The sequence below is a fragment of the Orbicella faveolata genome, unplaced genomic scaffold (genome assembly GCF_042242905.1).
Source record: "Orbicella faveolata isolate gen_17 unplaced genomic scaffold, um_ofav_v1 contig_46, whole genome shotgun sequence".
Lineage (NCBI taxonomy): Eukaryota > Metazoa > Cnidaria > Anthozoa > Scleractinia > Merulinidae > Orbicella > Orbicella faveolata.
Genome location: NW_028301576.1, coordinates 32,246,351 through 32,390,529, shown reverse-complemented (window position 1 = coordinate 32,390,529; position 144,179 = coordinate 32,246,351). Strand labels below are relative to the sequence as shown.

Below are 144,179 nucleotides of genomic sequence, written 5' to 3'. Positions count from 1 at the left end.
ACAAACTGGTGAAACTGCACGATTTTCTCTTCGTAGTCCCGTGGAAGACGTTGGGCGAGCGTGGTTTTCTGTCGCGACGACAAACCATTCCTCTTCATGAATCTTTGGCACCAGTGGTTGGAAGCCTTAAACTCGCCAGCAGCAATGTCATACTGCGGATGTTTAGAAAGTTCCATCACTTTTAGCCTGATCATGGCCGGTAAAATCGCCAGTCCGTTGTTTCGCTTTTCTGTGATCCAAGCCATCAGATCTTGCTCAAGGCGAGGCCAAGCCGCTTTCCTTCCACAATTCGCACGTTGAAGTCGCGGCATTTTCTCTAGGTTTTCCTTGCTTTTTCGCCAAAGGCGGATATTGCTCTCAGCAATTCCAAACTGTCACTGGGCTGAACGATTTCCATGCTGCTCTGCAAATTGTATAACTTTCAACTTCTCCGCTGTGGTGTAATTTTGTCGTTTCGTGTTTTCTGCTGCCATGATTGCCCGTAAGTTTACAATTATTCCAATAAAGATGCTTCAAAACAATTTGTTTTAATCTATCATATTTAAACAGCTGTTATTGGTTAGTTATGTTTTTATTATAACAAAAGTCTTAATCACAGCCTATTAAAACCAAGTTTATTGTTCTTTCGTGTATTCATGCAAATGAGTGGAGCGGTGTAATCAACAAACAAAAGGTTCTGCATATAATGTGCAGTGCAAATTTCGAACTATAAATTTTGGAAAAAAGTGCGCATTATACACAGGTAAATACGGTAGAGATTTGCTGTATCACGTAACCATACTTGGATCTATTAGTAACACTAAATTTCGGTCTGTTATTTGTAGTTGATATCAAACATGCAAATACTTAAACTTCTGGGTAGCTTCCTGATTGTTCTACGCCAACCCTTGGGTTCATAAACAAGTCATTTCAATGATAATCAAAATGGAGCCGCTGAACTAAATGGAAGATAGTAGTCGCGAGGTCATTAACATTACAATTTGGAATACAAAGGTCGTTAGAACCAATTTCCAAAATAATGGTAGGCTGGAATCGTTTAACAACAGGCAAGTCGAATTTTTGGAGTTTCTTGACTGTTCTACCCCCAATACCAGAAAACTGCACTTTTGGAGACAGTGGTAGTTGAAAGTTCGTTGTTACACAGGAAAGGGACAATTCAGTGATGAATTTATCCAGATGCCAGACGAAGGAGTGACCAAGCACCAATACAGAGGGCTGTGGCAGTGATTGCATTATGAAAGACAAAATTTCTAAGAGAGAAAAGAAGAAACACAAATAAATAGGTTGCTAGGGGGTTTTGGATTTCTGAGAAAGAAAATCTTCTAACAACCGGGGATCTAAAATGTTGCCAGCAGGCTCCCATGTAGCTTTGTTCACGATGTAATTTACCCATTTCACCAAATATTGTGTTTCACCGTTAACCTTTCGTTGATTGAGAATTTGCTCGGCATTAAACACCGTTTGATTGTCGATTAAGACCTCTGACTCTGTGTTTTGGTCAGTGCCGGGAGGCTTGTTTGGACTCCGTGGAACAATTTCTTCGCCTGACGCCAGTTCAGTTACATGCGGTGGAGGTTTTTCAAAACTATTCTCTGGCAAATCGTCTTCGGCGAGATAGGGTTCGTCTATGGGATCGGAAATCGGAGGTTCAATGGGGCACTCATTCGGATCAAAGAAAGGTTTCATACGATTGGTATGAACTATTGAACTAACTGGGTTGTTGCCACACGTACGCAAGCGGTAATGTACTAACCTAAGTTTCTCTACAATCCTATATGGACCGTGATAGTTGTGCAGTAATTTCTTAGAAAGACCTTTCTTTGTTTTGGGGGTAAATACCTAGACCTTTTGGCCTTCTACAAAATCCAGTTCAGCCGCACATCTGTCGTAATAAGCCTTCATTTTTTGTTGTGTCTGCATGATGTTTGCCTTAGCAATTTGTTGAGCCAATTCAATCTGTTTGACAATTCTATGGCGATGTTCAGCAATAGAGCTAGCTGGGTCAGTAGTTGGTAATAGACTGACATCCATGGGAAGGAGAGGTTCTCTCCCATAAAGTAAATACAAGGGACTTTCCCCTGTGGTCTCCGAAAGAGAGGTGCGAAATGCGAGCAGAGCCACCGGAATGAAAACATCCCAATCATTTTGATTCTTACAAACATGGGTAAGGTTTGACATAATGACGAATTCAGTCGCTCAACAGGGCCGTCACATTTCAGATTGTACGTGCTTGTGTTTAATTTCTTGATGCTATACAAGTTGCAAACTTCACGTACTAAGGTAGAAAGAAAATTTGTCCCTCTGTTGGAAAGCAAGGTCCTAGGGGCGCCATGTCGCGGTATTATTTCATCTGTAATTAATCACACAATCGTTACAGCCTCGATGTTGGGAACTGCGAATATGTCGGGCCATTTAGTGAGATATTCAATAAAACAGACAATGTAGCGATTACCGGACCAAGTGGTTGGTAGAGGACCGAGCACATCAACCGCTAGCCGCTCAAAGGCTGCAGAAACTGGAACAGGTAATAATGGTGCGCAATATTTGTTTCTAGGCTTCTTATGCATCGAACAATCTTGACAAGAGTGCACCCAATGCTCAACATCTTTGTACATGCCTTTCCAATAGTATCGGTCGTGAAGTTTCTCGTAAGTTTTAGATACTCCTAAGTGTCCTCCCGACAAATTGTTGTGCGCATTGACAAGAATTTCATAGCGTAACAAGGCTGGAAGCACAAGCTGAGTGTGGCGACCTTTGCACCCTCGTTTATCAGTGAGGTCTAAGTGGTATGGTAGGTAAAGTCTACATACGAGCCAGGTGGCCCATCAGGCCAGAGCTTATCCCGGTTTCTGTAGCATGAAACAACTAGAAGTATTTCTACTCCCCCCTGGATGGGATGCTAGTCCATCGCAGGGTTACCCCCAGCATTAAGTTCACCGGTACCCATTTATACACCTGGGTGGAGAGAGGCACTGTGAGAGTAAAGTGTCTTGCCCAAGAACACAACACAATGTCCCCGGCCAGGGCTCGAACCTGGACCACTCAATCCGGAGACGAGCGCACCAACCATGAGGCCACCATGCCTCCCAAGTGGTGTAAGAGATTATATTCATCTAGGAAATAAACATCTTTGGACAATAGAATTCGTTTTGCTCTAACATTGTTAGACGGTAAACGGTTGCTTTCTAGGTACTCGATAATTTTACTAAGGTCTGGATCGTTGTGCTGAAAATTGAATAGGCGCTGTGTTTGTAGACCTGGGACGTCAAGGGCATTCAGGTTACAAGTACCATAATGTCGCCTTGACAGAGCATCTGCATTGCCGTTAGTTTTGCCAGGCCTGTATACTATGTCAAAATCAAACTGCTGAATCAGGAGAGACCATCTAGCTAAACGGCCTGTGGGGTCTTGCATCGACATTAACCATTTTAAAGCACTATGGTCTGTGTGAATAGTAAATTTGTGTCCATACAAATATGGTTGAAATCGTTTCACGCCGTCAATGACAGCCAGCGCTTCCCGCTCAGTAGTGCTGTAATTGCGTTCCACATGATTTAAGTCTCGTCCTGCGTAAGCTATAACGACCTCTTTTCCGTCGACAATTTGCCCTAAAGTGAGACCAATTCCTGTTTGACTGGCGTCAACATACAAATGGAATGGCAGTTTGAAGTTGGGGTACGAGAGGACTGGGGCCAAAACTAGAGCGCTCTTCAGCGTTTCAAAAGCCTTCCGACAGTCTGGTGTCCATTCAAATTCCATGTTTTTGCTAGTGAGCCTGTTTAACGGCGAGGCAATTTGTGCAAATCCTTTAATAAAACGACAGTAATAATTACACAATCCCAGAAAAGCTTTCACTCCTGAAATATTGGCTGGTACAGGAAATTCTTGAAGAGCTTGTATTTTAGCAGGATTTGGTTTTAACCCCTTCAATGATACTACATGACCTAAATACTCAACTTCGGGCTGAACAAAATGACATTTACTTGGCTTTAAGCGCACGTTAGCCTCTCTGAGGCATTTGAAGACCTGCTCAAGGTGACGCAAGTGTTTGTCGTAGGTCCAGGAGAAAATTATAAGGTCATCTATGTACACAAGGCAAACATCCCATTCTAGGCCCCTTAAAATATGTGTCATAGTCCTTTGAAATGTTGCTGGACTATTACAGAGTCCAAAAGGAAGCACGTTAAACTCATACAGACCATTGTGTGTAATAAAGGCTGTTTTCTCCTTAGAACTCTCCTCCATTTGCAGCTGCCAGTACCCAGACCGGAGATCAAGAGTCGAGAAAAATCACGCCCCACCCATCGAGTCGAAGGCCTCTGTAATTCGCGGGGAACGGATGGCAATCCTTTCTGGTAATTTCGTTCAATTTTCTGTAATCTACGCAAAATCTCATTGTACCATCTGATTTTTTAACTAAAACTACAGGGGAACTCCAAGGGGGGACCGAAGGCGATATAATGTCATTTTCTAGCATCTCACTAACCTGTTTCTTGATTTCTTTTCAGTTTGCTGGGGAGGTATGATATGACCTGAGTCGAACTGGTGGATGTTGTCCCGTATCAATTGTGTGCTTCACAACCGTGCACCTGCCCAACTGGTCTGGGGTATATGCAAAAACACCTAGGTATTTTTCTAATAATTGATGCACGCACACCTGTTCTTCTTGGGACAAGTCAGTGTCATTTACATCAAGTGGTACTCGAGGTTCAGTGTCTGATGGCATCAGCACTTCTCGTCCCGCTTCAGCCTCTAAGTCTGACTGGACCAAGTCAAATGTTGCGATTTCTGGGTTTGCCACTGAGAATTGAGCCAGCAGGGTCCTACGGTAGATACGAACCAGCTGGTTTGTAGGGTTTAACAGCCAAATTGGTACAGTTTGACTATCCGAGACCTTCACTAATTGAGCTGCTCCTAATATGTGATACCAATCTGCTAATTCTACCCTAGTGTCTGAGTCCTGACGAATCTAATGGACATGGGCTCCCTAAAGTGCCTGGGACTAAAATCTCAGACTGCAGTGGAATTATAAACGAAGACTCCGCGTGTACCACACAACTGAAAGGTTTGCAACTTCCCACGGGCATATCTGGAACGAAATTCTCAAACAGGAATGGTTCGGTTTCCAATGCGAGAGTATGATGTTCAAGGTCAATTTTAGCCTTGTAGAATTCAAGGAAATCGCGACCCAGTATTGCATCATATGCCATGGCATCAATGATTAGAGCGTTAAAAGGATAACTCTTAAGATTGATGTGGAAAGGCACTTCGACTCGACCTAATATTGGGATTGTTTCTCCGCTGACAGATTTGATCGAACGAATTGTCGTCCCAGTAGGATGTTTTGAAAGAGCTGGAAGTTGTCTCCAAACATCGGCTTTAATAGCGGTCACACTAGGCCTGGTGTCTACAAGAAAGGAAAACTTTTTGCCGTAAATATTTGCTTCGATGGAAATATTTGTTGTGTTTTGTGAAAGCGGCATGGGATCTTGTGTCAGAAGAGCAATAAGCTGTTCATTTATCTCACAAGAATCAATAGAACAGGTGTCTGGGTCTATGGACTGGTATAGCAAATCACCATTGACATCGGAACAATCTGCTAAACTTTCCACGATGGTTATTTCTTGTGCTGTCTCTACCAGTTTCGCCTTACTCTTTCTATTTGTTTCCGAGCCTATATTCTGACTATGGCTTCGCTCAGGACAATCGGTTGAGAGAGGACAGACTTTGATCATTTGAACCATAAAGGCGTCGAAACATTTGAAGATAGACCAACACATTAATTTAAAAGGCTCTGTTACGTAATAGACAAATGTAAACATCATTCCTACAAGAAAATATATCATCGCGCACCTAATCTTTGATGTACTGATGTGCTCAAAGACATTCCGTGTGTATTGAAACTGCGCCACTTGTGGGTCGCTGTACAGTTTGTTTCCGACCCTTTTGACAATTTGAGCAACTTTCTATATTCAACAAGTGATATGAAACTATGGGTTCTTGAAATGCAAAATGACTATTAACCACCGCAATCCTGTTATCCTGTGACTCTACGATTTTGAAAATAATTTCCGGTTCTATCAAGTTAAATACAACAAATTCCTGTGCATCTGTTTTGTTTCTTGTACAAACTGGCTCTATGGCCGTACTTATTTCTGAGCTAATACTCCCATGTTGAATATTTTGTTTATCTTCCATGACGTGTTTCGAAATACTGATACTCGGGACGGGAAAAACGTCTTCTAAATGAACATCTGAAAAAATTTCTTCTACTTGAACAACTAAGTTTTCTTTGCAACTGTAACGTTGTATTTCGTTCTCTTTATTTGTGGTTTGGACTACTTCTTCACTCATCAAAGATTCTCGTAAACTTTGGCATGGCTCAGAAATAGACTCATCCTGTGGGCATGACAGGTTATCAACGTTATCCAAAACAGCTATTTTATTCACTTCTCCAAAGTTGGGTGGTTTAGATGTCACAATGTTGTTATCCCGTGGTTTAGAAATCCCTTGCGTTTTGGACTCGTCACCCGGATAACAAATTGACCCCTGCTGTTTGTTTTCAAGGTCTTCAGTCATCTCTGTGGTAAGATTTTGACCTTGTTCTTCTTTGTGTAATCTCTCTGACATTTGTTTCGATCGCAGCACGTGAAAGGTGCGTATTTGTGGTGTTGTGTCAGAGTTCATTGTGGTTTCTGTTCTACTCAGGAATGTAGCCTCACACGCTTGAAATTCAGCAGTCACTCGACTACATTCCTGTACGGAAGCCGCTTTTCTAATTGAGCTACTTTGTTGCAGTTCGCATAACAAAAGGTCACAATTTGTAGGTTGATAAGTGACATTCCTGTGGTTCTGATCATCCTGCTCATGTGTTACATGCAAACAATAGGCATCATTGTAACTTGGGTAATTGGGTTGCGCGTGGTTATCAAAATTCATATAAGAGTGTGTAAATCTCTTTTCTTTTCCGATCTCTTGTCATTCCTGTGCGCAAGAGATCGCTGCTAGTTTAAATTTTGATCTCCTGTGTGAGTCGAATATTGCGCGCATCCCCAACTCTGGGGTGGCCCACGTGGTGCATTTGAATTTGGGATTCTTGGGTCCCTACCCTGATTTTGTCGCTGGTGACAAGTTGCAATTATGTGCCCCGGTTTATTGCAAAAATTACTAATTGGGCAGCCGCCAAATGTGCGCCGGCCTCGCGTATTTTGACCGCTAAGTCGAAGGTTACGCCGCATTTCCTGTTGAATGTGTTGTTGTACAATTCTGGCGATGTCATCTCTTGTCACAGGGTGGTGCTCCTTAGGAGCAGGTTTCAAGTGTGTGTTTTCGTAGCGATCAAATGCAGGAATGTTTGAATTTTCCTTCGTAGTAGCTGTTTGCTGCATATGCGCGAGTGCTTTCAAAATTTAATCGGCTCAGTCAACCAGTTTAGGTTCGGGGACGGATTCCTTAAGTTTCACATGCATTTCAGCTTCTTCGAAAGATGTCGGACACTGTAAAATTACGAAGCTTTTAAGCTCGGGTTTCAAGCCTAGAATAAAATATTTAATACATTCCGAGCGTGGCAAGTTAATTCGCTGGCCCAAATGTCGGATACCAGCGGCAAATTCGCTAACAGACTCGGTTGCTAACTGTTTTCGTTCATTAAGTTTTTGCCTTAACAACCAAATGTTGGAGTCGGAATGAAAATGTTTTCTTAGCGCCTCGGTAAGCGTGTCGAAATTTTTTCCTGACAGACCTGGTGTGGTGTTATACCAGATACTCACATTCCCTGTAAGATAAAGGGGCAAAATCTCCGCGTTGCAATCCTCACTAAATTTATAAAAACGAGCCATTCTGTTAAAGTTTGCCAAAAACTCGTCAACGTCTTCGTCACAGTTGCCAGAGAATTTTGGCAGAGGCACAGTACTTCCACTTGGAAAAGTGGGCATTAGGTGGTTTGTTTCTACCGCTTTTGTGAGTGCTGACAATTGCTTATCCCGATGGGTCGATAGATCCTTGGTGTGGTCCGTAAGGACCTTTATAAGTTCTTCTGCGTTCATATTTATGTGTTAATTTTGCTGGCCTTCATTGGAAGCGCCAGATGCTTCGACTACAATAGGCGGCTCTTCTCCACTTTTGTGCCTATCCACTAGAGTATCTGAGCCTTGCGCAGGTGATTGCACCAGTTTTGCTGATGCTGGTTTTCTCCCGGTTTTGGGTTGTTTAGTCGAGGTTCTGGGTAATTTTGAAGATAATTTTCTCTTCCTTCCGTTCGAAAGCGGACTAGAACTTTTATTACTGGCGGGCCTAGGCGTAGAAGCCGATTTTGCCTTGCCATGAGTAAGCAGCGTGAAAAAAGTTTAACTTGTGTGCCTGAATCAAAGAAAAGGAATTCTGTTCTTCCACCAAGAAACAAGACGTTCCACTAGCGATACCACATTAAAAGAGATAACAACGTGGACGGATCCAAAAAAATCGAATTCAAGGATAGGCGTGAACATCCAAGAAACAAAATAAAATCAGTCTGTGAAAAAAAAATACTAAGATGGTCAAAACTTAATTAAAATTGTACATTATTTACCATTACAAGACCACATGCCTTTTTCCATTCTGTCTCGTTTTTTGTTGTTGTTGTTGTTTTTATTTTTTTCGCTAGGCCTAAGGCTTGGTTTTCCTTAGCTTAAGCATGACTTACAGTTTTCTCTTGGCATAGTCACTGGTTCTTCACGTCTTGGCTGCATTGTACCATGGATTACCCAGATTCTCCACCAGAAATCTGTTACCAAACAGATTTTTTCAATGCTGGGGTGGAGCTGTTAGCGTACTCTGCGATACATCCAACTACAAACTCTTTTCTCTTCTGGACTCTCTCTCTTTACAAACTAAAACTCGCGATCATATAGCTATGCATTAGCAAGCTGTACAGTGATTGGCTAATACGGTGTTTTCGAAATAAGACAAAGAATAAAGAAACAATGCCTGCAGTAAACGGCGCTTTGGGCTTGGCCAAAAGATATTGAGAATTATCTCGATCACGTATGGTCATGGGAATTGCGGTTTCCGCAGTCCCTAAATCATACGTGCACGTACTAACTCTGAGAAAGCTGACATTGCTAAATTACTAACCCTAATCAACCAATATTCTTATGAATTACTAAAACTGATCAACACATATTCTCAGCAATGTTTCTAGATGCACAACCTTGGCAAGTTAACCCCGTGGGTCAGATGCCGCCCCAGGCTCCTTTGATCATTTTGGTCACCTGTTTTCCAGTGTTCAAAGGTTAATCAATCTCCTGAACCGCGTTGTGGGTTACCAAAAAGGAAATAGTTATTCTTGCCAAAACATAGTGTAAAACACGCAATGAAACTCTTTTGATAACAACATATTTCTCGTGGGAACTTTTGCCTGAAATACGTGCGAAGAAATTGGCAGAAATTGAAGTTGAAATTGCAACAAAACTCATCTGCCAAAGCAGAATCAAGCCAATAGAATGGCAGTGAGGAAGACTAGAAGGGAATTGATTAACCATACGTGCTAGTCAACCCATTATGAAAATAAAATGTACGAATATATAAAAGCTTAATCATTTAACAAGCAATTTTTTAACTATCTACCAACTACCCAACCAACTAGCTAAATAACAATCTAACTAACTAACTAGCTAAGTAACATCCTTACTAACTAACTGCTGATATTAGCCCAGGTGGTATAGGGGCGCTCAGGGTCAAAAACCTTATCTTTATAAAAAATAGTACATAATCTCATAAAAGAAGAAACACTAGAGTTGGCAGTCTTCAATTCATCGGGTAAATTGTTCCATGAATATGGAATCCTGTTAAAAAAAAGTTCCCTGAAAAAGTTCCGTCCTTACTCTATTAATTTTCAGTTTATTACTAGAGTGTGATCTTAATCTCACATCAGAACAAAATTAAAAATATGAATTAAATGAAGAGTTAAAATGGCTGTTCTTCACTTTATAAAAGGTTGAGAGGTCCTTGACCTTTCTGCGGTAAACCAGTGGCAGCAGGTTGAGATGTTTTAGGTGCTCATTATAGCTAAAATCAGGTAACATAAGCCGAGTCACATGTCATTGTACCCCTTCTATATTTTTTGTCATAGTAACTGATTTTTGGCTCCAGATTTCAGAGGCGTACTTGAGATGAGAACGTATGAGAGACACATAAATGGACCTATGAGTTGGTAATAAAATTTTTTCTCCTGCTGATAGTGCGACGGATGAAACCTAGCATTTTGTTAGCCTTATTCACCTGGATGTGGATGTGATCACTGAAGCTGGCTGTACCTGACAAGAACCCCAAGATCGCGCTGGGCTCCCACCCTGTTAAGAATCGTCCCTCCCATTTTGTAGTTACAAATTACAGGGTTGCACTTCCTTGTTACTGTGCAGAGAGAACATTTGTCAATATTGGAGGCCATCTTCCAGTTTTCACTCCAGTCAACCTTGTCAATGTTGTCTTGTAGCAAGGCACAGTCAGTGTGAGATCTTATAGCACAGAAGCACTTAGCATCATCAGCAAATAAAGCCAATGTACTTGAGCGGGATAACACACTTGGTATATCATTAATATATAACACAAATAAAGCAGGTCCAAGGAGAGAACACTGTGGGACTCCTGAGGTAACAGTTAACCAATCCAAACTCTCGCCATCTATTACCACACGCTGCAGCCTATTGCCAAGATAACTTATGAACCAATGTAACAAAGGTCCCTTAATTCCAGAGTGGTCCAGTTTTCTGATCAGGTTTGCATGAGATACTGAATACTTTTGAAAAACCCAAGAAAGCGACATCAGTTTGTTCACCATGGTTGATTGTTCTGACCATAAGATGTACCGTATCCAGGAGCTGAGTGACCGTAGAGCATCCTGTGATGAAACCATGCTGCATGGGATAGATTCTGTCAGCAATAAAGTCAGAGAAACGATCAAAAACAACACGCTCAGCAATCTTGGATGTAAGGCTTAGCAGTGAAATTGCTCTATGGCTACATACGTCTTCGTTGTCACCTCTTTTAAAGACAGGAACGATATTTTCACGCTTCCAATCCTGTGGGACACAGCCAACACTTAAAGAATATTAATTAAGCGTGTCAGAGAAGGTGCAATTTGAGATGAACAGTCCCGTAATACTCTGCCCGGTATTCGATCAGGGCCACACGCCTTTGATGGATCAATGTTTTTCAGTGCTTTTAACACTTCCTCGACGGTTGCTTGAATAGAATACAAATTATCATCCTGTGCAGTAGAAGTAGTTGTCATTTCTAGAATGAAAACGTTTGGCAAACAAAGAAACATGAAACACCGCCTCCCTCCCCCCCACCTCCCCCAATAATGGTGTTCACTAAGGGAAAGATAGTATCGGTTACAATTGTAAACTGACCTCAAAGGCAATAAATGTACTCAATTAGTTCAGTGACTATCACAGCAAAACCTTTCAAAGAAAAAGAATAAAATAGACATAAGGATGGTCAGCAAAAGAGACAAAGTCCCCATACTAGGCAGACCACCTGATAGCATGATAGCACCTGTCAGTGCTGTCATGCCTTTTAGTAGGTTTTGGATAAGCCATGGACATGATAAATGAAATTTAATGTTTCCATTCAACGGCAGACAAAATGTACATATGCCCCCTTTTAGTTAATTTCAGTGTTTGGCTGCAGAAGCCATAGCTTCGCTGCTTCTGTGAATTGTTTAACTGATCTTGTGCACATGCATTATGCCCCCTTTTAGTTAATTTCAGTGTTTGGCTGCAAAAGCCATAGCTTTGCTGCTTCTGCGAGTTGTTTAACTGATCTTGTGCGTATGCATCACAATCTCCGCTAGCTTGCTCGTATCTGTACTCGATTTTATAAAGATTTTTTTGCTAATAATACTGCTACTGTAAATACTTGCTTCTGACTGGATGGTAGCAGATCAATTTATCCCTCATTTATTTGATAGTCGAACAATCTTGATTTAATTATATCGCTCGCATTTGGGCAATGGAACTTGCAACCTGCTCGTTTGTGAGAGAAAAAAAAATGTTTTTACAAAAAAGTTGGGCCAAGTGTTGAGCAAACATAATGAACAAAACAAAAATATATTTACAGTGTGACTACTCGAACCAGACCACTTGAAAAAGCGAAGAGTTAATACTTAAGAATTAAGGATAGCGCTTTTTTATCCTCAAATAAACCAATAACATTGAAAAACATGAACACAGTTCTTAACAAATTTGAAAATACAACAAAGTGCAAAGTATTTCTAACCCATCAGGAACTTTGCAATTTATTGATTGGTTAGTTTCCATCCGTAAATTTTGTATGCTTTGTAACAGTTTTGGTTCATTTGTCTCAAAGTGAGTATTCAAGCTAAATTTTTCCAGCGAAAATAATAATAATTATTATTATAATTTGCTGTCAAAGACTGAATCTCTAAGAGCGTTGAGAATGGAGAGGAGTCAATAGTGTTTATGTCCTTACGTCAAACAGACCGTTACATTCCGTCAGGAGAAGCTACCATCTCACTGTTCTCAGTTTACGTTTAGAGTTTTCTAGCTGGCCGGTTACATGCACTGTAATCACAACGTGGCTTCACTTTAGCAAGCCTTTGTAATGAAAAGATGCCAGTTTATTTACTTTTTCAGGTAGAAGCTTGTATTTACAGTTACGTATTCTTAAACGGAAATCAAACTTTTTTTCTCAAAACACTTAGGGCTTAGTTGTACTTCTGAACAGATCTGAAGTTTTCTTATTTCCACTCCTGGGTGCAAGGAATGTCTGAAACCGATCTGTTCTGACGTGTGCACAAGCAGAGATATTTCCAAAGATGTTAACCTTACAGATGGATTTTGTCAAGTCACTCAAAACACCTAAAGTCATTGCGCAAGATTCATATTACAAACTGAAACTTAAAACACATCAGATGGGTATTTACTGTGCAAACAACAAAACTATTCATTGTGCTAGTGACACCATCTATTGAGGATAAAATAACATTAGCGTCAGTAACATACAGTGTTGAAAAAGTAAGAACATTTTCGTACTGATATAAGTCATGTAGTACACTGAAAGAAAATTCACCCCTAGTCATCATAAAAGAAGCAAGGAGAGACACTTTGAAATATAAATATGTGATTAATTTATTTCCCTGATTGTGATTTTGAGGATAATTAAAACATTTATCAATTTTAGTTCCATTGTTGTCACAATCCTTGATAGGATACATGACTGACTTCATTCGGCTAGACACTAATGAATCAGCCAGAGTAAATCGATGACAATTACTTAATTACCCTTCTTTGATGACATGTGAAATTATGAAGTATACCATTGGCAGAAAGACACACGTTGTGAACCCTCACAGGATTTCTTCATAACTCCAAATAAAAATAATTCTGCCGACCCAAACTGCTGACTTAACAAAATTGAGTTGAGTAGAGTTGAGTTGATAACTTTTTCCCAAATAGTGGAAATCAGCTCCGGTACTCCACTGTATGAAAATTCTGGAAAGCGAAATGACCCAACAAATTGTTGACCAGTTTCAGTAATCCCAACCAATAAATAAGCAGTCTGTGACAACTGAGAGACCCTTTGTTTACCATAATAGCTACAGTGATCATTTGTCAAGAGCCACCATGCTAATCAATTGGGGACATTTTTGTCAAGGAGAATCGTTAGTTGTTTTTGTTTTGTCTCTCAGAACCATACTGAGTTTCTTGGAACATCAATTTGTCATGTTTAAATGGCAACACATTTTTAGTCATTGCGATCATGGTCTATGGAGATCTAGACTCCAGGTTCCTAAACTGTGAAATATTCTTAGCTAAGTTAACCATAAGTTTGTTCGCAAAAATCTATTCCAAACAAGTAAGGCAATATATTTATATTATTGATCTCTGTTTTCTGTTTGCTTTACTGAGACATTTGTAACATGCCAGATGCAATAGTGTATTGGTGACAATTTTAGGCCAGGTGGTGTAGCGTAGTCTAAACGAGACTAAACGATGCTAACACAACAGTTTTAATGAAGCTCATAAAAGCCCGCCATTACTAGCCGTAATACAACAACTACATCCGGGATACATCTCATTCTACTGCACAAGCCCGAAGGGCCTATGACATCATAACATCGTTACATCTCCGTTCTTGAACGAGCAAAACAAAGAAATGAAGGGATGGTAAGGTAGGTAATGGACGAAAGGACAAGTGATTAAACAAAACAAATCTAACACTGTTCACTGTTCAGAACTGTTCGAAAAGCCTTTACACTGGATTCCTAGGTGGTGAAATCCCTGAGGTAAATGGGTCTCCTAACAATCCTGCCTCTTCTAGTAGAGACAGGAGCGGGAAAACTTGGCGAAGCTGGCTGTAAATCTGGCTGCGAGACATCTGGTAACTGCAATGCAGAAGGTTCAGGGGGCACCTGGAGTGTCTCCTCTGTAGGTTTCCTGGTGGGGAGTAGAGTTTGAGCATTGACCTTCAATTCTCCTATGTCTCCGTCTGGCATCGCTTGAAAGTTCTCAGGAACTGTATAGATGTGAACGGTTTCGGCAGTAGAGCCTACCATCCTCTGTGCGGACTTGATAGGAATGTGGAGCTTCCTGACTACTCACTTGTGCTTTAAACCACTTTGAATGACCTGGTAATGGTCGGACCCGCACCACATCGCCATCTTTTAACAGTTGCAACTCTTTAGCACCTCTGTTGAAGGAGAGCGCTTGCTTGTTTTGTCTCTGTTGCAAGCTCAGGTGTACATCGGGAATGACTTGTGGCTGAAGCAGGTGGCTAGCCATGGGTAGTGTGGTACGGGTTCTACGCGAGAAGAGACACTGTGCAGGGGTGCTGTCCATTCCTTCTGATGGTGTATTCCAGAAGTCCAGTAGAGACAAGTGTGGATCATGGCTGACATCAGCTTTTTTCAAGATATTTTTTGCTGTTTTGACACTATTCTCAGCCTTCCCATTGGATTGAGGATACCGTGGAGACGTTTTAACATGTTCAAACTGGTACTTGGCTGCAAACTTCTGAAACTCAGCACCGTCGAACTGTGGGCCGTTGTCTGTGGTGAGTCGGTCTGGGAGACCATATCTTGCCAGATGAGGTTTCAGCTTGTTAATGACCGCTCTGGCTGTCGTAGACGTCAGTATATCCAACTCGAAGAAATTAGAATAACGGTCAGTTGTAATCAAGTACTGGGTGCCATTGAGCTCAAACAGGTCTGCTGAGATGCTCTGCCATGGTCTTGTAGGTATTTCGTGACATTTCAGAGGTTCTTTCTGCTGCTCTGGTTTGTAGCTGTTGCAAATGCTGCACCTTGAGATGAATTCTGTGATTTGCTTGTAGATGCCTGGCCAGTAGAAGGCTTCTTTGGCTCTCCTGAGGCACCCCTGAATGCCCAGGTGACTGGCATGTACTTTATCCATCATGCATTGCCTGAGGCTAGATGGTACTATAATGTGCTCACCATTGAACACAACACCATCTTGTATTGACAACTCTTCTCTGAAAGGAAAATAGACCTGCAACTGAGAGGGTATGTCAGCCCTTCTCTCTGACCAGCCTTGTGTGATAATAGGAGCTAATGCCTGGAGCTCTGCATCAACTTCAGTGGCACTTTTGATTTCCTGCAAGGTTAGTTTCCAAATGGGCACAGACTCTGCCATGTCTATATACTCAGCCTCAACTTCTGTTGGTGATCTTGTGTCAGCAACATTCCATACTTCCTGGGTGTCAACTGTGTCTTGTTTAACCAGGGGAAGGTAAGCTCGGCTTAATGGATCAGCCATGTGCATCTCTGTACCCTTTCTGTAGGAAACCTCTAAATCAAATTTCTGTAGACACGACAGCATTCTCTGCAATCACTTTGGTGCACTCAATAGACTTTTCTTCATAATAGACTCCAGGGCTTTGTGATCAGTGTCAATAAAGGTCTTTCTGCCATAGACATAGCCCTCAAATCGCTCAACTCCAAAGACAATTGCTAATAGTTCCTTTTCCATCCTGCACCAAGCATGCTCCAAGACCACACATAGAGGCGTCGCACTGGAGTACAGTCTTCTTTTGGGGGTCGAAGAACTTGAGCACAGGTGCCAGGGTTAGAACCTGCTTCACTTGATCTAGACACTGGCCATGAACCTCTTTGTCCCAGACAAACTCATCGTCCTTCTTGACGAGCTCTCTCAGTGGTTTGGCCAAATCTGCTCGGTTGGGAGCAAACTTCTGCACGTAATTTATCATGCCTAGTACTCTTTGGACACCTTCCTTGTCCATAGGAGGCGGCATTTCATTGATGGCTTTCAGCTTGTTCGGATCAGCCCGGAGACCCTCCGACGATATGACGTGACCCATGTAGCTGACTTGCTTCTGTCTGAACTGTATCTTCTCTGAGTTGAGCTTGATGCCCTTCTGCCGACAACGGTGAACACTTCTCGCAGGTTTCGGTCATGATCTTTGAGTGCTTCCTCATCAGTGTCTCCTGCTCCAAACACCAGGATGTCATCTGCTATAGCCTTCTGCCCTGGTAGGCCTTCAAGTGCAATATCAATTCTCCTCTGAAACTCCTCTGGAGCTGGGGATACACCAAACGGCAAGCGAAGCCACCGAAAGCATCCCCAGGGTGTTCCAAAAGTAGTAGCAAAGCTACTTGGCTCGTCCAGCTGTATGTGCCAGAACCCATTTTTTGCATCCAATACCGTGAACACACAGGCCTTTGATAACAGAGGCAGCACATCATCTATTGTAGGTAAGGGGTAATGATTTCTTTGTAAAGCTTCATTCAATGGTTTCGGGTCAATATACAGTCTAACTTTGCCATTTTTCTTTGTTGTGACCACAAGTGTTGAAATCCAGTTCGTAGGTGTATCGACCTTCCGAATCACTCCAATATTTGACAATCTGTCCAGTTCTTGTTTTAGAGGCTCTCTGAGGGCAATGGGGACTTTCCGTGGAGGTAACTGGACTGGCTGGACATTCTTGTCTATCTCCAGGTGGAGTAGCCCTTCTAGTTTGCCTTCTCCAGTGAACACATCGGTGTACTGCGAAATGTAGTCTTCCACCTTGGGACTTTTCTCCTCCGCACCGCTTGACTCCACAGAAAGGATATTCTGGCTGTTGACTGTTAGCAGCTGAAGGTGTTCACTGGCCCTCAAGCCCAAAATGGATTTACAATCACCATGAACAAGATGAAACTCAATGCTGTATTTCTTATTGTTCTTGGGGTTGACGACTTTGAATCACTTCTTGCCCAAGGGTTTGACTTCTGACTGGTGGTACATTACCGGGGTCACGGGGGTTTCTTCCAATTCACTCAAGCCATTTTGGCCACAGAGCTTTAACACTGTCTCATCAGTCATGATGTTTACTGGCAAGTGAAAATCAAGTGATCATAATAAGTGAACATTCACCGATCTACATTCGCAGTAATGTTTTTGTATCCCAGTGATTTATTACTCTTAACATGTACTGAACACTCTTCCATTTTAATTTAGTTGGATCACCTCAATGGAAGGATGACTGGGAGGATTTTCAATGAAATTCTGGATGGCATGTGCAGTTCCTGGTCCATCCACTTTGAATCTAGGAGCTCGGCTGGGCCTTTTAATCTTGATTCCTTGAAATTCTCACTGCCCCCTCTGAACTTGCCAGTCTACACTCCAATCCAGTTTATGAAGAATTACTTTCTTGAATTGCTGAGTATAATTAGTTAATGAGCAACGTTGCCTTAAAAGCAGGTTTCAATTAAATGCATTTGATAACAGCTGGTGTTTATCAACAATGTCACTTTCTTGAACATTGGTACAGGCAGATTGTCCAACTCCAATAGTAATATGCGCATACTAGTATGGCCTTCTCGCGCAATTGTCAATAAAGAATAGTTTGGTGTATAGAGCCCGAGTCCTCCCTCTTTAATAGTGAAAAAGCAAACCTTAAGTTCAATGTGCCATTATTTTCATGGCCTGGGTCACGCTTAAATTAGATTTAACTGCACTTGTGTTCATCATTAATTAATTCCCTTAATTTGTCGCCCAAGTTGCCCTTCATTCTTTGAAAACATGTACAATGAAAAACAAAAATTACAGAACATTGCAAATATTGCCAGACAATAAGCGCGGACTGTGTCATTTGTACCGGACTTCGAAGCTACGTTATCTAACCCCTCTGACTTTAGGTCACGAAACTTTCACGTGGTAAAGACAAAAGTGGGCTTTTCGCAAATAAAATTTTAACAAATTCTCCAAAATTTCGAAAATTAAGAGTGAAAAATTTCTTAATATAACCTAATGTTATGAAAAACTAATCCAGTTTTCTCTGAAATGCAGCCGCGACCAATGTAACTTTGAATACTTTGTTCCTGTGTTTTTTCAAATCACAGAAAAAAATTCAATATTCACTACTTTAGAACATATAAGGAAACTAAACACAAACTTACTCACTGAAAGGATTTTTCCTTCGTCAGAATTTTCGCCTGGTTATCTCCTGTCCACAATTCCACAGCGTGCTTGTAGTCATTAAAAACGTTCCTACTACTAACAAAATTGTTTCTTGCTTGTTCCACACATTGGTTTATGAATTTGTGCAGCAAAGGACTCTTTGTTGCTTGCTTGTGACCAAGCATAATGCACCTAACATTTACAAACTGGCATTTTTTCGTAGGCCGAGTGAAATGGTGATGGAATCCCCGATCCTAAAAGAACTTGAAACTTATGATTTCAGTGACCGTGCAAAGACATACAGCATGAAAATGTTGAGCTTCACTGGTTAAATGTGTGCCTATCTGATATTCTATCAGACCGCTTAGATAGTTCCCACACTATATTTAAAAATACCTGGAACTTTCCTTCAAGATAAACCTGTTACCAGGTCCACCTTTTTTTCAGTTTTGCAACCAGGTTGAACATATAGGTAGTGATTTTGTGTTGAGTGCACTTTTTAGAACCACATCCAGAAATATACATTTGACTATTGCCCTACTAGCAGTTTTCGGAAATTAAGTTGAGTGAAAATAGAGAGATGCTACTTTGATGAGAATTTGCATGAGCATAGGGTGGGTAGAGTTGGGGGGATTTTTTGGAAGGAAAATCCATTAGCTTCCGTTGCTATCACTATGATATAGACATAAATGGACAGGCGTCACCGGTGCTTACAATCTGACAAACTGTAAACAGAAAATAAAGGAATAGAAAATTATTTTTGTGCTTTAAACAATGGCTGTGCTAGCAGACCGTAAAATGTTGTGCCACACCCAGGTAAATCTTTGTTATCTTGGACATATGTTCTATGATGGGAAACCACAGGAAAACTTCGTCTTGAGCATTAGTGTATAAATCCACAACTACTAGTGATTTATAGTGTTATTCTCAAATAGGATTTAGGCTGTAACTCAATTATAGGCTACATTAACTTTCAAACAAAGTAAAACCTTTAACGGAAAACTGGGAAATAACGTTGCGGAGCATAATTTGCAGATTCTCTAGCTTGGGTGGAGGTAGGGTGCTAAAAGTTAGCAAAAAAGTCTAGCTATGGCCTTTATATCATGTTGAAAGGAACTACATTTTCATGGTAATGGCTTCAATGTTTACAGTGGTTTTCAATTGAGTGTCAAAAAGCAATCAAGCAATTGCTTTGGTTTTGGTTTTACGACGGTTTGAGATTGGCTGTGTCAGTCTGATTGGTAAGTGATTGGTTTGGTTTTGTTGTTACAACACTCAATTGAAAACCCCTGTATCAGCAATTAAGGGAAGTTTCCAAATCACTCGTGATCGGGTCTAATCGGTAATCGCGCTACAGGTTTACACTTCATGTCAACAACTGATCATAACCAAACAAGAGTTATGTAAAGGTCGGGTTGGTATATTCTCTGGACATGCATTTTCAGTCGTCTTCTCCAGTAACCTTACATGATAAAACTGAGCGTAAACCACACAAGTATATTGAACTGAGTTTATTACAATTCAGCAATAAATGTAACAGAGTAATTATGAGGTAACTCAGTCAACTCAGGACAGAAAATCAATCTTTCCTTGAAAGGACAAGCATGTTATATTTCAAGGAGGAAAATCTGACTTCACTTTCTTTAAGATGAAGTTCAAGTTCTGCCTTTAATCGCTCCATTTCTCCGGCCCGCCTTAAATTCCCTCCCTTAATCTCGAAACTGATCTGGGTGATAACATTTTGAGTTCTGTCACAGTATTGACAACTTTCAATCCTAGCTTTACGAAAGCTTAAAGTGTGTCATAAGTTTTACTGAAATATGTTCCTAAAAGTTGAAAAGCTTATTACAGGGCCTTTGTTCCTTATCTTTGAGCAGTTGGCTTTAAAATGAGGATTATTTTACAAAAATCTTGTCACATCCTCTTCATAGATACATTACAATCAAAGTACTTTTTGCTGGTTTTCACTCTCTGTAGTGTGATTCACTGGCCTTTTAAGAACAAATATAGTCAATTACCATATTTCGCACCTCTGGTAAAAGTTTGGTCGTTCTGTGCTCATGCCTTCCTCTCATATCAGGCTGAATGGGGACACCATCAACGTCCATTTTCTTGAGAATAACTGATTTTGTCCTTGGAAATTCCATAACATTTTTGAAAAGCGCCTCGACAAACTTTTCTGAAACATGGTATCTTGTAGGTAATCCTCCTCACACCACTGGGGCAAACTTAAACTCTATTTGCCTTTCAGGTATGTAGTTTTGCTTGTTGTAGTCTTTTTGAAATAATCTTTTTGTCAGCTGCTGTATCATGAAAGGGGTTTCAGGTGGCTGACCGTGTTTCATCAGGCAGTCTTGCTCGCACAAACAAAGCAAACACATTTTTGCAATGTCTCCTTGAGCTCTGTTTTTTCTTTCCGTAAAAGTTTTCTTCTGTTTGGAAATGTGAGTCTTCTTGTGTTTAGGATTAGTCTTTTTACACCCTCTTTCTACTGAGCTTGCCATGGGAACCCCATCAGAGAAATATTTCTGTCAGTCTTAAACATCAAATCTGTACATTAGGTTGTTCACGTTTGATACTATAGAAACATCTGTCTCGTCATTACTCAAACTTGGAACGGAATCCATCGTCTTTGTATTTCATAAATTGATAAATGACTTCTGAGCACATTTCAGCCCTTTATATAACAATTGTGCAAAGTTCAGGGAGCTTTTGGAAAATTCATTCTTGTGACAATTACTCTCCTCAACTGTGTCGAAGTTTTCACAACTCACATAACCGAATCTATTTACACAGTGAGGACAAAAATGGGATTGACGGGGTGAGGGGTTGGGTTTGAGGTGGGGGTGCGACAAAAGTGTTGCCATTATTAACTGTAACTGGCTAAATTGAGCAAAATTTTCCCTTGTTTCTCAAGCTACCCGATTGTTCAGATTAATGTTCGTTTGCCTTGGAGGATTTGTAGTGAAGTCAGGTCACAAACATTCTGTGACCCCTGAATTTAGTAAGGTGTGACAGGTCATGGCCGTGACTGAGATTTTTTGCCTCGATATGAACTCTGGGCATCGGATCAATTACATTTGAGGAATTTTAGGTGAAGTTTGGGTATGAGGGGTGTTCTCTCTACGTCACTGTCTCGAGGCCATTCTTGGGACGCTTGGGTCGGTGCCAAGGTCTGAGGCAAGGGCTACTGCATTTGCATACCATGCCTTAAACATGGTGTCAGCATTGTTTCTCATTTGCCTCTTTTTCTGTCTCTGCTATGACGTTGTACACTTTGATGATGTCATTAGACTTCTTTTATTGAGAAGCAGAGGTTTAACCTGGTTATGAACTTTTTACATTTAAGATTGACTGTATTTATTTAATATTTTTACAAGTTTTTGACATTAGCTGTTTTGATTTAGGGGGTTCGATTGAACCCCCCGAACTCCCCATATATCTGCCACAGAATATATTAAGTAAATGGTCAGGTATATCAGTGTACATGTATATTTATCACCATCCACTCAACCTTCTCACTGTGCATTCCACCATAACACCAATAGGCTTGATATAGTGCATATCAAATAGAATATTCACATTTAATTTCATCTTGTATTTTTTGGTGGGTTTTGTGTTCAGTCAGCGCAAAACCCACCAAATCGCTCAAATTCACCATTTTGAGCCGCAGAAATGACAATACACAACAACTGAGGTAGGTTTACGTTTATTTTGAGCTTTAACATAGATATTACTCAATAAACGTTTACGATATTAAGATGGTTGTATGGGTTCCCTGTGTCATATGTTGAAACAAAACACTCCAGTATTTGCCAGCAAGTTAAATACAGCAGGAAATATCTAGAGGCCACTTACCAGAGAGTGGGGCATCAGAGAGATTGTTTGCAGTATTTAAAACATTTTGCTAGATAGGTATCAATCTATAATCAGCTAAACGACGCTAGAAACAAAAACCTGCTTTCCACTTTCTTTACTTTATAAATGCATTTGATTTCGTTTCAGTTGCAAATCATAATTCAAGTAGCTGATAACATAATTGGTAAAAACGTTCAGTCCTAGAGACACAATTGCTAAAGTGAGCCTGCTATCAATGTTGTTCTAGCTGTTGTTTTTATTGTTTTAAGAACAAGCAATATTGTAACACACCATGCTGTCGTACTTGTGCATCCATTTGTCACATGGTTCTAATTTTTTTCCTCCTTCAGTTATCTTACAACTTAGCCACCAGTACACACAATTCGTACCCATTGTAAGAACTTTAATCTTGAAAGCATACTTTTGAGGATGGCATGGTGCTCTTTGCTGCATAGTGCACAATCCCAGTTCATTCAAAAAACTTTCAGAGATTGGTACAGCTTGCCTTTCTGTTGATACAATTTAAAGAAAAAACAATAGTTATGATTTCTAATCAATTCAAATTACCAGTAAATTTCCTTAGAGTAATAATGCATCATAACTCATTGTTATCATTTTTTCCTTGGCAATTAATTATTCTTGCTGAAAAGTCTTATTTCCAGGAGCTTCAATAAAATATGTATGTATTTGTGTGTATGTATGTGTGTATTTTGAAGTTTCAATTCATCTGAAGACAATTTTCAATATTGTAAAATGATAAGCCTGAAAAGGTATTGTTGAGGGATTAACAAATCTTTTGAGGCCAATTATACTTCTGTTGGTTAATTTTCAAGGTCATGACGAGCCACTTAAAATCAAAATTTTTCAAAATTTTTAATCTTTTTAATCGGCAAATTCACTACCCGTTAAAACACCAACACACCTACATTCAGACATCTTGAAAGAAGAAATGTTGGTGTAAAACCTGGTATAAAAATTGTAAGATATAACATACCGGTGTATTCAGAATCCCATACAATGACCATTGCAATGCATGGAGTTCAGCAACGTACATCTTCTTATGGACATCCAGTCAGTGACTCTGAGATAATCCACCACATTCCCATCTCTTGTTCTTAAACAGCAATTCGTAAAAGTAGCGAAGCCTTCCAGTGTCAGTCCCTTGCTTGCTAAAGCGAAATAGTTGTGTGGTGTTCTCCTCGCTCATGCTGCATGCTAAATATGGCATCCGATGTTTTCTGTCACGCAATGGTCACTTGATATGATTTTGTCACACGTTACCAAAAATGAATAAACGAATAATGAATAGAAAGATTTCATGAGACATTCAAAGCAAACAGTTTTTATTTTAAAGCTAAAAGGATCCAAATGTGATCCGTAAAATATCGCGCAAAAATTTCCCTGGCAGAGAAACTACGATTTTATGTTTTGGGCTCGGAGGGGGAGGGGTTGGGATTACCTATATGGGCTATCAGAGGTATGTGCGGCCCAAATGGGTGTGGTTTTTGAGCTGTTTATGTCTGAAAAAGGTGTAGATTTTGAGCACATTGGTATGAAATAGGGTGTGGTTTTCACTCCAGCTTGGCCTTGAGTATTTTGTTTACAAGGAACCAATTAATCTGCATTAACATTGGCAAATTTGTAGCCTTTCTTGAATGTTTACACAGATGGGGCTTTTTTCTGGTTTGGAGCAGTCATATTAGAGCCGCTTACTAATTTAGAGGTCTTAAAATTGGGTACAGATTTCCCTCACCTCTGGGGAGGGGGTTTTGGAGTTGTGTGACGCCTTGTATCTAACTATGTTATGTGAGAGATCCATGCTGAATGATGTATCTTATACTGTCATGATATGTACCTATTTTGTTATAGAATCAAAACATTTATAACTAATGAAATTCTCGGCAAGTTTATTACTATCAGAAAATAGTAACGAGCTACAGAAGTGCAACACCTAGGCCATTTTAGGCGAAAGTTGTCTCAAGTAATTGAAAGTTACACTTGCATACAGAGATGCGTTAAAAGGGGAAAAGAACTTCATGTTTACTTGCTACTGCAAGCTAGCTGCAGTCCTGTAACAAATGACGTGCGATCAAATTGTGTGGCCTGCCAATGGGAGGCCAAAGAAATAAAAATTTCTGCAGACTTGCCTGTAAATAGTGATCTCGACCAACGTGAATGCAGGCCATCGCCAGTCCTTACATCTACTAGCGACTCTGCTTGACCAGTACTTCAGGTCTTGAGAAAAAAAAGTTTCACGATGGAAGTGATCTCACTGCCAGAGTTGATAAAGATTTTCAGAGTGGATTCACAGCCACCTTAAACTTTCCAAAAAATTTGAGGTGGTCATGAATCTTCCACCATTTTTTACACTTACCGAAAACTTAAAACTTGACTTGCAGATTAGCATTCGATTAAAAAAAGAGTTACAGCATTTTTTTTGAATTACAAACCCATTAATCTAAAATTAAGGGTGTTTCAAATGGGTTATTCTTTTTCAAAAGTAATCATTTGCGTCACGAAAATGACCACCTCTTGCTCATTAATGTTTTGGGTGATTGTTTGATTCAATTATTGTACCATCGAGGGGAAGCAGATGGCCACATGCCAGATCGAGCAGTCTGGCTCTGAGCCCAGGCCAGTGACATTGTTTTGTGTTCTTGGGCAGGACACTTTACTCTCAGAGTGTCTCCCTCCACCCAGGTAGATAAATGGGTACCGGCAAACTTTATGCTGGGGGTAACCCTGCGATGGACTGGCATCCCATCCAGAGGGGAGTAGAAATACCCTGAGTCGCTTCATGCTACAGAAATCGGGATAAGCTCTGACCTGATGAGCCACTAGGTTGGAATTCAGACTTAACTTTACTTTTTAACCAAAAGCTAATCTTGATCCATCAATGGAGAAATTTTGAAAAATGCTGCAAAACCGGCATTATGAGCTACATAAGTACCATATGAAAACAAACCATTCCACTGTGGAATTCATCTCATTATAGGGAAAAAATAGTCTTAAAAGCTGAAAGATTAAATTCACACCATGAAATGTCTCCATCTTGTAGATATATTTTTTAACAATGAAACGACCTAAAAAGAGAAATACTTGTTGGTTCTTTGTACACTCAACACGTGACAATTTTATCAGTCTTATCACTTCTTGCGTGGCACAAGACACAAAGCACGTACTCGATAGCTTGCTTTACACTGCTACATTTCAAGAATTAGGTTATGTACTGAGAGAAATGTATCCATGGTGAGTAGTTGTAGCATATGGATTACATCATTCACATTAGTCTTTTTTTCTGTTTGAAATCATTGCATGAAAGGTTTTTTTGCAGAACTCTGGCACTGAAACGTAAGACCACAAAATAATGTAAAACAATTACTGGAAATGTAAAGAAACAATTTGTTGCAAAAAGTGCGATATGCATTGCAAAATGCACGACTGTAGCAGAGCCCCTCCGCACCAAAGGCACACGAGCACAGCCCCATACCTTAGAAAATTTGGTAACCCATTGATCTGAAAAATTTTGGTTGTCATGTGACTGTCCGTACATACGTATGTCCGTCTGTACACTAATACCTTGAAAACTAAGAGTAGCACCATTACCATAGCTATATTTTTTATTTTGGGCGTCCACGCTATTGTTTATTGACAGCTGTCACAACAAGCTATCCACTGACCAGTATCACATGACTATATTGCGGGCTCAGGTTTAGAGCTCATTGAGGTTGTGTGCGTTTTAAAAGTTGACCACTGACCAGTTACTGGTTTACCGATAGGATCACAGGCTCAAGTCACGTTTTATTCTCTGGTGGAGAAAGAAGGAGTACTCGCAAAGGCAAAATTTTGGTGCAAATTAACCCGACATGTTGTTGACTTTTCTTTTGACATATTCCTTATACAATCATCTCTTGGAAAGTCCCTGATATATTGCATACGTAATTTCTCCAATCTTGGTTAGGATTGTTGGGTGTAGTTTGTTAAAAGTTAACTGGAAAAAATAGCAAAACCACACGCTGAACAATTACATGCTCACAAATGATCATATTTTGAGTTTCTGATCCAAGAAAAAATAATTCTCTCTTTCCTTTATCGTCAATTATTGCAATCAGGAGCTCTGCTTTTAGGCTTGGCTAAATCTATATATTAGTGGAAAGTGGACTTGTTTAAACAAATGGGAACCCTTTTTGTTTCTCTTGTTAAAATCATTGATGGGGAAACTTCTGTGCACGTTGTGTTGCAGATGGAATAAAATTTAACATTATTGTGGCTGTATAGGCACTTATCAGAAAATGTTTTCTATTGTTTGATCTATTTGCATCGCCTATGATTGAATTGTGCAATATCTTTGTTAGACAACTATTCAATCTGTGCAGTTTTTACGTGGTTTCTGTCGCTGCGATATTTTATTGGTCACGTTTGGATTCTTTTAAAATTTTCCTCATCGCTTTTCCCATGAAGGGTCGCCGAGGTATGTTCTCATATCTTTGAAATAAAAATTGTTTGCTTTGAACGTCTTATTAAATCTTTCGCTGTAGTTTTTAGCCATGCAAAATCCTATCAAGTGACCATGGTGTGACAGCAAATTAGTTGAAATCAGACACCATATTTACTTTTCAGCGTGCAGCATGAGCGAGGAGGACAGAACATAAGCATTTCGCTTGAGCAAGCAAGAGACTGATGCTGGAAGGCTTCACTACTTTTCTGGATTGCTGTTTAAGAACAAGAAGATGATGTACTTTGCTGAACTTCACGCATCACAATGGTTATTGTGTAGGATTCTGAGTACACCAGCACGTAATATTTGAATGTAATATCTAACCGAAGGTGAGAAGAAGACATTATCACGTTCTTCTTGATTATCTGATCACAAGGACTTGCCTATTGTTTTCGTTTCTAGCAAATAGTGTTGTGATTATCACGATTATAAGAGCGTTAGTACTCAGCACTTAAGAAAAGCCCAAAAATAATGTTTATACCAGGTTTTACATTGAAATTTCCTCTTTCAAGATGTCAGAATTTTCAACGTTTCAGTGTCTTACAGGTAGCAAATTTGCTGATTGAAAAAGTGTGCATAATAAAGAATTTTGAGGAAGCAAATTTTAGTGTTTAAGTGGCTCACTGTGACCTTGAAAATTAACCCACAGAAGTATAATTGGCCTCAAAAGACTTGTTAACTCCTCAACAAGAGGTTTCCAGGTTTAAGCTGGAGTGTTATTGTGATGACAATTGAATAGGACAAAATTTTTGATAAGATATGAGTCACTAAATTTTGCATGTTTTTGCCCAGAAATGCGGCCATGATGAATTTGTTATCTTTTGGCGGGTTTAAAAACTATTTAAAGAAAATAAACCCTCCACATTTCTAAGCTTACCATAGGCTATCCCTGGGAGGAATATGAAAAATTTTGATTTTTCATCATGTGCCACATTTTCGATATGGCTCGGTCTTTGTGGACATTCCATCTTAATGGTTGTAGCTTTCAGTTCTTTCCCGAATTTCCCACTAATGGAAAAGGTCAGTGCAAAATTAGACTCCACATTTTTCAGCCAGTGGAACCTGAGAGCGTCTCTTTCTTCTGGTGGGATTCTGACCTGTAGAAAGGCTTTCTTGATATCACCAGTAATGGCAACTGGATTGAACTGCCCTCAAACCAACACACTCCATAGCTGGTTTTGTAACAGTGGACCATTGTTCAGACATTCATTTAGAGATGGTGCATCGTCCCGGCCCTTGTGGAGGCGTTGTACACTAGCCTCAACTTGGTCCTTTGACAGCAGTTTCACACACCACTCTCTGAAGAATATAGAATTCCCAACCTTCAACGGTGTTTGGGGTGGGCTCCACTATTCCATCAGCCAACTGTTCTTTAATTCTGGGATTGTAGTCACCACTGGACGTCATCTTCTCTAGTTTCTGTACCAGACTAGCCAATCTGCCCAGGCTTCCTTATTGTTTGGCAAGGGGGATGATTTCCCTTCCATGGTAGACCGGTTTTATACCATCCTTCTTCCCTCCTAAGCAGCTGCTCCTTGAACTCTTCATACACTACACTCTGATCGCCTGTAGGGGTATCTGCTAAACCAAGAATGTCCAGTTTACTCAGTGTTTTGTAGTCCACTATAGAGATTTGTGTGAGAAGCATGTTGGTCGTGTCTAGTTCATGGCCCGGGAAGTGATGGTCCAACCAAACTTAGTGTAACTTGCAACTGGATCCCATTCTCTTCCCACACAATGAGGCCAGGTGGTGCTTATTCTGGGGCATTTACTGTCATTAAGGATAAGGTGAACTGGTAGGTGGGCTTTATCATCTGTGTCATCCATGGTCACGCCCTTCATTTTGGGATATTTCGCTAGAAGGTTTTTGTAATGGGGGTTCTTTAACATCATGAGGTTAGGCTTCTCCACTTAAGTAACGTCTGCTTCCATCTCATAGTCTCCCTTGAGCGAGCATAGCTTGATTCAGTAGATGTCCACTGGTGAAATGAGGAAAATTCACACTCCAAATCATAAATCGTATGAACAGTCCTACCTCAATCAAGTGAAGCAAATGGGAGGAAGTCTACCTGCTTTCCATGGTGCTCGCTCACAATGAGGATACGGATTAGGTTCTTTATCAAGGGTTTTTTCTGTTGAACGACACCACACCTGAAACAAGGTTCCAAAGCACTGGGAAAAAAAGCTTTACAGACCGGTGCCAGTGTTGCACAAGATATGTTGGCAGGAGAAAACCTTAAAACAGCAACAACAGAACTTGTAAAACTAGCCCTCGGTGACATGTCTTTCCAAAATTCATCGCAGTGAGGCACTGATCAGAAAGCTACAAAAAGGAAAGCGCAACCAAGGAAAAACAATTTGCCTCCAGGCAAAAAAACATAAAAACATCTCCACAGCAGAAGAAACCCGAAGAGAACTTTTCTTTCTTAAAGTAAAAATTACAATCTCTTTACAATTGCTGCACAAACATCTATCACCAAGGGTCAAGGGATTGAGTATCACCCCCTTAGTAATATCACTGATAGTGGCCCGACTAAGTTTAACATATCTGGATCTGGAGAAGAATATTTAGATTTGGCAAAAACCCAGCTGTTTGTTAAAGCCAAGATCACTGAAGCAAAAGGCACCGCTTTAGATGTGACAAAAGTAGGGCCCATGAACTTATTTTTCCATTCCCTGTTTTCACAAGTGGATGTTTCTTTGAATGAGCAACTAATCTCCCCACCGACCAATACTTACCCATATCGTGCCATGATTGAAACGTTGTTAACTACGGGGAAGACGCTAAATCAAGTCAACTGTCTATGGCTATGTTTCACAAAGATAACCCTGGAAAGATGGATTTCGTGGATCCTGTGACTGAACGTGATGATGCTAATAAGGGTTTAAATGCTTGATATGCATTCACAAAACACGGTGGACATTATGGGTCCTGTCCACAGTGATATTTTCTTCCAAGACTGTTTAATTTTGACTAGAGTTAATCTAAGACTCAAGCTCAACAGAGCTAAAAGCTCTTTCTGCTTAGTCCCATCAGTCCCTGGAGCAAATTTTAAGGTGGCTATCACAGAAGCAATTCTACACGTTTGAAAAGTCAAAGTGGCTTCCTCTATTACTCTGGGGCACGCAGCTGCTCTAAAAGCAAACTACTACCACGTACCCTATCCGTCGAGTGGATTGCAAAGTTCTCTCCATCCCAACCAGAGTCAGTAGCTTTACACCAGGCAACCTTTTCCTGGTTCACATTCCAAAGCGCTTGGTATTAGTTCTGGTGGATACAGAGGCTTTTAATGGTACATATTCCTCCGGCCCGTATAACTTTAACCATTACAATCTAACCCAAGTGGGTGTTTACATGGATGGGGAACAAATAATAATAATAATAATAATAATAATAATAATAATAATAATAGTAATAATAATAAACGAATCTTTAGACAGGATTAACCCATCAGTACTATAAAATACTGTTACCAAAGGGGTCCTGTAAGATTTAAAAATTTAAAAATTTGTGACCAAGGCAGGTTCTGGTGTTGTTAGTGAACAACAAAACAGACTTGTAGCCACAATAAAATTTATTTATGCAGGAATACAGAAATTATACAAAAGGAAAAAAAGGGTGATTGCAAACAAAATCCTGAGTGAAACGAATCACTAACTTAGGTCACAAGGAACCGTACTTGACCAAGGGGTCCTCAACTTGAAAGTGCAGGTCTTGAACACTTTGAACCACTGAATTAAACTAACTAACTGCACTTCTTTTATTAGGAAACAAACAATAGAAGGAAATTCTCATGATTCTAGTACAAGGTGTGGTGGTGTGACATATAGGAAATTCATGATGTAAATCCTGTGTGGTTAGGTTATGTGGGTTGATTTGATAAAGAAAGGAAATAGTTTCTACCAAACTGAAATTCTAAATTTGTGCTAAAAATGCATTGTCATGTTTTTGTGAACCTGGTCACACACTCCCCTGCTTAACACTGTCGTCCACGACATGTGTATTAATAGTTACTAAATTCTAGACATAGAGTCCATACAAAATTAATAAAGTCGATATAACTAAATAAATTGAGAGTTCATTGACTGTAATAGTTATGGAACTTGTTACTGCAGTTTTTGGTTGCTTAAACCTGTTCTTGTGTTTTCCAGCGGTTTTCCTCTTTGTTCGTCTAGGTGGTATAGGAGATGTAGTTTCTGGAACAGGGGCTTCTGCTGAAGGTACAGGTTCTGTATCATTTTCAACGGTAGGTACTCTCTCCTCTGAACAGGCTGGGTCTGCACTGGTCTGGCCTGTAGGTCCTGGTCCATTAGAGGGTTCTGGGGCTACCTTTGTGCATTCTTTGGGTAGAATTAACACAAGCTCCTCATCTGAATTATCCTCCTCATCTGCTTCACTACTAGGATCTAAGGATTTAGATTTTCTAACAGGTTTGGGTCCTGGGTCCTTCTGTTCCACGTCTGGATTGGTCACACTCAATCTTAGATTGCTTCTGTGCACCTTTCTGGTCTGGCCAGGATCATTGATAGGTTCCACCGTGTAGACTGAACCGTAGAGGTCTGTTGGAACATCAACAACTTTATACGGGGTAGAATCCCAGGCGTCCTGTATCTTGTTGCGTCCATGTACATGGTTTCGTAAGTACACTATCTGATCTTTCTGGATCGGGATGTCAAACTCTTTTCCATTGTGGTGTTCTCGTCGTCTCTTGGCTTGGAGCTGGAGATGCTCCCCTCCTCTTTGGTAAGCATCTCTTAACCTTGTTTGATGAGCTGCTAACCAATCAATTGAACTTTCTTTAACATCTTCACCCTCTCCAAGAAGTAAATCAATTGGAAGTCGAGCTTCTCTTCCAAACATTAGATAATGGGGGCTGTACATCGTTGATGAATGTGGTGTGGCATTGTAAACGTACAATAACTCTGGTAGGTATTCAGGCCACTTGCGCTTCTTAGACGGAGGGAGGGTTCTTAGCAGATCATGCATTGTTCTGTTGAACCTCTCACATTGTGCATTACCTTGGGGGTGATAGGGTGTAGTGCGAGATTTCTTGATCCCATAAAGTCTGCAAAGTTCTGCAATAACTTCACTTTCGAAGTTTCTTCCTTGGTCTGAGTGAATTCTTAGGGGAATTCCATATTTGAAGAACCATTCTTTCACTAGAACTTTAGCTGATGTAATAGCTTTCTGGTCTCTTGTTGGGACTGCACAAGTAAACTTTGTGAAGACATCAGTCATAACAAGAACATTCTCTCTTCCGTCAGTCGCTGGTTCAAGGACTGTAAAATCTATTGCTAGTATTTCAAGTGGCTTCGTCGCCAATAGATTTCCCATGGGTGGTCTGATTCTCGGGTTTGGCATCTTTGATAAGGTACACCTTTCACAGTTCTTGATCCAACTCTCCACATCTGAGTACATTCTGGGCCAATAACATCGTTCACGTGTCAGCTGAAGACTTCTTTCTAATCCTTGATGTCCTATATCATCATGCAGGCTAGTGATAACTTTGTTCTTCAGAGTGGCTGGTAACAGAAGCTGTTTCAGTTCTCCAAGTTTGGGATCCTGAACAATTCTGTACATTAGGCCTTGTTCTCTGGCAACTTTATCCCACTGTCGCAACAGGGTGACACACTCGTGGGAAAGCTGCTTTCTCTCTGCAAAGGTGGGTTTCTTATCCCTCTCCCAGAACTTTAGGAATTCTTTAATTGTGGGATCAGCCTTCTGCATGTTGATAAGTTCTTCCTTTGTGTGAGTGGGGAATGATGTAGTGGCAATTACTGGCTCATCTGTTGTTGCTTTCTTATTAGCATCATTAGTTGTCTGATCAGTTGCTGTTAAATCATGGTCTGGTTCATATGCTGCCATTCGTCTTACTTCAATTGGGATAGGCGTCTTCACAATAGCATGGCTCAGGTCAGGGGGTACAGGAGTTGCTAGAGTAGCTATAGACTCAATGTGTAATAATTCGTCTTCCTTTGAATCGTCTACCTCTGGTGTCAATGATTCATGAGGCTGGCGTGATAAGGCATCAGCATTTGCATTAGATCGTCCACTTCTGTAGCTGATTGAGAAGTCGAATAAAGCCAACTGAGCTGCCCATCGCTGTTCCAAGGCACCAAGCTTGGCAGTGGTCTGTAAGTACTTTAAGGGGTTGTTGTCGGTGTAAACTTCGAATTTTGAACCAAGGAGATAGGTTCTGAATTTCTCAGTTACTGCCCACTTCAATGCCAACAGTTCAAGCTTCATGGAGCTGTAATTTCTTGGGTTCCTTTCACTTGGCCTCAATCTTCTACTGGCATAAGCAATGACTTTGTGCTGGCCATCCTGATCTTGTGATAAGACTGCTCCAAGTCCCACATGACTGGCATCTGTTTCTACGATGAATGGCTTGCTGTAGTCTGCAAATCCAAGTATTGGGGGATGAGTCAATTTTTTCTTCAATGCATCAAATGCAGTCTGACATTCTGGATTCCACCTTTTCACAAATGGGACTTTAAGTTTCTTCTCCACTTTCAGCTCATGCAGGCAGTTGTTAACTAGTTGGTGTAATGGTCCAGCAATCCTTGCAAAGTCTTTGACGAATCTGCGATAGTAACTGCAGAATCCAAGGAATGATCTCAGTTCTTTAACAGTTGTTGGCAGTTTCCATTCTGATACAGCTTGAGTCTTCTCAGGATCCGTTGTGATACCATCAGAAGAGATCTGATGACCAACATATGTGACTTTACGTCTAAGGAAGTGACACTTCTCTGGTTTGAGTTTTAATCCATGTTCTCGGAGTCGTGTAAAGACTCTGTCAAGTCTCTCTATGTGCTCATCAAAGGTATTGGAATACACGATGATGTCATCCAGGTACACAAGCAGTATCTGAAAGATGTAATCGTTCAAACAGGTTTGCATAAGCCTCTGAAAGGTCGCGGGACTGTTGGTCAAACCCATCGGCATTCTGTTGTACTCGAAGATTCCGAACGGCGTTGTGAAGGCAGTCTTGTGCCTGTCTTCATCGTCCATGGCAACCTGGTTGAACCCACTTGCGAGGTTCATCGTTGAAAACCATCTTGCACCTCCAATGGCATCAATAGATTCCTCAATTCTTGGTAAAGGGAACTGGTCTCTTACTGTCTTGGAGTTAAGACGTCTGTAATCAACGCATAGTCTCAGGGATCCATCCTTTTTTCTGACAAGCACAATAGGTGCGGCGTAAGGGCTATGGCTTTCTCGAATGATGCCACCATCCAGGAGTTTTCGTATGTGATCCTTTGCCTCTTGAAACTGGTTTGGTGGGATTCTTCTATAAGGCTGTGCAACTGGTACTTGATCGATAGTTGGGATCTTGTGCTTGACTGTTTCTGTGTATCCAAGGTCATTCTCATTCTCTGTAAAGACGCTGGCATGTTTCTGGAAGAGAGTCTCAAGCTTCTCTCTTTGCTCAGGTGTACATTCTACGGCTGATAGATCAATTGGATATGCCAAAGGTTGTGTTTGGTCTTCTTCTGTTGTGGATTCTCTGACAAACACCATCTCTTCATTGACTGAAACTCTCTTGAAGTCAACAGTGTTTTTAGTATCCATAACATTATTAATCTCGTGAAGTACTCCTATTCTTGCATGGGGTTGAAGCCAGACATCTTCATCAGTAATGTTCGCAACTCTTACATGAAGCTGTCCATTAACTACACCGGTAACTGTATTTATGACAATCAGGTTTCCCGGAGTCTGTCCACTTAATGGTTCCACAAGAGCAGCAGTGTTACTTGTTTGAGGTCCATGCCATCCAGTTATTTTGACAACAGAAACAGATCCAGCCGGAATTCTAACCTTGGTCTTACGGGCTACTTTTGCAAAACCACGTGCTGAAATAGATTTGGCACTTGAAACAATCTTCAACACTTCACTCCATTCAGGTAAAATGTCCGTTTTTCCATTTTTGTAAGGTTCTTGCAGTTGGGTAATAATGTTCATTCCAATTAATCCAGGGGTTATCTTCTTACGTTGCCTGGTCTCTTCACTCGCTGGACTCTTAACGACTAAAATTCCCCTTTGTGGGATCATGACTCCCAGGGCTTCAATATCCAGTTCTAGGTATCCGACATATGGTATCTCTAGTCCATTTGCTGCTGTAAGTCTTAACCAATCGCCGGTAGGTAAAAGTGTTTTCCCTTGAGAGCGAAAGTGTTCATTGAAAAACTCTTCTGTAATTGTGGATACTTCAGATCCTGAGTCCAAGAGGCAAGGTACGTCCACTTCACCCAGTCGTACTGTCGCCACTGGGCACTCTCCAACTGCCTTCTCATACATTCTTGACACATCCATATTTGAGCCACTGTTGTCCCCTACTGTCACTTGGCTCCTTGTGGCAGAGGGAGTTAGTTTGACGGCTTGTCAGGGCGCTGTCTACCTTGTGGTGGTCCCTTCCTGACAAGGCGGTCATCATTTACCCTGCAGTTCCTGGCAATGTGTCCATTCTTGTTGCATTTGAAGCAAACAATATTAGGACGCTGTCTACTCCATTCCTTGGGCGGGATTTGGGTCCTTGGCTGCTTGAGGTCTCTAATTGAACTCGTCAGTTCTTCTAAGGACTTCTGCTGCTTGAGCAGGACCTCCAATACCTTATCCATGGGGGTGACGACAGAGCTAGCAGCACTACACTGAGAACTCTCATCTGGGATGTCAGCTGCTACTTCCTGTGATAATGGGGGCCTTGCACGCTGTGGTCTTTCCTCCTCTTCTGACCAGCGTAAGGCTTCCTCCCTTAAATCTAAGAATGCGGGCTGATGCTCTCGGATGAACTTCTTCAGTTCCTTTCTAAGAAAGGGGTCCCTTACATTGTCTGCAAATTGGTCCCGTAGAGTCTTCTCTGGGTCAGGGACTGCCTTTGGATCTGCTTTGGTGACGCGCTTGAGTAGTTCATTCAAGCTGTACGAGTACCCTCGAAGTGTTTCATTTTCTTTCTGCTTACGCTCGTAGAACATCTTCAGGAGTTGAGAGCTGGAACGTTTTTCTCCAAATGCTCGTGCGAGAACATCCAGAAGGAAGCTTGGGTTACTTCGCTCCTTTTCGCTGTACATTCATACCTCTTCTTTTGCTGGTCCATCCAGGTGAGACATTATGAAGTCCACTTTCTCGGGTGGGGTCATTTCTCGTGCCTCAAATGTTGTCTTCAGTTCTTCTATAAAGTCTTCAACTGGTTGGTCACCTTCTGTTTTCTTCCCAGTGAAGTTCTTTATCTTCTTGTCGCGGGGAAAGACAACAATTTGCTTTGCACCATTTGTTGTTGCTGGTACTGAGGATGACACTTGAGTCGGATTGGTGGATTCCTTCAGGGCTTTTAGTTCTTCCATTGCCTCCTTGTACATCTGGGTCAATTCATCCACTTTTGTTGATAGCTCCTCTGTAGTCATGGTGATTTGATCCTTGTGCTATTATTGCAACCACTCTTTTTATAAAATTGCTGACTTTTTTCGATTTCTTCTTTTTGTACCCTGCTCGCAGCGCCAAATGTGACCGAGGCAGGTTCTGGTGTTGTTAGTGAACAACGAAACAGACTTGTAGCCACAATAAAATTTATTTATGCAGGAATACAGAAATTATACAAAAGGAAAAAAAGGGTGATTGCAAACAAAATCCTGAGTGAAACGAATCACTAACTTAGGTCACAAGGAACAGTACTTGACCAAGGGGTCCTCAACTTGAAAGTGCAGGTCTTGAACACTTTGAACCACTGAATTAAACTAACTGCACTTCTTTTATTAGGAAACAAACAATAGAAGGAAATTCTCATGATTCTAGTACAAGGTGTGGTGGTGTGACATATAGGAAATTCATGATGTAAATCCTGTGTGGTTAGGTTATGTGGGTTGATTTGATAAAGAAAGGAAATAGTTTCTACCAAACTGAAATTCTAAATTTGTGCTAAAAATGCATTGTCATGTTTTTGTGAACCTGGTCACAAATTTAAAAAAGGTAAAAAGTTAAAAAGGCAAAACTACATACATTGGAAAACATATAAAAACTCACAATTAAAAATTACAAGTAAAAATGTTTGTTGGCCTTTTGCCTAAATAAGAGCCTAGAGTTCAGAGTTCTTATGTCCGCTGGTAAACTGTTAAAAATTGAAGCCCTTAAAAACAAAAAACTCCGATGGCCAAACTCCAAGTACATTTTCAGCAGTTCGATCAAGGAAAATCTATTTCTTGTGTTGACATTGTGACTTACCCTTGTAAAATAGTTCTTAAAAGGCGTACATACATTTCCAATTAGACAATCAAAAACATACAGACAGACTTTTCTTTTCAAATAACTGTCAACTGATGGAATATGAATGTCAGTCTTGTTTTGCAGTCCTGAGGAAATGCAGCTTAGTCCACGATGTTCGAGGTTGCGAATTAGTTGCCTGCGCGTATTTGAATAGCTTAGTGTGATTAGACTACAATAGGTAAAAACAGGCATAATCATAGCCCTGTAAATGCTTTCCGCAGCTGCACAAGTGATGGAAGAACGAATTTTCCGCGGTAGAGTGACTCTCCTGGTCGCTTTCTTGTAGATTTTGTTGAAATAGGTTTCAAAACTCAATGTAGGATCTAAATGGACACCCAAGTACTTGTAGGTTGTTGTGCTGTTTATAGGTAATCCATTTACTGTCAGATTGAGCTGTTTACCTTGGAGACGACTCAACCTTTGTGCAGTTCCGAAGATCATCGCCTCTGACTTCCCTTTTTTGAGATTTATGATCAGTTCATTCTTGCAAAACCAAGTTGCTAGATTGTTGATGTCATCATTTAGATTCCTTTTGATAACATCAAAATTGCTTGAAGAAGTAAAGATTACCGTGTCGTCGGCATACATGATGATTCTGGATGATTGAAGAGGTTTGTGAACATCAGCAAAATATATATTGAATAGCAGCGGCCCAAGAATGCTTCCTTGTGGAACCCCAGTAAAAACGGGATTAGGTTCTGAAAGAACACCGTTGTATTACACAGTCTGCTTTCGTAAAAACAGGTAATCTGTGAACCACTTCAGCTCATTGTCACAAATCCCATAAAAGGGCAGTTTGTTTAGCAGGCCTGAATGACTAACGGTATCAAAAGCTTTAGACAGATCAATAAAAACTGCTCCTGATACCTTGCCATCATCAGCTTCTTTCCTTACTATGTCTGTGAAGTATGTAACAGCCAGTTCAGTAGAGCGTTTAGAACGAAAACCAAATTGATTATCAGGGAGGTTATTACTTTCAAGATAGGACACCAGTTGACTATACACCACTTTCTCTAAGATACACCACTTTCTCAAATAAATCGGAAACCCTTGTTTCTCAAATTTATTGAGACTGGCAGTCAAAATTTCTTAGCCGGATTTCAAAGCCTTTTTTCTGGAACAGGGAAGTTTTCCTAGGATGCGGGCAATCAAATAAATAGAAGTGATTATGGTTCTGGTTACACAGTGTTCGGTTTTGACTTATCCCCAGACCACTGCTTGAATAATCATGAAATTTTTGAACTTACAAAACAAGGAAGCCTTCATACCTAACTTCGTTTTGGAGAAGCACTCACCAACCAGTTAACCTCATCACTTATGCCGAGTTTCAAAACGAGATCAACATTGATGCGAGTCAAAACATTCTGTACGACTACACAAACTAGAATGAATACCAGTCAGCTGGCGATTATTTTCAAGAAAGATAAAAATACATGTGCTGTGTTTCAAGGAGTGTACCCTTTGGATAAACTACCCACAAGTGTTTCATTCTTCCCAGCCTTGTTAATTGCCAATGTGGATACTAGTGAGAAGCCTGGATTGCACTGGGTTGCATTTTACTTCACAAAGAATTGAGAGGGGGAATTTTTTTCGACTGTTATGGATTACCCCCGAGCAATTATACTGCAACAATAATTCTAATGATAATGACAACAATAGGGAGAACGATAATGATAACAATAATGACAATAGTAATATCTCTCAAATCCATAAAAACTGATGTTTCTTACTGTTTAAATTTTAAACAGTCCTGACTGATACTTGTAAATAGACTTTTATTACAGCATTACTTTCATAGACCTGACCACAAGGGACAGGCTTGCATTAATGCTTAGTCGAAATACACCAATTAGTTGAGTTGTTCAACATCTGGCTTAACACAGGATATTTATAAACTATTATGTGTACCTAATAGTCTCGTTGTACTTTTATCTTGGTCAGAGGAAGAGGAACTGGAAAACAACTTTTTTCTTTTGACATGTTGCTGCTTGTTAGCTGCAAATACACACAAAATGTACTATGTATTAAATTGATGTTTCTGAATAAGTCAAATACTAAGTTTCTAATAGTTACGATTCTTCTAGCATGGGTAAAATCTTAAGCTGGGAGAAGTATTAATCTTTTGTTATAACTGCTAGACGAAGTTGGAAATAGATCTTAATGCTGTAAATAGTTTCTTAATCTAACCTTTTAGGTGTCCCCAATTAGTAGAGGGTTTCACCCTCCCCTATTTTACCTTAGACAGGCTAATAAAGTTGTTGATTGATTGATTGACAGGTAAGGAAATAGAGGATTTTGAACAGCCTACCTCTGTTGAAAACAACAAACGTCATTATTAGCTTACAGAAGGTTATCTGAATTCCACCATCTTCATATTCACCTTCCTCATCCTCTCTCAAATGTAGTCCTAAATCAAAACCAGAGGTATCTTTTCACCAGGCATAGTAGCCTATACAAGGAGTTGTTTTTCACATGATCACACTAAGGCCACTAAGGGTGTGTTTCATTTAGAAAATCCAAGATTGGATTCTTGAATCTGCAAGAATCAGAAAACGGATTTTGCATTTCATTACTAAGCAGATCAATCCAAGATCTCTCGGATTATGGTGTATTAAAGGGATGGAAGAATCCTTGCCCGGAGTGGATTCTTCGGTTCCTTTGATGCACCAGGATCTGAGAAATCTTGGATTTATCTGTTTAGTAAAGAAATGCAAAATCCATTTTCGGATTCTTTCTGATTTGAGAATCCAATCTTGGAATTTCTTAAAGAAACGGTCGCTAAAATGTGATTTTTAAATACTGTAGAATACCAATTAAAGTTTCCTACTGTACAACAATGCCACGTTAACAAAAGATAGTAAATTAAACATCTATTGTGATTGAACACTTACAGGGACAAAAATATGAACACACATAAGCACTGTGGGGACTGTTTAGATTGTGGGGACATTCCCCATACTTTTTGCTTTTTGATTAAGAACAGTGTGCAGACCTTTGACATTAGTTCAATTTGTTTATTGTTTCAACTTTATTGTTTATATTATTTATTCATTAAATTACTTCATAGTAAAATATTCACCAGTAACCATACATCATTTATTTAATCCCTAAATTCTACAGCACTAAATCAGGTCAATACCACACTTCTGACAAGATGTCATATCCCCAGACAGTTGTCAATTTGTCATTTGGAAAAGAGCAAATGTCCCTGGAAAGGACCACCTGATTTATACAAGAGCCCCCTTTTGACAGGCCAAAATTAAAGAAAATGCACAAATTCCCAATCCTGCGGTCAAGTCATTATATTATCTTAAGCAAAAGTAAAAATCACAAGAATGTGCAAATAAGCAAATTACTGAATGGAACAGTGTGGACTTCCACTGAGATTCTGAAAAAGACAATGATACCCTTTGCTTCAGTCAGTATTTTCTTAAGAGTTGGGCTCAGGCATCAATAACATATGGATTTTTCCCTCCTTTCCCTATTTTTTTAGATATGTGAAAACTCTGGAACTAGGATTTGCCAAGAGGGAAACAAAGCCACAAGACTCGTGAGAGTTTGGAGGGAGTATATGTACACTTCATTTGTTCTTCTTTTACATCCGTGGTACACAAATAATACAGTAATATTCCATAGAAAAAGGAGTAAAAACTCGTACAGTAACAAATCCCAGCAAGATTGAAGGTAATAAATGTCCCACAGTAAGAATTATCAACCTTACAAATGCTCCAGGGTAGAGGGGATAGGCACATGATTTATTGTTATGAATAATTAAGGCCTGGAGACAAAGGACATTGAGGACAAAGCTAGTAGGTTAAAACCATTTTAAATGGTATTTCATTTTCAACTACAATACTGTGTGTTCTGTTGAAAAAGAAATACTGTGCTTTCTTTACTTTTTCCTATATTTAAAATTTTCTTTGATTACAATAAAATGCCTTAATTTACCTCATCACTGTCATACTTCTGGTTACTCAAGCCTACAAAAAAAACAGTCCAGTGTATACATTTAATCTTCACCCATTTAAATTACAGTTATTTTGATTTTGATTCTTTGTTTCTGGAGTTCTCCTATGGTGATCTATCAAATGGAAATTTTACCAAGCCCATGAATGCTGATTGCTTTTAAAATTTTAGCAAAACTGAGAAGAATAATGCTAGCAAACAGCAGCAAGCCTACAAGCAATACAAGACATCAAGCATTAGAGACTGAAGCAAGTCATTTACAAGCAAATTAACACGTGCCAGCTGTAAAAAGAACAAGAAATTTAACTATTTTGCAAGTGCAGCATGATGAATTTCTATATGGGTTTGCCATTCGTGCCATATTGTAATATTAAAAAAAATGCCTGTTATAATTATGTGTGCAGAAACTTGTGACCCTCCCTTTTCTTCACTGCCTAGTTTTTCACGAACCAACTTTTTGTGGGGCTAAAAAAAATATGACACTCCCCCCATCTACTTTCTCACAAGTTTTCTTCAAGTACAGTGTACCTGGTAGATTGCTTGTAACATCTCCATCACAAGAAAAGGACTTTCACTCTGGTAAGCTGCAAAACGCTTAAAAAATCTTTTTTTCTCATAGATCTACATGACAACAAGGAACAAGCATGCACCAGTGACATACAATGTTATAGTGCAGCTCCATGTGTAAAGTGTATCAGCAGAGCACCATGGGTAAATGGTTTCGGTTTGAAAACCATCAAGCCAAGAAATTGTGGTCATGACATCACCATACAAGTAAGTGAGTGAGCATCTGTCTCTACAGACTCTCAGGAAGGAGGTGGGGAGTCTTGAGGTAACCCGAACAGGGGAGCTACAGGAATGCCACAGATCTTTTCCTGGAGGGAAATTGCACATGGATAATACTGCTCTTTTAGGCAGTAACATATTTCTGGCTGAAAATAGTATAAAAATTGCATTTAATAACCAGTTTGAAAGGGAGAACTTTTTTAGCCAAAAGGCTGCTCCCAAAAACAGAAGTTTACAAAAGAAAACTCATTCTATTGTCATCTCAACAAATGATCAAAGAATTGATTTTACAGTTTTAAGGTAGTGTTAAACCGATGCAGAATGTGGAAGAGAACAGCAGAGAGCAAGAATTATGCCCTTTTTAGCACCCAATCAAGTTTGCACCTACTGAGTTCACACCCTTCTAAACTCAATGTAAACTTTCTATTTCGAGTTTGCTACCCCCTGCACCTTTTCGAGTTCACCCCTGACAGACTAAAATATTATAAGTACATGTACCTGGGAGCTTTGCGACTGTAATGTCTGAAATTATATCTTCTTTGTCAGAGGAGGAGGAACTTCTACTTTAGTTCTCTACACAAAGACAAATGTGTAAAATCTGACGTCTCTTACTGTTGAAATTATAAATAGTCATGACTGATTCTAGTAAATAAAATCTCATTACAGCATTTACTTCGTAGTCCTGACCACAAGGGACAAGCTTGCATAGTGCATACATTTACTTTTCAACCAGTTAAATTAGTATTATTCTTGTTATTGGCATTACAATCCCAACAACCAGCCTTGTACACAGGGAATGGCTGAGTCTGTCCTTGTAGGGGAAAAAAGACTTAATTCGACTAGTGTTTCGGAATATAATTTTAAGACTGAAACAACCATAGAACCAGTAGATACATGATTTGAGCTGTTGTGTGACAATTTTACTTTAAATCCCTAGATAAGGTAAAACTATGAAAATTTCTTTTTTAGGGACAGTAGTGATAGGGTCCTTAGGTTTGTTGTGTTTTGTTCACAACATCGTTCATGTTGTAGGTAATAAAACCGTGGGAGTACCCAATGCATGACAAAAGCTTGTTGAGATTGTCCAAAGCAGATTGGGTGACGAACAGATGCAAAGACACCGATATGTAAGGGCTATTTTTAAAACAGGTAATGGGAAATTGAGGAATGGGTTCGGGAATCTTTAAAATGGGGAATCTTTAAAAGCAGGAATCTTTAAAACGGGGAATCTTTAAAAGGGGGAATCTTTAAAATAGGGAATCTTTAAAAGCGGGAATCTTTAAAAAGGGGTATCTTTAAAGCAGGGAATCTTTAAAAGGAAGAATCTTTAAAATGAAGAATCTTTAAAATGAGGAATCTTTTAAATGGGGAATCTTTAAAAGTGGGAATCTTAAATGGAGAATCTTTAAAACGGGGAATCTTTAAAAGCGGGAATCTTTAAAAGCGGGAATCTTTAAAACGGGAAATCTTTAAAATGGGAATTGTTAAAAGCGGGAATCTTTAAAAGCAGGAATCTTTAAAACAGGGAATATTTAAAAACGGGAATCTTTAAAACAGGGAATCTTCTAAAGCGGGAATCTTTAAAATGGGGGATCTTTAAAAACAGGAATCTTTAAAATGGGTAATCTTTAAAAGTGGGAATCTTTAAAAGTGGGAATCTTTAAAATGGGGAATCTTTAAAAGCGGGAATCTTTAGAACGGGGAATCTTTGAAAGTGGGAATCTTTAAAATGAGGAATCTTTAAAAGCGGGAATCTTTAAAAAGGGGAATCTTTAAAACGGGAAATCTTCAAAAGGGGGAATCTTTAAAAGCGGGAATCTTTAAAATGGGGAATCTTTAAAACAGGGAATCTTTAAAACAGGGAATCTTTAAAAGTAGGAGTGTTTAGAACGGGGAATCTGTAAAAGTGGGAATCTTTAAAATGGGGAATCTTTAAAAGCGGGACTCTTTAAAAGCGGGAATCTTTAGAACAGGGAATCTGTAAAAGTGGGAATCTTTAAAATGGGGAATCTCTAACAACAGGAATCTTTAAAACCGGGAATCTTTAAAATGGGGAGTCTTTAAAAGGGGGAATCTTTAAAAGTGAAAAATCTTTAAGAAGGGGAATCTTTAAAAGGGGAGATCTTTAAAAGCATGAATCTTTAAAAGGGGAATCTTTAAAAGCGCAAATCTTTAAGACAGGGAATCTTTAAAACGAGGAATCTTTAAAATGTGGAATCAGGTCAATAACTTGAAAATGTCTTCATTTGTTAAGATAATAACAAATAAACAAGCCAATCAAATTATTCAAATAACATTTTCTCTGCAATTGATCACAATCATGCGTATGATCATTTAGATTTTGAAAGTCGGAAAACAAGTAAAAAAGGACAATATCAATTTACCCAAACAATTATTAGTAGACAATTATTCATATCGCTCCAATTGTTAAACATATATGAGTTAAACTCTTACCAAATAGGCTGATTCATGTATTCATACACCAAGGGAAGCTTGCCTAGTGCTTTCTCAAACTATTTCTCGCTGAATAATACTATTCATCAACATTATACCAGGTCTTCTGGAAAATTTCATATGAAATTCAAAAGAACAAATTATGGAAGATTCTCTATAAAATATAAGGGTCCTATGATGTGGAATACTTTCCCAGATGTTTTAAAGAATATAAGGTCTTTGCAGATGTTTAGAAAGAAATTGAAAACTTCCGTGCTTAATCAAAATATTGATTATTAGATAAATTTAAATCATTATCTTTATTATTGCTGTTTTGTGGACACAGATTTATATGGCCACCATATATTATGAAATGTTATTGTTGAGTTATGTTATATAATTGGGGGATCTCCTTAGAAAAGCTTGTATGAGCTTGCTGGGATCTCCTGCTACTCTAAAATGTTATTTATTATATATCACACTGTTGTAATAGATGAGTGGCAAATAAAAAAAAAAAAGTAATGTGTCTGCAAAAAAGAAAACATCAGGTAAACTGTCTCCCTTCAGATATAGTAAGATATTAATGATAAGTTAATAAAGATGGTGAATTTTAAGCTTGGTAATGAAATGTGAAGGTGAATTAATCAACATGACACGAGCGTGGGACAAAGAAAAATTCTGAGTCCTCGACAGGAATTGAACCCATGACCTCCCGAACACCGGGCAGGTGCTCTATCCACTGAGCTACAAGAACTCATGGAGAGCAAGGTCATTTAACTGAGTTCAGATATGATAGGTGTCCTGCATACTGCTAGGATCAATGCTATCGAATTCATTGTGAGTAGTGATAAGTTAATAAAGATGGTGAATTTTATGAGTTCTCGTAGCTCAGTGGATAGAGTGCCCGCCCGGTGTTCGGAAGGTCATGGTCATTCACATTTCATTGCCGAGCTTAAAATTCACTGTCTTTATTAACTTATCACTACTCACAATGAATTCAATAGCGTTGATCCTAGCAGTATGCAGGACACCTATCATATATGAACTCAGTTAAATGACCTTGCTCTCCATGAGTTCTCGTAGCTCAGTGGATAGAGCACCTGCCCGGTGTTCAGGAGGTCATGGGTTCGATTCCTGTCGGGGACTCAGAATTTTTCTTTGTCCCATGCTCGTGTCATGTTGATTAATTCACCTTCACATTTCATTACCGAGCTTAAAATTCACCATCTTTATTACCTTATCACTACTCACGATGAATTCAATAGCATTGATCCTAGCAGTATGCAGGACACCTATCATATATGAACTCAGTTAAATGACCTTGCTCTCCATGAGTTCTCGTAGCTCAGTGGATAGAGCGCCCACCCAGTGTTCGGGAGGTCATGGGTTTGATTCCTGTTGGGGACTCAGAATTTTTCTTTGTCCCACACTTGTGTCATGTTGATTAATTCACCTTCACATATGATATTAATGTTTTTACAAACAAAGGTAACTAATTAACTCTAAATATGGCGTAAACAATAACAGTAATAGTCATCTGTAGCTTCGATTTCAGATAATGTGATGCTCTCAAAGCATATATTTTTTATGTATCTAACAATTATTCATTCCTTATCACTTTGATTTTTTTGAATTTCGAAGAAATTAAAAAATTAACGGTGCAAAGTAGACACCTTTACAACAACAACGACAAAGAACATATCATTGATAAGCTAGACTGGCATGAAAGCATTTCCCATTTTAGTTAAGAATTAGCAGCACTAGGGGTCCACCCAAATTTGGACAGAAGCTTACTAATGTGTTCCACACAAAAGCATACTGTAAATTCCATTGACACAATGAGCAAACTTCTCATAAAAGGGGTATCTTGCCCGGACACAAGCACTACTAGATGAGACCGCACATTTTGTGGTGCACCTGTGCATTGGAGATGGCCAGTTTGTCGGTCACGATAACGTCTAAAGTCCCTGTAGACTATGATTGAATCGTCTGGCACATCCTGGTGAGGGTTTGGAATGGCACCACCGCAACCATAGCATCTGGAAATGTTGGTACCAACTAGCCACTTAAGCAGAAAAGAGTTGGTCGATCCTGTATTGGGCATTCCAGCTTCCCAACCCCCAAAGGATTGTTGCTGTGGCATCACGATTTTACAGTTCAGAACTCCTATCTGGTTTGGCAAGATGTCCCTCTGCTGAAAATAAGATATGGCTTCCACATTGTGACTTTGTTTCAGCAGAAATCCACTGTTTGACAAACCAATAGCTGGGTTGAAAAACTCATTAAAACTGTTGGGATCAGCAGACGACTGCACGAGAATTTGGTTAAAGCTGGATACCAGGTTCTGACTAACGTGACTTGCTGTTGGGCTCCTATCATGGGCATAAGGTATCTGCCTTGAGAGAACTGCCATTGTGGGGCTCTGGTCTGGAGGTAAAGAAGGATCTTCTTTCCTCTGTTTAGCGAACTGTGAACAGGAATCTTGCAGCAAATTGATGGTCTCGAGGACAGGCTAAGATCTTCCATTAGATCTCTTCCGGTTACTAGGCTTTTTCCCCTCATTCTTTGGACCGCCACTCAGGGCCATATCTACCGCCTTTGGACCCCTTTTTGAACGCTTGCACCAGGCTACTAATTCTTCCAACTTGTTGTTGACTTGGGCTACAGCAAGGATGTGTTCACACAGCCTGGAGGAGTGGTTTACACGAGAACGGTTGCAGGTCAAAGAAACACCTGTGCCTGGAGTCACAATGTGTATCTTGTTGTACACTCCAGCAACCAAAAATTATCCATCATTCACACCAGGTTTCTGGATGATATTTCCTGGGGCAGCTATCAAATTGGTGGCTTTGCCAAACATCACTTTGAGGATGGCAGTGGGTATATTAGTTATACCGCTTTCTTCTGCAGTGAAGGCCAGCAATAACAGAGTTGTTGCCACCACTGTTTCTCCTAGATCTCGGAGGGGATCGTTTCTATAGTCCACTTCTGCTGCCAGGAATGAGGACAATTGTCTCAAATGTTGTGTGTGGGTCAGCTGACCAAACATGATGTCATCTACAATGAGATGACCAAACCCATCTCAAATTCAGTAGGGACCTTTGCCAAAAACAGCACAGTCTTCGTTTTGTTGTTGAGTTTCGTTGAGTTGTTGAGTTGAGAAAGGAGGCCATGTTTAATCATAAAATTTGCTGCCTTTGGGTCGTTGTTAATGTAGTCTAATGGGGGATTCCCAGTCCGGCATCAACTCTAACAGCCTTTAACATGGATTCCTTCATTTCATCAGCCTGAGGAAAAATGGATAATTTGATTAAGGGATTGGTTATTTTTGGGGGGTGTTTTTGTTGAAACTGTAGTAACTAACTACTGGGTGTTGTCATTTGGGCTGACAATTATGCTTAAAAATAGAAGAAGATATAATGAAATATTTACAAACACAAAAGCTAAAAGTTTACTCTCACAGTAAATTTATCAAATATTTTCTCTGTCATGAAACTTGCTAAGCATGGCTTTGGTTTTAACTAATTATGTGGAGAACTTTTCAATTCAACAGAGCTTGTTGGTTTGAAACATATCTTAGCGATGAATTATTACTTGTAAAGGACCGCCTTATAACTGGGTTACAAATGTCTACGGTCAGGCGACAAACTAGGTGGTTCGTCTGAACTCATCTCATGTAAGCTGATCTGAACATTCTGTGTTTAATGAGATAAAGGCCACTCCGCAACATCTGGAGCTTTGCACTGTGCTCTTTTGAGCCCTTATCTTTGTAAAGTGTGAAGAGTTGAACTCGGGATGACCGAGAATAAAACTACAATCGTTTACAAAATTGTTGAGGCATTTAACCACAGTACCACTTATTTAGAGTACCATATCTAATTTTTTAACCTTCCCCTAAGGGACCCCATTTCAAAACAAAATTGGGTGAATTGCAAACTCCAATAAACTACACTTAGCAGGGAAAGAAGGGATTTCATTTTCTTTACGTACTTGTATGCCAATTTATTCATGAAAAGTGTGTTATATTCGTTTATCTCAACTGCGTTTGTCCATAATTGTAGCCAAGTGTCAAGGCGGAGGTCTTAAATACGGTAACTCCAACTTACAATACGATGTATTGCTGAAAACAACTAGGACAAGATGCATGTCTACCCAAAAATCTGGCATATTTTTTGGTATTTGGGTAGTGACGTTTTCGTGGGATTCAATTGAACTTCGTACCTTTTCTTTTTGAAAGCAATCATAGAATGACATCTTTGAGCTGCCTGTTAAACCACAGGTTCTCTCCCTTTCGTCCCATTTCTCTTTCAAGTCATCTAGTTTTGTCTTGAATTACATGTACTCTTCACTATCGCAATCGACCAGTCCGTAATATTTAACCGTTCCTTCGTGCTTGCCAAATATCTCCTGTATAAACCAGTGTCTGATGTGTTCCTCCAAGTCCCAATTGGCAAGTTCTTGTTTGATGTTGTCTTTAAAGTGAAGGAAACACCTTAAGAAGACTGCAAATTGAAGATATCTTTTGAAGCCAGCCATCAATGCTCATTTCCCATCGGTACCACAAGCCAATATGCCTTCCAGTTTGGGCTTTTGAGTAGTTAATGTGCAGGAAAACTTCGAATACGTTTTCCAGTCTTTGTGCTGGTGCATCAAGAGTGGACTGATGAAGACTGGAAGCTTACAGGTGGTTTTGTTGACTAACCTCAGGTTTTGGTAGGTGGTCATAGTGAGACTGATGTTCTTGTGGAACATATTGAAAGTCGGATTGACGCCAAAGACACAGAACTCATTGGGGTTTGTGCAAAACCGGCCTACTTAGCTTGTTGTAATTGTCTGTCGTTAGCCAAAACAACAACCAAGTCCAGGTGAATCGTGCATTTACGAATGAACACGGCGTTGCTTGATGTTTCTTCTTCCTGCTTGGCCTGCTCTCAAAGTGTCCAAACATTGTCCAAGCTAACGCAGTCATTGTTAATTTCCTTTGCAACGCCATCCGCACAGATTTCAGTGACCAATTTCTTGGCAGAATGACGAGCATTGTATAAGTCACCAGGCCCTTGAGGGAGTTGTCCAACAGATCTGGCATTGGTCACAATGATATACCTTGTTCAGAGATTTTCTAGCGGTTCTACTTTTGATAAATGCTGACTTTTCTAGCTTGTCTTGTGTGCTCGATAGTACACGCCTGTAAGATACTTTCTTCTTTGAGTTTCCGTGTGGACGAATTAGATGTAGTTCGTGTTTTTCACCCTTGAACAAGTATTGGATGGATGTATAGGGCAGTGTCCTGCCCTTGTTATCTGTATAATGCAAAATAACAGGAAAAAAAATGACTGTTAAAACACATACAAAATGTATTTTCTAAATTACATATCAGAGTGAGAACTAAGGGACCATCCACTTTTTATGAGGTGTTCTGGTTTGTTTAGTCAGTTTGGTTCTATTCATACAAAAGGGAATTTCAAACAGCTGAGACAGAGCATTTCCTTATTTAATTAATTTAATTAAGCCACTTTAAGCTCGGAAACTGTAGGGTTTTGTGGCTTTTTTGATTTGGGAATTAAACGAACTCATTGGGCTCACATCTTTTAACTCTGAAGGGTACCCCTGTATTGTTGAGAGTGTTTGGAAGTTGCTTCATTTAAGTAAGCCTTGGAAGGTGACCCTTTTGTTGTTACACTGTGAATTAACTGAAATCTATCTTATGCTATTTTCAAGGACCACTCATATGTACTGGACGAAAGATCACGATCTTCTCTTAATAAGAGGAGTGTTGGCTCTTGATCCCTATAGCCAGTCGAAGGGAAGTAGGGAGAGAGCTAAATTGTGGGAAGAAATCGCCATGAGCCTAAATTCAGTTTCAGCTCCTCGATTTTCAGTTACTGTGACATCTGTAAGGGACCGAGTAAACCTGGTCCTAATGAAGAAACACAAAAGGTTGCCAAAGAAAACAAGACCAGTGGCATAACCCCTGATGAGCCCTCAGAGTTTGAGTTAGGCATGGATGAAATATGTGAGAAGGCTGAGGCTGCTGAGAGGGATCAGCAAGTTATCTCTGAGGAAAGAAAAGCCAGCTTAGAGAAAGAGAAAAAGCAGGCGGAAGATATGCTAGCTAAGGCGTTGGAGAAAGTAGGAGATACAAAAAAAGAGTGGCAGTTAGTGATAATGGTAGTGGAGAGCCTGAAAAAAAAAGAAAAGAAAAAAGAGCCAGGTCTGGAACAGAGACCATAGCTTGTCTTAAGGAGAAATCTGCAAAGGAATTCCAAATCAGACAGGAAGAATTACAAATAAGAAAAAAGGAGCAGTGTACCCAAGCAAAGCGTTAAGAGCAAATGACACAGCAACTGATCCAACAACAAGAGTGTCAGCAAGATATGTTTGCTAACCTACCACAGTAGCAAAATCAGCAGCTACAACAATTAAGCCAGATGCAAATGGCTATGATTGCCTGGTTTCAAGCTGAAAAGGCCTAGGTACCAGTCTGTTAATTATGGGATTAGCAACTATTGATCCACATAGTCAGGCAGAGCACACCGATATTCCCAAAATCCTTAAGTTTAGTGTTAATCAGGCTAGTTTTGACTGAGTTACAGCCATTTAAAAATGACAAAATTACACAGAAATATTTGGTCATCCGGACACAGCATCCGGATGGCCATACATTTGTTTGTAAATTTTGACATTTTCAAATGGTTATATCTTGCTTACTATTGGGTCTATATGCACCAAACTTGGGGATTTTGTATAGCTTGGTGTGTACTTTATGACTATGTGGATCAATAGCTGCTAATTCCATAATTTGTAGACTTGTACCTAGTCCTTTTCAACCTAAAATCAGGCAATGGAACAACAACAGCAGCAAAGTCAGGCTCTCATAGCAGTACTGCAGGAGTTTGCCGAGAAGAAGTACACTGAAGCTCCAGAAAAATGCACCAGTCATTTGAACCCCTGCCCCCCGTTGGGAGATACCTGGCGCATTCACTTTTGTCAGTGAAATGCAGTGAAAGCCCTGTCTTGCAGGGACAAAATTCAGAGTGAACTCCCCCACCCTCTAAACATCAAGCACAATTCATTAAATAGATTATAATTTTTAACAACTGAAGTTTTCACAGGATTTTTTTATAGCACTGAAGTCAAGGTTCAAGGTTACTTATTTTTTTCTCCACGAGTGAAATCCCCACCAAACTCCTGCTCAGCAGTGCATTTCCTGAATACCGAGGAACTTAAGGCGGGACTTAACCTAAAATTCTGAAAGAAATTCGAAGTTTTGTTTTTTACGGAACTCGAATCTTAAGGTATTGAAGTTTTATTTTGACAAGTACTGTTACTGTAAGTTTAAAGCTCGTTTTCTCAAAACGAGTTATTTTCGCCTTCTAGAAAAGATATATTGAGAAGGATTTATTCAATTGAGCTAAAATTTTCAGGATTTGTTGTTTTTAGTACGTTCTGTGGGATAAGTGTAGAACGTTTCTATCCAGTGGATTCTGTGAAAGTTATGTATTGAAACGTATGCTAGTTTTTCTGTATGAGATTCAACTGGTCATCATTTCACGTGCTTTTAACTTTTCAAAAATCTCTATGCTTATCCCAGCAAGCTGTTTGTCTTCTTTTGTAAAATGTAAAAATTATTCCATTTGATCAGTTCTAGTAGGAGTTATCTTTTCTCAAGTACGCCCTGGCATTCCCCAGCAGGTGGCAGATTTAATCAGCCGGCGTCAGGTTACAATACAGTTATAGGGTACACAAATATTTTTTTCATAATCTTTGCTCTTTGAGCTTTTTAAGAATGTATACTGCGCATAATTTCACGCGTGATTAGCGCGCGCGCATTAAAAAATGGCGGCTTTTTCTTTACAGCTGGATCTCACCATAGAGGTAAATCGTCATTTTCTCGCAAACGAGTATGGTGACCTATCAGTTTTTTTTTTGTTTTGAATTGAGTAATAAATTTCTCTGGGTGAAATAAATATGGACCAATTCTCAGTGTAGAACAAAAAGCAATCGTCGGAAACGTGAATTTAGCAAGCAATCGTGACTACAATCGTGGTGCTATTATAAGGATTTATATGGGTATAAACAATGTGCTGTTGTTCCTAAACGAACATGGGGACCCCTCATTTGTATTTCAAAATTTAAGTTCCTATAATATAAACAATCAATAGGCAAAGTTTCACAAAAATCTCAGTGCAGGGGGTTCTATTTCAGTGGAATGACCTTAAATCCAGTGAAAATGAGGTGAAAACCCCTGCTTTGCATTGGGTATTCCCCAATGGAGGGGGTGTGGTTCAAATGACTGGGACATAGAAACTTTACTGTTGAGTTCATATTGGTATGCTAAACATTTAGTTTTGCATAGAAAACAACCAAAGTTTGTTCTTCTTCCTTTGACGTAGTTATTACAGATATTGATGTTAAAAATAATTGTTGGTAATGACCACGGCACGTGCCTGCTGTAAGTCTCTAGATTTAGCCATGTTCTCTAGGGTACTTCATTTTTAAAGATAGGAAATAGTCTCTTTGAAGGAAAATGCACACTACTTCATAATACATTGTATTTTGTTTAAGTCAGATTTATTGCATAAACTGAGATGACTAACTAATCTGTTTCCTTGCATGACCATAGCTACCTGAAAGGGGTAATTACATTGGGGCTGGCCATGGGTGCTGGATAAAGGGGCCACAAACACCTCTACTAGGCGGAGGGGTACTTGGTATAACAGTGATGGTTAAGAGCAAAGGGTTCCTTGGGTTCAAAAATGCTCTTGCACATTTTCTCTGTATTTCTCTTACACATAATATAATGTTCTTATCGGTTGACGAAGCAAAGTACTCTAATGTCGAGGAAAAGTTTGTTATTCATCGTGGTAGATGCAATAATAAAGTGTATTATCGTTTGTCTCACGATGTAGTCACTTGAGATGTAGATTGCGACGTTTCGACTGCTTACTGCTAGTCTCCTTCAGGCGATAAGGTCGACTGATTGCACGGTATCATTTATATCACATAGGTCGGCTGTGATTGGTGCATTTCAATCCTTCTGATGTTCCATTGTTCCGGCGAGAAGCTGTTCCCTCAGTGGTCCGCTGTTGTACCGTTCTGCTCTTGTTGTGTTTTTTGATCGTGTTATCCATGCTTCAGGAATTTCAATTCCATTATCCCTGTTGATGTTTTTAGGGTGAAGTCTTATGTGAATAGCTTCCTTGACCCTACGTGTGTACCGGCCACTATCCTATCTGGAATGAGGTCAAGTTTATTGATCGAGATCCTCACTGGTACACACGTAGGGTCAAGGAAGCTATTCACATAAGACTTCACCCTAATAACATCAACAGGTGGAATTGAAATTCCTGGAGCATGGATGCCCACGATCAAAAAACACAACAACAGCAGAACGGTACAACAGCGGACAATTGGGGGAACAGCTACGCGCCGGAACAATGGAACAATAGGAGGATCGAAATGCACTAATCACAGCCGACCTTTGTGAAGAAGACTAGCAGTAAGCAGTCGAAACGTCGCAATCTACATCTCAAGTGACTACATCGTGAGACAAACGATAATACACTTTATTACTCCTCTAATGTGGGAGGATCCAGTTCAAAAAAATCGGTGGTTGTATTTCCATATAAGCATTTAATGCATTTCTTAGTAGAGCACAGACAGTAAGCATCTTTCCTACACTAGACAAGCCAATCTTGAGGTTTTTTTTGAAATGGACAAACTTAAACTATTCAACCATATCTCCAAATAACCATTCCACAGAGACTCTATTTAATAGAGCTCATGACCTTATTGAAATTTACCATTTGTGGAGTGAGTACCATGTGTCTAATAGGGGCCTGAAGGTGTACCCTGATTGGATAAGCCGGGTCTCCATAAACAAAACGCGGAACCTGCCAGAACCATCCGGAACCCCCCGGAAATTGGTAAGCAACCAAAATAATAAAAATAAAATAAAAATAAAAAACCAAAATAAAAATAATAAATAATACAAAATAACAAAAGTCAAACAAAAATAAGAATAAAACGCTAGAAATAATAAAAATTAGTAGTTTTCACCTGAAAAAGACGGGAACAGGACGACACCTGACTAAAGGAGTGACGAGCTGATCAGAAAACAGGTACGGAAAAGAAGAGGTAAGGGCGGGTTCATTAACTTTTCATGGAGGCGTAACAAATTGTATTAAAAAAAAACAACCAGAACTAAACGAAGTATTGAAGTATTAAAACTTTTTCCTATTTCTACTTAATGATTAGCATTTTTTTCGTAGGTTTCTACGATGTTAGCCTGTTCCAGGCTCTTGGCAGGCCCAGTCCTCCCTCCTTTTTTCTCTCGCTCGTGTTCGCTCGTGTTCGCTCGTGTTCGCTCGTCCCCAACTTCCGAGAGCCTGGAACAGGCTACCACGATGTAGGCTCTTTGATGGGCTGTGGAGAAGTCCATTGATTTTATATTGAGCTCCATAATTCATAGGTTATTGATTCAGTCCTTGTGACAAAGCAACAAAAATGGTGTTAGGTTTGGGGGAATTATTTTTTCCCCAACCAGCCGTCTAGAAATCGCAATTAGTTTTATAATACACAGACACACACCCTGACCCAGTTCAACCGGCTTCGTCTGATATGTAAACATAAGGCAGTTTTATCATCATTTAATGAAAACGAACTTCCTTGGAAAAAAACAATCCCTGAGTGACTTTGTTTAGTTCTGGTTGTTTTTTAAATGCAATTCGCTGCGCCTCCACGAAAAGTTAATGAACCTGCGCTTAGCTCTTCTTTTCTGGACTTGTTTCCGGCGAGGAAAGGATTTCGATTAGCTCATCATGATCGTTCCATTCAGTCTTTACAACACTTTTGAAATGAAACGAAACCGTGTAAACTTGTGAGCAGATTTTTAGGAAAGCGATCAGCTTTTAAGCTTACGTAACTCAGGAAACATTCATATTTCTGTTTGTACGAAGGAAATGTTACCTGGCAATAGGACACGTTTCCTCGGTTTTGATGAAAACCGACTGATATAGTTCTTCAGTATCGTCATCTTCAGATTCATCTTCTATGATGATAGTCTCTTTCGCCTCACTCATGGTCTTATTAATAAAAAAAATGTGGAAGTTCTCTCGCTGACTTGCACAACGCACGGGGTTTCGAGTCCTAAAAAATACTTTGTATTTTGACCTTTGGTATGGCAAACACTCCGTTAGTCAAGTGCCGTCCTGTTCCCGTATTTTTGAGGTGAAAACTACTTATTTTTATTATTTTATTTGATCTTTATTATTTTTATTTGATTTGTATTATTTGTACTGTTTTTATTTGATTTGTATTATTTTTATTTTTTTCGGTTTTTTGTCAAGGTTCCGGGGCTTCCGGGTGGGTTCCAGGTAGGTTCCGGGGGGTTCCGGCTAGTTCGGGGTCGTTCCTGGTGGTTCCGGCAGGTTCCAGTAGATTCCGGGTGGGTTCCTCGTTTTACACACACTCAAAAACACACAGCCGATGATGCACAGGCGCGGGTGTAAAAGCATAACGTTGCATGTCTTGAAGAAGATTCGAGTCTGCTAGCATGCCAGCATCATGTCGCTTGCCCTCTAGATAAAATAAAACAAAGAAAACAAATATTAGGATTGGGAATTTTACCAAACTTTCATTTAGTAGGTAATTTCCCTTACCTACTGGTCCATACATGGTCGCAATAAGGCCGTTTGGAAGTGCCACGGACTGAAATGTTATCCCATGAACCCTTTTGTGGCCATTATATACGATTCTTTGATTTGCACCAGGCATACTTATTGGTCTCACTGTTCCATCAATAACACCAAAACAGTTGTCCAAGGGAGATCCTTTGGCTGTTATGGCACGGCTATATCTTTCCAGTAAGTAGGGGTCGAGTATACTATCATTCCACTCCAAAATTCGGTGGCTGTGTGACTGGTAGATGTAGTGGATCATGTAGTTGTTTATTGTGCATAACACTGGTACAGGTTTGGCAAATCGAGCTACCATGTCGGAGTATCTGCAAGGATAGCTCTGTCTCTTGAGCAAAATATAAAGAGCCTCCAATCCACTACAGATGCTTCTTTGATAGCACTCCACCGTTTCGTGGATCTCCAATACGGCAGCGAGAAGGGGCAAATCGCGTTTGTGGGAGCGAAATTCGGACAGGCACTCGTCGTCTTCGAAATCATCGAAATTAAAATCAGGATATGAATCGTAAGGGAGGTCGAGATTATTTGATTGGTTTAAATCATACAAGAGTAGAAGTTCGTCATCGTTTAGCACACCTTCATCGTGGCTTATCAAGAGTTGATCTCGAACTTCTTTCAATGAAGTGATCCTGATAAACAAGGGACGAATATCAATAACGTCAATAAACTTGACAGTGCAGAAACCGCGCGTTGTGACAGGGCTGCTTGATTGCTTAAGAATTCCCGCCACAATGGTGTTCTCTCCCCCAGTCTTCTCACAGGTTTCGGGGTCCCCGTTGCCATCCGCGTTCCCGCTGCTTAAAGTCCCTACTGTAGCCAAGGCACTCAAGTTTCGATTTTAGCCAAGGCAGAGACATGTGAGTGTCCCCATAAAAAATACACTGGCAAGGAATTTGTAAGCAGTATCCGGCTCCTCTGTTTACTCGCTTTCCTCTTACAGTAGTCTTTCCTTTGTTTGTTCCCCGCTTTAAAAACTTGCTAGCAAGCACCGACATCAAAGGAATTTGTCCGAGTATTTATCCCAAAGAAGTTGTTGGTTTTCTCTGACTTGAAGGGAAACGAAAACTGTCGCAAGCCATCACTCGCGTAAAAGATGCCTTTACGGACTTGCGACCTAAATCTTTGAAGCAGTCTTCCATCCGCAGTTGCCTATCGTAACTAACCAGACTGACCGAAAGACACACAGGTCGTTAGCATTTGAAACTGTGTTTCTACTTTTCGTTGAGGCTGTTTATGTTGAATATGTTAATGTTGGTGGCAATTATAATTTGTTTTTAAAAATCATCAAGGGAAGGTCCTAGTACTGAAGTATACACTGTAATACTGTTCCGTTATCGTCATTTTTTCGTAGGGTTGTACAGTACAGGGCGCAATAAAACAAAAATGTCATGTAATACGGCGGTATTTTTTTTGTATTTCCAATACGGTATTGTATTTATTGTTAGCTGGGCGAGCTCCCGTAAGCGGCCATCTATCCTCTACACCTCTAATGGCCGCTTACGAGAACCATTCTCGTAAGCGGCCAGCTCCAGTTACGGACACTGTTTTCGCGTCCCGAGGGTGTCCGCTTACAGAGATAATCTAATCGGCGCGTGTCGCGGGTCCGAAAAATTGAACTTTTATTGTTTCCTAGTTTTCCAAAAACAATAGCAATAACAATAGCTTTAAAATTAGCAGATTACAAATTTTAAAATTTTGGTTTACTATTATTTGCAAGAAGTAGGGAGCAAAACAGACAAAGTCTCAAAATTCAAACACATCCCTTCAGCTAGACAAACAACGAACCCACGAAGTTCAAACGCATCAATCCCTAAAATTTGTAATCAGTTTACAGTATTGCAAAGGCAAACCATTATCTTTCAAAGCTGCTATTGTGACGTCACTAATTGATCTGTCCGCTCTGATTCTATCCGGTGGTTTTAAATTAGTCCAATGCGGAATACTGTTTATGCATTGTTGTTTGGGACAAAAATAAAACATTGTTTCTGTTACGAAATTCTGTTCATAAAGGACATAGAGCCCTTTAACGTTGACGGCTAATTCATTTTTATTTTGTAATCTTCTACAAGCCCGGCATCTTGGTGCTGGTCCACTTTTCTTTTTCTTTTTCTAGAGTCCAGACTTGTTGGTTTTTACTCCGAGGGTCATTTGAAAGACGTTCGTGTATTATTTCTTTTCTAGTTTTGTTGGTGCCCTTTTTATACATCGGGGTTTGTGGAATAACTGAGTAGGAATTTCCAACAACAGCAAGGCCTCGTTATCAGTTAAAAACAGCTAATGCAACAGATTACTGTTCTCCGGCAGTCGACATATGTTAAGTAATGTCCATATTATATGTTTACATAATTCTTTCCCAGAATTCTTCACGAAATCTGCACAACCACGAGAGGGACTTTTTCCTATTTCTACTTTATGATTAGAATTTTTTCTTAGTTTTCTACGATGTTAGCCTGTTCCAGGCTCTTGGTAGTAGGGGACGAGCGAAAAAAAAAGGGCGAGAGAAAAAATGAGGCAGGCCCAGTCCTTCCTCGTTTTTTCTATTGTTCGTTTTCGCTCGTGTTCGCTCGTCCCCAACTTTCGAGAGCCTGGAACAGGCTACTACCATGTAGGCTCTTTTGTGGGCTGTGGAGAAGTCCATTGATTTTATCTTGAGCTCTTTCTTCTCTCGTTTTGCTGTTTGTAGCCTATCGAGAAAGGTTTTACTACGAGTAGGTCGGTATCGTCCTTCTCGTTTTCTGGCAGACTTTGTCGTTTGACTGACACTAGCATTGTGACGATCATAGGGATTGGGGCTTCCAAGCGTATCATGTTCTCGAGAAGCTGATATATTAGAGCAGAGTTCTAAAAACTGAACTCTTCAACACTTAAACGTATCAGTGGCATCTGTCGCAGAGTGACAGACTGACGTATGTCCAGTACAGGGTAAAAGGCAGCCACCGCGCGGGGGAAAGGGTTGGGAGGGCTTTTGCGCCCCTTTTCACGGGATTCAAATTATGTCTTTCGCGATTTAGTCTCAGATATTCGTGCTGGTTTCTTTTTTATCATATGACGAATACATAGATATCAGAAGCAAGGAGCAATTAAAATTATTATCAAAATTATTATTACGTTTGTTAATTTTAGATTCATTTCCAGCCATTTCAGAGGACTTCAGAAGACTTCCCCACTCAAAAACCCACTGCGCGGAAAAGGGCGCACATAAACTAAAATTTTAAAAATTGTCATCCGCTTATTTTCAAGCTATTGAAAATACGAAATATATATATTTTAAAATGTTTTTATAGCTATTGTTATCAGTTGTTACTGTTATTTTGGACCCGCGATAATTTTCTGGACCCGCGACAATTTACCCGCGACCCGCGACACGCGCCGATTAGATTATCTCCCGCTTACGAGAGCTTCGACTGTACTGCATAATTATACGAAAACTCTACAGTTTGACCTGACGTTACCTTAAAATATTCTCCCCTCTGTAACTAATTACTTACATTCCTCACAATCCTGGAAGAGTACCAGACAATCCTGTTAGACACTTAGAAAACGCTTGGTTCGGCGGAATTACTTTGGAGGACAATCAACTCGCAGAACACAAAGTTTACCTCCTCCTCGTCGACGTGAGAGTCACATTGTAAGCACAGTCATAAGTTTACAGTTTATTTTCGGGGCCCAGTCTTCTCTGTGATTCAGCCCGCCGCACTTGGAGAGTGATTAACATTTTTTTTTCAGCGGTTTTCAAGCGAGACTGAGTCAGAAAATGATTCTCGTTTGGTTTATAATAATAATAATAATAATAATAATAATAATAATAATAATAATCGCGTGAAGATGAAAGTGAAAGTTTAAATAAATACATAATGACGCTAAAATTTTAAAAAAGTTATTATTGTTATCATTATTTTTATTATTATAGTGGAATAATAATAATAATAATAATAATAATAATAACTTTATTTGAGTGTCTAGTCTTCTAGCTAGCCTTAAGCTTACTAATCGGGGACACATTAAAATATAATATAAGTATAAAAACGATTCCTGTCTATTTACATTAAATTATACTACATTTTCGCACACTCTTTGTATTTACATCTAATTCCTACAGTTAAGATAGTACTTTAGAATACGGAATATCGAACCTATATTTATAATACTTATAACTAGTGTTTACGGCTCAAGAGTTGCAAAGGTGACACCCTTTACATGTGTCGCCTCCGACAAGTCCACTGAGGTCCCTTCCCCTGATGTTCGCCTTAAATCGCTGCAAAGACGTTTCTTTCTTGTCCCTATTGTCTAACTTCGACCACATCAATGGCCCAAGGAAGCGAAGGGAATGTTTACTCAACAGTTCTTACTCTCGGTACGTTAAAATCTGAGTTCCTTAAGCTGTAGCTCGAGGGTGATCTAGGAAAAAGCTCTAGTACCTTGCTAGGCAGTAATCTATGTTTCACTTTAAACATGAAAATTGCGATCTCTTGCAATCGTTTGTTGTACAAGCTTGTCATCCCCGTGCGTATTAGGAGGTCACTATAGGAGGAGACCCGATCACAGAATACTGTACGGAGTCCTCTCTCATTGATCCTCTCCAGTTTCCTTGTGTCGCTTGCGCGGCAGAAATGCCACACCAAGCTACAGTATGTTAGATGAGGTAAGATTGCAGTCTTATAGATGCATAATTTTGCATGCATAGGGATGAGATTTTTCAGCCTTTGTAGGACGCCAATCATTTTGCTAGTCTTCAAGCAAACCTGCGATATATGTTCCGTAAAGTTAAGATCCTTGTCAATTATCACGCCCAACAGCTTAAATGCATCGGTGATATCAATTTTACTGTTGTTAATTACTAGCTCCGTCTGTTGAGTATCTCTCGCTATTATCAATATCTCTCGCTATTATCGAGTATTCTCGCTATTATTTGTAAGTGCCATAATTTACATAGTAAATGGTTTGAACCCAGGAGAATCAGTAGTTCGTATAGTGTGATCGTCCGGGTGAGTGTAGTTCTGAAAAGAACTGTTGTTGGTGACTGACGTTTCGACAACCTGAGCGGAAGTCATCTTCAGAGTCAAGTGAATGGTGTTTGTCAGTCAGTGATGTTATAAGTCTGGTCCGTTGAACGTGATTGGTCAGTATAGCCATGATGGTATTAGCTGAAAGACTCGTGTAAAGTTTGTCATCAGTCATTCGTGGGTTTCGATCCGTCTATTGTTAGTCAAGTAGGTCGGGTTTTTTTGTCCGTGTATTGTTAAGTCGGTCTGTTAGAAGTCTGTTTGTCGGTTTCGTTTCCGTCATGGATAAGTCGTTTGTAAGGCGCCGACTTATAACATCATCGACTGACAAACACTATTCACTTGACTCTGAAGATGACTTACGCTCAGGTTGTCGAAACGTCAGTCACCAACAACAGTTCTTTTCAGAACTACACTCACCCGGACGATCATACTATACGAACTGCCATAATTTACCTTGCATTTGAATACCAAAAACAAACTACATACATGTACACTTGCCAAGAGATCCGATAAGTTCACTAAATTCTCTGCACTCGCTGTCATTGATAATAGTGTGGTAACTGGCTTTCGCGTTTGTACTGAATGTCGGTGACCATTCCCGACGAAGTCGGATTTTTCAGTTTCTAGCTGATCGCCTTCCTCTTCTAGTTGAACTTGCGGAGTGTCATCCTCTGGTTGAATTTCATCGTTCTTTGCTCCTTCTTCTTCCGTAGTCCTAGTGTCACCACTGTCGAGGGACTCCACTAGGAGTCAGAAGTAACCATTATCGTCAAGAACAATTGTATCGTCATCTTTCTTATAGTTTGCAACAGAGTTCACTGGTTGTCTTGAGTTGACCAGTTGTAGTTGTTTCGACAAATTGAAAGGGTAAAAGAGGATCTTGTGCATAATAAGTAGCCTTCACTGCGGGGTTCTCAACAGCATACATGGTCTCGTTGAGTCTGGCCAGATAGAAAGGTGATGGCTGTATCGGAGGCTGGCTACCCTTCCTTACACAAACAATGGCACCTTCACAAATTTTAATTTGTGAAGGTAAAAAAAAAAGACCTCTGGCGCGCTGGATTGGTCAGAAGAAATCTCTTGCGCTGTCTGTGCAAGTCTTGCAAAATCAACCGGCTTTGGATGGCCTGCTTTGGTTTCACAACAGTTCACGGGCAACGTTCCAGCAGAATCCTTAGTGGTCATGCTGAGCCTGGGAACAAATCTTGGACATCTGACCCATCTTGCTTGAATTTGAACTGATAAATTAGAGACCCTTTACTGTTCGTTACCGGTCGCCGGTGATGCAAATACTCGGTTAAAGTGACCAAACGTGTGACAGATGAGAAATCAAAGCTATTTTTTGTTATCCCTAAAACTATCTCAGTTATCCCTTATCTATTTAACAAATTGACGTCAATTTTTTTTATGCGTCTGTCCTCTTATTGATGATAAATTTCGTCATAACATTGCAAAAATGGCTCAGTGTGGAACCACGAGCCGTAGTGGAGTGGTTCCGCAGTAAACTTTGACCATGTTATGACGTAATTTATCATCAATAAGAGGGCAGACGCATAAAAAAACTGACGTCAATTTGTTTTTTACAATAACAAGACCCCAAAATGGTCAAATGCCGGCAATAAATGGGGGGAAAAGACGCCGTAAGGTTGCCGTAAAAAAAGATAAGTGAATTTCGTTCAAAATGACGTCAACATTGTCAATAGCTTTTCTCGCTTTTTGACTGGCTACTTAAAAAAGTCCATAAAATCTCAATGGTTAAAAAGTTGACAGTTTGACAGCTGAAAGTTGACTTGAAAGTTTGCATAAATTAAATTTTTTTTCCGTCTGTACTCTTACTGATGATAATAATGAGCAAATCAGCGCGCCAAAAATTAGACAGTTATGGTAAAATAATTATTTTACCAGTTATCCCTTAACCTTAAAACCCCTAACAGGGCCTCCATAGTAGGGGTTGGGAAAGTTTAAAAAAAATATATAATTGAAAGTAGATTTTAGTGTTCCCTTGATCCCAGCAATCTAATCAGGAGTTTCCTTGTTCCCTGAAAATAATTTGACAATATCCCCTGTTCTCTAAAAATAAATGCTCTTGTTCCCGTGTTCCTTAAAACCCTTAGGAAGAGCTCATTATTGCCACCCGCAGTGACAACAGAGCTTGTTGCAGGCAAACGTGGGGTCATCTCAGCCGCAGAATTCGTCAATGACATTGAAGCTACTCTTCCCAAATGTTCGGCCGTCTGAATCAGACGATCCGCTGCTTCTCTCAAGATATTTTGCAGGGAATCCGACATATTTAACGACATTACTAAGTGAGATCTCGCTGTGATCTTAGAATTGTTTGACGCAAGTTGGAGTCACATATTATAATTTTGTAGCATACAGGCGCGGAAAAGACGCCCGATAGAAGGGAGAAGAGCGAACGGACGTGCTTTCGCTTGGTCCTAAAAACATGAAAGACTTCGGGATGTTCTACCAATACAGGCCTCAAGCTTCTATATAATAGCCTGCCTTCAGACGGCTACTATTTCTTTTTTTGACTCTCCCTTGAAAGAAAGCGACCATTGGGACACAAATTACTTTTTACATGAAGCACCTACTTCTTCACGTAGTGCCGCTGACTGTACACAGTCGTCTCATTAGTCACTACAATAAGGTTTTGGTTGCTGGAGCTGGTAATATTTTTGGAATAGGAAATCCAGGATAATTGACTTGAAAGGTACGATTTTACTGAAAGTAGGATCAATTTTCGATCTACTAGCGATTTCAGGATTTTTTGTTCGTGCTAGGTGTTTAAAAAGAAGCGTTGTCTTACGTCTACTCCAGCGTGTGTTCGACGCGTATGGCTTCGTCTCGAGGTTGGAGTAAAATATGCTAGAACCCTCAAGTATGTTATGGCTCGTTTAGTTTTTCGTTGACTAGAACTTGATCTTGCGAAGCTGACAGTTTTCAAAGTAAATCTGGTCGTGATATTACAAAGTAATACTGTAAAACTCGGCGGCAAAAGGCTATTGTAGGTCAACGTAAGCTTACATGTACCTCTTAGTACTGCGAGACCTACGATTTATGCATGCGTAAGATTTTAAGTTTAGCTTAAGTTTGTTTAAGGTTAAGGGTTTTTTTTTTATCAGTTTTTGGAAGCTTAACATTCGTTTTGACCATACATAACTTAAAGACGTTTGCAAGCCGTTCTGTTTCAAGTTGTTTTATTTAGGATATTTTCTTGATATTAAAACTACAGGTATTAATAGCACGATTGCAAGCTTATTTTTAACCAGAATTGTTACCAGTATATTCGTGAACAGTCTCCAGTCATTTTGCAATCTGATATGCCTCTATGTAAAGGCACAGACATGAGCTGCTTAGTGTTACATCCTGTAAAAAGCGTCATTCATTTTTTGAACAACTGAGCTTACATAATCATTATCAATTTTTATCCAACTACTACTCATTGGCTAATGTGACTGATAGTTATACATCCTTTGAAATGCAAGGCTTGAGCTGTCAGATTATGGGTGCAAAAAATATCAATAATCATGTCACAACTGTACAACATATTAACAACTGAGGTGGCCTCTGCTATAAGAAGCTCAGCTGCCGTTTCACTGCTCTGCTCGGTGGATTCTTGGGTGCGCTGCCTTTTGTTATTGTTATTATTTTTTATTATTTATGGTGTGGTAAATAAAAGATGATGCTGATGATGATGAACTTTGTTTACATGAATGTTGGTCAGTGCAATACGGCAAGCTGTGTAGTAATGTTTTAGCCTCAGGTACATGTAGAGATGTGATCACTGAAATTTGTAGCAATTTTTCTTCTCTTGTAGCAATTTTTTTTTTTCTTGTAGCAATTTTTCTTGACTCAGAATTTTTCTTTGTCCCACGCTCGTGTCATGTTGATTAATTCACCTTCACATTTTCATTACTGAGCTTAAAATTCACCATCTTTATTCACTTATCACTACTCACGATGAATTCGATAGCGTTGCTCCTAGCTGTATGCAGGACACCTATCACATATGAACTCAGTTAAATGACCTTGCTCTCCATGAGTTCTCGTAGCTCAGTGGATAGAGCGCCCGCCCGGTGTTCGGGAGGTCATGGGTTCGATTCCTGTCAGGGACTCAGAATTTTTCTTTGTCCCACGCTCGTGTCATGTTGATTAATTCACCTTCACAATTTTTCTTCTGTAAGTGCTTTTGATTTTGATATCAGATCACACATGGGGAACTGTGACTCTATTGTATCAGATTACTTTGTGACTTCATTTCTTTAAGAACACATATGTTGATTTGTTTACTCTGTCCTCAGAAGAGGAAATACTTGATGAAATTCTTTGGAACAATAGATTCATCAGGATTGGTAACTACTCAGTGTACTACAAAGAATGGCATGAAGCGGGTGTAGAAAAAATTAGAGATATCTTCAACGGTGACACATTTACATCTTACCGAGATTTCTGCTCTCACTTTGCCCTTAAAACTAACCTTCTAACCTATTACGGTTTATGCCAAGCAATTCCATCTAACTGGATTAAAACTTTGAAAGGCAAATTACAGCCGCATTCGAAGGAACCTACAAACATGGATAGAATTCCCCTTGAGAAGCTCTCTTGCAAACTTGCTACTAACTACCTTGTTGAAAAGAAGTTCGTTTCTGCCACCGCCGAAAAAAGACTGAAAAGAGCTAATTTGAACGACCAGCAAATTTATCAAACGTACATGATGCCTTTCAAGGCCACTAAAGATATTCAACTCTCGATGTTTCAGTTCAAGATTGTACACCATATTTTACCCACCAATGCTGCATTACATAAATTCGATATTAAAGAGCACGACCGCTGTCATTTATGTGCTGAAAAGCAAACAATTACACATCTCTTCGTAACTTGCCCCAACGTCCAGCTGTTTTGGACAGAGTTTACTGATTGGTGGTACAGAAAAAACAATACTGTAATCACGCTCTCTGAAGCACAAATACTTTATGGCATCACAGACACCGTGCCTCTGTGTCTCGGTTTAAACCTCTGTACAATAATCGCAAAATATTATATTTACACCGCTTCAAAAAATGAGGAAGATTATTTCTTAGACGCTTTCTTGGCTATCCTTAAAAATAAAATAGAAATAGAAACTAGCAGAGCAAAGGTGCAAGTTAAACTGTAAACATAGCTAAATATACTGTAAATTGTCGCTTTTTTGTCTTTTTTTTTTTTTTTTGCAGTTTTCACTAGTTCTAGTAACCGTAGTAAAAGTTTGTAGTAATTGTCCGCGATTAAAAAGTAGTGTAACGTAAGCGGTTTAAATAATACTGTTGTTCCGTCAAGCATTGTAATTAGAGCAAGTTGTAATTAGCGTAAGTAGCTGTATTGTTGTAGTTTTATACGTAGTTTTTTTGTAATTAATGTAAGTATGCGTGCTGTAAAAAATAGATAATTAATAAAAAATAAAAAAAAAACATATGTTGATGTAATCTTTCTGAACTACTGATACTCTTGCGTTAATACATAAGTGTAGAGAGGCTTGTTCAAAATTTATCAGCACCCAATTGTCCTTGGGTGAGTAGCGAAATGAGTATGTGTTTATATTTACATTGTGACAGATTTCCTATACTGTCAACTTCTTCAGAGTCAAAGTACATTTTAGAATCTCCAAGTATAAAAAACAATACATAATGTAACATTATGATACATAAGTAGAACAGCCATTCAGTCATTATTATTGTTGGTTTTTACAGCACCATGTCAGAGGCTCCAGTGGATAATACAGATGTTCAAGCCGAGGTGATTCCTAGAGTGGGTGTCACTGATGCTGAACGAGAACTTGCCAACAATGCTCATGTTGAGTTTGAAAGTAAACAATACGACAGGTGAGAAACAAGCTGAACATTCAAAAATTGGAAATACCTACATGTAAAAATTTTATATCTCATGTTTCAACAATAGACCATATTCATATTCTTGTATCTAGTGTTGGACGAGAACTGCACATAGCTTGCAACTAAGGCTAATGCTTGGAGTCTTTTCAAATGCAAATGGCGTTAATCTCTTTTTAATGCTATTTCCCCGCATGAGCCTCAATTGCAAGCTAGTTGCAGTCCAATGCTGAGAATACCAATATGGCTTATTTGTTGATGTTTCTTATTTGTAGTAATACTAAAACATTATTTTAAAAACTGAGTTTGCCTTACTGAAATACTTATTGTCAATACTGTAATAATTTATTGATCACTGCTAAGAGTAATGAATCTCTGAGAAATTTTACAGTTATTTTAAATGTAGTTTAATTTTTCCAGATGCTATGATTTGTTTGAAATTAGGAAGTAAAATTCTAAAATCATAGTAGTTATCTAAGTTTTTCTTCTTCTAGCAGATTTACGTTTTGTTTCATTTCTTTGCCATAACAGATGCTTGGTTGCATTGAACAAACTGTCAGAGCTGAGGAAGAATGATCCAAAGGTTCAGCATAACAAAACAGTAGCACAGTTCTATCACTTAAACTGTACGGGAACTGAAGAATGTGGCAGGAACTTACTTCAGATAAGAAAACAAGTGAGTATAATGACAACACTGTACAATTAAGACCTTAACTGTATTTACGTCACTTTTCATCTCCACATGTGATATTCTACAAACCGTTTTGTTTGTTTTAGATTGAAAAAGACAGTGGTGACACTGGGGAAGAAATAGATGATATTGATACAGCTTACCTGCTGTATAATGAGTCTGTTATTTACTTTCATGTAAGTTGACAATATGGAATATTCCTTTACTGTTACATACAGAAACGAGGAAATACGTAAGTTGTATTGGTTATTATCTTGTGTACTTGTACCTTTTGTAATTGAATACAAGTTTAGCAAATTGACATGGCTTGTGGAAAGTTGGTCTTTTTTGTTTTGCCTTTCAACTCAGTATTGACCATGTCACTTAAAATGAATGTTTGCATTTTGAAGTAGACATCAAAGTGTTACCTGTTCTTGTGTAGCTGTGACAATTATGAATGTGATAATTTAGCTGTGAGTACTGCTACATAAGTTTATTAGTACTAGATAGAACTTCTTAGAAGTACTGCAAAATGTAAGGACAGCACATTGTTACCATGATAGCCGCCACTTTGATCTCTCCTAGATAAATCAGGAAAGAAGAAGCCATCTTCCTCTTTTCTGATTTATCCGGGAAAGGTAGAGGGACAGCTGGCAGGGTACAGAGAACTTAAACACTGTAGTGGTGTTACAACACAGCTGTAGTTAATAATTAATGTTTATTATGTTATCTGGCTCTTTTTCAGTTAAGACAGTACAATAAAGCATTGTCAATTCTTGAAAGACTATTTAAGATTGTTGAACCTCTAGGTAAGGTGTCATTTATATATTTTAACACTGTTGGAGTGGTTTTCTCTTGCATGTTGAAAGTAATTAACATTTTCTTTGGTTTTGCATTACTTTGCTGGATGATTTTCATGAAAAACTTGTTCGCTTGCACTTTGCATCAGATACTGGTACTGGTCTTTGGTTCAGCTACTGGTTTTTGGTTCAAGTTGTGATTGGTTCATTGGATTGTCTGTGTCCATTGTGATTGGTCGGAGTGATTACTATGGTTTTGGTTTTACAACACACAGTTGAAAACTGCTTTATACAGTGATTGTATCTGCATGTAATTTCTGTTTGACCCACCAACACAAAAGAAGATTTTGGTAATAGACCATGCAGTTTTTACTCAGAACATGAGCAGCTTGGTTTGTGTCTGCTAAGTAACTCATGATTGTAATTTTTGAAAAACAAATGTTACCTTATTTTGTATGTTTTTTATTTGTTTACTTGCTGTCACTGTATAACATAAAGGAAAGATCTTGTGACATGTAGCTCTACCTGGTACATAACTATTTTTTTTTATTTTTAAAGAGGAATCAATTGGATGTAAAATCTGTTTCTTGCTCAGTGAAATTTATCTGGCACTTTACAAGGTATTGTAACATTCAACATAATTATTCAGTAGCTTTGCCTCAGTCTAGAGAGTTTTAATTCCACATACAAATTGTGAAGATCTCCTTTTACAAAACTTCCAACTACGCTGGTCTCATTTTAAGAAAACCGAATCTTGTAATGCTGTGCAGTGCATCTAGTCATGGTGAATGTTGTGTTTCACAGTGAAATTGTTACTTACATGTATAGCTGACTCCTTAAACCTTGCACCAATGCAAACTAAAGTTGACTTTCCTTAGGTTTGCATCTTGCATTACTGCAATTTTTCTCTTGGTAACTCAAAACTCTTGTTAGCATTAAGTGACATTTCTAAGGAGTCTGCACTCTCCAGAATCATCTAGAGAAATTCAGGCTGGCTACAAAGCATCAGAGACTATTATGTAGACAATTTCTGATAGGAGTAGAAACTTGTTCCAACTATGTATTGCAGTGCAGTAACCCACCATAGTGTTCTTGCACTGCTTTGCTCTGTTTTATTGCCTTTAGATCTCACTATCTCACTCAGTGATACAATTTATGTGTTGGTAAAACGTCTTTCCTGTTATACTCTTACTCTGTAATAAACATGTATTCCTATTTTGCAGTCATTTGCCCCCGAATCCCTATTAGACCTCAGGCCTGACTAGAACTCAATTGTTTTAGGTTTGGTTTGTTCAAATGGAACCTATCAAGTGTCATAGTCTCAGCACAAACTTCGTGGAGAGAGATTTTTACAGAATGCATTAATGTCATAGCCTGGCACTCAAACTGTTAAAATCAATTGAACTGTAAACTTCACACAGATACTGTTTATGTGGTTAGATGCTTCGGAATAATCTGTTTACACAGCTACATCTACTTATCTCTATTAGGCTGACAAAGCTCATAATGTTCTGACAGTTTTAGAATCCATGGTATTTGGATCAAGTAAACCAGTAGAGGTAATATTCAAATAACTGTTTAATCTTGTACGAGTAGTGTATTTAGCTTTTAGTCAATAGCTTACTTGTATTCAATTATTCTTGTCGTTAGTTAACATTGAAATGTCATTGTTTTCATACAACTGGATTTAAATTTAGTTGCAAATACACATTTTGATACCATTTGAGCCACTTACCTTTTTGATAACACAAAGACCTCATTGACATAAAATGCGCAATCTGTTCAGGGTTTCCTACAAACGCAGGTGACCAGCAAAAAGTGCCATCTAGTAGTCCTGGGCGCAGCAGCTATTCTTAAGGTTTTCAGGACAAAATTTGTTTGAAAGAAACCTTTTTACGTGCTCTCCAAGTTGAAAACCACAATCACAACAACAATTGCATGAACAGTTTGTCAAGGAGCAAATGCATCTAGGCTCATTCATGGTCAGTGAATTATATTTGATGTAACACACATTACTGTATATGGCATAAACATACCGTCAAATTTTTGAGTGATCGCTGATGTTGCTCATTGTTTATTTGCTAACTTAAGATAAGCCACTATTGAATGAACATGTTTTTGTACAAGTCTCAGATCATCCAAGGTGGATTACAAGCTCAGCTTGGACCACCAGGCCAGTCTGCACCTCAGCCTGTCAAGGAAGTCGATGAAACTTTAAAACTCCGTATTCATCAGGTACTGAAACAGTGGTGTATGTTGCATATATTGTCCTTGTAAAATTATTACTTACATTTTGTTAATGTAACATTTGGGCATGGTCTTGGGTTGTCTACGAGGTTAGGTAAGAAGAGTCACTTGTAAACTGGCAAAAATTAACTGAAAATTGAGGAAAAGGTATTCCAGCACAGACTTTCACATTTACTGTGGAAAGTCAGTCTTGCCATCTTGGGTAATGCCCTTTGTTTAGATTTCATGAAGGGGTTAGAATTCATGAAAATCGTTCAAAATTGGTGGGTAAAATTTTTGTGATATCCCTTATGTCATGAGTAAAACTGAGAAACCAGCTTAATTGTTGATAAAATACAGGGCAATTCTCTAGTGGCCTTCATTATCACTGTCATAACCCTTTTTTATGAGCTCTTCAACTTCTGTCTGGATAAATTTTGAGTAGTTTTAGTTAACTTTATATGATCTACCAAAGATAGCAAAATAAGACCCATGCAAAAGTATAGGGGAATGTTAGTCTTGGTGTCTTGTTAGTCTTGCTTTAAGTATCAGGAGTACAAAAGAACATGTGTACAGTATTAGGTTACTATTAACATCGGTTTGTTTTGTTTACAGCATAAAGCACGGCTAAATATCCTGTTGAAGTCAATGAAAGCCTGCAAACGTGAAATAAAAACAGTTCTTAACACAAACAATATGGTAAGATCTTTGTATGTATTGCAACACTCTTAGGAAGGTACAAAATGGGGGGCATATTATCAGAGAGAGACCAAGGCATTAGTGTCTGAAAAATACTGTTGGGCTGTTAGTTCGGTATTACTGGAGTAACAATAAAAAACTGCACTGCTTTCAGTGGATCAGTGGAGACAAAACTTGATTGATTGAATGTTGTTTGGAAAGATTGAATTTTCAAAGTTTACAACAAGGATCACATGTTTGATGTCATTGTTCCAGGGTCCGAAATTAACTTTTGAAGTAGGTTGCCCATTGGACAACCATCTTTTCAGATCTAGGCGTCCGAGATGAAATCTAGTCGTCAAGCAATAAAAGGAGGCATGTTTCTTAGTGTTTCAAGTCGAAATGTTGTACACCCCTCCTTTGAAGCCAATGCACTTTGACTATGCTCTTCTTGCCCTCCAGTGTTGTAGTGTATACAGTATGAACAAGTCATAGAATTTGTATTTTCGGAATACTGGAGCCACGGCCGACCAGCTTTCCACTGCAGCTGACATTTTCGAAGCTGTGAGTTTTGAGGCCCAGAGGCTTCCATTCAGGTTTTCTTGCTTTCTGATCCAGTTTCTCCTTGGCCTTCCGAATCTTTTGGTGCATCTTTTCGTTTTCTATCATCATCACCCTTTGTTTTCTCGGAGGTGTTAAAATACCGGAACAAAGTGTTTCGCTTCACTGAATCCCCAGAGTCCGCCATTTTGAGAGAAGCACAAGGCATGTACATCCGGGAGTTTCTAAGAGTTTGGGTCATTACTGCTCAGGGGTAAAAAGCAAAACAAGATGCCGGAGTAAACAAATGTTTGTGTGCAAATCGTAACAAATGGACTGGCTATTTTACTGTTCCATTTCTCATACAGAAATCTCGACCCAAGATTATAAATTTTAAGGTATTTAGCAACTGTTCACGTCTTCAAGAGGCTGGGAGCTTGAATTATGGTCGTCCAATGGGCAACCATGTTCTGCGATTTGGTTGTCAGTGTTAAATTCTGGTCGTCTCTGACGACTGGATGACCATTAATTTCGGACCCTGGAAACGATCATTACCATGAAATCCATGGCTTGCTGACTTGAATATTTTATGAATTATATATGCAGACATTATTTTTCTTCACTTGGTTACAAGTTACTGTAGTTTTTTGTGTCTTCCAAATTAGGCTGGTACTATAGTGTAAACTGATTTTGTGCTTACTTGTTAGACTCCAGAGGGTCTGTTCCTTAAGAGCAACTTTGAGTACCTCCGCCAGAATTTCCGTAAATCAATTAAACTACTGAACAGTGCACCAAAGCCAAGTGATGTTGCAGAACGAGGTCATTCAGTGAGCACAATGTACTACAACAACCTGGGATGTATTCACTTCCAAATGCACAAGTACAACTTAGCAGCATTCTACTTCAGACAGGCCTTACAGGAGAACAACAAGGCTCTCTCCTTACTACCTCCTGTTGACAAGAGTATGTTTGTTTTTTATTATACATCATGATAATGCGAGGTTCATTTGCCTTGTATTAGAGTCACATGCACATTAATAAAAATATATTGTCACATAACATGCATTCCAAGCAAGGTGCTCAAGTTATTCTGAAATGATGATGTTTGAGTACTTTTGATTGAAATTTTTGCAAACAAGCTTGAGTTTTCTTTCCTGCTGTTTCAGAATATGATAAAGTTAGATTTGAGAGAAAGAAAAATATCAACTGCCTTGAAAACTTTTCAACCAAAAATGAATTTAAACCACGTCTTACACATTTGGAAGTAGCCAGTCAGAGGCCTCTTCTACTGTCGTGATATCCTGCGATGTCAAGTCACTGACTTGATATGGCTATGATATCATGCTCACTTGGCCAAATTTGGGTTCGGTAAGTGCCTAATCATACCTTCTTGGTATGCTTTGGCGGCATATCAGGTTCGGTTAGTCTTGCAATGGGTATTTTGGTTCAGCTACGTCTTGCCAAAATACAAACCACGGCTCGACCAAACTTACCTGATATGCCACTGAAGTGTACAAAAAAAGGTACAATTAGATACAAATATTGTAATAACAGTATTTTTTTTTTCAAATTCATTAAAGTTATCTTTGCAGAGGTTAAGAGAAGTGAATTGAAATAAATATTGGTTTATGCCATCCTTTTTCCAAACTTGTCCAAACTTGGTCTTTTTCAGACATATCACAAGCTGACATTATCTTTCCAGTAGATTTACGTGGGACTTGTATAAGGATATACATTATACTGTTATCTCTTCAGATGCTCCAGTGGCCAGCCGCTCTCTAGTGACACTTGGTGTGAATCGTCGTCATGAAATTTTGTACAATTTAGGAATTCAGCTTCTGTTTTCTGGCCGACCCATTGTAGCATTTGACTGTCTGGTTGAAGCTGTGCAAATTTACCACACAAATCCTCGTCTCTGGCTGCGACTTGCCGAGTGCTGTATTGTAGCTTTCCAGTTGGTAAGTAGCATGTGATCAGCAGTCTGTTTATTCAAAGTGTAAATTGTACTTTCTTAGGTTCTTAACCAGCCAGCAACAAATATAGCTACTTCTTAAGCCTGGTTTTCACTATGACAAAAGCACAAGCAGAACAAAAAATTCTGTTCTTCTTGTGCTTGTGCTTATGTTTATGTTGAATGAAAATGTGCTGCTGCAAGTATAAGCATAAGGGAAAGTCTGCCATCTTGTTTTACTCTATCAAGGAGCTTTGGAACCGAAAAATGAAGCCATTATCCATTCCATGCATGTGTCAATGCTTGTACTTGTGTTGTGGGTGCTCTCACTATCGTTATGTTTATGCTTATGTCCCAGTGAAAACCAGGCTTTAGAGCTCTTGTCTGTCCTCTACCATAATTATGTGTACACGGAAATCTAAAAAAAGCAATGGTTATGTGGTGTGAAGAGTTGTATGCTGTTGTTCAATTTCATTTTGGTTTCACATTTATTTTTATAGCACAGTTAATTACATTCCCTTGTTTCAGATTATAATATAATACATATCAGAGAAGAAAATCACCATCTAAGTGGTGTAAAAGTAAAGTTGTGCACTACAGCGGTAATAATTGCTTGTTACATGTTTGTTACAGTCAGATGACTTTCGACAGCAGTGCATCAAGAAGAGTGATGTTGTTCAGGATGTTGTAGGCTCAGGGCCCCATCGTAAGATTGTTCTTTCTCCTGAAACTGATAAACAGTGTGGTGCTGAGTAAGTAAATTGTCTACTTGAATAATATAAAGATCTGTTTTCCCTTAAAAGTTCCTTTAACTCAGTACATTATGGTGCTTGAGTGGTGGAGCTATTGCATTTCTATGATGGTTGGAAAGTAGTCTTTTGAATGTTTGGCTGTTATGCGTCTCAGTTGAGCAAGTATAGAAGCCTTTATTAGTATAGGTAATCATATGGTTTTGAGTTTAATTTGGGATTAATTTGCGCGAGTGAGTTTTTCTAAAAGCTGAAATTGCACAAGCCGCTTCGGCGAGTGGAATTTCAGCTTTCTGAAAAACTCACAAGTGCAAATTAATTCACATTGAATAAGAAAAACCATATGATTACTTATTAATAATTTAAACATGTAAAATATGTGTGGAGGAAGTGCTGGAAGATCTTTCTTGAAGCCATTTTTTCAATTCGAGAAAACTTTTTTCAAAGTTTCCGCAGAACATTTTCGTTATCATTTTACATGATATTATTGGCTAAGAAAATTTCCTTTTGTCTTTCAGTCAATAATAATCCAGAATTACGATGTGTAATTTACACTGGTGTTACACTTTTTGCACTGGTGTTACACTTGAACTGCACTGCTCTCAGCCAATCAGAATCAAGTAATTTTTTCATGTATATTATTAGTTCAAAAATTGTTCTTTCCTTACAGATGCAGATTTATATAACTTTGTTGAATTGATTAAAGTGAACAATTCCTTCTCTCTCAAAACCTGAATTTGTTTCATCGTCCTGGCATCTGGTAGAGAAGTTTTCTGCATGATTTCTTTCACTTTTCTTAGTTCTGCTACTGAGCCTTGATGTTACATGTAGTTCAAAACTTTCTTCTTCCATCACTGAAATATCCCCAGTTAATTACTATTTTAGTACAATTCAAGTGTTGCAAAGTGTTGCAAAATAATGTTAGATATAAAATTTACAGTGAGTATTATTTTCAGGGAAAGCAAGGGCCAGTCTGCTGCTATGCCAGCCTGCACCCTGGCATTTGCCTCGTTATGTCTTCAAAATGCTTTGTTACTGCTGAAAAGTGCTGAAGTGATTCCTGTTCATGAGCCAGAGAGTGTGCTAGAGAGTCAGCTGGCCAAGGAAGATGACACAGTCAGTCAAGAAACAGATGCTTCAAGGTACGGTTTTTATAATATTCATGTCCAAGTTTAGCTTGAATTTTTTTTATTATTATTACTGAAAAAATAGATCTAATACTTGGTTTATTTTTCTAGTCCATATGTCATGTGTGGTTTTCACATAACTAAAGTCTGGGTGTTTTGAGAATTTTTCTTAATGTATCTTTCATAAGATTTCTGCTCTCTAAATATTCTAAGTATTGCAAACTAAGATAATTCTCTCCCTCCATTGATTTCATGCAACATACAATGTGTGTATTGTTGTATATGAATACAGTGAAACTGCCCAGATCAACATATATTATTAGTAAAAAGTTGTAAGTTATTGGCTGGAATGCAGTACAAGGTAGTTGTTGATTGACATATGTCATGTTGCAGTGACAGTGGTGGGTTTAGTCGGTCCTCGTCAATACAAAGTGAAACAAGTATCCCAGCTCCCCCTGGGCCCCCTGTTAAACTTCGTGAACTTCCACACCTGAGGTGAGTACCGGTAAACTGATCTTTAAAATGCTAGGCAACCAAGTACAATCATAGCCAACTTAACAGTGATTTGAATCTCTGAAATTGGACTCGACTAACCATAGGAGACAAATTGGAAACAGGAATAGGTGAGGTAGATGAGATTGTACTAAATGTGAATTTGCTAGACTAATTTGTTCTGTCTTATGGAGGCAGCGGGCCCAAGTGGTCTGGGCACCGGACTTGAAACCCAGAGGTCCTGGGTTCAAGTCCAGCTCTATTTCTCGGTAGACCCTAGTTCAACTCTTCAGTCATGTTTGTAAGTAACCAACTGGTCTACCTTCCACCAGCTGGGATTTTTAAGCCTATTGTGTTTGAGCCTATTATGTTTTAGGTTGATATATTTATTTATTATATAAACACCAGTGAAATACCAGGATTTCTCCTTTTACTAAAAAATCATATCTTCATCGCGCGCAGTGAAGATACTATTTTTTATCTATTTTACTATTTTTTATCTTTCACACTGTGAAGATATTCCTTTTTTATGACATTTTTCTTTTGTCCCTTTAACTACACTTAAATTTGTTGATGTATGATCAAAACATCTTCGGATCTTCTTCAGTCGTCTTCAGCAATCTTCAGTAATCTTCAGAAATGTTCGGAAAATGTTCGGAAGCGTTCGTCTGGCCTTCGGAACAATTTTGGGAAATCTTCGGAAGTGGTCGGAAATCTTCGGAAGATCGTCAAAAACGTCGTTGTTAGTATGTTTATATAATAAACAGAATATTACATGCCCGCTTATGGATACGAATTTTATCTTCTCGTGTTGAACTCGATATCTCACGAGTGGGCGCTCGATATCTCACGAGTGAGCTACGTTCAACACGAGAAGATAAAATTCGTATCCACGCCCGGGCATGTAACATCCGCTATTTCTTTCAGTTTAAAGGGAGGGTTTCATGGTTCAGCGTATGTCTGTATTATTTATTCGCCTGTGCACGCCTTCTGTCACAGGCCCAGTTTTCATTGTTTATGAACCAATTGTAAGCGAGTTACCTACTTTTGCATGCAAATAGCTGTAAAATCATCAACCATAGAATAAGTTGTATGGGTCAACTAAATTCAATGGTCGACAGCGTCGGTAAAATCCACTGAATTCTTCTGAGAATTTTGGTCATCTGTCATTCTGCCATGACTAACTATAGCATGTGATTACTGAACTACATCTGACTGGGGTTTTTTAAAAGTGATAACATTGATAAGAAGTGGACAAAAGTATTTTGATTTAGAGATATGCGCCGAACCATGAAACCTTCCCTTTAAGAGGCATGCCTGTGAACTAAGTAGGTGTAACTGAGCGCATTGGTCACTATAAACGACAACATATGAACATGTTGCCTCCACTTTCTTTGAAATGTTGCAAAAATCTTATTTGGTGTAAAACTCTAGAAGTTACTCTATAAGCAGCTTTTCATTTCCCAGACTGGAGGGCGTGAATAAATCCAGTGTTGCTGTAAAGAAATGTCAAGTAATCGTTTTAACAGTGGTTGTTCACGCTTTTGGGAAGGTTTAAATCCAAGAGGATTTTAACTTGTCAACTGAGAATTTGTAGTAGTTGTTATATAGTATTGACTGTTATGTTTGTCATTTCAGGAGTTCCATTCTAGTCTGCAGTGCGTATGTCGCGCTGGGACTGGGAGACAATGTGATGGCCTTGGCACATGCGCAGAAACTACTGTCTCAATCAAATCTAGTCGGAGCACTCAAGTGAGTAACCCCTCCTCTTACAGAACTTTTTTTGGGAAGAAAGGCGAGCCTATGTTATGTTTTAAACTTGTTGACACATAAATACCACATGATGTAGCTTGAAACAGCATCCTAGTCTAAGAGGCAGCTACTCGCTTTAGATAAATCCTTGGTACTGTAAGAGGTGCTTCCTCTGCACCCCTAATTTTTGTCATAGCATAATTACTCTCAAGGCCTCTCGTGAACGCGTTGTTGGTACATGTACCATAGTCGCTTCCTTGCTCCTGATGAAGGTAGCTGACATGTTAACATGTTTGTTTCAGGTTCCTGGGTCATTTGTATGCTGCAGAGGCTCTCATCAAACTGAATCGTTTACCTGAAGCCATCATGCACTTGTCACCAGAGAACATCAGCAATATTAGTATCACTCCACCCAGTACTGCTGCGGACAACACATCAGGTGACTACAGTGTAGCTTAACTGTCTATTGTGTCTGGAAACCTTATCTCCAAAGAACTTTTGGACTGAATTTGCTTCATTACTTATACTTTATGTGAATTCACTTTTATCCCTCTTTTCTCTCATTATTATACATTGAATTCGCTATCTCTTTTCTGATTGGCCGAAAGCGTATAGTGAATTTTCGACATCAGCGGCTGTGACGTCATCTCTGCAGATTATACAATAATCATGTCAAGGACATTCAAGGTCATGGGTAATCATGTCATGTATGACCGCGGTGCATGATTTCTAAGGGTAATCATGTCAAGTTGGCGTGCTTTGTGTTGTTTGCCGTCAGTTAAGAGGCAAAAACATGACGTCCATTTTTTTCGTTCAATGTATAATAAAACAATTATTATATTCGGTTTTTGTGATATCCAGAATAATCAAGGTCTCGGTAAGGGTTATCAGCCTCAGCCTTCGGCTTCGGCTGATAACCCCTACCTCGACCTTGATTATTCTGGATATCACAAAAACCTCATCCAATAATTGTTTATAATCCCGTGAACAAATTTTAATATTTACCATGTAGCTATCAATAACATAAACAAATGCAGTTACTGGACTGGGGGCCTTACAGTTTGAAGTCAATCCATTGGTGTTTATTTTACTTTCTACGTGACATCAACCTTACTCAAATCGCGTACATGTGGATCGTTAATCTTTTTATGTTGTTTTTAAACACGTATTTACACGTAAGTATTCTTTTAACAGTTGGTACAGGCGAGAATGTTGATAAAGACAAAGAATCTTCTAAACCTCACGGTAAGACTAAAACACCGGCACGAAGTACATTGTTACAAATAAGCTGCTACTCAGTTGAGCCTAAAAAGCCATTGCTTTCTCGTAAATTGTTTTTATAAGTATCCGAATTTATGTCCCTATTTTCCATCATTGTTTTCGTCTTGGTTTATTGTCAATATTGATGACGTCGGATATAACGGTTTAAGCTCTGTACTCTGGCAGAAGTAGAGTGGAATGAAACTTTCAAAAACCTCAGCAAACTTTATAACAAGTTCAGGTGAAGGAACTATTTGCCGACGAACGCAAACAGCATTTGGTTCGAGACCAGAATAAGAAACCAGAAGTTTACTGAATCTACAACGTATGATTTGAGACTGGAAATATGTCCATTGTATCTCTGATAAAGTTGGGTCACTTTCTATAGAACTGGCTAGTTCTAACAAGTTTTTGGTAAGAGAGGCATTCGTTGTAAAAGTGACTATTTTTTGTGTCAACATTGCAGCTGATTTTTGTTGGTTTGTTCATAAACCAGGTTGTGAAAAGATGAACTTTCCTCAGTCTTTGAATGAAGCAAGAGCCACGTTTCTTGTCAATCTAGCTGGTGTGTACAGTTTACGAAGTGAGTTTGACAAGGCACGCAAGTGTTTACAACAGGTAAGGATTCACTCATTTGCAACCTTGAATACCTGGAAATGATTTCGGAATGGCTTCAGGCGCATCTATGCTGACCCCATTTTGTCTAATTAGATACACGAAGCACTTGTGACACTTTGCAATCGGCGACATTTCTGAACTATCTGATAACCTGTATCCTTTGTTTGTAGGCTTGTTCTCTTGGTTATTCAAAGGAGTTGTCTGCGCGTGTTGTACTACTAGCAGTGTACATTGAGCTTCAGAGCGGTAAGCGTTGGCCTCTTGTAGGTCTCAAGCATCTAACAAACTCTCTCTCCCAGGGTCTCTGGGGCTTACCAGGAGGTGTCCAACCTAGCGAATGTTGACCGACGACCGCGGTTTATCTGCTGATATCTTTTTTGTGTTTTGTAATGAATCACTTAGTGACTGATTTCTCGGGAAATCTTTCAATCTTTCAACGGGACCACCCATTAATGGTCTAATGTTATATGGCAAAGGTCCAAGTTTCTTAAAATAGTTCAATAACACACATCTGAGGCTATTTTGTTTTCTGTTTACAGGCAACACCGCTGGTGCATTGCAGACGATCAAGAAACATCAAGTTCTTCCTGTGAGTAAAGGATTAAAGGCGGTAAAGAAAACAAGAGGAGCTGACATCTGGAAAACATGAAAAATCTCAGTTGGCTGTGATAACCAAATATCACTTCATTTTGAATGGGGCTTGAAAGTCGTACTGGCATGTCAAACCTAGTGTCCTGTATCTTGATAGCTGTAGTACAGTTTTAGCTGCATTAAATTTTTGGATCAAAGATATCCTTACAAGTCTTTGCTGTTTTTTTTTTTTTTTTTTCGAAAATTTAGAGTACTTGAAGAAACATGCTCAGTAGTTTGTGTTAGTTTTTGTAGTTGAATTTCATGATAAATAGTGGAAAAAGCCGGTCCATCACTCCCTGTTGTTCTATAAGTCCCCTGAAAGTCATTCGACCCTCGAAAGCTAGCGAATTAGTGTTGTTGAGCGCATTTCGTTGTCAAATTTGGCGAACATTATGGCGAATATTGTAGATCCCAGTCTCCTCTATAAGACGCGAGAAATGCAGCTACATGTCCCATAATTGTGTGCAGGCGCGGTCCTTTAAGGAAAATTTACTTCAGCAAGAGGACCGATCACGCTGAACAAAATGAAAACCAAACATCCCTTGTGCTTATTTTAAAGGCTGTTATATAACGTTCAGTGATCCTTGAAGAGATGCAGCGAGAGTGTAAGCAGAGTCCAAACAGAACGTAGAGCAGCCAACAACTGCTTGAAAAGCTACCAAAAAGAGCGTTATCTTTTCATCACGAATTCTGCTATCATTTAGACCTGTTACATAAATACACTTACTGCGGGAATTACCACCAAACAGTGTTTTTCCTTTCACCACTAGAACCAGTCTGTTTAACGCACCATTTCTATAAGACAATGGAATGTACTCCACGACGACTCACCGCCGAAAGTCTTTTGCTTGAAAAGGATGATTATTCCGTATTTTGGTAACATATGCCTCGACATTGATTATTCACTTGACATGCAATAAATCTTGAATTTGAATTAATTCCCAGTTTGACGAAACCTTATCCTGGGCTTCGTTTTGAGATTCCACGATGCTAAGGACTTCGGGAAGCATCGTGACGTCATTCTGTGTCACTCTATTTACAAGCTTTTCTAACCAATCACATGGTTAGTTCACAGTTTAGTGTATTGGAGTGATTAAAAGCGAGATGATGACATGGGGAGCTTTACAACACTGTCCACCTGCTTGTTAAGTTGCTTACAAACCAAACAGCGAACTGTTTTTAATACACCGAAGGAAATTTCAGGTACGTGAAATGTAATCCCCTAAAAAAAAAGAGAGTACATGCAAGTTAATTTCTAAGTTGTAAACTACTCCACCCTGTTCTGGTTTTTAGTGTTAACAGAACGCAGAACAAATACCAAAATAATAAACGGCCTTCCCGTGTTTCCTGATAAGGAATTTCTGGCAGTTATCTACCGCAATATATCTGGTAAATTCAATTTATTTAAACAGCCAAAGTAACTCGGTTTATAACCTGCCTATAACACCAAAACAGAATATGGAAATACTTAACGATTTATTCACTGCTTTCTTATGGATACCAGATTCTCTGCACCCTCAAGAAGCCAAAATTTCAATCAAGAAAAATACTTCTTTCAAGTGCGTTGATTTTCATTGCATACCGCTTATAAACGATCTTTAACTATTTTGCCGCAATCATTTCACACATTCGTAAAAAGAGCAGTTAAACTTAATCAACCCTGCTTTTCAGAAACGTGTCCATATTTTGGAAAACTTCCAAGTATAAGCTTCGTGTGCTAATTTTGGACTCGTTTCAGCTGTATATTTTTAATAATGACTGATTTCTGTTTTGACGTTATAAGAGGCAAACGAGTTCCTACTTGGCAGATAACAAACGCTAAAAAGACCCAAACAATGTTTCGTTTAATGAACCTGCTTTTTTTAACGATGTCACCCTTGTCATTGACTTTATTTCTTTTCTTTGTACTAGGGGATTCTTTTTTTGAAAGAAAGACAGTATTCCAGTCGGCGGTACGTATATTTATGCGATATTCCTTTGTATGTGACTTGAACGGGTTTAAAACCTCGCCCGTGCCTGCCGGCAAAATTCAGAACAGCAATTGCCCAAGGTGGTAATTAAAAAAAAAAATTAATTATGACGGAAACTTACTTTACAAACTGACATCTAATGCCAAGTTAACGCAAATTACTCAGTTCCCTTCGAATTATTATTACGGGGTTTTTTTTTCCTGCTGTTATGCTTTTTTTTTTTTTTTTTTTAAATTTGCGTGGTTTAAGACTTGTAACTCGAAATTCGATCTCGGTTACCCTTAAGAAAGGATCTACGTAAGCCTGTCAAACTTGTATTTTGTTACTATGTGTATTTCTAAACAGCCACAAGCAAAACAAACATTGTGTATTACATGATCCCGAAATACGGACAAGTGTTGTCATTACACCGTTACAAAACGTGATTAAGTTATGCCCATACAGTGAAAACCTGCTGCTTTCTATTCAAAGACGGTTGAAAGTCATTGTTCACGGTTAACCACGATGCCAGAGAAATAATTCTACATCAAATCCAATTAATTCAGTTGTGAAATAGTGGAATAGGTCATTTCCAAGTTGCCTTTCGCATCTGTTTGGAAGCTAGTCCTCGAGCAAAACTAACCATAAAGAACGAGTTTGATCTAATGAATCTGCCGGTGAAACACATTTCGCGATGAATGGTTTAATTTCGAAGGAAGGCCTCGTTTTGACGTGGACGCTACATGCAACTCCGAAAGAACCTATTTTTCTGACGTCACATAATAGCCTTCAGGGTAAAACCGAGTCATTTTTGGACCTTTCTGTGTGACAAGAAAATATTTTGAAATACAACTTATTACAAAAATAAGCGAAAGGAAACTATGACGCTCAAAATTCATCTTGACTCCATTATCAACGAGAGAAAATAAAGGTCGAGATATATATATGTTTTGTAACGTTTTGTTTATTACACTGAAGTGAACATGTTCATTACGTATCATTCGTGTTAACTGTAGACGTATTTTAGGTGTAATTACAGGTATGATGGATTCCTAAGGGCTAGTGGGCTATTTAAGATTTTGTAAGTTATGCAAGAGCCAACCGGAGGCATTTTTTCAACTTTGCTCAGTTGAATTTTTTGTTTTTGTTTTTTTCACCGCGGCTCTATTTTCTTTATGAGGATGTTAAGGCTTGCTCAAACGGCGCATGATAGTCGATGATAGTTGATGATAGTCGGTGAAAATTCGGGGAGAGTCATTCAACTATCATCGCCGACTATCATGCACCGTTTGGCCAGGCTTTGACGCTCGCTGTACCCTGTATCACGGAACGATATGCTCGCTCCTGGAACTGTGTTTGTGTTTATTAAGATTAGCTCAAGCATTAGTTACAAAACATTTCAGTTCTTATCGTTTTAGGGTGATTAGAGTATAAGATAATTTACAGTGTGAAAGGTGGAAGAATAAGTTAACGTTTATTACGGTCTAGTTTAATAACAGTTCTAAGGTGTGAGAGCTTGAACACTTTTATTTAAATTCGCCACGTTCTCAAGGATTTAAATTCAAAAGCAATGAATATTTCATGTGTCAGCATCTCCCATTAAAAATTGATGTTATCCACGTTTTTCTGCTCTGTCTCTTCAAAAGAATTCGTCTCTCAACACTTATAAAAGACTTTTTAGGAGCTAAGTATGTACCGTTTGATTGTACCCTTCTCGTAGACGTTAGGCAGACGCAATTATCTAGATCTGTTTAGTGGGACGATCGGCCTTAAAACCTGCTCAAACTAAATATGTAATGCCAGGGATAAATTCCAAAAGGAAATGGAAAAAAATTAGCCATCGTGACCCAAGTTCTCCAAAATGCGCAGAACTTGGTCATTTCACGTTGTTGTTTTGCAGAAGATGGCTACGAAATGTGCACAGCCATTGTTCTGCTCATTAAACCTTTTGTTCGGTGGCGTTTTCGTGTCCGTTGCCTTCGTGTTTGCTTTAGCGCCCTAATATTATGTTTCGTTGTCAACTTTCTATTGAACTCAGAAGTGCTATGCCAGCAGAGGTATTAGAGATGCACATGTGCACATGAATGAAGGGGTGTGAATATTGTGATATTACAACGTCCGAACATTTCAACAACAACCTTGATTATAATCGTTATCGCAAATTAAAAAACCTTTTGAAAGAAAGAAAAATCAAAATTAGCTAGAGTACTTGCTGCCTAAAATGACTATAGGGGCTATAGTAGATACAGATCCCCATCTCTGTTTGCTCGGCGATTGACCAGAGGAAACCTTCACGTAGCGGAATTTTTGTCTCCCAAGGTAAGTGCAACTAGACGGTCAGTTGATATATTATTTTAATAATATGAATAAGGTCGGTTGACTAAATTACATACAAAGCTCTACGTTTCGCCTTCTTTTTGGCTTTCATCGTGCTGTACCAAGCTTTGGTTAAAAAGACGTTTAGCCGGAGTGGATAGTATTATGAGAACATATTAATCCACTGGTTGGTGTACTGTCAGCCTTGAGAACTATTTTGGGTTGATTAGAAATCATTCGGAATTATTGCTAATCATTGCACTTGTTTTAATTTCATATTACATTAATATTAATATCCACTGCAGAGTACGCGACACCGGAATCTCTTAATAAGATGGTTTCCTTTCACACGCAAACAAGAAGAAAAATAAATGGAAGTCAGAGTAGATCCAGTAGACAGTTCCCTAATCACTCTTAAGGTTATAGCTGAATGTTTACAGAATATGATAAATGATTCCAGTAGTATGTTATGATAGGCATAATTTTGCAATCGAGTCTCGCTTTCTCTTACAAATACATCATACATCCTTCGAATGGTGTTGGGGTTTCGTTTTTACCGGGATAATGCTGATAGAACAAAAAGTGATCTGCCAGAAGTTACAATTTTCTAGGCAACCGATAAAGAAATTATCAACACGACGTACAAATTTAGCTTCACTATTTGAAAATGCATCATCCATTGTTAACAGAATGAAAGAAAGAAATTTAATTTCAACTTTTAAAAGATAACACTTAGAGGAAAAGATATGGACCCTGGCAATTAAAGTCATGGATTGTTGTCGATTTTCTTGCCTCGGTAAACAGAATATTAGACCGGCTTTGGTGTATTTACATAAGATTGACACAGTCATTGTGACCTGTCAAAAATGAACTTCTTTTTTCATGGCTTTTTAGAGTAATTTTCCTAAATTTAGCGTGTGTCGATTCAAAAACCAACATATATAAATGACCAGTTGTTCTTTTTGCGTTTTACAAAAAAACATCATTTCCGGATGAAGATAGCAACTCCTAAGTTTACGCAAAGGAAGCACTTAACATGCACATTTAATTGCCTACTTTCACAAAAAAGAAATCGCTGTTAATTGAAACTGTTAAGTTTCAAAGGCAAAACACGCTTGTTAAATCCTTCAACACATGCAAGCAATATTAAAAACAAATGTTTATTCTATCTTCTCACCAAAACACCTAGCTCAAAAACAGCATTGATAAACCTGAAAATCATTTAGCAGGAGGGCTGTAGAGTTTATTACAATATATTTCTAAATTTAACACGTTATTGTGTTGAAAGAACTGACTAGAAAAGAGACGATTTCAAAAATAAAACTCATTAATCAGGCTTTATATTTATTGGCAGCTGAAATGTCCTTCCAAGATTGACAACTCCCTGCAATGATGAGTCAAATTTTTAAGAACGTTGATTAAACGAATACAAATCATTTTTTTTTTCTCAATAGATATAACATTTGCTCTGACGGCGAGCTGAGCGAAGTGTGACTTGGTCGATCTACAAAATCATGTCTTCATCAACATTGTCACCTTCATCTCCTTTACATGAAGAACTGCAGTCTCGTTCTACAGCCTCTGCAGCCGGCGAAGCGTTTTTATACGCCTTTATTGTATTCATTGGCACGGTAGGGAACTTTGTTGTTCTCTTAGTCCTGTATAAAAACCATCGCCTTCGTAACATCCCAGCATATTTCGTGATTTCTCTTGCCATATCGGATATCATCATGTTAGATCTACTCGCGCCATTTTCCATAGCAGTTCTGATGATGGGGCGCTGGCTATTCGGCGACATTCTTTGCCAGATGCAAGGTTTCATGGTAATGTTAGTGGCATGTGCTTCGCTGGGAACCCTTGCTCTCGTAGCGATAAACAGGTGAGGGACAAACCCATTTTATTTCGTCAAATAATATAGCAAAAATAATGAACATGTAATATAATGATCTGTAAAGGTAAGCAACATGGCAACCTCTATGATTCTACGTTAAGTCTTACTACCAAGTATTAGAAAGTCAAAATTTCTTCGTGGTCTTCCAAATCATTTATTAAAATTGATTCATTTTGTTGTTTCTTTTCCACTTTTACTTCACCATTTAGGTTTTGTTCTTCGTTCAACATCAATTATTTTTAGTCTGTATTTGACCAAAACTCAAGTTCATTTTGACACATTTGCACAAAGGTGCATCTTCGGGAGACAGACAAAATTGATTCTAATTGCGTGCGTCCGCTTAATAACGACAATGCAATCAGAAAACGGAATTATATAAATGAATAAATAGATTTAAAAACAATCAAATTAGACAAGAGCTTAATAAGAGTAGGCCAAATGTTTACTTCTCAGTTTAATTTCGTGCACTGCTTGCGGACTGAAGGTCGCTGGGCTTCAATGTTAAAATCAGTTCAGGTTACAAAGCTATATGGAGATACACAGTCATGGACCTGTTCAGTAGAACCTGTAAGGGTTGCCTGTATTCACACAGGTTTTTTCATTGTCCTAAAGTTCAACTCTAGTTCCCTTAATTTTATGGCGGAAACAGACAACGAAAAACAGCCGTGGGTTTCTTAATTACCTACGAACAGGCCTCTCCTAGGAGTTTTAGTTATTTGTTTAATTTTATACCGAAGATATAATGCTGTTGTTGTCTTTTTTTTTTTTTTCATTAGTGCTGTTTTTATAGGTAGGTTTATTTCTGAAAATACCAAAAGCTTTTAAGTCAATCACTATATTTTAAACCTCTTGTAAGTGACCAGCTCTCGTCAGCGACCGCGACCACTTTTACAGGTAAAAGTTTGAAATTCTCTTTCGTTTTTAACCTCTCGTAAGCAACCACCTGACAGATAATAGAGGGGAAATTGGACATATAATACTGAGGTGCTGTAACATGTAAGATTCGATTTGTAACTATCGTGAGACTTGTTCTGTTCGCCTTATTAGGTAGTTTAGCAGAAAAGAACCATGATACTCTGAAAACTACTTTGGAAAGCCTAAATATTTTTGTGGCTACTGACAGTTATTAAGTGGGTTTATGGGGTAACTGCATATGGTAACTGCAAACAATGATTGTTTGCAGTTACCATATGCTAATGAGGCAAAATTTTGACCCAATATAGTCTAAGATCTCGTAAGTGACCACCTCCCGTAAGCGGCCACTTTGGCTTGACATTTTGGGTGGTCGCTTACGGGAGGTTCGACTGTAATTGTAACAAAATACTATAATACGGTTTAAATTATTTTGTTCACTTTTGTAAGATTGTGACTCTGCTAGCGAGGAAGTGGATTTCTAACAATTGGCTGGCGTTTCTTGTTTAATTCCCCTTTTTATGTCCTTTTTTTATACTTCCGATATAACTGCTTAGACATGACAAACATTGATTTCTTTTGTCGTTCGTTTCAGGTATTTTCACATCGTAAAAACCTCCAAGTACAGACTCATCTACACTCCACGAAACGCTATACTGATCGTGGTATCTGGTTGGCTTGCAGCTTTCATAACACCTTTGACTTATACAGCGGCTGGTAAAGACTATGTGTTCCAGCCTGGCAAATTTTTCTGCTTCATGGAGGCAAAGTTCACGTTGCTCGTCCTTCCATTCTACATCTTCATCGTCATTTCAATGATGGTTCTCTTTCTGTGCTACTTAAGCGTGTTCAAGGCCTTGAAGACGCACGAGAGAACAGTGGCTAGTAACCTTCGAACAGGGAACACACGACAAACAGCAATCTCCTTAGAGGATATCAAAGTCACGAAGATTTTATTCGCGACCGTCGTTGGCTTTGTCTTGTGTTGGACCCCAGTTTTAGTCATCGACATTGTCGATGCATTTCTCGGGTCGGAATGGGAACTGACCCGCGGGACCTACTACATGTACACCATATTTGGCATTACCAGTTCCGCTATCAATCCCATAATTTATGGCGTTATGAATCGTTCCTATCGGAGGGCGTATTTGCGGTTGTTTGGATTCAGTCGGCTGGGCCTTGTTGGCGATATAACCACTGTAAAAGAAGCCGAGCGGACGAGGCAAGATTTACAAATGGAAAGAACAACAGCCGATACTCACGTAAACGAGCAGAATATTTAATTTCGCTAAACGGAGTCTGTAGCAAGTTATGAAGAGCTCAGTGCAACACAAATACCAGCCCTCAAAGCCGCTTACCGTCGCGTAAAGCGACTGGGACCGAGTATTGCTACACCTCCTGCATGGAATGTTGGTCCAGCGCAGGGTGCAGCAAATATCTGTCATGAAGTTGAAAACAAACATTGTTACATCGTTATATAATCATAGTGAAGAGATCGTCCCGAGTCAGTCTCGAGTTAGTCAGTCACTCACTCACTCACTCACTCACGCACGCACGCACGCACGCACGCACGCACTCACTCACTCACTCACTCACTCACTCATTCAATCTCGAGTCAGTGAGTCAGGCAGTCAGTCCGTGCGTCAGTCAGTCAGTCAGTCCGGCCGTCAGACAGACACACGTAACAAGCAAAGACTTAATTAAAAGGAGTGTTAAGAAGTTCGACTTTCGCTGTTTTTCTTGAGGATAGGTCTTCAAAGGATGGCGAATGTAAAAGGTTAGTCTAAATGGAAATAATTATTGAAATACTGTCGACTGGTGGTAATTAGGCTATTATAGGCGAGTGCCATTTGAAAGAATTTTCAAATATCACGAGTAGTGGAAATCCTTAATTACTCGAGCCTTTATACATAACTCATTGATTATATGACTGAGAAAATCGCGAACGCGCGCGCGTTAATTTGCACTGCGGTGCAAATTAAGAATTAACGATAAATTGGCCTGCTCTCAGCCAGTCACAATGAAGTTATTTTCTTCGTCATATAATGGGCTTTATATATTGTTACGTGGTCCTTTAACTTACTTCTGAACAACTGATCGTCAAGACAGACGTGAACAGTTTTGCAGTGAGGGGCACGGACCTTCCATCATAAGATATTCTACATCGAACTTCACAGCTGTATTTTCTACAAATTTCACATTGTCAAACTAAGATACTAACAAGAGAAATATGGCCATCTCATTTTAGTTCTCTTATTTATTACGTTTAAAATGATAGATGTACATGCACTTCCGTTAATCATTGGAATCAATCGATTAATCACTCAATCAATCAGCAATCAATCAATCAGTGAAACAGTCAGTCCGTCAGACAGACAGAGAGACACAGACAGACAACTCGGTAAACAAACCCTTGTAATTCAGAATTTGTGTGTCAAATTCATACCCAACTAAAAAAATAAACCATGATTCATCACTACGCTCAAATAAAATATCATATGAATGATATATGACTAGACAAACTATAGAAAACTGAATCAATACAATTTCGATGTCCTGAATTGAATGGATTAAGGTTACATTTGACTTCTGAATAGAGTTTTATCAGAGTAAACAAGTTGGCAGCAGACGGTTAAGCTCTGTTCTGCTCGACCAGTCTCGCCGAGCATTAGAAGAAGTCTGGCAGTTAGAGAATTACCTTTGTTGTAATGCGTAGTTGTAAATAGACACCCGTTAAGTTTATACTAAACTTTAACTCTAGTTAACAAATTGGACACTTACTTGTGGTGTTCATAACACGACATACACTTTATGTCGAACCCTTGCTAAGAGCGCTACACAAAAACTAGTGTTCACTATGTAAGAAGTCTTCAAGCGAACTGTGGTAAACTTATCTCTAGCATTGTAAGAGAATTCAGTTATGCAAAATGAAGAGTTAAGAAATACTTATCTTTTTAAAACGCATACCTATACATGAAGATTCCCAAAACTACGGCCGTTGTCACGTAATGCAATTTAACGAGTTTTGCATTGTAACAAGGTATCTTAGCTTCAAGTACTGATCTTAAGTCTCTAACCATAAAGGTAAAATTCTCTACAACAAGCACCACGAACAAAAAGGCACAACTCAGCTGAAAGCTACACCATCGGTTTTCAATCCCCAACAGATTTTGTAAAGATAATTAACAATTAGACCCGTAGCCCGCAAGGGCTACGGGTCAATAGCTCATGAGGCGAAGCCGAATGGGCTATTGACCCGTGGCCCGCAAGGGCGAAGGGTCTAATTGTTTTAGTATCACCCAACTAGTCGGACAGAAAAGGCAATAATAAAGTTAGCAAATGCAAGTTGAAGAAATGTTTATTTGGGAATAAAACGAAAGAAAGCGTCACGCTCGATTGCGCCAATTTCGCTACTCGAGGACTATTACTAATAGTCCTCTAGTAGCGTAGCCAATTAAAATGCAGGATTTCCATTAGTCCACTAGTTGGGTGATACTAATATACAGATAACTACTAAAACAAACTATGTGTATAATCAGTCTTCCTTAAGGTGGCTTACGACAAGTTTACTACAGTTCTTACTGAGTCTCGGAAAAACTGTAGTAAGCCACCTTGAGAGCATCAAACTTCTTAATTTATTTGTGTTAAGCACAGTTAAGGATGGTTTTCACAAACGCATAAGTGTAGGCAAGACCGATAAGCAAACTCAGTAAGATGATAATTGATAATTATCGCTTATTGTTTGGAAACGTTCCTAACAGAAGGTGCTAATTAACAGCACCTCACTGCATCTGCTTATGTCGGCTTATGCTTGTGCTTATGCGCTAGTGAAACCCAACAGAGTCGAGAAGAGACACTTTAAATGACGTCAGAGTTCAACGACCATTTTTGAAGACAAGCTTCTCCAGTTGCATCATGGGGAATTCCACACACACAGACACAATGAAGGCAGTGGCATATGACATGACGACAATTCCCACAAAACAAAAGGCCTGCAATGATAGTAAATGAGTGAAAGACAAACATTTAGTAAGGTCATGTCCCCTGTAAGCACAATGTAACAAAGAAATTCAGTGTATGGCAAGTGGTAACCGAAGATGGATGACCCGAAAAACTGTGGAATTTCCGAAGTAGAGAGTAGCATTACTTTAGATTTTCAGCCCCTTAAGCTTCTGATATTGCAACTTGGTCGGGATTCTTATAACCAATCTCTACTCACGGGATTAAAATTGCAGTAACACACCAAGTATTTCTATGGTTCGTGGGTATGTTTTTTAAGTTAGTTTAGAGGAAGTGTAGAAACGTTCTGTAAATTCATTAATAATTTATTCATGCTCAGTTTGCACTTCCGAAGTTTTCAGAGAGAGAAGCATAGGAGTTGCTTGACGTGGCGAGAGCAACTCTGGCTTCTCCAATGCCCCCAGAATCCCCCCTCAAAACGAGCAATTCAAAAGAAATAAGATGTTACTCACCATATGGACATCAGAGTAGGCCCGTACAGTTTCCATTGATGAAAACAATGTCAGTATAACAACAGGATGAATAAGATAAGCACAGTATGTCAGCCGACTTAATGGAATCCAAAACCGAGCCGACAGGATCCTATTCACCAAACCTTCAAAAGGAAAAAGAAATGCAAAAGTGAGTATTTACAACTATAAAGTGGTTATTGGTAGTTCCGGTGATGCGCGCATCTTCAAATCCTGGTTTTCTCCAAGTGCTGTTGTCTTTTAGATTGTAGACAGTTTACGGTCCCTGTTGACCAGTATTTTTAATTTAAATTACACTTAATTACTGGTCACTTGGGAAACGTAACAGTTAGTTTTGTTTTCCCGAGAATCTTGATGTTTCCCAAGGCGAATTAGAGAAACAATACTAACTGTTTGCCATGGGACCAGTAATTAAGTGTTTTGTTATACAGTTGTAGTGTAGTGCAGTGTAAAGTAATAAGGCAAGAAGTCAAAGTGACCTCTGGTTAGTGGAAGAACAGGTACTCTGTTGGTTTTTCAGTTCTGTTAAGAACTATTGTTCGTATTCTTCAATGTTATTGGTTTATTTGAAAAAAAGAACAATATCCTTTGTTCTCAAGTAACGTTCTGATTGGTTCCAAGAGGCCCGGTTCAAGAAGTTGCACTGTATCAGAAACCACCATCTATAATACAAACAGTTATGCAAGCCATCATCATGGAAATTGGCTCCTGTCTGTGAAGTGTTACACTCACCTCCGAGCCCACGATGGCAAGCAAAAATCACCCAGGCTAGTGCCAAGCTCCAGGCAAATCGAGAAAACATCCCATATGTGATATTCTCAGCACGAGAGAATGGTTGAGGATTGTTTGTTCTAAACACTTGATATTCACCATACAGAGTAGACAGGGCGAGAATGATAGCAACACACCAGCCAGCCATATTGAATATATACGTGTGGACCTTCAGTTAACAAATCAGATGAATCAAATCACGAGTGATTAGTGTTAGGAATTTACCTAGTGCCCTGGCTAGTCTCAAAAACTTTGGGGAACTTTAACAGAGATGGCATCATGGTTTTAGCAGTTTGCATTCGAACCCGGGCCAGGCACATTGTGGACTTCGGCAAGACATTTAACTCTCACAATGCCTCTCTCCACCCAAGTGTGCAAATGGGTACTGGGAATTTAATGCTGAGGTTAACCCCACAATAGACCAGCATCCCATCCAGGGGGGGAGTAGAAATACTCTTAGTGGCTTCATGCTACAGAAACCAGGATAAGCCCCAGCCTGATGGGCCAGTTGGCTCTATGCAGACTTTACCTAAAATTCTTCAAGGCTACTGACAAACTTGTGCATCATACGCCAGTAAAATAGTTCTGTCTTTGCCCAAGCATTTCTGAGCTATGATTATCTGATCCCAGACTTGTCAGACAGAGACGACTGTAAACAGTAGGCCCACCTCACAACAATTACAACTTGCGACACTCATTTTTTTGGAATACCACTATTTAATCTTTTTATCACAATAAATTTCACAAAAATAGTAAGTTTGTGTTACCTTGGTGGGAAGCCTCCAGTCCTTCGAGTGAATAAGTAAGTAACCCAACACCATACCAACAAGGTACGGTGCAATGCGACAATAAGGCTTTTCATATACAAGAGACATAAAATCGACACCAGCAGCGCTGCAATAAAAACACCACAATAAGTCTCCTTATGAGTGCCTCAATAGTGTCTTAATAGCATGGTACTGTATCAGTCAAAACCTGTTTTGACCTAGAAAGTTCAATTGCAATCAAAATATCCCATAGCCAGTCTTAGAGTTTTAAGTTGAACTGTACAATTATCACAAAGGAAAGGAGAGATATCTTATAGGAATTCAACAAAGAAAATATGTACTTCCATTTACATAAACTTTAAACATAAACAACAGTTTCAATCATTGACAGCTAGGTTTAAACTAATTCGTGGAGAGATGGAGAGACGTACATTTTATCAAATATTTGTGATTGAATATCGGTCCTCCAAAAAGATGAGGTGTAGCTTGAGTATTACCAGTGGCGGATGAAAAGCCGGGGCAGGGCAAGCAAAAAAAAAAAGCTCTCCCCCCTTAACTCAAGGTCTGGATCTGCCACTAATTACTGTAGGACAAAAGATAGTGTGGAGATTTACATCTAGAACATGGGACATTCAAGGCAAATCAAGATGCTCACTTTTCAGCTTGAGCTGCAGGGCTGAGCTGAACAGCGGCGAGGTCATAATGAGCATAAAGGATTCCTATTGTGATAAAACTGATGCTCATCAACACACCAACAATAACAAGCAGTCCTCGCAGATGAAACCTAAAAACAGAGAATTCAACAACAGATCAGCAAAACAAAAGGAGAGTGATTATGGCAGCCTCAGAAATGCTCGTTTATGAACGAACTAAATGTTAATCTCTCATGTCAGAATGTAAATTTTTAGGACAAAATGAGAAAAACAGATTATTTTTAGCACTTTTTCGACTAGCCTAATTTATCATAATTTGAGACTACTCATGCTCCCAGATGATAGATGCGGTACGAGTAAGCTGATGCTTACTCGTACCGCATCTTAATGCATCATATAGCTGTACAGTCATCTGAGGTATTTCAAGGGTTGCTGAAGTTTGCCTAAGGTCTTCAGAAGATAACCAAAGAAAATCAGATGTTTTCCGAGCACTTCCAAAGATCACCTAAATCCCTCTTAAGACTAATAAATATCACCTGAACTTCCTGTTTGTAAACTCTTTAAAAGATGTAATAACTGTTATGAGGATTGAAACCTTTAGTTGTTTGGCAAATCAAAGAAAAGCCACTTTATTCTTTATTTACTAAATCATACAGTTCCCAGTGTTCCAAGAATATACCTGTATGCTGTGAAGAGGATGGCAGGAGCAATGATGTAGAACTGCATATCATTAGCTAGGTACCACGCCCAGCCAAAACACTGTAAAAATATAGTCAAGCAGCCTCGGTTAAAAATAAATAAAACATACAACGTTACATATTAAATTACAATAACAGGAACATATGTTTTATCACAATCAGACATTGAAATTAGATGTATATTGATGGGACAACTACATGAGTCCAACAATCAAACTTTTATCTCCTAATTAAATGAAAATGAATCTTACTGAACTATTTGACAAAGTAGAACAAAAATTTTTTTTTATGTACAACAGATTATTCTTGATCAAAAGAAATAGTGCAGCCTCACAAAGACCAACCACAGATCATAAGAAAATTAAACAGTTGAACAAATCAAAGGTTATCCACAAATTCTCACCGAGTTATTCATTGCAGTAGGATAAAAATTGTTGATGTATAAGAGATTAGTCCACCAGTATTTGTCACAAGGATTTTCTGCTTGCGTGTTGTACCACAAGGGACCTTCACCAAGAAATCCCATCATTTTATCAAAAAACAGCAAACAAAACATATAAGGTGGAGTTAACCTGTAAAAGTACCAATAAAGATAAGTTGTTAGACAAACTATGATTTCCACTTCACTGAGAAGATTGTGATACATCAAGGCCGGGTTGTTCAAAGCACGATTAAGCTAATCCAGGATTAGCATAAATTTTTATTTCAATTTTGTAACTTTTCAGTGAAGGTTTCTGTTTAAATTTTTTGTCCCTCAATTTTGGCTTTGACCAATGTCAAACTTCAGGAAACATGGACAGTGAAAACACTTTTATTCAAGAGAAATAAGACCTTTGATTAACTTTCACTCCTGGATCAGCGTTAATCAGCTTTCCAACAACCGGGCCCAGATTTTTACAGCCCAAAACACAAAGTTTATACTGGTGACTGTAACAAACTGATTTAAGCAAGTACCAGGGTGCCTGACTTTTCATTGCTAGAACTGCAATGAAAACTTAACATGACAGTTGTAAAACGGACACATAAAATCTGTCATTCATTATTTTATAAGTCCTGGGGGAATTTGTGGCATTAACCTTGTGGAAATATCACAACTACTACAATAATTATTAAAATACCAAGTAGTGTACGACCAGCATCCAACACCCAGGAATTTTCCTGTTGACAGAAGATGAAGAAAGCTTTTTTAGGGCTAAAACTAAAGGAATAAGTAAAACCTACCTCCAAAAACGATGAAAATAGTAATTGAAGAGTGGTAGTTGTCCATCTTTCTTCTCCATATGACGAAGTGACAAATAAGCAACCAAGAGGCCACTGTAAAGGATACAATTATTAAAAAATATGAGTTGGAAGTAGGAAAATTCTCTCAACAATAAAGCATTTCTTCAAACTGTGGTATTGCAAACAGCTAGATATTAAAAGAAACATGTTCACCAAGCTCAAACCACAAGGCTTCAATGAAGGCTAAAACTAACCCTAAGCAAGGTTCTAACAATACTTAAATTAGTCCAAACAACACTATAATGATATGTGAAAAAAAACATAATTTATAGAATTCTTAATCCTGGATCAGTCCTTATTGGATTTGTCAACAATTGTCCAGAGCAGTTGTTTTATTACGATAATTTATCAACAAAAACAATCACTGACAATGATGATTTAGTACTTAGTTCTCAATACTTTACTTCAATTGAAGTAAGTGACCCAAATTTCTTTAATGAATTCATGTCAGTTTAGTGTCTGGAAACAGCACTTACCTTAGGAAAAAGAAACTGTCAACTGAAAAGAATGCGTTGCCCACAGTTTGAAATGTGAATCGGCGAATAATGTTATAGGTTGGCAGCAAATTACCTATTAACACAAATATAAAAAGTTTACTTAGTTGCATTCCAAACAAATTGAAATGTTGGAACAATTTAACAAATAGATTCCGTGTTACCTTGCATACGTTCAGTATAATTAACAGCGGAGCTCCTGCGCGCCGCAGGCGTGCGAGCGGAGCCCTGTACCTTAGAAAACGTGGTAACCCATCAACCTGAAAAATTTGGGTTTTCATGTGACTGTCCGTACGTCCGTCCATACGCCAGTACTTTGAAAACTACAAGAGTAGCACCATTACCATGGTTACATCTTTGATTTTTGGGCATCCAAGCTATTGTTAATTGACAGCTGTCACAACAAACTATCTGCTGACCAGTATCATGTGATCATATCATGGGCTCAGGCCTAGAGCTCATCAAGGTTGCATGTTTTTTTAAAGTTGACTACTGTCCAGTTACTGGTTTTCCGATAAGATCGTGGCTCAAGTCAGGTTATTTCTCTGGGGAAGAAGGAGGGAGTACTCGGAAAGGTAAAATTTTGACGTAAAGTAACCCCTGAACCCCTGTTACTGAACAGATGCTTGGCAACGTGGAATTGACCTGTTAAACATAACAAAAAAACAAAATATTACGTATGTTGTCTATATGTGTCTGTCCTCCGCTAGATCAAAAGTCACAATCAAAATGCAAGAACTGACCAGTAAACAAATTAGAAACAAGGAAGAGCATGAGAGCATGTGTGAAGAACAGCTCCCAAAGATACTGTCTGTTGTCTGTCAATCATCAGTCGGTCTGCATCGTGTCAGCTGGCAGACTGTTTGACAGGTTGCCAACAGCTTAGCGACAGCTTGATGGGAGCATATTAGGTTTTCTTTCCCAAACTAGTAACACAATAATTATTTCTCCAGTAACAATGGTGATGACATTCGTCAAGAAGCGGAGTAGAACCATGAAGATGTGTGGTGACAACAGAAGTGTCTAAAAAGTCTTAAAAAAATAATCCTCTTAATCATCTTTTTGAAACAATGGGAATTTGACTACAGATGGTTGGAGATAAGAATCACAGCAACGCAAGTGAATACTTACTGATAGGGGCTACCATTTGAAAACCATAAACGTGTCCCAGGATGACCCACCACATGCTCATCACTCTCATACCATTGATTGCAGTAATGGCACTGGGAGGAACATTTGTATCCATAATACGACTTGTGTTTTGAATTAAAGAGAAACACAAAAAGAATTGTACCACCACATCTGTGTCAAAAAAAGCAAAACAAAATTAGTTATTTCCACAGGCATAATCATAATGAAGGGGTTTGTGGAGACATCTGATAGACTGCTACATATTCCCATTTAAATTGCATTGTGCTTGCTTCTATCAAAAGGAGAATTTGACATGAGATCATTGAGTCACTTAAGGCCTTCCTCAGTGCACCCCTTTGATTACAGCATGCCTAGAGCTCCAATATAATTGGTTTTCCATGAGAACAACTGCAATGACAACTTTATTTGTCAGCTGGAAAAACCTCCATGAACTATGTACTGAAACTACTGACCGACATCTCTTACTACAGGAAAAATGCCCTATATCAAAATGGACAATGTTCTATTCACATCACTAAATGCGACACAGATCAACTTGTGCACCACTTCTAATATTCTAACTCATGTCCACTTTCTGGAATGCAACACACAAACTCTCCTGGCAAACGTACTTGGTTTAGAAGGCTGCTGTTGAAAGCTTGGTAAAGTTGTCCTTGTACTAAAATTCACCCCAGGGGAGGAGTGAAGCAGGGGACTGTGATCACTACTGTCTGGAGTACTCTTTGTAAATGGATTTTGACCATTTGGAGCCTGATCATGATCTGTCGCCATGGAGACACCTCTGATTGGCATGAATCCATCACTTTTGTTAACAGGTGAGGAGTGTGACTTTGTAAAGCTAACAGCTATATCAACAATTGTCCCAACAAGGCAAAGGAACAGGATTACACCACATAAAACCCTGTGATATAAGATGATGACAGATTGAAAGGATCAGTTATCACTAAATTCACTTGCAGTGTACAGAAAATCTAAATACTGTCACAAGCTATTCACCTCCTCATGTTTTCTACTATCATCAACATAAGGCAATTTGAGCTACATGTATTTAATCAAGCACTATTCTGAGCGTGACTAACATACAAGATAACTTTTCATTGATGGAAACTTAAAAATAATGGCCTAGGTCATTAAAGCACTGAATGCAACCTTTCAATACATGAACTCTGTTCAATCAACAGTTTCATGTTTCTCTGCCATCAACCATTTTAGTGGATCTCTCAGGTAACAGACGTTTGTTTCAACATGTTTCATAGGTCACATCTGTGGGTTATGTAAATTTCAACCTTTTGGTTTTTTTCTTCAGGTTTCTTAGTTGTCATCGTAATTGTGATTGATGGCAGCCAAATATGGAATTGTTTGTTAGGTTTTAAACTTCAGAGTCTGCATGTTATTAAAAGGTGCAATAAAAATTACTAAATAAGTGCACTCGAGCCATTAACAAGAAGTGTTTAAATGAGTTGTATTTAACAATTATTTGCCGAAGGCAAAGTGAACATGGGTGAATATTTCCGAAAGAAAGTTGGGGTAAATACTCACCAATGTCCACTGATTGGAGCCTGAGGCAAATAATTGTTTTAGTATAATTTTCAGAGGTGAATATCAAGAACAACAAAAATAACAGACTTAAAAACAAGCAACCACAGACCCAACTGTTCGTTTGTATACACACTTATATGCAGCCGAAGTAGAATAAATTTTACACATCAAGTTAGGCAGTAAAACAAACAAGCAAAACTCTTCGAAAAATTTTGTCATCCAGTACCTTTAATTTGTTATATCATTACATGTTGACTTCATCCACATTTGTACTCATTATCTAAACGTGAGTAGCTCCAGTTTGAAAAACATTCTGAATTTTGGTCACTCAATCAACGAAACCACCGGTCTTTGACTCTAAAATCCTCGAATATGAATTCTTGAAGACATTACTGGTTTAGGCACAACAGTAGTCATTTTCAAATTTCCCTTGTTTTTAAATGTCCTGGAGTTAGAGCGATGTCTTTTGGATAAATGAAAAGTTCACTCAGCAACTGTCTGCCACATTTACTTGCCAAGATGGTAAATTAAAGGTGGCAAGCTAAGTAACCAGGCTTAGAAAAGTTATATTCCCTGCCTAGCACTGTGAATATAGCATCCAATTCTTATATTCACCTCTGGAAATTATACTAAACACATAATTATATACAAAGTTGAGGTGTCAAATTGAAAAATTCTCTCAGACATTTTCAAATTCTGTTGTTGTGTCTTGATCAGAAGACTTGCTAAAATTAAGTACAATTTGCTCCGCATTTGACAATTTACTTAAAATATCTTCATCTTATGCTCTACAAGCATTTTGCGCTGGAGCGAAAGTACACAGTTGTAATTGTAGAACTGTTTTAACCAAAATTGAAGTACAATGTCTGTGTTAGTGTCCCTCTAATATATCGTAAATAACAACTAAGTTTAACAGTTCTCAAAACCTTGGAACAATACCCAATCACTCAGAGTTCAATACCTCATCTGATAGAACCTTGTTGGTACACTTTGATAGCATATCAGGTGCGTTTGCGCAAAGCAATTGGCTCATATATTTCAGTTAGTGAGCAGCATTAGCAGGGCACACCCGTAGCAAACTTGTTACTTTGTGGTTGAATTCAATCAACAACGGGCAATTTCACCTGTAGCATCAAGGGAAAATCAAGCATACTCAGCCGTAACAGATGTTTCCATGGCAAGTCTAAACAAGCCTAACGTGCCTCTGAACCATGGAAAAAAGGTATGAATAGGTACTTACCACATCTAAATTTGGCCATAACACCAGCCTACCAAGGTAGTAGACACAGCTTCTGCTTGGCTGATTGCAAATTTAGGTGTGGTGTAACAATAATCAGGCCTTCTGATAGGGTGTGATGAAAAAATGCAAACAAGAAGATCTGTTAGATCTTATAACTGCGCGTTTAAAATTTAACTGTTTTCTTAGTACTCAGTCGCAACGCAGTGCATATTCCAAAGCAATCTTTGATGACTCATTGATTACTGTAGACATCACAGCACTTGATCAACACAAACTCTATTATCGCACCATCAGTCGTAGCCGTTGTGACATTTCCGATGACGTAATAGTCTTAATCTGGAACTTTCTTCGGGATATGTATGGGCATGAAGATACGAACACTATTACAAACCGCTTTCTTTCTTTAAAGTCACGATTAAATTTAATTGTTTTTTCCCTTGAGTTAAGGGTTAGCAAAGAAGTCACACGAGTCACATAATTCAAGAATTGCGTTATCTACGGCTATCTTTAGTACGGTGGTTATTTCCCTACCAATGACGTAATCTTTGCACGTTCTGACACGTTGCTTGGCTTGCAAATATTTAATTTTCCTTCCGATCTATGAACTGACTGTGATGAAACAGTCAAAGGATTTACTTCATTTGCATAAAACCACAAGAAATACTCACAAAATTACAAACAAATTAATGACCGTCGCTTCTGCCGAAATAAACTTGCAAAGTAAACATGATCATATTTGTCACGTAGCAAAAGTGAAAGCTGCAACGTCAGCGCATTCCATGGCTGACGTAATACCTTTTTTCAGCGTATTTATTATCCCCTTTAAATCCAACGCTTTGATAAAATGAAAAGAAAATATATTTTACCCACAACAAAGAAAACAATATCGGTAAAATTGTCCGTGTATTTATGTTTTAACAGCTTCTGGCGGAAAAAAATCACACGTTGCGTGACTCAAAGTTTGGCCAAGGGGAGGTCTGCGTCTGGTCACCGACAAAAAAAAAATTAAAAAAAATAAACCACGGGTAAACCTAGAACCGTGCTCGGCCCATGGCCGCGCGGTTAATTATGCGATTAGAAAGGCCAATTCAGCGATAATTAATGTAAATTATGCAATTTTTTTCTGAGCAATTTTAAGCTTGTTTTATGAGGTTTCAGGATAAGAAAAACACTTTTTTGCTGCCCTAAAGGCATTTTGAACACAAAGGAACAGTAATTATGCATCTTGATCGACATTAGTTGGGATAAATAAAAAAAATGAGGTCTTCTACACTATTGGTGCACCACGTTAAAAGTTGAAAGGACACAGCTAACATGCCAAATGAATGATCGATAATAATAATTGATATTCTTGCATGCTACAATTAGCTTCTTACGCTTTGTTTTTATGTGCAGTATTATATTTCTGAATACAAAAAACCACATTTTTAAAATTTATTTTGCAAGGATCATCAGTAAAACCACCATTGAATTTTAAGTTTTTAAACACTTTATCCTGCTTCACAATAATATTATTCAATCCATAATTACGCAGGCAGATCATAAAACCCCACAGTACATGTAGGTTAATTTATAACATATGACAGTCTGTCAAACTCACATCTGATCTCATAATAGTATTGTATAACAAAACTAGCTTGAACATAACAAAACAGTCTTTCTCCCTGTAGACAGTAGTTTATAATCAAAGGGGCTCTTCGAGTCACAACTGAAATTTTTTGGTCAAATCCAGGGGAAATTGGAGTAAACCGACTCAAGTTTGCCGGGTTCTACTGTACAGCTGAAAATTTTGCCACGAACAAAATTTTCTTCAACACGTTTCAAAAATCTCACTGGTTAAAGTTTGCAAGGTGACGAAAACATACCACGACCAAACATCTACACAGATAATGTAGCCAGTAAAACAAGCTATTTGGTTAAAAATGTCAAACCATTTCCAGCTAACCAACAAACCATATTTCCAATTGAACGTATAGACTCCATCGAGTCTGAATGTGCATATATCAGCCATTCAGATTGGCTAATCTGAACAAAGGGCATGTTTGTGTTTCACCAATAGGCGACTCTTTAAGAATAAGACTCGTACCAGGCCCCCGACATGCAAAATAACGCCTTGCAGCTTTGAATGTTTACAAAATTGAAGGCGACAAAGGTTTCTTAGGCTTTTTCCAAGGTAAATCATCTTTAAAATGGCGTATTTATGCAGGAATTCCAAAGAAACTTGTTGATTTACGTTTTATTTTATGAATGTTGTGCGTTCTTTCGTGAATTATGCGATTTTTCGTGAATTGTGCGATCGGATGTGATTTGAGGTCGGTTGTGCGAAATCGCACCATCACGTAATATCAGAAGGCCTGAATAATTATTAATAATTAAAAGAGAATGTGCATGTACTTACAAAGTGACAATTACTCCTGTTGTGTATGTTGGTTTCTTGTTACAGAAAACAGATTTAAATTCACCCGCACCACCAGCACTACTTGATGGCTGCGGGCTCAGCTTTGCCAGTGTTGTATTGTATTCTTTGTTGAATCCTAGCCAAGATAAACAAGTACATTCCACAGATGCAAACGATTTGCTACTTATTCAATATGAACAAGACCTTTTTTATTTTACAGATGAGGATATTTTTCCTCTCAGCTGTGAAATTGTGATATGTTAATTAAAAGATATTGTTATTTAAGAAACAGGAAACTTTCGTCTGTTTCTATCGAGTTATAGAAACACAAGTGGACATTCGGGAGAATGAGAAATGCTGTGGGAACGCAAGTCAACAGGCAAGTGTTTCCACAGCTTTTTAGAGTTCTCCCAAACTCCCACATGTGTTTCTATAACTACAAAAAATGTACAAAAAGAATGTTTTCTATTTCTTTGGGAAAACACTGTGAGAAACAGCATTTCATTGACTATCAAAATGTAAATTCTCTATACTTGCACCATTATATCCTCAATGGTGCAACTTTGAGAAGTAGGTCTTTTAACACGTGTTTCTTACTTGGTTTTTAACACTATTATCACTATATTACATGTAGTACTGCACAAACCACGTACGATCAGCACTTGCGCTACGTTGGATCAAGGTAAATCATGACCAGACCAAAAAATAAAAAATATAGAAACTAAATGTCGCCTTAATATAAGGACCACTTTTATAATTAATGAACACAGGTGGCCTATTAACAACACCTAGTTACACCCCCACTACAGAGTCACAACACTTCTTTTCTAATAATCACAGAGAAAATGGTTTAATCCTCATACCAGTCTAGAAAAAATTAAGGCTAATTGTGATTATATAAGAAAGGCTGGTGTTGGACAGCCGAAATATTGTATTCACACCTCTCGCATTGTTTGCTCCACCTTTAATTTGCAGCATTCCTTATAGTTACTACATTACAATTAAATTATATTAGAAAGACTCCTTTTCTTGAGAGTGATTTATTCAATTACTATTAACATATTTTTTTCAGGCTTTATTTTAACAACTGCTTAGTTTGTAAACCAAACTGAGGTGATCTGCCATGTACATAATATTGCTGAATTATTGATCATTTTGGCAAATATTGTTTTAACATTTTAATATCCAGATTTAAGTTTAACAAATTATATTCATATAGCCGATGGATGTTAGCAGTTTAAAATACATGATGTAAAGATCTGCTGGGTTAAACAAGACTTTTAGGTAGCATGTCTTTGTTTACAGGCTATCTTTTGAAAACATCTGAGTGCTGAGAAGCTCAGCCACCTTTAATTCAATAAAAGCTATGTAATACCTGTAAAGATATCTTGCAGAGTGTTAGTTACATCCTCTTCACTACACTGTTTAGGTGCACAGATCCCCCAACGAATAGGGAATAACTGGATAGTAGAGGAAAACAAAACAGCAAGAAAATATGTATTAGATCCTAGCATTTTTATGCCTGATTTAAAAGCAATCATAGTACAACTAGATAAGAAGAGTTAAAATATCTTTCCAACATCCCAAAGCCAAGCAGTTTACAAATACTGAGAGTAATATGGGTATGTCTGGTAATTTACCTAAACACAAAGTGTACACCTTATGCATTCTGCAGTGCAATAAGGACTGATTATTAATGATGATGATGATGATGATGACGATGACGACAAAAACAGCAATAGTGGTGATGAGGATGAGGAGAGAGTAACTAATGTGCAAGCCTGTGAGACGGAGATGTGAGTGTCAAGTCTATCATTATGAGCCACTTTTTTTTTGTTTTTTTTTTTTCAGGCTAACCAGATCAGAGCACTTCTTAAAACCAGAGTGCTATCTTTATGGTTTTATTGTGTGTTTGCCATGATATGACAAACTTATGTAAGGAACACTACTAACAACACCTGCAACCTCCAAGAAATATGTGCTTGTTTCTGCCTTTGCTGTACATTAATTCATACATACAAAGTATGTGGATTGCTGGTAATCTCCTAGGAGAATATTTAGCAGATATTTATTGTTGTTATCTACTGACTCGCAGCTATTCAATCCACTATAAATGTACATATTGAATTATGCTATGTCAAAAAACAAAATATCATTTTAAGGGACACAGTCAGCTTTGGTTAAAACAGTATGGATCGCATCTCTGTGACAAGCAAATTAGCTATGAAATGGTATCTAACGCACATGCACGCCAACTGACTGTGTCCCTTTAAGGTGAGAGAGAAAAGAAGGGATAGTCTGAACTACTCACCTCAGTGATATTGACAGCAGGAACTTTGATATAAGCCAAGCAATAATGAGCATTTACAATGGACTTAGTGCACTCACTGTAGGATCCTAACCAGCCAACATTGCCAATAAAAAGTCCACTTTGAGGTTTGCCAATAGCATCTAGATCTGAAATTTTTAATACAATCAATATTAAATTTTTCAAAGAGAGAGAGAGCTTTAAATTAAAGGGATGGCAAATAGTCAAAATGATGTGTCATAGCTATTAGTAGCAGAAAAACACAAAAATGTTTTTCCAAGTTATAGGCATGGGATTTTTATCCTGGGAGTGCCAGGTTTTTTGAAGACAACACAAACATATTCAAAGATTCCTGATGACATCCAAAAACATCCTTAGATGTCCAAAGTCTTCTGAAAAATTTGCATACAATAGCGGAAGCAGAATTCAACAGCCCTGACATTTCCCATTCCCAGTCTCAGGACGTGTATCGCTAAATGTGACCTCACTCCCAGTGCTTTCAATTTGAAGAAGGAAGTATCGTCATTTACACATAGTTTTCTTACATCGGTTTGAGTTAACATATTTTTGGAAATTGTGTCAAGCAAAGCTGTAACCATTCACATTTTTCAATCAGGCGTGAGAATTCGGCCCGTAACCGTGAGCCGGCGTGAGATCAAAGTTTTTTCAATCCGCAGGCACAAGACTCGCACCTAAGGCGTGAGAGTTGGCAAGTATACATACATGAAGACACAAAAACAGGAAAATGCATTAGAAAACACCTGTTACATTTACACCCTTGATTAGAAGTATTCTACAAAGGATTATATATCTACACTTGGGGGGAGGGAGCGAGAGGACAACTCTACTAAATATTGAACAAATTTCTGTCAGAAATCTAAACACCAGAGACAGAAGACACAAAAGCTATGTCTAAAAGTTAGAGATAATATAACAGCACATTGCACAAAATATCGGGGGCACAATCCAATTTAGCAAAAGTCAGGAGAATGGTACAAAATTTCAGGTAAGTCTATAAGGTACCCCCCCCCCCCCCCCCTTTTAAACTATATTTAGGACTGATTTTCAGCTCGTTGAGTATTTTGCACAATTCAGATTACGACATTGTTGTAATAAGCTTAGGTACTGTGCACTTTCGTCATACATAATGGCTGTGTCTGGGGTGATTTATTTGGGATGGCTAGCAAGCGACGCAACAAAACCATTTAGAAATCAGCGAGCTAACAAAAAAAAAAATCAAGGCTCTGGAGAAAGAATCTGCAGTTGAACACCCCTATTTCGAACTCTGGCTAAACTTCAGAATACCCGGCCACTAATATGTGCTTTCAAATGCTGCTACCGCAGTCCCACAGTCGTGATAATTAACATTATACCTCTATATAAAAACCACGAATATACCTCGTTCTACAGGTTCGAGACAAAGTAAACGACTAAAAAGCAAATGCAAGGGAAAGAGATAGTTTTGAGTTCCAAATAGCGGGGAATTCAAAATAATCGAGTTCGAACAAAAGAGGTCCAATTTGAAGCACGATGTTCCCATGACGCTACGATCGACTAAGGTTTGAACTTATATTGGCGGGCTCACAATCTTGCTTAATATTGTAGCAGAAAACGGAAGCGTCAGGCCGTTCATGCTGGAAGCTTAAACAATATAAATGTTCATACTCACAAGAATAAGCAAGAGGAGAAGTACTCAGCTTCTCCACAGTTTCTTTGCACTGCTTGCCGACGTTCGCGAAAGAAATATTTGGAAGCCTCGGAAATGGAAAGCCAAATTGCTGTGCGATCTGAGCGTAGTTTTTGGAAATTAATCCAGGAGATGGAGTTAAAGACGTTGGAATTGGACAAGACACCAAGAAAACTGCAAAGAGTGCAAATATTTCTCTAAATGCAGCCATCTTTTAGACGGAGACTGGCGAGGTACAGTGTGGAACGGGATTTATTTGAAGAATCAATGACATCATTCCCGTTTGGTAATGACGCACAATGTTGTTGTTGTTGTTGCTGTCACGTGCAGATCAGAAGGATTACATGAGCTAACTTTGCATATTTTCATAAAAAGAATAGGTCCGCATTGCGGACATAGTTATACGAGTTACTTAATTGAGCTCTGGTAATGCTAGCAACAATAGAAAACAAGGAAACCTAAATGAATCGTTCCATAATTTCACTTCTTTTGTATCTCAATCTCCAGCTACTTTTCGTACGTACTACATGAGTAACAAAAACAGGTAAGCCTCCACTTCATGAACTACATTGCTCCGATGCTCCGATAGGTTACACATTATCGATTGAGCCACTCTATTTAGTAAACTTCTCGTCGCCTAATTGAAACCGATAAAAGTTGTCCAGCATGTCTTTACACAACATGTGAGACTCGGATGCGATTTGCAGTCGACTGTGTGGAACAGCATGATCGCGTAACATCAGGAGCCATAATCGGGGACGGAGACCGTAAGCAGGGCGCTCATACGTTTTCCCCCCCTGCCGTAAGTCTTGGGATCCGCCATCCTGACATCGTATATCCGCGCGGATCCACGCACATGTCGGGGGCTCTCTTGCTTGATCAAATGGTGACAGTGGCGATATTCTCTTGCAGATTTTTCACAGCGATGGCAGGGAATAAGACAGGGAATAAGAACCAGGGCCCCTACATGTAGTTTTATGCTCTGAGCTAATGGAAAAGGTGCGTTTTTCAGAGTCGAAAACAAGACTTCAATTTCGCGCTGTGAATGAATAATATGTGCTCGCGCTAGTTGTACGAGTGAGATTTTGCGTTTGTTCTGTAAAGAAAAGTCATGTAAGAAAACTCTTTACTCTGGTATCGAGTTAATTTGTGAGTTTCCCAAGCAATGCTTAATCTTATTGTTTCTGTTTGTTTGGCGAGTTTGCAAAAGTTTTTGAAAGGCAAGTCTGAGGCGTACAAGTAGCTCATTTGCATAGTGCAGCGCATGCAATTTCAAGTCCGAGGTCGGTGTTTTCAATTGTCAACAAATCTTGACAAAAATTTCTTTCGTTATGTTTTGTGCTGAGATGCTGCAACAATTTTCGCCAGCGCCAAAAGGCTGCTAATATCATGTGTGTTTCTTTAACATTGTGAAATTTTAGACTGCGAAAATAAAATAGACAAGGAGGTTTGATAACTCAACCAACAAAATCGAAATCGTTACTCGAGTTGATTAAAGAAAGCGTCATCGTGACTTTGCTGATTATTTCTGCGGTATTCACATATTTTCGGCTAAGCTTTTAATATGTTCTCAAACATTTATCAACCTTAAACATATTTAAAAACTAGAGATATTATATGAGTTTGATGTACGTTTTGAAACGAAAGTGTGGAAGTCCAATTTGTCATGTTTTACTGACTGTACAAAACACGCATAGGCTGTCGCTCTTATTCCTGGACAACAGACAATTTATTGGATTTTTACACAAACAAAACTGAGCAGCATCTACAGAGATAAACCTTATTGTCACTTATTGGGCCTTGATAAAACATCAAGCGTTGCTTACAATTCAGGCGAAATTCAAACTTGCAATTATTTATCTTCTTTTTTTACTCTTCGGTCGAGATAGACTCTGGCGAAATCTTCGCAAGCGTGTGGCAAGAGGAGGGAAACTTTGAAGTTCTGAAACGCTGCTATATCCAAATATATCCAACTAGTTTTTTGCTGTGTTTTGGAAAAGTTGTCAATCTTCAACATATGTGGAACTAAGAGTGGAGTAATGTGGAGCCCTTGTAAAAGAAGCTGAGGAACACAACTTGGTCAGTGATATAAAGCGGCACATAACTAAATTCGACATTGTCTTACCTCACTTAAACTGGAGCAGCTTACGACGAAAATACTGAAATAAACTTCCAACAGACATGAACGTATTGATTTGTGGGCCAAAAGCATCAAACATTTCGGGAATTTCGGACGCCATTTCCTCGCGCTACATCCGTAAAAATCCTCGCAGCATTGTACACGCGTGTGTCGCACATGATGGCGCAATCTGTTCTAAAATTAGAAAAATTGTCCCATATCATGGGGACAGCCCCAATACTAGAAATGGCGCGCGCTTACGGTCTCCGTGCCCGACTATGGCTCCTGGTAACATCAAAAACCGTGTTCTTATCGGTTCCAAAGCTGAAATAAGTACATGGATGTTCTGTCAGAATCGTTATTTTCAGTCTCCTAGCAAACAGACTCTATGGCTTGGAGCTCAGTCTCCCATGGAACCGCGAAATTCCAAACCAGAAATCCTACCCTCATGCTACTGGTCTTCCCTCAATCGACGAACCATCAATTCAGTTGAATCTGTCATCTACAAAACTACACCACAAATAGACACCCTCGTTGTCCGTTAAATGTGCCAGTATATCAAATGAAAGTCTTACGCTCCAGTTGATGGAGAATCCTATGATATAAAATAGAAAGTCCATTATCCAATATCAAAAAATATCGCGAACAGTTACTAATAAGTTTCAAACTTGCATTCCTTCACTTACCGAGGCTAAGCGATTGAGAGTGGTAGCCGGGTTGGGAAAGGGTTGTTGGCCCTAAAGAGGCCAAACACCAGCCTAAATAATCCCCTCCCCCATTGCCCGGCTACAGAAATGTTTAGTCCATGAATGGTTACTTGTAGAACAATGGTAATCATCTGCGGATTTAACAAAATATGAAATAAAGAAATCATTTTCGAATGCTATGAGCATAGCATTTGTGTCGAGAAAGATTTAAGTACCTGAAAGGTCAACTCTTTCACATCATGTAGTGTTTTAGCGACTTGCGCGTTACGCCATTCCGACTGGCTTCGAGCTTCTTTCCCCTTTTTGACTAATTACGCAAAACAATGATTCCTGTATTGCATAATCACCAGCTAATACTAGTTCGATGCAAATGCTCGGAGAAAGAACGAAGTCCCGAGCCAGAGTTCCTGCTCGCAGGCTACCGGTCTTCTCTCAACCGACATATCATGAATTCGGTTGTATCTGTCATCTACCGTTAGCAAACACTACAAATAGACTCCATCGTTTTCCGAGGAGTGTATCATTGTGTCAAATGAAGAAAGTCTAACGCTCCAACAGATGATCCTCCAGGCAAGCAGGCTCTCTGCTTTGGAATTTCTCCCGTGGAGTGCAAAATTCCAAACCAGAAATCCCTCTCGCAGGCTTCTGGTCTTTCCTCAACCGACGCCCCATGAATTCAGTTGAATGTGTCATCTACCGCTAGACTAGAAAGAGTCTTCATCGTTTACCAATGAGTGTGTCAGTGTGTCAAATGAAAGTATAACGCTTCAAGTGATGGTCCTCCCAGCGAGCAGACTCTCTGGTTTGGAATTTCTCGCATGAAGCACGAAATTCAAAATCAGAATTTCCACTCAAAGGCTATGATATTCTTTTCTCAAAGAGTCAATATGACATCTTCCATAGTTAGGTCAGAATTTAATGTGTCAGTGTCCCAAATGATGAAAGTAAAACACTCCAATTTATTGTCCTCCTAGCTAGCAGACTCTCTGGTCGGTTTGGAATTTCTCGCATGAAGCACAAAACTCCAAATCAGAATTCCTGCTCGCACGCTCTGGTTCTTCTTCCTCTAAGAGTTAATCTGTTACCTACATCAGTTAGATTAGTCTTAATGGATTAAGACCGCCATAGAATCGCTACCTGCTTGCAGGCTCTGGTCCTTTTTATCACAAACGATGAATACATTCGAATGCGTCATCTATTGTTTTTAGAAGGCAAACTGCAAAACATCTCGTTTTTCCAGTGGGTATATTTGTGTGTCAAATGATGTAATTCTAATAACGGTCACATGGTCGGTTCTCTTAGCGAGCAGACGCTCTGGGTCGGAATTTCTTGCATTAAACGTAGAATTCCAAACCAAACAACAAGCTCTCAGGTTTAGTTTTTTTCCATGTACGTGTTGACCTCGTGTGCCAAATAATACAAGTTACAAGTTTATGTTCGTGTTCTGTTGAGGTCTTGCAAAGCAGACTCTCCGGTTTGGAGTTCTCGCAAGAAACGTGAAATTCCAAACCAGAATTCCTGCTCGTAAACTATGGCCCTCCTTACTCAAACAAACGATGAATCTGGTTGAAGTAGAAAGTACAATTCAAAAACAATTTCTATCTTTTTCCACGAGTATGTTAATGTGTAGAATGAAACATATCTAATGGTCACACTGGTGGTCTTCCAAGCTCGCTCACGCTCTCTCTGGTTTGGAATTGCTCGCATTAAACGGAAAATTACAAACCAGATAAACTGCTCACAGGCTATAGCATTCCTTTCCCTTCAACAAGCTTCAAACAAATGATGAATCCAGTCGAATCTGCCATCTAAAGAAAATTCTTAAAACAATCCCTCGTTTATCCCGATACTCGTTTTGAAGGGAGAAGGCAACTCTGACTTTGTGGTGATAAAGGTCGTCCCGAAAATTCAAATCGAGTCATTTTACCTTCTTGGATATGAGATGGTCACCTTTAATTGTTATATAGGTATCTTTTTTTCTTTTTTTATGCCAATATTATAATTTCAAAATGTAAGTGCAAAATAAAGTGAAGTTGAAGTTGAAGTTGAAAACGATTACGCCCCTCGTTGGCGTTATCTATCTTCTCATATCTAACAAGTCCTAGTGGAATAATTGTGACTTAGTATTAGTGAGTTCCAAAGAGAGACGCCCTCAGCGTCCAGTTCTTCTTTGCTTTAGTCTGATCTTAGACAAATCGCACCAAAGAACGAGGCTATGAAAACAAACAAAGTTATCCGTACCATAATCAGTAGCTGAAAGAATGCTATATAATAATGGTCATAACAAATCATGTAATTCAGTTCATCTAAATACTGCTGTATAAGTATTTGTTTAGTCTGGGCTAGTAAGTTAAACGCACACTTTGTAACACTCCCTTGAACACTTTTCTGAACTCTTAAAAAGCGTGCTTTTCAACATAAAAGCCCAGACTTAAATGTATACTTACACAGAGGTGACTACACGAGCTGCATTACAAAAGGTTGCTTTTGTTATTTGTTATGACTATTTTTATATAGCATTCTGCTCCCAGCTACTGATAATGATCCATATATCCTGGGTTAAAGAAAAACAGAGCACGATTTACGTCCACTCTGCTTTTTGTATATAACACAATTTAAAGTCGAGCATCTTATTACACTCATCACAGATTGTCCTTATCATGAACAGTTCTGTAGCCCCGGGGAAAGCAGAATTCATACCGGCCCTATCATTTATCATGTAATTGCTCCGTTGTTGGTGAACACGATATTGAAGTTTTTGTGTTCCAGTCTCTTAATTTAAGCTTTGACTTGGTTGAAAGTTGAACCTTGACATGCAGATTACAATTCGACAATAACAATATGTTGCGACAGTTGAACTTTCCTTATGGCTTAAAGTGGTTGTGATTGGTCAATGAGGGTATTGCTCACTTTCCCAGCTTGAACTCGCGAGGGAGAAAATTAAACATTGCAAAGATGTTGACCTCACGCAAAATTCGAATTGATTATCGTGCGTATTTGGCGAGATAAATCGCGAAGATTGCTGTGAGATCGATTAAAAAATTCCGTTGGACAAGACTGAGTTTGCACATGTTTAGAAAGCTAATGCGATATCAGAACTGTCATCAAAGAATAACAAACACCGCACATAACACTGCGAACACGCTTTTAATGCTCCAAGTGTCTGTGGAACGTCAGGAACATAAATATTTTTGCAGCCGAGACTGATTTAGAACTTTCTTAACAGGCTCTAAAGCTAAACAGGAAAAAACTGGAGAGACGTTTTCACACACAAGTTAAATTTGAACTTAAAAGTTCACAATCAAGCTTGACCTGGTATTCACGTAAGCTAATGTCTGTTATGATGTTACAACGAAATTCTCATTACCAAGACATAACAACATCCAGTCGAAGGGGATGCGTGTGTACTGACAAACATGCGTTTGTGATTTTAACACTAGTCCTTCAAACGTGATTTTTCTTTTTCTTGTCGTCTTATTCTGGCCGTCATGTGTTACATGTAACATATCATGTTGCCCCAGGTGAGACAAGACGCTTGTAACAATTTGATTTGGATGTCCTCAGCAAAGTCCAAATTTTGGCTGATGCGCATTCCCGGAATTGAAATATCGCTCAATTTTGTACGTAATCCTCAAAAAATCTCTCCCTTTGGTAAAAAAAAAAAAGCTTTCTTAGCAAAACTTAGGCTTATTTAGCGTCATGGCAGCCAAAAAACCTGACTAAACGGTTAAAAACGGTATTTTTTGGCGAAAGTTTGGTATTCAAAGGGTTAATAAGCAGATAATTAGCATGAACCTGATGTAGAAGGGAAAACAATGCCAAAAGACAAACCGAGTAATCGACATATATTGTAACTGTTAACAACTAATGGTAATATTCTAGAGTTACTTCTCTGGAAAGTGAAGTCAGTCCGTGCAGAAGAGCAGAATCTGACGAATGAAACGTGATTTCTTGAGATGGCTTAGTAAGACATGAACTTGTGACGGATGTGAACCAACAAAGAAGTATCTGCTGCAATGGACCACTGGAAGTCCTTATTTCTTCAATTCCTTCCCATAAACATCTAACCAGTCTCAGTACACACTACAACGAAAATTATTGTCAATGAAGACTGCTCTCCTCTGTAGCTGTCAGCAGGACTTTTTGATTACTTACTATCTTATTCACGAATCGATTGAAACAAGAACAGTTAAAAATATGGCTTTGCAACTTAACGAGCTGCGGCATCCGATACCCTATAAATTCAGTAGAAGAACCCTCGGTCGTTTCACGCCTTACCGGATCCTGACACTTCTTAAAGGAAAAACTCCCCGAAATTCTATTTTTATCGTAAAATACATTTGTTAAGCTTTCTTCTTGTTTTTATTAAATTGAATTTCTTGACTTCAACAAAATTGAGAGGACTGAAATAACCAGTCAAATATGCACTATCCTGGCAGAGTACTGGGCTAGTAAAGATAGTAATAATAAGGAAACAGCTAGGTGTTGTCAACAAGTGATTAAACATTTCGACACAGTTAAAATCATAGTTACCTTGTTGTTACAACACAGTTAAGTAAAACGACGGCGCTAGAGAGAGAGAATGGATTTATGGCCTGTTAACTGCGAAAATTAAAGACTCGCCAGTGCATGTTAGAGCGAATAAAGGTCTATGAGAAGTGATCCCGTCTGGCCGTATTATAATTCATTTAGGACTTTGGAAATCTAAAAAGACGATGAATATCTCAAGTGGTAATTAATTCTTGAAAGGTTAATTTTAAAAGTGCATTAAATTTTCAGAAATGAAAAGTTCTTTGCCAGTACACATAGAGGACACATAGGGGACATGTAGTTGATAATTGCTTCACGAAGTTGGCCACGAGCTGTTGTACTTTCACTGCGCTAGTCGTCTCTCCCTGCAGTGTCTTGTTGATCTGTGGAACTGAGGAAATATACACAAGAAACTGCACTCGTTAACAAGATCAACAGCGTGATTAGCGTGGTTATTCCGGTTGTTGAAAGTGACTTTCAAGTCTTATTAAGGAGCGATTATATAGGAAGTGAGACGATGAGTACTGCACATGGTTTAAAGGGCCACTGTTAACCAGTGTGCTTTGCGCACCTCTGTTATTGCTGTTGTTATTGTTATTGAATGCCACATATATTATATATATATATTATATATTATATATATTATGTTGATTTGTCACGAATACGTGCGGAAAGTCAAGGAAATTTCGTCGCGAAGATGTACGAGGGCGAAGGAGGTTCCATCAATGTAACGAACGACATTCAGGATAGTTATGCTGGCGAAAGACCCATTAACCGTCACGTTGATTTTGTAAACCAAACAAAATGGCGGCTTTCCTTTCGTGGCGGACGTCCCCTTTTAGAATGTCTTATGTTCGTAACGCAGAAAACAAAAGATCAACTTAACACAGAAAACAAGTAATCGGATCTTCAAGAAACTTCAAGAGGATATTTTAACCCTCTGTAGCCAAAGATAGCAATCTCTTTCGTGACTAGCTAGGTGTCACATAAGGTCACCAATAGAACAAGTTTTAAAGTACTACTCATAATCTTTCATTTAAATGGTCCCCCAAAGGGACTTCATCCTCCAACGTAAAAGTTTGAATCACACTCCATTACTAAACGTTGACCAAAGAGCTTTCATTTTCTCTGACTGTCAAAGGATAATATTTTAATTAAAGCTAATCGTGTGCCCACGTAATATTGGGGCGTCGTCTCACGTGCCGAAAATTGTTGAATGCAAGTCAACTCTTCAAGCGCAGTTTAAAATTATCTTGCAAACGTTTGTGGAACTGGAATGATTTACAAGACTGGCGAGTAAAATGTTTTATTGTTTAGCTTAGGAGTGTCATACGGACTTCTGCGCGCAGGATAAGATCAGTGAGACAGGCCTTTATCATTTCATCTATTGAATTATCCGCGAGTGAAAACCTGTAAAATGCAACAACATGTCACGCTTCCTCCGCAAAGAAACGTGTAATCGAGTACTATCTCGTGTTTTTGCTATCAGAAAATCTACATTCCTCATCCATGCACGTGTACGGATGCTACACAAGTACTGACGCCCGCACGTGCACTGCCAAGCTCTTTCCCTATGGCTCTTTCTTTATTCTTAGATAGAGCCCTGGGAGGGAAGTTTTTTGTACTTATTAGTCTACCGTGTCTTCTCTTATGAACGTGTAGGTCGACAATGGGTCTTAAGTCGGCATATCTGTCGGCGTGTTGATACACTAGTCTTGTAAACAACAAGTCAACATAACAAGTCGTATAATGATCTTGTCACGTCTGTCACGCCTCCTCTGTCGGGAAACGTGTAATGTGGACCATCTCGTGTTTTTGCTTTTCCTATTCCCCATCCATACACGTGTCACTGAGGCATGCACGTGCACGGTAAAGCCCTTTACCAATCGCTCTCCCTTTAATTCTTAGATATGGCCCTGGGAGCGAAGTTCCAGGCTTGGCAAGGGGTCTTAAGTCGATTTATCTGTCACACTAGTTTTGTAAACAGTTACATGTTCACGAACTTTTTTTAGATAGATTCACTTTCTATCACGAGCTGTGATCTTTCGGTAACATGGACATGTAGCGATGGATCGAAGCACCGGCAAATACGCCAAGGTTTGACCATGTCTGCCGATACAAGAGAATGGAGGTTGAAGTCAGAAGAAATCCATATTAGCGTTTTTCATGTGACGTTGTCATATTTCAAAAATAAAAAAAATACTACCTATCCTTTCATTCGATATACGACCCCCTAAGAACGTGACCCAGTTCTTCGAAGGCTAGATAATGCCATCCACTGGATAAATCACTACCCGGTGGAGAAGTGTTAACAAAACAACCACGCTATCCATTGATTAGTGATTATCCAATAGCGTTATCCACCTTTCGAACGACCTGGGCCTGAGATGTTTTACAAAGTTGTAACTCGACAGGGTTATACGATTTGTAATAGAGCTCGTTTAGATTTCCAAGCTCTTGCGCGCCGTCCGAGATCAAAAGATGCCATATGTTTTGATATAAATTTGGGTGACATATTTTTCGGAATAATACGCGTGTGAAAACCTCACAGACCTTAATCTGGGTCTAATCTTGGTGAGTGTGTTTATATATCAATCATCTACATATCCCAGGTTCTTGACTTAATTGAAAATCCGAAATAGAACCGAGTTCACCAACTTCACTCCCAGGGTTATCTAAGGACCCGGGGGAGGGGGTATATGCGCCACCAGGGGGTATATATGCGGTATGGTTTTTGAGTCGTTTTGGTTTGAAATAGGATAGAGTGAGCATTTCAAGAATCTCTCCTTCCCCCACCCAATTTTTCTGGGAATACCCCCTCCTTCCCCTGTGGCTATAGATAAAACGTAAGGCCTGGGGGTGCACGTGTTAGTGTTTGTGTAACTTGAATGCACGTTTACGGATATGGAATGGGAATAGCGAAAACACGAGACAGTAACAGAAACACGTGACAGAAACATAATCTACATAACCGATGGCTTGTTACAGCTGAGGTTGCTCGGTTGTTTTGGCTTGCAATCGGGAACAAAATGAGTAAAATGCATCATAAACCAAATGTTCACTATAAATCTTGAACGCTGGTACGTTTTGGGGAAAATGTCAGCAGCGTGAGACATCACGTGCATTCATTCTGCTTATTTTTGTAAGCATACGTCACGTGACTATTATAAAGCCATGAATTCACTTTTGAAAGGCGAACACAGTCGATGCTATAGATTAAAGACGCTATTTCATCGAGTAGCATAAAGCAGCTTCTTGTAGACAGCTTTTGAAGGGCTGTTAATTGGTGTAAACAGAGTTGACGTAAAACAATAGGGAAAAAAAGGACAAGGGAACGAGGAAATAAGTGAGGCGGTGTTTTCTTGTGACGTGTCCTGTGTCTCCTAGAACAAGAAGGAGCTTTTCATTTTTTCATGAAATTACACGGCGGTACACTTTCCAGTGATAAACTGAACTCGAAGAGTTGGCTACTATTGAAGACTTTATGGTCAATGAGAACTCGTGCGTTTATACTATTAAAGCTTTTGATTAATTTATTTACAACTTTATTTGCTTTAAAAAAATGACATTTACAAATTACAAAAAGGTTGCCAACAGGAATGAACGTAATTTTCTTATTAAGCTGAGACCCAAAGCTACGAATGAACTATAAAGAGAGAAATAAAGATATATACTATAGGATAAAACTACACATAGAATTTGAGAATAAGTAATCTACTACACAGTATGCTTTATTATTATTATTTCTTATCAAATTATAGAGAGCTAACGAGCAATTAAATGCTTATAGAAAAACTGCGTGAACTTTATAACATGGTCTGCCTCGACAACATTGTTCAGTAAGGAATTCTACTCGTCCACGTATCTATTTCAATGTCTGCATACGAGCGAAGTGGCCCATCAGGGAGGCGCTTATCTCGGTTCCTGCAGCACAGAGACCAGCATAAAGCGACTAGGAGTATTTCTCCTGCACCCTCGATGGAATGCTAGTCCATCGCAGGGTTACCCCAAGCATCACATTCGTCGGTACTCATTTATACACCTGGGTGGAGAGGGGTGAGAGTAGTGTCTTGCCCAAGAACACAACACAATGTCCTCGGCCAGGACTCGAATCCGGACCACTCGATGCAGAGTCGAGCGCACTAACCATGAGGTCACAGCGCCTCCACATCTTTTCCAATAAGAATACTTTCTTCCTCCTTCCTTTTTTCTATTCCAATAAGAGCCTTCCCTTATGGAAGCGAAATTTCGCAACGCAAATGAACGATATGGAAAATTACTTTTATATGATGTTGTCCGCTTTTCAATTGTTCCTAAATGGAACAGCTTTAGGCTTGCAGTTGTCAAGTTCCCTATATCAGGAGGAAAACTGTTAATGAACACATTTTTGGTCGTCTTAGCCACGACCAACACAAAAGAGAGGGTGGGAACTTCAAACACTTGTTAAGATGGCTATGCACTAAATACACTAAAACACTAATACCTTGTACTCCCCTCTCTCTACATCAATGCTGTCTGAGTTTTAAATTTGTAAGCAACAGCTTTGACAGAGGTGAGTGGTTACAGAGTGAAAATTATTTCATATCATATCAGTTAAAATAAGGTAAAATGGATTGTTAGGTGACATAGACAAAGACATAGACAGTTTATTTTGCTTGGACAACACACTCAGTTAGCTATGACAGCTATGGTAACGGTGCATCCCATAGACTTGATAAGTATGCAGAGTCTACAGGACGCACCAACTTGTTTACAGATGCGCCAAGAAAACAAAATAGCAAAGTAAAAAAGTATGTACAATTGGTTATAAATATTTAACTAAACTAAGAATATGTAACTACTATAAAATATCTAAGAATGTATAATAAGAATGTATAAGAATATAAAAATCTTATAAATGGTACAGATAAAACTAGTTTACATATGGCAGCTGATGTCCACGTCACTTAGTGCATTTGTAAAAGTAGATTACCGAGGATCTTATTGAGTCCGGGAGGTTGTTCCATGATTTAGGTCCAAAGTTAATATATATAAATGCCCTACTCTCATTGTAGTGAATAATGCCCCGCTAGGCAGTGTTATACTCTATTACGACGGCATTCATGATTCCTAGCCAATCAAACACCAGAGCTGATAAAACAGATCGAACAACTATATTGGGCTAAGCAAAAGACATGGCGATCTTGAAGGAAGAGCAAATGTTCAACCGTCATTGACTCCAGGTACAGTTTATTCATAATTTCGTCTGCTCTAATAGGATTAATGCCAATGAATCTGTCATCCATTAATGTAAGGGAGTTTGAGTGCAGTCATTTTGCAGAGTCTTTAAAAACCTGAGGCTCGCTTGCACGCACCCAATGATAAACAATCATTAAAACCACGTTTTCTAACTCCGAGTTAGAAATGTATATAACTAGTTTTTTCAGTCCTATCCATGTTTTTGAGGACGAGCAATTTAATTTCTTTTTGTAACAAGCAATGGCTGCATCAGCGGTCATTGCGAAGCACATGCTGCATCTTTGCAGAACTTGAAAAGATAAGATGACTATTAAAAGGAAACCAGGGTCTTACATTTTCTCACTGATGTCGAGCATGGAATTTACAGAACTTCTCCTCCTGCTCGTAATAAACCGGCTGCTCGTAATAAACCAGTTTTCGTCCAGAAATTGAGCTATTTTTTCTCTCTTAAAGAAGAACTCCAACAGAAAAACATCCGCTCAAAATTGAAGCGAAAGATTCAGCGAAAATATCCTCATTTCTACAACATGGCGTCAATTTGAGCATAATCTACCATAGTAGCTCCAATTTCAGCGATTCCAAGTTCACCGTGCAGATTAATAGTAAAGAAAGACAAACGTAGTTCTCCGCTGGTTATTTGACTCGTTTGTGGAAAAATATCTGCAATTCCATTAAACTATGCCCTAAAAAAGACATTATATATGACGAATCTGCAATACATAACATCGTAACACAGTTTAGCGCAAAATAATCACCACTGACCTAAAAGGTCTTCTTGGTGCAACAACACCAGGCGGCAAGTAGAAATTTATAAGTTTCCTTTATCATAATTTAAGTGCAAAGCATGCTCCCGAGTAAAAATTCAATGTACCCTACAGAAAGAAGGAAAGTTAAAAGGGCTCATTATAACTGCAGGACTGCACTTTAACCCGCCCTTCCTCATAAAACCTTCAGGACTGTACTTTGAAACATGTCTCCGGATCATCATATATGCTAACAATAAATACTAACTTGAGTACTTAGTTTTTACTTCTGACAAATTATGGTCAGAACTACGACAGATGTAATGAACTTTTGAAAATATAAGCAAAAATTTACCGCTATCTGGACGAAGCTGAGACATTCACTGCTTTTTGAAGCTTCCTCGAATCCTGATTTGTTTTCTTAGTATTGGTATCTTTCTTACCAGCCCAGTACATTGCATGGATGGTAGAATGTATATAGCCAATTATTTCAGTCCCTTAATTTTTCTGAACTCGATAAATTCAATTTTTTAACGGCTGCATGGCTGCATGTCCGTGGCCATTGCGAAGGACATGCTGCATCTTTGCGGGACGAGTTAAAATGACGAAAGGAAACAAGCGTCATACATTTTCACACTGATGTCGCGCATGGAATTTACGGAACGCTTCCTTCTGCACCGATAACGGAGAAGTACGCTGTAAATAGCTGCTCGTAGGAATCTAGCTCTTTCTTTTCCTTCGAAGAAATACTCGAAGAATAAAAAACCCGCTAAAAATTGAAAGGAAAAGAGTCAGAACGAAAATATTATCGTTTCTACAATATGGCGTCAATTTGCGCATAATCGAACATAGTAGCACTGATTTCAACGGTTCCATGTTTACCGTGCAGATTATAAGCAAAGAAAGACAAACATGGTAGACCCTAGTACCCCGCTAATCATTTGCTTGTGGAAAAATATCTATAACTAGCGTACTGCCATTTAAACTAAAACCTTAATGAGACATTGTATACGATACATTTACAAACATAACCGACATCAACACAAAAGGTATTCTTGATGCAACAACACCCTGTGGCAAATCGGAATTTATAACCCAGTTCCATTTACGTATATGTAGTGCAAAGCATGCCCTCAAGCAAAAATCAGTTTACCTTAGAGAAAGAAGGAATGTTGAAAGCCTCATTATTACTCCAGGACTGTACCTTATGCCGGCCTCATGAAACCTTCGAGAATCTACCTTGAAACATGTCTGCGAATTAGAAAAATGAAGAAACATTTGAAATAAATCTTTCAAGAGTTTACCACCACTTGTGTGTAGCTTAGACATCCTTCGCTTTTTTAAGTTTCCTCGAGTCCTAAATAAATCGTAACATCTCTAGACGCTGTATCATTTCCCATGATTTTGCAGTCCTTTCCGCGCCCAATGGCAAGTCTCCGGCGTTTGTAAAGCAGAAGTTAAAGGTGTTGTGATTTTAATTAAATTCTGATGGCGTCGAAGTGGATACGGCACTCGTCGAGAAAATTTTTTTTTTTCTTAGCATTGCAATCTTTCCTAGCAGCACCGTTTTCCCTAGGGTAAGCGCAATGCATTTAGCAAGTTATTTTCTCCTGAGTCCTCTCGATTTTTTTGTGGTCGATAAATTCAATTTGTTAACGAACAATGGTTATATACCAGTGGCCATTGCGAAGGACATGTTGCATTTTTTGCGGAAAGTACATTCTTACACTGATGTCGCGCATGGAATTTACAGAACCTTTCTTCCGACTAAAGAGAGAAGTATGATTCAAATAGCTGCTCGTAAGAAATCAGTTTTCGTCCAGAAATCTAGCTCGTTCTTTTCCTTCGAAAAACAACTCGAACAAGAAAACATCCGCTTAAAATTTACGCGAAAAGAGTCAGAGCGAAAATATGTCGTTTCTACAACATGGCGTCAATTTGCGCATAATAGACCAAAGTAGCTTTGATTTGAGCGATTTCAAGTTCACCGTGCAGATTATTAGCAAAGAAAGACAAACGTAGCACCCCGCTTGTTATCGGGCTTTGTGCAAAAATGTCTACAATTCATTTAAATTACAACCTTACAAAGACATTATATACGGCTCATTTACAATACATACTGAGTTGCCCAAAATAATCATCACTGACCTAAAAGGTCTTCTTGATGAAACAACACCCGGCGGCAAATTCATTTACGTAAATTTAGTGCAAAGCATGCTTTCGAGCAAAAATTTGTGTACCCTACAGTAAGAAGGAAAGTCAAAAGGCCTCATTGTAACTACAGGACTGCATCTTATAACTGCCTCATTATACCTGGGGGACTGTTACCTTGAAACATGGCTCCGAAACTATACGCTCACATTAAAAACCATCTCGAGTACATTTCTACAAGCGTAACAAACCTTTGAAAAAAATCTCTCAAATCACTAATTGTGCGTAGCTGATTTAGGTTTCCTCGAGTCCTGGATAAATCATAATATCTCCGCACCTTGGATCATTTCTTTCAAACCCGTTGTTCCAACCTGGCTAGCGAAAGTCTCCCGTTTGCTAAGTGGACGATGAATCACTTTATAGGGGTCCTTGAAGAAAACAAAGTTTGATGCGATTTCACGGCCGTAGCGAGACTATAACTCTTTCCGAGGCAATACCAAAAAAACTGCTTCATTTACGTTGATTTGTTTTTCTTAATGAACAGCATTTAAGGAGAACTTGAAAAATAAATAAATTCAATTTTTTTACCCAGGCGAGTGCCTCGGTTCGCCTGTTATCAGCTACACAGAACGGCCTTGGATTTTAATTGCATGAATTCAGATGCCATAATCATTTGTTGACAAACCGACCTATCTCATTGTAGCAACTGTTTTTCTTACTGGTTAGTTCGCAGAGATAGACGATAGAAAGCCAAATATTTTTGTCCTTGAATTCGAATTTATTTGTTCGCTGGTAATGGTTCTCTAGCAATGCTCTTCATGTTGCTACAGTAATTATAAAAACCCCGTTTTCGTCCAGAATTCCAGCAGTTTCTTTCTTTTTCTTCCAAAAAATACTTGAACAAGGAAATATTCGCTAAAAATTGACATGGAAAACAATCAGAGCGAAAATATCCAAATTTCTACAACATGGCGTCAGTTTGTGGAAAATCGGCCATTACTGCTTTGGTTTCAGCTATTCTGTGTTCATCATACAGATAATTGGCGAGGAAAGACAAAGGTAGCACTCTGCTGTTATTTGATTCGCTTGTGGAAAATCATGTGCAAAAGTCAGTATTCTCGAGGTGCGTGAATTTCTGCATGGACTTGATCATTGAGTGAAAGTGATTAGCTTTCGAGGATGGCTAGGTTTGTTTAATCTTCGCAAACTGCAGACCTAATCAGGAAATTTTAAAACTACAATAGCCTAAAGTTGTTTTAAACTCTTCTTGCTGTCGTAGGCGTTACAATCAGTAAAACTTATTACGACGGTAGTGTTTTGACCCAAAAATGACCCCGGTTTAATGCACTCCATTAAAGTTGGCTCGGAAGAGGGTTAAATATGATACTAGCAGTTGATTTCGACTCGACTTGTCTTTGACAAGCTGTTCGCTACAAGAGGCAAAAGATGCTAACCTAACAGCTTGCACAATTCTCTGAAATCTTTTTTTTAAATCTGCGCACTTTAAACTGCATCCGTCATAACTGTTCTTTAGTACTGAGTTCGCATTTCCTCTTCAGTCGTGAAGGCGAAATATCAGTTTATATTACGTATTCAAGTTAACGGCTATAAGCTGGTTGAAACCTAATCTTTCAAAGTCTATATATAACATCGCCACGGCAAATAAAGGCAGACAAAGAAACTTGTCCAATCTAACTTTAACTCAGCGAATACACTACTACAATTTCCACTTTAAATTTGTCGACGCTTCTTGTACCATTTGTCGACAATGCGCTCGTTATAATCCATTCGTGTTATTCAGTTACGGACAAGAATGTGCAAATGGCTCTTGGGCTATCATTCAGACCAAACTGAATCTTAAGTTCTTCACAAATTGCCCCTTAATTGCTCTACTTTATTCGAAAAGTTAGTCTCATGGTAGTAAACTCTTAGATATGAGTATGTACAAGGGGCATGCCAATAATTTGTATGAAAGGAGTTTTGACACCTCATTCAACGATGCTGCGCTGTGGCTGCGTCAAAAATTTGCTTTGCACGACAACTGCTTCTCAAAGATGTTACCCACGATAACTTCACTGAACTCGGCTGGCATCACAGAATCCTGACGCAGTGAAGCATAGTAATTTACATTATCATTCGTTTCGTAACTCGAGGATATTGTAGACCTGACCTGAAAACTGAATGTTTTTGATTTTGCAAGTCTTACATCCATGTTCACATACAAAGCCGCATAGGCTCAATCCATGAACAGAAAGAATAAAGTGCAGATTTCTCTTTAAATAATGATAGAATTGTGATATTTTTCTATTCAATTTAAGGTTAAATAAGCTAAGTGAGTAATAAGTTAAATAAACTACTACAGAACACGAATGGTTGCATTTTACTTATACGTACTGTTTTCAATTTTTGTGTTTGCAAGGAAGGACGTGTAAGCACAAGTTGTCAGAATACCGGAAAAGTCTCTCAAGAAGCTTGAGTTGTCGAGCACTGAACGAAGATACGACAAAAGTTATTTCATTAATCAGTGAGAGCCGGCGACAGCGTTTCGTTCAGAAAATTATCAATGGTGCGAAACGCAAGCTAAAACAAAACGATCTTAGCGACTTGCACCCATGTCGACCCAAGACAAACGCGCGTCGCAATATACGCCCATAAAAACTCGTTCGTCATTCACTGTATTTAATCTAATGAAATTTCAAACAGCTCTGATAGCCATATCAGAAAGAAAACAAGTACCGATGTTCTTGTTGGAAGTAAAGATTTTTTCAAGAAAATTAACAATGCCATAACTTACAAGTACTTTATCCAAACTCAAGTTGATTGTCTTCTGTTCCACTCACACCATGTGTTGTCGATAGGCACTGTCAAAGATTTACCAGTTTATTTTTTTTTCTGTTCATTCATAGCAGTTGATAAATTGCTCAGCGTTTATAGACCATTATAATCGGAGTCGTCACATATACATCAGAAAACTGGCTCTTTTCTATGTCTCACCGTTTGTCTTCAGTATTTTCCTGTAGCTCGATCCTGGTCCTTTTACAAGCTACAAATCCATATTTTTGAATAATCGTGTTTTTCCGATTCCACTGAATGATAGTTACCAGTGACCAGCAACAATCAAGATTGCAGAAGTACAGTTCGGAACACAAGTCTTGCTAGACATGGCGTAGTGCATGTGTAACGAGACTTTTCAGATAAGTTTTCCTTAATTTAAGTCAATGTTTCTGGGAAGGAATTGAAGTATGCAGCAATAAAGATTTCCAGAGGTGCAATGCCGCAGAGGTAGAGTCCTTCCTCGTTTGTCTTATGCTCTTTAAAGGTTGTATTTCAAGTCTTTCACGATTCTCTTAGAAATCCCATCCTGGAAGAAACGATTCTTGTACAGTTATCACTTTCCAGAGAGCTCGACTTCAGTGCAAAATCTAGCATTATATCTGACAGTTTTGAATATATCATAAAAAAAACGAGCCCGAGGATTGTTCACATCGAGGAACTGAACCAACTTTTGGTTTATTACATAATATCCTTTCTGCATTGTAATAAATTGTAATACATGTAAACCCATATCTGCCGATGTTACATAGTTTCTCTTATTGCATTTTTGTTACAATATATCGCCTCGAGATCTACTTCAGATCGGAGTTATAGTCATCCAACTATATGACTACATGCATGACTCTGAAACTGAGCCGAAATATGGCAACCTTTCCACATTGTAATAAACCAAAACTTGCTTTCGCCTCAGTACACAAGTTGTGTTATAACTGCGACGATCATTAATGTCTTTACAAAACTCACTTAGTTGCTAATAATTTCAACATTTGCCGAAATTACTTCGCTTATGGTAAAGTTTCGTACCATTTGCCTGCCTATTAAATCGAATCAACAATTCCACATATGTCAGTTGCACACTACTTCCGCCAACCGAAATTGTTATGGGTTATGTACATCAAATACAGGATAATAGAAGGTGAACTTTTAAGCAGGAAATACTCCCGATTCTGAAACAAAAATTATCAAAACAACATGTAAACAAAAATTTTCCAAATCTAAAACCAAGGAAGGCCAACAAAGAAAATAAATCTCGACACAAAAATTAATGGATTGCCGAGCGGCGATCGACATAATTCCAACATTAAAAGATCTCAACTGAAATCATTGAGCTCAATGTGGTAGCACTATAGCATCCATCCTTGAACAGGATAATTTTGCAAAACCAACCAATATGTTGTCCCAGTCTTCGGACTTTGCCCAAGCTGGCTGCTTCTTTTGGATGTACAGCGTGGCTGCTTGAAAACTGGACTTGCTCAATTACTGGTTCCACTGACCAAAATCGAATAGCCGGTTCATCGTTGAAGAGAGAAGCGAGTAACCGCCAGTAACATCGGCTATTGGCTGGCCATCTGTGAACACGGTCTAAAGCGTCTTTGATCACACCGGAGCATAAACAGGTAGAATATGACACGCGAACTGATGACGGGAACAAAAACAACTTGAAAAAAGATAGTGAAACAAAGGAAAATCACGTTTCAAGGCAAACCCATCAGACCCATGTTTGTGACTTCACACGCATCCCGCATCTTGGTAATGAGAATTTACATGTAACATCTTAGCGAAGGTGAATATCAAGTCGCGTGTAATTGGTAACTTTTTAGTCCAAGTTTACCTGCTTTGCTTTAAAACCTGTCAAGGAAAGTTGCAAATCGACCTCAGCTGGTGAAACTCATCGCACATGTTCTGCTTTCCTGCACGTGCAGACTCAACATGTGCGGGGTTTAGGCGTCGTCTCAATTTTCTGTAAAATATCTATAAAACTCATCCATTGATACCGATTAAAGGCCATCGAATTAGCTCCCTGAATATGAACAAATATGTGCAAATTCAGGGTCAAGCCATGTCTACCGACACTCTTCGATCAATCTTTACAACAACCCGTACAGTCCATCTCGCGAAATCATGAAATTTTGTTTTAGAATTTACCGTGGGGTCAAGTTGATTGCACTGTTTTATTTTCCACCTTTGGAGATCAATTTGGGAAAAAAGCCCTACTTGTTGATCAATCACCAGTTTTCTCGTTCAAACACTCTACAACATACCGAAAGTTTTCATTTCAAATAGTCTTGTCGGATAGCAATCGACGAGCAAAGCCCACGGGCTTTGGAGGACAATTTCTAAGCCCGCGAATATTCAGAAAATTCAAAAGCTGTATTTGTTGTTGTGTGACCTCAGTCTACTAACGCAATATTACAGCGATAGCTAACATGAACTGAAGGCACTGTTTGAAAGGGTGCTCCAACTGTAAATTGATTTTATATACGCCAGTTAATAAAAGACGAAAAAATAGAAAAACTAACGAAAGTTAACTTAAGTGTGTTTAATTCATGTCTATTGTTCTTTCTGCTGGTTTCCATAGCCATGTACCGAAAATGAGTTGATTTGTCTAAAAAGCAAGACCCAGACGCCGACAGTGTTTCCCTTTCGAACTCACCACTTTCAGACTGCACCTAATTTATCGTTCGTAGGTGGTAGGAGAACCAAAGCCGGCGAGCAAGTGATTTGGTTTGGAATTCCATGTTTTACGCGAGGAGTTCCAAAACAAATTTTCTGCTCGATCGGACGACAATCAATGTGACCATCAATCTTATCATTCACTTGTCATTCCACAGTCTTGAAAAGAAATAGTGAATTTTTGCTGTATACTTTCTACTGACTATATATACCATTTGATTCAACCACTTTAACCGTTCATTGGAGGAAGGAAGGCTATAACTTGCGAGAAGGAATTCTGGTTTGAAATTTCACGTTTCAAGCGAGAAACTCCAAACCAGAGGATCTGGGTTGCACGACCTTAACATTATGTGACCGTTACACTTAAATGATTTCACACACGCGGTCAACATCACATCAAGAAAAGGGTTGTTTTTGCAGTGTGCTGTTCATTGGTGGTAGCTGACAAATTCAATCGAATTTCATCGTTTATCGACGAAAGAAGAATCGAACCTTGCGGCAAGGAAATTTCGCTTGCGACTAGACATTTAATGCGAAAACTGATTGCAAACCAGATTGTCTGCTGGCTGGGACGACCAACAATGTGACCATAAGACTTGTATTACTGTAAATTCTCGAATTAGCGCCCCTCCTATCTGCCAAAATTTGAAATAAGCGCCTTCCCTCGAATAAGCGCCCCTCTCACCTTCGCCCATTTTGTGGACGAGCACTGAGCCAAGAAAGAATGTATAGTTTTCGTCGGGTACTATTAGATTTGTACATTGTTTCAGCTTGAGAACACGTTAAGTGAACACGTTGAACGCGTTAAGTACTAACGGTGCCGCGATTTAAACTTAAGGATCAGCTTTTTATGTCAATAAACAGCTTATGTTGTTGTTTACGCGTAGATGATGTATTTGTTACCGGCGACCTTTCGCTCGATAAATAGACTCCAAATTCATCCAAAATGATCCAAAGGGCAATCAACAATTAAATAGCTGGCAGAATTACAGATTCTTTAATCTCCTCAGTAGGATAGAACCGTAAAACTAGAAAGCAATACATGACGAAATTCCATGAGAAACTGAACCGTTCGCGAGTACATGTACAAGCCAAAACACAAGAAAATCTTACGAATATACAATAAATCAGAGCGAAAAACGAGTTACAAATAACTTTGTCCAGCGACGAAGGGCAATGAACTGGTCTTAAATCTTAAAGGATCCAAGGAAAAAATGATCTATTTTGTCACAAACGAGCAAGATAACTTCGATTGCCTTACATCTGGCGTTAGCAAGCACACGTGTTTTTGCCGAGCGCGCGCTAAGAACCGTGGGAATTTACCCAAGCGTCTTTTCGGCTTAACGTTAGTTACATGGCTCCCCAACAGTGGGAATCCACTGTTCAATACCTACAGAAAATCTCACTAAAGAAAATATTCTTGTCAAATCTGGTCAGAAAGGGTCACATGATCAAGTCCTTAATAGTCCTTAATATCTTTCTTGGCACTAAGCCTCTGATTTGGCAGGCTCCTCGACGGGGAATTCCCGGTCTTGAGGTAAAATCAGCACCAACTTGTGAACTGGTCTTTCCAGGCGCTGAATTTCGTTTATTCTTCTTCCATGATTGTCGAGAAGTCGAGCTCCGATGGCTAAGACGACCTTTCGAACAAAACCATCCTCACTCGGTAGGGTCTGCTCAACTCGTACTAACTTCCACTCGTTTCTTGGGAGATGATCATCCTTCACCACAACTATGTCACCAATCGCTAGGTTTTTTCGCGGTTTGGTCCACTTCTGGCGTACTTGTAGTGTGTGTAGAAATTCTCTTCCCCATCTATTCCAAAATTCATTTGCGAGATGTTGTACCCTTCTCCATCTCTTCGTTGAGTAGAGGTCGTCTCTTAAAAACACACCTGGAGGAGGCATTAGCACTTTAACCTTCATTGTGAGGAGGTGAGGAGGTGTTAAAGGTTCTGGAGCACCTGGGGACATCACGTTGTTCACGGTGAATGGTCTCGAATTCACTATGTTCTGCACTTCTTTCATAAGTGTGCGAAAGCTTTCATCATCCAACTGAGTTCCAGACTCTTGAAGCAGCACTGCGAGAACATTTCGCACAGTCCTTATTTGTCGTTCCCAACTTCCGCCCATATGGCTTGCCGAAGGAACATTCATCTGCATCTCGATCCAGTCGCAATTCTCCTTTAGTAAGTGACTGCTTACTTTCTCACGATCCATCTCACGTAGGGCATCTGCTAGTTCTCGCTTGGCTCCAACAAAGTTTGTGCCGCGGTCAGATCTGATCTGGCGAACGGGACCACGCTCAGCTAGGAAACGACGAAGTGCATTTATGTAGGAATCGGTCTCTAGCGTGTTCGAGGTTTCGATGTGGACTGCCCGTGAAGACATACAGGTAAATATCACTCCATATCGCTTAACGTCCTTACGACCGTCCTTAATGTAGAAAGGACCAAAATAATCCACCGCACTGTAAGTGAAGGGAGGAACGGGCTCTGTTCTATCCTTAGGCAGGTCTGCCATCTTCTGATCTTGAGTGGGTGCTCTAATTCTTCTGCAAATTGTGCACTTTCAGACGAAACATCCTACTGCCGATGTACCACCAATTACCCAGTATCCACGCTGGCGGAGCTCGTTAAGGGTCATCCCACTTCGCTGATGTTTAATGGCATGGTGGCAATATTGTATTATCAACTCGGTGATGTGAGATCTTCTTGGCAATATGACTGGGTGTTTGACACCTTCTGGCATGTTAGCTCTTCTGAGGCGACCGCCAACTCGCAGGATCCATCGGCATCTAGAAAGGGGTCAAGGCGATACACACAGCTGGTCTTCTTCAAACTTATGTCGCGCTGTTTTACAGCTTCTCTACCTAGGAACTCTCCAGCATTCAGGGAACGCAATATTCTAATTTCTTCCATAAAGTGTTCATGCTGCAGGCTGCGCATGATTTCCGTCTCTGCCTGGGCTAAGTCATCTACCCTTGGTTTCCGATGTTGGAGGTTGGGGACTTCTCTCAATTTGTCTTCACGAACTTGTGGGTCCTCCTTGATCTTTCTTTCCTTTAGATGCTTCTTTAGTAGTAAACATAATGCTACTGCATTCTTGGCTCTGAACCAGTCAGAGAAGCTATCCAATCTGCTTATTTCAAAGTGATCAGGAAATCTCTTCAAGGTCTGGGTAACAAGGACGGAGACCCTTTTCACTTCTGGGTCCTGTGAGTCAAGGGGACCAGGCTTGTAACATGCTTGTACTGAGTGAATGTTTGAATTCCAAAGGAATTTCGGGCCCTTCAGTACAAGTTGCTGAGCTGCGAGGCCACGTGAGGCAGCATCAGCTGGGTTAGAGTCAGTCCCCACGTAATGCCATTGGTCAGGCTTTGTACGGTTGTGTATTTCTTGTACGCGGTTGGCTACAAAGGTGTGAAAACGCCTTGCTTCGTTATTTATGTATCCTATCACTACCTGGCTATCGGTCCAAAACAGTTCGATGACATCTTTGTAGTCTAACTCTTGTTTGAGGCACTGGCTGACCTTGGTGGAAACTACTGCGGCAGTTAGCTCAAGTCGAGGGATGGTAATTGACTTCAAGGGTGCTACTCGAGCCTTGCCCATGACAAATGAAACATGTGACTGGTCCTTTTGGTTCACCAAGCGAAGGTAGCTACACTGACCATATCCGTTTTGGCTTGCATCGGAAAAGTGATGCAACTCAACACTCTTTACTTCTCCAAAGCCTTTAGGCTTGAAACATCTTGAGATTTTCAGTTCCTCTAAGATATGCAGTTCGTTTCTCCACCTTTCCCATCTAGGTCGTAGATTGTCGGGGATTGGATCGTCCCAGTCCACATTTCCACGACAGAGTTCCTGAAGGATTTGTTTTCCAACCAGGATAAGAGGGGCTGCGAATCCAAGAGGATCATACACTGAACATACAGTGGAGAGTACTCCTCTTCTGGTTAATGGTCGATCTTGAAGGACGATGCGGAATCTGAAACAATCAGTCTCTATACACCACATGATGCCCAACGTGCGTTCAATGGGTAGCTGGTCAAACTTCAGGTCTAGATCTTGAAGTCCAGTGGTTCTATCTTCAGGAGGGATTGCCTCGAGTACTTCCTTGGTGTTGCTGACAAACTTGTGTAGGCGGATACCAGCCTTGGCGCACATGGCTTGACTGTTCTGAATTAGGCTTGTAGTGGCGGAGATTGTACTGAGCGACTTCAAGCCATCATCGACATAGAAGTTTCGCCGTACGAAGTCGGCAGCTTCAGCTCCAAATTCTTTTTCCCCATCATTTGCTGCTTGTTTGAATCCAAAATTGGCACATCCAGGTGAAGAAGCGGCTCCAAATAAATGGACTTTCATCCTGTACTCAATGGGTGCTGCATTTAGATCACTGTTTTCCCACCAGAAAAATCTCAGGAAATCTCTGTCCTCCTCATTCACGAAGAATTGATGAAACATAGATTCAACATCGCAGGAGAATGCTATGGCTTCTTGGCGGAACCTGCACAGAACGCCAACCAAACTGTTCGTGAGATCCGGTCCCTGTAGCAGGTTTTGGTTCAGGGAAGTTCCGGCATACCGTGCACTGCAATCAAATACGACGCGAATCTTACCCGGTTTTTTGGGGTGATATATACCGTGGTGTGGTACATAGTTGACTCTGCCCATGCTAGCAACATCACCTTCACATCTTTCAGCACAATCCCTTAAAACTCCTTCCATGAACTTCACATAATCTTTGTAATAGCCTGGGTCTCTTTTAAAGCGTTCCTTCAGAAGGAAGAGGCGCTTAAGGGCTAGGGAACGGTTGTTTGGGAGCTCCACTTCTTCTGAGCGTAGGGGTAGTGGCATCTCATAGTGTCTATCTTCTCGCTTGTGGATTCCTTGACCAAGGATGTTAAGGAACTTCTGATCTTCAATAGACAACGATCGCTCATTCTTGACTCCACATCTCTCTTGAAAATCTAACTCAAACATCTCGTTTACTTGGGCAGGATTGAAGACTTCCTTAACATAAGATTTCAGGGCAAATGTTGCACCATAACGGGGCCTGGCGCATTCATCAGTGCTGGTCAGTTCTCTTGTAATGATCTTGTTAGTCCAAACGTCATAATTTTCATGTGAATCAGATGCAGGGGAAAGGCATACCCTGCCAATGATGCCCCAACCAAGAGCAGTTCTTACTCCATATGGATCATTGTCAGAACCAGGTATTATCTCTCGCGGTTTTATGGCTCTTGGACAATTTGTTCCGATCAGCAAACCAACTTCTAAATCGTTCCTGTATGGCATCAGTTCACTTGCGATAGGTTTCAAGTGTTCCCAACACATAACCACCTCAGGCTTGGGAATCTGTGAGCTCTTGAAAGGGATCGTCTGTCTCGTGAACGCCTGTGGTAAAGGAATGCTATTTTGGCGCTTCATATCCATCACGGTAACGCCTTTGACCTTGTGACTTTCGATCACTTCATTTTCTTCATGCAGAGTGGATAATAGCAGGTGACTTAACACCTTCAAGTCCAAGCTCCTGTCTCAACTTCTCAGCAATGAACGTGGCATTGGACTGGCAGTCAATGAGAGCTTACGTCATTTGTTTGTTTTCGGGGTTTTCACAGCTAGTTACCCATACTGGAATAATCAAACTTTGGTCTTGTCCAGATTCCTGACCTTCAACTCCACACACTCTCGTACACTGGGCAGATGCTGGTTCAGATGTTGGTACAAGTAATGGCTCGGATACTGGTTTCAAAGTTTGTTCTGTTTGGACTGGCTTGTCTGGTTGCTGTTCTCTATGTAGGCATGTGGGATGCTGTCGTTTGCATGATGCACACTTCAATTTTGCTGTACACTTATTTTCCTTAGCCATATGGCCATGCTCTAGGCACCTCAGGCAGAATCCCTTCTTGATAAGAAATGACAATCTTTCCTGCAGAGGAATCTTCAAAAGTTCTTGGCAAGCGTTCAAGTTGTGGGGCCTCTTGCACCATGCACATGGTTTGCTGTTATCTTTCTTTGGAGTAACTGAAGGTTCTCTAACATCCGTTAACAGTGAATTGAATTGGGAATATCTTCCATGACCAGGATCTCTCTTACGGTTCTTGTTTTTGTCCTCTTTTTCTTGTTTAATGACTTCTGCACTGAAAAGTACGGGTAGACACTGTATATCGGCTATCTCGGTGACAAAGGTGACAAATGCTGAGAAAGGAGGAAACTTGTTGTCTCGATGTTTTTGTTGATAGTCACGAACCTTACTTCCCCATTTGGGATGGGCCCAACCAGGAAGGATCTTAACTATTTTCTTGTTGTCACTTTCTTTATTCAATGTTTCAAGATCCTCGATTGAATGCATTGCCAGTTGGCAAGTTCGTAAGAAGTCAGCAAATTCCCTCAAGGCAGTTCCATCCCTTGGGTTGATCCTCTGCCAATTTTCTAACCTCCTTGGAAAGGCATCAGCAACGACAGATGGATGGCCAAATCGTTTCTCTAATATGTTCTTTGCTGTTTGATATGCATCAGGTGATGACAAGAACTGATTGCCTTCCACAACTTTCCTTGGAGCTCCAGACAGGTATTGAAGCAAATAGAGAATCTTTTCACTGGGATTGATAGCTCTCTTCTCTATTACAGTTTCAAATGCACTTTTCCAAGTTGGCCCATCCAATGGGTTACCGGTGAAAACTGAAAGATTTGGTGGCGGCATTCGAGCGGCTTGAAAACTTTCCGTGATTGCTTCCGTAATGCTGCGTGAATTAACTGCTGAATTAAGTGGGGTGGAGAATGTCGACATCGTTGATTGGGCATGCAGTGGAGAAAAGGGTGTGGCTGATGGCCTGAGTACAGATGGTATTACTCCGGGAATTCCGTGTGCAACAGGAGTTGAGGCTGTAAGAGGAATGGTGCTTACATTAGCAACGGAAGTGTTCTGCTGGTGATCCATCGAATTAATTGATGTAGCATTTGTGTGAGCTGTAGTAGTGGGAAGTGCCGTTACATATCGACGTACATGATCTTCCTTATCAATTTCGCAAGGGATGTCATCGAAGCAATCGGACATGGGTTTCTCATCATTTTTTTCTTCTTCAATCTTGGCCAGGGCAGCAGCTTCAGCTTCAGCTCTTTCATAATCTTTCTTCTTCTGCATTTCGTCTATTTCACACTCCTTCATTTTTAATTCCACCTTCTTCTGCATTTCCAGCTTAGCATACTGCCATTCTACTTTCCTCTTTGCTGCTTCAGCTACGGCCTTTGCTCTTATCTCAGAGGGATTTGAGCTCCTCGTTTTTCTTGACAATGATGATCTAGTTGACGATCTACTTGCGCGAGAGTTTATCTCATCCCTTTCTAATATGAAAATCCGTTCACCAGCATTTGTTCTTAGTTGCACTGCCCGCATTAGAAGATCAGACGATTCACCACAGAGTTGCTGTAGTTCTTCTTCTGATAAAAAGGGTGCGTACCCAGATCGTGCTATTTCAAATGCCTGTCGACTTTCTTCTAATTCAGTCCTAAGCTGGCGAAGTTCATCAACATCACTTGCATCTATCCATAACATGTCGACTTTGTCAACACAGTTCCTTAATTTGACTAAGGTATCTTCATAACTCTTCTTCTTAAATCGCAACTGATACTCAAAACCCTTTTGTGTAAGAGTACGTTTCCTACCTTCCAGTTCACCAGTCGGCGGTTGGATATCCTGCATATCCCTTGTATCCTTTGTTTCATCTTCATTCGGCTTGTTTATTTGCGCCGACGGCGAACCACTCATCTTGGGACGATCCACGATCCAATATCCGCGTGTCCAGTCCACGGGGTCGCAACCAAAGTTTTACTGTTACCGGCGACCTTTCGCTCGATAAATAGACTCCAAATTCATCCAAAATGATCCAAAGGACAATCAACAATTAAATAGCTGGCAGAATTACAGATTTTTTAATCTCCTCAGTAGGATAGAACCGTAAAACTAGAAAGCAATACATGACGAAATTCCATGAGAAACTGAACCGTTCGCGAGTACATGTACGAGCCAAAATACAAGAAAATCTTACGAATATACAATAAATCAGAGCGAAAAACGAGTTACAAATAACTTTGTCCAGCGACGAAGGGCAATGAACTGGTCTTAAATCTTAAAGGATCCAAGGAAAAAATGATCTATTTTGTCACAAACGAGCAAGATAACTTCGATTGCCTTACATCTGGCGTTAGCAAGCACACGTGTTTTTGCCGAGCGCGCGCTAAGAACCGTGGGAATTTACCCAAGCGTCTTGTCGGCTTAACGTTAGTTACAGTATTAAAAAAATGATCATGTTAGGCCGCGATTTGGGAAAAATTAAATAAGCGCCCCATCCTCTCCTGAATTTGAAATAAGCGCCCCGGGCGCTAATTCGAAGATTTACTCTATTCAATACGCGTGGGAAGAATAGGGTACAAAGATGCCTATAGTAGTCTGCGAGCAGGAATTCTCGTTGGAATTTCGCGTTTCATGCGAGAAACTCCAAACCAGATTCTCTGCTCGCTAGGATTACAAGCGATGTGATAATAAGAGTCAGCTACTGTTTTAGGAAACTCTTGCAAAGAATCTACTGTTTTCGCTGTAGACTTTCTACTGAGTAGATATCCTCTAAATCAATCAGCTGAGCCATTTATTAAAGAAAAGAGGGCTATAGCTTGAGGGCAGGAATTCTGGTTTGGAGTTTCACGTTTCAAGTAAAAAACTCCAAACCAGAGAGTTTAGTAGCATCTTAACATTAGGTGATCGTTCCAATTACATCATTTGACGCACGTGGTCAACACACACATGAGAAAATCTAAGGGCTGTTTATGCAATGAGCTTTTTTACTAATGATAGCTGACAAAATCAACCGGATTTCTTCGTTTGTCGACGTAGGGAGAACCAAAGCCTGCAAGCGAATTTGGTTTGGAGTTCCACGTTTAATGCCAAAAGTTCCAAGCCAAATTACCGGCTTGCTAGGGCAACCATCAATGTGACTAATAGACTTACATCATTCGACGCTGAGGGGAAGAAAAGAGAGTGCCTTTCCTGTTTACTTTCTACAAACGGTAATTCACAAGTTCAATTTGGATTCATCATTTGTTAGAGGAAGGAGGGCTACAGCCTGAAAGCAGAAATTCTGGTTTGAAATTTCACGTTTCATGCGAGAAACTTCAAACCGGAAAGTCTGCTTACCAGGATCTCAACCTGATCTTACCGTTGCACTTACATCATTTCACAAACGTGGTCAACACACACATCAGATATACGAAGGGTGATTTGCAGTGTACTTTCTTACTGGTGGTAGCTGACTAACTGAAGCAGATTTCATAGTGCGTTGAAAAAAGGAGAATCAAAGCATGCGGGCAAGTGATTTGGTTTGGAATTGCACATTTAATTCGAGAAGTTCCAAACCACACTGTCTGCTCGCTAGTATAGAATGACCATCGATGTGACCATTAGACTTAAAAGGAAAGAACATTGAATGTTTTTGCGGTGTACTTTCTACGGACGGCAGATGACAGAGTCAAATAGATACACCCCGTATTGGAGGAAGGAGGGCTACAGCCTGCGAGCAGAAATTCTGGTTTGGTATTTCACGTTTCATACGAGAAACTCCAAACCAGATTCTGTGCTCGCTAGGATTACCAGCAATGTGATCATTAGACTTACATTATTCGACACTCTTGGAAAGAATAGAGTGTTTTCGCTGTAGACTTTCTACTGACGGTAGATTCCCTCTGGTGCAACCAGACTCACGGTTTATTGGAGGAAGGATGGCTATAGCTTGCGAGCAGGAATTCTGGTTTGGAATTTCACGTTTTATGCGAGAAACGCCAAACCAGAGAGTCTGCGTAGCAGGACCTCAACATGATGTGACCGTACACCTCAATCATTTAAGAAGCCTGGCTGACACCACCACATAGAAAAACGGCGGGGTGCTTTTGCAGTGCATTTTTTACTGACGATAGATGACAAGTTCAACCGGACTGACCGTGTATTGGAGAATGGATGGCTACAGCCTGCGAGCAGAAATTCTGGTTTGGAATTTCACGTCTCATGCGAGGAACCCCAAACCAGAGAGTCTGCTTAACAGCAGCTTAACATTAGGTGACCGTTACACTTACATCATTTGACACATGTGGTCAACACACACATGAGAAAATCAAAGGGGTGTTTTTGCAATGATCTTTTTTACCAATGGTAGCTGAGAAATTCAACCGGATTTCTCCGTTTGTCGACGTAGGGAGAACCAAAGCCTGCAAGCGAGTGATTTGGTTTGGAGTTCTACATTTAATGCGAGAAGTTCTAAGCCAAATTACTTGCTCGCTAGGACAACCATCAATGTGACTATTAAACTTATATCATTCAACGCTGGCGGGAAGAAAAGAGAGTGTCTTTCATGGGTACTTTCTACTAACGGTAATTGATAAATTCAATTGGATTCATCATTTTTTAGACGGAGGAAGACTATAGCCTGCAAGGAGGAGTTCTGGTTTGAAATTTCACGTTTCATGCGAGAAACTTCAAACCAGAAAGTCTGCTAACCAAGACCTCAACTTGATCTTACCGTTACACTTACATTATTTGACACAGGTGGTCAACACACACATCAGATAAACGAAGGGTGTTTTGCAATGTACGTTTTTACTGGTGGTAGCTGACTAACTCAACCGGATTTCATAGTGAGCTTAAAAAAGGAGAATCTAAGCCTCCAAGCAGGTGATTTGGTTTGGAATTCCACATCTAATGCGAGAATCACATTGTCTGCTTGCTAGTATAGAACGATCATCGATATGACCATTAGACTTAAAAGGAAAGAACATTGAATGTTTTTGCGGTGTACTTTCTGCGGACGGCAGATGACAGCGTCAATCAGTTTCACCGTGTATTGGAGGAAGGCAGGCTACAGCCTGCGAACAGACGTTCTGGTTTGGAATTTCATGTTTCATGCGAGAAAATCCAAACCAGATTCTGTGCTCGCTAGGATTACCAGCAATGTGATCATTAGACTTACATTATTCGACACTCTTGGAAAGAACAGAGTGTTTTCGCTGTAGACTTTCTACTGACGGAAGATATCCTCTGATGCAACCAGATTCAACATTTATTGAGGGAAGGAGATCTATAGTCTGGAAGCAGGAATTCTGGTTTGGAATTTCACGTGTTATGCGAGAAACTCCAAACCAGAGAGTCTGCTTAGCAGGATCTCAACATGATGTGACGGTACACTTTAATCATTTAACGAGGCTGGTCAACACCACGACATCAGAAAGATGGCGGGGTGCTTTTGCAGTGCATTTTTCACTGACGATAGATGACTAGTTCAACCGGACTCACCGTGTATCGGAGAATGGACGGCTACAGCCTGCGAGCAGGAATTCTGGTTTGGAATTTCATGTTTCATGCGAGAAACTCCAAACCAGATTCTCTGCTCGCTAGGATTACCAGCAATCTGATAATTAAATTAATGTTTTAAAACACTCTTAGAAAAAATCTATACTGTTTTCGATGTAGAGTTTTTACTGACAGTCGATAGTCTCTGATTCAACCAGATTAAGATGGATTCCGCTCAAAGTTCGAGCAATAAGTGCAAAAATTATTTACTAAAACTCTACTCATAGCGCGGTAACTTTTAGAATTTTGTTTAAAACAACTCACTTTCGTTCATTTCTCTAAGTGACCCCGCGATTAAATTTTCAAGCATTCTCGAGAAAGTTAATTAAAGTCAAACCTCGTAAGAATGCTTAAAGCGTGTGTTATTGTGTTTTAATTAACGCGAAAAGTCTGTTTTAATTGAAATACGGATAACTTCAAGTTCAAATTTGTCTCAATAAGTTCTTCTTAACTGTATTCAAAATGTTACGATGCCATAAGTTTTTTTTTTTGTTTTGGTAACTTAAATTTTGCCATTATTGCTCGACTGCTCTGCGGAAATCATCTTAATCGTTTATTGCAGGAAGGGGGGGCTATACCTTACGAGCAGGAATTCTAGATTGGAATGTAACGTTTTAAGTGAGAAATCCCAAACCAGAGAGTCTGGTAGCTGACAAATTCAACCGGATGTCTTCGTTTGTCGACGTAGGCGGAACCAAAGCCTGCAAGCGAGTGATTTGGTTTGGAGTTCCACATTCAATGCGAGAAGTTCCAAGCTAAATTACCTTCTCGCTAGGACAACCATCACTGTGACTATTAAACTTACATCATTCGAGGCTGGCGGGAAGAAAAGAGAGTGTCTTTCTAACGGTCTACTAACGGTATTAAATCGATAAATTCAATTAGATTCATCATTTTTTAGACGAAGGATGGCTATAGCCTGCGAGGAGGAATTCTGGTTTGAAATTTCACGTTTCATGCGAGAGACTTCAAACCGGAAAGTCTGCTTACCAGGACCTCAACTTGATCTTACTGTTACATTTACATCATTTGATACACGTGGTCAACACGCACACCAGAAAAACGAAGGGTGTTTTGCAGTGTACTTTCTTACTGTTGGTAGCTGACTAACTGAACCGGATTTCATGGTGCGTTGAAAAAAGGAGAATCAAAGCCTGCGAGGAGGGCTAAAGGCTGCGAGCAGGAATTCTGGTTTGGATTTTCACGTTTCATGCGAGAAACTCCAAACCAGAGAGTCTGCTTAGCAGGACGATGAACACGATGTTGCTGTACGCGTTCCGCCTATATCACTTGAAAAACGTGGTGAACACAGCCTAGATTCCCGTGGGGAAAACGAAGGGGTGTTTTTGCATTGTACTTACCACTAATCGTTTTATTTTGGGTGGTTAGTCAACACATACAGGAGAAAAACAAAGGCATGTTTCTGCAGTGTACTTTTTACAAGTGGTAGCTGACAAATTAAACTGGATTTCATCGTTCGTTGACCAACCAAAGTCTGCGGACAAGTAATTTGGTTTGGAATTCCACATTTAATGCGAGAAGTTCTGAACCAGATTACCCGCTCGCTAGGACGACCATCAATGTGGCCATTAGAGTTGTGTCATTCGACATTCGTGGGAAGAATAGGGAGTGTCTTTGTTGTGTAATTTCTACTAAAGGTAGATGACAAGTTCAACTGGATTGACCATTTGTTAGAGGAAGGAGGCTTATAGTCTGCGAGGAGGAATTCTGGTTTGGAATTTCACGTTCCATGCAAAAACACCCCAAATCAGAGAGTCTGTAACTTAGGAGGACCATCAACATAATGCAAACGTTACACTTATATTATTCGAGACTCGTGGTCAACACACACATGCAAAAAATGAACGGGTCTTTTTACAGCAGATTTATTGTTCGTTCGTGGAAAAAGAACCGAAACCTGCGAGTAGGTGATTTGGTTTGGAATTCCAAGTTTAATCCGAGAAATTCTAGACCAGAGCGTCTTCTTGGTGGAAAACCGTCCAAGTCACCGACAGAGTTACATCATTTGACACAAACATAATCTTTGGAGAAAACAGATGTTTTTGCAATTTGATTTCTAAAAGCAGTAGATGACACATTCAAAGCCGAGAGAGCGAGACTCTTTTAGGGATTTTCGGGATACGGGATATTTAAGTAAAAACCCTAGGGATATTTATGCAGGACATTGCAGCGAAAAACTTGTGGAATATTGGATATCTTCAACAGATGTTCGGGGATATCGCGTAGGAAATATGTTGAGGGAAACGGAACGTTTAGGCCAAAAATCAACGGGGTATTGGAAATCTGACTTCCCCCTAATAGGGCCTCCAAAGTGTTCCCTTCGAACACTATCAGGGAAGCGACCGTTGGATATATTTCGGTCAACACACCAACACACTCCTGGAAAAAAGAGTTCGCTCTCTTCTAGCGGCAGATGCCAGATTCACAGTTTATTGGAGGAAGGAGGGCCCTAGCTTGCGAGCAAGAATTCTGGTTTGGAATTTCACGTTTCATGCGAGAAACTCCAAAGCAGATTCTCTGCTCGTTAGGATTAACAGTAATGTAATAATTAGACTAATCTTTTCCGACACTCTTCGAAAAAATCTACTGTTGTCGATATCAGACTTTTTAGTGACAATAGATGGCCTCTGATTCAACCAGATTAATCGTTTATTGCAGGAAGGAGGGCCATAGCTTGACGGTAGGAATTCTGGATTGGAATTTCACGTTTCAGGTGAGAAACCCCAAACCAGAGAGCCTACTTAGCAACATCTTAACATTAAGTGACCGTTACACTTACATCATCTGACACACGTGGTCAACACACTTATGAGAAAATCAAACGGGTGTTTTTGCAATGAGCTTTTTTACTAATGGTAACTGACAAATTCAACCGGATCTCTTCGTTTGTCGACGTAGGGAGAACCAAAGCCTGCAAGCGAATGATTTGGTTTGGAGTTCCACATTTAATGCCAAAAGTTCCAAGCCAAATTACCGGCTTGCTAGGGCAACCATCAATGTGACTATTAGACTTACATCATTAGACGCTGAGGAGAAGAAAAGAGAGTGCCTTTCCTGTCTACTTTCTACAAACGGTAATTCACAAGTTCAATTTGGATTCATCATTGGTTAGAGGAAGGAGGGCTACAGCCTGCGAGCAGAAATTCTGGTTTGGAATTTCACATTTTATGCGAGAAACTCCAAACCAGATTCTCTGCCCGCTAGGATTACCAGCAAAGTGATAAGTAGACTAATGTTTTCAGACACTCTTGGAAAGAATCTACTGTTTTTGTTGTAGACTTTCAAGTGACAGTAGATATCCTCTGAATCAATCAGATTAATCATTTATTAAAGGAAAGAGGGCTATAGTTTGCGAGGAGTAATTCTGGTTTGGAATTTCACGTTTAAAGTCAAAAACTCCAAACCAGAGAGTCTCCTTAGCAGCACCTTAACATTAGGTGACCGTTACACTTACATCATTTGACACTCCATGTCGACACACATCAGAAATAACCAAAGGTATTTTCCAATACACTTTATTACTAATGGTAGCTGACAAATTCAGCCGGATTTCTTCGTTTGTTGACGAAGAGAGAACCAAGGCCTGCGAGCAAGTGATTTGGTTTGGAGTTCCACATTCAATGCGAGAAGTTCCAAGCCAAATAACCTGCTAGCTGGGACAACCATCAATGTGACTATTAAACTTATATCACTCGACGCTGGCGGGAAGAAAAGAGGGTGTCTTTCCTGTGTACTTTCTAGGTAATTGATAAATTCAACAGCACTGATCATTTGTTAGACGAAGGACGGCTATAGCCTGCCAGGAGGAATTCTGGTTTGAAATTTCACGTTTCATGCGAGAAACTTCAAACCGGAAAGTCTGCTTACCAGGACCTCAACCTGATCTTACCGTTGCACTTACATCACTTGACACACGTTGTCAACACACATATCAAATAAACGAAGGGTGTTTTGCAGTGTACTTTCTTACTGGTGGTAGCTGACTAATTGAAGCAGATTTCATAGTGCGTTGAAAAAAGGAGAATCAAAGCATGCGGGCAAGTGATTTTGTTTGGAATTGCACATTTAATGCGGGAAGTTCCAAACCACATTGTCCGCTCGCTAGTATAGAACGACCATCGATGTGACCATTAGACTTAAAAGGAAAGAACATTGAATGTTTTTGCGGTGTACTTTCCACGGACGGCAGATGACAGAGTCAAATAGATACACCGTGTATTGGAGGAAGGAGGGCTACAGCCTGCGAGCAGAAATTCTGGTTTGGTATTTCACGTTTCATACGAGAAACTCCAAACCAGATTCTGTGCTCGCTAGGATTACCAGCAATGTGATCATTAGACTTACATTATTCGACACTCTTGGAAAGAATAGAGTGTTTTCGCTGTAGACTTTCTACTGACGGTAGATTCCCTCTGGTGCAACCAGACTCACGGTTTATTGGAGGAAGGATGGCTATAGCTTGCGAGCAGGAATTCTGGTTTGGAATTTCACGTTTTATGCGAGAAACGCCAAACCAGAGAGTCTGCGTAGCAGGACCTCAACATGATGTGACCGTACACCTCAATCATTTAAGAAGCCTGGCTGACACCACCACATAGAAAAACGGCGGGGTGCTTTTGCAGTGCATTTTTTACTGACGATAGATGACAAGTTCAACCGGACTGACCGTGTATTGGAGAATGGATGGCTACAGCCTGCGAGCAGAAATTCTGGTTTGGAATTTCACGTCTCATGCGAGGAACCCCAAACCAGAGAGTCTGCTTAACAGCAGCTTAACATTAGGTGACCGTTACACTTACATCATTTGACACATGTGGTCAACACACACATGAGAAAATCAAAGGGGTGTTTTTGCAATGATCTTTTTTACCAATGGTAGCTGAGAAATTCAACCGGATTTCTCCGTTTGTCGACGTAGGGAGAACCAAAGCCTGCAA

General features: G+C 39.4%; 4 protein-coding genes and 3 pseudogenes across 4 annotated transcripts; 3 read left to right on the top strand and 4 right to left on the bottom strand.

Moving 5' to 3' along the window:
• Positions 1-6,955: 6,955 nt before the first annotated feature.
• Positions 6,956-8,276, bottom strand: LOC149099785 (uncharacterized). The gene is given in 1 exon segment (XM_089278464.1): positions 6,956-8,276. A coding segment is annotated over 1 exon segment (1,041 nt). The 5' UTR covers positions 8,046-8,276; the 3' UTR covers positions 6,956-7,004.
• Positions 8,277-19,998: 11,722 nt separating this feature from the next.
• Positions 19,999-21,630, bottom strand: LOC149099784 (uncharacterized; annotated as a pseudogene).
• Positions 21,631-34,962: 13,332 nt separating this feature from the next.
• On the bottom strand, positions 34,963-36,200 carry LOC149099783 (uncharacterized; annotated as a pseudogene).
• A 13,582-nt stretch (positions 36,201-49,782) lies between these two features.
• LOC110059744 (uncharacterized) lies at positions 49,783-51,700 on the top strand (annotated as a pseudogene).
• An 11,822-nt stretch (positions 51,701-63,522) lies between these two features.
• LOC110059748 (CCR4-NOT transcription complex subunit 10-like) lies at positions 63,523-80,442 on the top strand. The gene is made up of 20 exons (XM_089277776.1): positions 63,523-63,633; positions 66,650-66,781; positions 67,319-67,463; positions 67,565-67,654; positions 68,203-68,266; positions 68,816-68,877; positions 69,748-69,816; positions 70,385-70,492; positions 71,099-71,182; positions 72,409-72,664; positions 73,457-73,659; positions 74,286-74,404; positions 75,358-75,543; positions 75,922-76,023; positions 77,659-77,772; positions 78,075-78,211; positions 78,967-79,017; positions 79,529-79,650; positions 79,821-79,896; positions 80,190-80,442. The coding sequence occupies exons 2-20, from the start codon at positions 66,654-66,656 to the stop codon at positions 80,297-80,299; spliced, it is 2,226 nt and encodes a 741-aa protein (XP_089133902.1). The 5' UTR covers positions 63,523-63,633; positions 66,650-66,653; the 3' UTR covers positions 80,300-80,442.
• A 28-nt stretch (positions 80,443-80,470) lies between these two features.
• Positions 80,471-89,814, top strand: LOC110059746 (melatonin receptor type 1A-like). The gene is made up of 3 exons (XM_089277780.1): positions 80,471-82,235; positions 86,003-86,427; positions 87,947-89,814. Exons 2-3 carry the CDS (start codon positions 86,063-86,065, stop codon positions 88,632-88,634), a joined length of 1,053 nt encoding a protein of 350 aa, XP_089133906.1. The 5' UTR covers positions 80,471-82,235; positions 86,003-86,062; the 3' UTR covers positions 88,635-89,814.
• Positions 89,594-107,124, bottom strand: LOC110059747 (O-acyltransferase like protein-like). Its single transcript, XM_089277777.1, has 15 exons — positions 106,812-107,124; positions 105,146-105,291; positions 104,210-104,294; positions 102,835-102,970; positions 98,269-98,558; positions 97,637-97,807; positions 96,488-96,581; positions 95,952-96,044; positions 95,134-95,302; positions 94,712-94,791; positions 94,035-94,163; positions 93,380-93,506; positions 92,574-92,781; positions 91,824-91,966; positions 89,594-91,343 (listed from the first exon to the last, which is right to left on the bottom strand). The coding sequence occupies exons 1-15, from the start codon at positions 107,038-107,040 to the stop codon at positions 91,227-91,229; spliced, it is 2,217 nt and encodes a 738-aa protein (XP_089133903.1). The 5' UTR covers positions 107,041-107,124; the 3' UTR covers positions 89,594-91,226.
• Between the last annotated feature and the right edge of the window lie 37,055 nt (positions 107,125-144,179).

Excerpts from the sequence above, each read along its gene's own strand:
- LOC110059748 (XM_089277776.1), top strand. The coding sequence starts at position 66,654 with ATGTCAGAGGCTCCAGTGGATAATACAGATGTTCAAGCCGAGGTGATT. Across the intron at positions 67,655-68,202 it reads AGTCTGTTATTTACTTTCAT|TTAAGACAGTACAATAAAGC; the intron begins GTAAGTTGACAA and ends GCTCTTTTTCAG. Across the intron at positions 78,212-78,966 it reads TGCTGCGGACAACACATCAG|TTGGTACAGGCGAGAATGTT; the intron begins GTGACTACAGTG and ends TTCTTTTAACAG.
- LOC110059746 (XM_089277780.1), top strand. The coding sequence starts at position 86,063 with ATGTCTTCATCAACATTGTCACCTTCATCTCCTTTACATGAAGAACTG. Across the intron at positions 86,428-87,946 it reads GCTCTCGTAGCGATAAACAG|GTATTTTCACATCGTAAAAA; the intron begins GTGAGGGACAAA and ends CGTTCGTTTCAG.
- LOC110059747 (XM_089277777.1), bottom strand. The coding sequence starts at position 107,040 with ATGGCTGCATTTAGAGAAATATTTGCACTCTTTGCAGTTTTCTTGGTG. Across the intron at positions 98,559-102,834 it reads ACAGGAGTAATTGTCACTTT|GGTTTTATGTGGTGTAATCC; the intron begins GTAAGTACATGC and ends CTTATATCACAG. Across the intron at positions 92,782-93,379 it reads ACTGGAGGCTTCCCACCAAG|GTCCACACGTATATATTCAA; the intron begins GTAACACAAACT and ends TGTTAACTGAAG.